The following is a 141,143-nucleotide window of genomic DNA, read 5'->3' on the forward strand; positions in this document are numbered from 1 at the left end:
AGAGGAAACGTTGCTCTGGGAGAAGGCCACACCTATCTGCAGGACATGGCAGAGCTGGGGTGGGTGGGGCCAGAACCCAGGAGGCCCAGTAGTAGGTGGAAGTTTGAGGGGGAGGGGGTGGGTAACTTGACCCTCACCAGCTGGTCATTACAGATGGCCAGATCAGCCACCTTGCCCCAGTTGACAAGGACCACATCAAAGCAGCGCTCAGGCTCCCAACCGTAGACGCGCAGTGAGTCCTGGCAGCCGCTGTACAAGCAGCAGCCGTCGGGGTTGAAGAGGACGCTCCTAGGCCAGGTGAGAGTTGGCTGTCAGTCAACTGTACCTGACCCCCACAGAGACGGCGAGCCCAGGACAGAGGAGAGGCAGAGGCAGGGAAGGTTACCCTTACCGACATCCCACTGTGCAGGTGAGAGGCCCATGTGCTCTACGTACCTGACAGGCCCTGGCTCCCCTTCAATGCAGCTCACCACCTGGAACTTCTCCAGGTCCCAGAAGCGGATCGTCCTACAAAGGTGGCCACAGGAAGCCAGTCCCTCATGCTGTCCAGGGCCTCTCCAGGACCCTCCCTGCAGGGGCACTAGGAGTGATGTCTGGGGCAGGGATGGCCCTGTGCGTGCAGAGGGTAAAATGACCTGACAGCCCTGCCCCAGAGCCAACCCCACCTGCTGGCGGCTTCCCTGCACTGTGCTCCGCTAGGGGGTGTGGGTCCTAACAGGACAGGAAAGTACAAGACCAGGACTCTAGCCTGGGAGGAATGGGACCAGGAACTAATCTGGCTTAAATTTAGCCCACACAGGCTTTCAGGCATATGACGGGATAAGAGAAGGTGGGGACAACTGTCAGGCAATGTGCCTTATTCCTCCTCACCTGTCGGAGCTGCCAGAAGCTAGGAGATACTCATTGGGGTGAAACTCCACCACGTTCACAGGCCCTGTGTGACCAGGGAACTCAGACATCATCTTGCCAGCTGTCAGATCCCAGAGCTGGAGCAGGGTGGGAAGAGGTTTAAGGGCCAGGCTGGCCCTTGGTTCTGGGCCTGAGCTCCCTCTACTCTCAACAAGTTTGGGGACCCATACGCCCAGTTAACAGTGAGGTGAAGAAACAGTCTGGGTATGGTCAGCATCCCTCTGGGCCCAGCCTGCACACCAGGGTCAGGAGTCACCTTCACTGTGTGGTCATCCGCTGCCGAGGCCAGCCACTTCCCATCAGGGCTGAACCGGAGACACCGCACAGCCTGGCTGTGCCCCTGAGGAAGATGAAAAGAACCAAGCTCTTTGGAGGGGCCTGGGTCCCACAGCACCTCCCTATCCCCAATGGCTACCCTGAAACACAGGGCCTTCCTAAGGACCAGCCACAGAAAGGATGCACAGTTACTTCTAGGAGACATGAGAGACACTTCTATGTGGCCAGACTCCCAGGCCTCTAAGAAATCACAACTGTGCAGTCTGTTACATCCTAAAAGTATTTTATGGCCTCTTCCAAAAACCCTCGAGAAGGATTCTGTCAGTCACAGTACTGCCACTCACCTAGGAACAGAAAGCCTTGCACCAGGGACACCAGCTAACTACCAGACCGCAAACGCAAATCATGGAGTAGTTTAACAGGTGTGGCTCTGGTATTGGTGGGAAGTTCGGGGTCCAGATAGACCACACGAGGCACTGCATTACTCCAAGTCTATTTTGAGGTTTAACCAGCAATGGACTGCAGCCCCCCAGGCCCACTGTGGCATGGACCCATGCTGTGACTCATGTCACATAAGATCATAGGTAGCCGACACAAGCCATGCTTACCCTGTATCGGAAGACACAGCCTTTCCTCCTGATGTCCCAGAGCTGTAGGAGAGAGAAGCAGGGGTGTGGGTAGGCAGGGTGGATCATGAGAGGCTGTGATGGCCCTGGAGGGTAGGTCAGAGGGTACTTTGCAGCTCTGAGTAGAGAGGACTCTGAATACCTCCAGGTCATGACAGCCCCAAAAAGAATGGCTGGAAGGCTTACCCAAGCTGGGCATCCCAAGTTGAAAGTGTCTGACCAGAATCCATGGGTCCTCTGTCCCCAGGATTCTGCCATAGAGGAAGGATTCCCTTACACTTGACATAGGCACAGTGGTACCTTACCTTGATATTTGTGTCCTGGGAACCTGAGGCCACAAATTCGCCATAGGGGTGGAAATCCAGGCTGCAGATGTTGGCTTTGTGCCCCATGAGTGTGCGGAGAACTAACGAAGCAAAATAGAGCCATGTAAATGCTAGCTGGCCAGCAGCGTGCTGCCAAGCCCACCTGTGTGTACCCTTTGGCACAGAAACTGGGATGCCAATATGAAAATAGGGGTGATCAGCCAGTACCCGGCCACCCTAACAGTTATAGCCATTTCTGTCACTACTCAAGTCCCCAGAAAATGCATGGCATCACCCATAGCCTGTGTGTGCCAAGGTCCCTGAGCAGCACCTGCCACAATGGTGCTTGGTCCAGTCCATGTGTCCACAGGGCTATTATGCAGGGCAAATAACCCCAGGACAATACCAAGGATCGAGCAGAGGCTACAATTGAGGGAGCTGCTTGGCTATAGAGTCCAGGAAGACAAGGGACAGCATCAAGTGGATAGCAGCCATGGCAAGAGGATAGGGGTGGGACTCACAATGCCCAGTGAGATGGCACCTACGCAAGTGACCTTGCAAATGGCCTTAAAGCCAATACAAATGGAAGATACAGGGGAGATGCAGCCGGGAGCAGACTAATCATGTAATGTTGCCTTGGGGACACATCTAGTAAGGCCTGGCAGGCCAGAGGGCAAATTTTGTATCTCGGAGTAAGATATAGTATAGGAGGTAGCTTTTTGGAAGATTTATAAAGCTCCCCAGCCCATGAGTCATGGTAAGCCAAGGGGTATAGAGTCCAGTTCTCCTTAGGTTGCATCAAGGTTTCGCAGGTAGTGAGCTCTTGTGTTAGGGAGAGGTAAAGGTCCAAGCACAGATGAACTGAGTAACTGCTGGAGAATCCGCCCATCAGAGTGGCGGCCTGTCGAAACTAGGATCAGTTCCGGCTCTGCTCCTTAACTGCTGTGTGACCCTAGGCCATCTCTAGGCCCTCGGACCTGCAGGTTGGTTTACAATGAAAACTAAAACAAACACCAAGTACTTCAGAGTGGGGCTGTGAGGTTCTAGTTTCCTCCAGTCTCTGCTCTGGCCCTTCACTCTTTCTCCTCAGACCCCACAGCACGCGTCTTCTCCCTCTCGTGGGCTCAGAGCTATGGCTAGCTAGGCGTCCTGTCACTGTGCACCCGCTGAGCATTTCTGGTGTTCAGAGAGCTGACTCTATATTAGCTCAGTGCCAGGAGGTGGACGGATGGTGAGGCGTCCCACCTGGGCCTCAGGAGTGAACTGCAGCCAGAGCTGTCCAGGCAGGAACAGCACAGAGGGAATGGCGGCCCTAGCCGGTGTCCGTCCTGAGGCCCAGGCCCACCGTCCATCTCACCTCCGTGCTCAGTTTCAGACAGACACTACAGCTGGGCAGACACCTCCTCCTCACGCCTGAGGACCTTGCCGAGGTCCCTGACTCATCCCTGAAGTGCATGTCCAACTCCACTACCCCACAACTGAGCCCTGGCTTTCCCTGCTCCTTAGCTGTCTCGCACCGCTGGAAGTTCAGGGAGCCTGGGCAACACGCTGCCCTAGCCACTTTTTGCTTTGTTGCCACAGCAAGGGAAACTCAGGCACAAAAGGCCGTGGTGGGGCTTACCCAACACAGGCCAGCTTCTTGAGGGAAGGGTGCCTTCCTGTGGGATCTACAGGCCTGCGCCCTTAGCTCCCAGCACCGTGGAGAGCTGGCAGGACCACATTCTTCTGTCATGACTTCTGCCCTTGTCTCTCCCAGGGGATGTCTAGCCTTGGTCACAAGCTCTAGGGCCTGCAGGGTAGAGGAGACAGGAAGCTGCCTGCACGTGTGGGGACCTCCCACACTCCCAGTGAAGTGTTTGTTCAGCCTCTGCCTGATGTTAACTGCGGCTCTTAGAGCCCCTGTCCCTGAAGTTTCTCTGGGTTCTCACTCCCGATGCCCACATTGGGATGGCAGTGGTCCTGAGATCTTAGCTCTCCCTCCTAGGGCAGGCTTGAGAATCACCAACTAGAGGTAGCAGCAGATGGGCAGCAGAGGGCAGTAGGGCAGGGTGCTGGCACTAGGATTCAAGATGCAGGTTCTACAACCGACAGCCTCAGGGTTTCACTGAGCCCTGTGCCTTTGATGGTCTGTCTGCCCATCTGTTAAGATGGGGGCACCAACAGGCGGTAGCATCCATTCTCACCTCGCTATGTGAAGGGATCACGCTCATCTCCCAGGGGGAGAGCAGTGGCTCCAGGGGCGGGGGGGCACAGTGGCTCCCAAGGGGAACGCAGTGGCTGCGGAAGTCCAGAGTGGGCTGTGTCTCCATAGCTTTTCCCCTTTAGCCCTTGGCTCTTTGGTGACTCATGAAGAGTGGAGATCTTCACTGGGATCCAGTTTGAAGCTGAGGTTTCCCGGGGAGTGACTGTTTCTCTGTCTGAGCCTGACACCAGTGATAAATACAACATGCTCCGATGCATGGCGTGGCCTGGCCAAAGAGGCTCTGCTGCAATCCAGTGCACAGCTGTTTGTCATAAAGGTGTCCTGGGCTCTATGTTCAACACCATCAACGTGTATAGCCCCTCCTGCGGACTAAGGGATATCATCTTTCCTGAGGGTCACGACACAAAACCACCAACGTTCCTGAGCCAAGTTAAGCTCACTGCCAGGCACACGCGCCAAAGGCTTGTGTTCTGCAGCAGCCTGTGCCAGAAGGGCTTTTTAGGTTCAGCCAAGCTCAGGGAGTTCTCATTGGACAAGAAGGCTGGGACCTCTGAGCTGCAGCAAGTGGCCCCCCGAGGCGAGCAAACCAACTCTGCTCGGAGCTCCTGAGGTTGGCCTGAACATGGATGGTAAAACATGCCTAGTTAGCTGCCAATACTGCAGAGTGGAGAGCAGGTGTTCCACATCAAATTCCAGATTCTTCTGACAAAGCTGGGGGACTACTGGGGCTGGTAGCATCCACAGAGAAGGTGGAACTCTGTGACACACCCCAGGGTGAGTTTCTCGACCAAAAGGAACCTGTGAGGTCCAAGCTCAGATGTGAGAACACGCCCACAGAAGGGCTTGTACCCACAAGGCTGGGACGCCTGCTACAAACCAAGGGAGGAAGAAGGAAGAGAGAAGCAGATCCCATGTGAAGGCCAGCGAAAAGCAGCACCAGATTCCACCAGTAACTCTGGAACCTAACAGCAGCGTGTTGACACCTTCAAAATTCCACTAGAAAATTATCTCCAACAGAATTCTACACTTTAAAGAACAGAGACAGGATAAAGTCACTTTCAGTCATAGAGGGTTCCTAACACTGTGCCTGCCATTCACCTTTAGAGCCAGGGATCAAACCAGGGCCTCACACATGCCAAGCAAGCGCTCTACCACTGAGCTATGTCCCTTGCCCCTGCATTTTAAGACAGGATGGACTTGAACAGGCAATCTTCCTGCCTCTGCGTCCTGGGCTCGTCCTAGTGACACTACACCCAGCTCCCTCCACCGTTTCCTAGTAGATCATCTGGAGAGCAGGAAGCCACAGAAGAGGACACTGTAGGTCTCAGGACAGCAAAGACAGAGGTGAGGAGGTGAGGGTGATGGGCTAGCCTGCAGCTCCAGGGCTCCCAGGCACTAAGCCTGAGGAAGTGAGCGCCGGATTGCAGGACTGGTCAAAGCTGACCAGTCTGGCAGTGCCCTTATGATGATGGGTAACGACGATCAATGATGATTTGACAGGGATTGTGAAAATGCACACGGAAAAAGGAGCAACTGTTCACTCCAGGAAAACCAGGTTACAAAAAGAAACACACGGGGTCCCTACAGCACAAACACTGACCATATTAAATGGTGGCACTGCAAGGACAGGACAGGAAGAGAAGTGGGGGCAATGGGCTCAGGTCTGGGCAGCTGCTGAGAGCCAAGCCCTGTCTCTCATTGCAGGGGTATGTTTGTTGTTGTTGTTGTTTTTTTTTTTTTTTTTTTTTTTTTTTTGAGGGTTGTTTGTTTGCAGTGGGCTAATACACCATAGGCTAGGCTGGCCTTCGATTTCACAGCTATTCTCTTGCCTCAGCTTCCTGAATGGTGGGATTTTAGGCAGGCACCATTGTGAGGGGCCAACTTGTTTTGTTAAAGCAAGTGTGACACCACAGGTTTAGGAAAGGGGTGGTAGTGATGGGCACAGCAGTGGGGGAGCAGAGGCCCCAGAACCAGGTAAACATGTGTCAAAGACTTCCTCGTGCCACCAAGGTTCAAGTTGACATGGACTTTTCAAAGTATGTGACAGAGGGGAGGGGGGCAAACAGAAGATCCAGCCACCCAACATCTACCCTGATGTGGGATGCTTCCCAGGATCTCAGTGGCTCTTCCCACACGGCCATCCACTTATTCGCCTGCCTGCAGGATATCCCCTCCAGTGATGTCCTTCCAGGTTCCAAATACGCACATGCAAACACACACACACCTTACTGTTCATGTTAGCACTTGGGGGATGGCAGTGCCCATTGTTGCTGGACTGACGGAGTGCCATGGACAACACGCTACCCACTCTGGTGTCAGTGCTTGGGGAACAAAGAACCCAGACCTCCTGGAGGCAGCAGCCCAATGCCCTGAGCCTGAAGCGGGTCCCCCCCACACAAAGGAACAGTAAGCAAGGAGGCCTACTTTTGGCAGCTTCCAGGTCCCAGACACGAATGGAGCCCGACTGGGAACCGGCTACGATGAGCTCCTCAGGGGTGTTGAGGCGGACACTCTCCACAGGGGACGTATGACCTGTCAGGCTCTGCGGAGAGAGGGTGGCAGCTCCAATGGAGTACAGGGATAATCCCCCAGTTACTGTCCCAAATTGAGGGTCCCTGAGAATAGCTTCAGTAAGAAGTAAAGAGTGGTGAGCTGTTCTCGGGGGGTGGGGAGGCACCTATGCTGAGCATGGCGGTTCATCAGCACAATGGATAAAGCAGCCCTGAAGGGGCTGTGACCCCATCATCTGTGGGGCAGAGGCAGGAGGATGATGGGTTCCAGCCCAGTCTGAACTACATAGTGAGATCCCGGCCAGCCTTGATTACATGCTGAGACCCTGACTGATCCCCAGGCATCCTTCAACCTTATCCCTCTCCCTTCTATAGTGCTCCTGGCTCCTAGTATCACCTATAGAAATGGCTCCGGCTCACTGTAAGGGAAAAGAGACCAAGATAAGGAGATGCTGAACCTCTACCCCGAGTCTGAATGATCCCATCCAGGCTATCCCCATCTCTGTCTACTCTGTCTGATCACAGAGACCACAACAAGCTAGGAACACACTTGCACTGCCTGCCCTGGGTGCCTGACTCCCGGGGCTGCCTGCGCCATGCTTCCAGGGGCCTGGGAAGGTCTGATGGAGAGCGGGCAGGTTCGTGCACACCCAGAGCACCTGCAGAGAACAGCTGGGTCAGGTAAGGTGTTGTCACCTTTAGCTTTAAGAGGGAAGGCCAGAACCCAAGTCCATGGTGTCTGTCACTCTGCTCAATGCTGGCCCCTCAAAGCACAGTGGCCCTTTCACCAGTGTTTACTAAGGAAACATTCCTGATGGGGACATGTGGGAAGCAGGGGGCGTTCCTCAGAACCAGTGTTCGAAGCCTTATAGTTAGAGCCGCTTGCCTGGCTCCTGCTGCTGGACAATGGTAGGGGGTATGAATGAGCCCAGACTTCCAGGATCACAACTGAGCAAAAACAACCCCCATAAGTTCTCTCCAAACAGACAATCCAAGGCCAGGTGTGGTGACACACACCTGCGATCCCAGCAGTAAGGACATCTCTGGTCTCTGAGGTACGACAATATCCAAACTCAAGGTCAGCCTGGGCTACACAGTAAGACCCTGTCTCAGAAAAACAATAGCACCACAATTCTTCAGGGAAGTTATTCCCTGCAAGCACAAACCCAAGGTTTTTCATGGCAAGAGACCAGAGGCCATGTAAACGCCCAACCTTTCAAACGCGAGGAAGACTGAGTTCCATGAGGCCAGGTGAGTACACAGAATGAGACCGCTAGAGGGAAACAGGTATCTGCTTGTCCGTGGACTGAATAATTCTAGGACACAGAAGGAATTTGAAGGCCTAGTCATCTCCAGGGAGGACACAGAAGTCACCACAGAGAAAAACACTTTAGCACTCACCCTCTTTTGGGTGAATTTTTATTTTTTTAAATATGTAGGCAAGCACTCTACCACTGAGCTACATCTCTAGCCTACGCTGATCGTTTTTCAAGTCAGGAAATATTACTTTGGCATTTTATGGAGGATGAAAACATTCGAGTCTTCCAAACAAAACAAAACAAAACAAAACAGGGGGCTGGGGAGATGGCTCAATGGTGAAGAGCAATGGCTGCTCATCCAAAGGACCTGGAGTCAATGCCCAGCATAAACATGGCAGCTACCAACCATCTGTAACTCCGCTTCCAGGAGATCCAGTGCCACCTTTAGCTTCTACAGACACTGCACACACATAGTACATAGACACACATGCAAAAATAAAACCAAGATCAATACATCGTAAGGAAAAAATAAAAACAGCAATTCTCTTACTGAACCCTGACGTACTAACTATGACTAAGAGCTGAGTGGGTCTCAGTTTCGCCCAGTCTCGTGACGTCACTGAAATAACCAAGCTTCCACTAACAGTTACATCTTCTCCAGTTTTTGATTACTTAGTCAGAAGTCAAAAAAATTACAATTGCCTAAGGTGGTGAGGACACAGGGCACAGCCACACTCCATGCTGTGGGTGAAGATGGAAAGTGGCTTCTTGGAGCCCGTGTGACAACTTCTCAGAACTGTACACTCGGCCTAGACACAGTGATCCGGGGTCTGCTCAGAAGAACAAGTAAGAATGTTTGACATATTGTGGTTTAGCAGAACCTAAAAGCTGGAGCCAGCAGTCCTGCTGATGACAGGGTGTGGCTAAGCTAATTACAGTTCATCCCTGTGATGGATACCAAAAAGCCATTTAAAAGCATGTTATAAAACAGAATTTGTTGACATAGGAAATATCCTCAAGACACTGTCATTCTAAAGAACCAGGTCACACAAGGGAATGATAGTATTCGGAGATACCTGTGTGCACGTGTGCATGTGCACACACATGCACGTACATGTATGTGCTTCTATTCCATTATCTAGAGACACAGACTTAAAACCTGGCCACCTCCGACCAACAGAACTGCCCGAAATGACGGCTTTCCCTCTACGTGTGCTGTCCTGTCTCGGAAGGCAGCCTGCCGCCCTGTATGGCTTGTGACTAGGGAAACTCAGTCAAGAATGGCCTCCAGCTGAGTCCCCTCTGACCCTGTCCTTAGTGAAGATATGTCCCACAAGCTGGCAGACAGAGAGTGGGGCTTGTGTAAGCCTTCCCGCAAACACTCTGGAGTTCTGTCCCACACCTGTGTTGCCCCTCTTCCTGAGGGCTGGCCACCCACTCGGCTGTCTTGGGCTCTCTTGGGCCTTCCGGAGCGGATAACGGAGCAACACTAATGATATATGCAGGACCACTCTGGGGACCTGGGGTCACCAGTGCCTGCAAAAGGAGCCCCAGCAGAGGCCGCGGTTCATCACTCACCATGATGCAGTTAGGCTTGTTGATGGACCACAGGTTGACACGGCAGTCATCTCCACCAGTGGCCAACAGCCGCCCTGAGGCCTTGCCAAGCACCAACGAGGACACATTGCTGGCATGGGCCACGATCTCTTCTACATAGGAAAGGAGGGGAAGAAAGAGGTCAGGGGACTTTGACAGGCCATATGGGAGAGGCGGCCCTCCTCAGCCACCAGCTCTGAACACAACACTCAGATAATGCCCCCCACCTTCAGGACCAGCTACAGGGCAAAGTGTAAGCTGGAGGCCGAGATAGCCGTCTCTCCCTCAGCTCACTGCCCTGCTCTCAGGCCTCCTTTCTCTTCCCATCAGCTGGCAACAAAGACTGCAGAGGTCGCCCTCAGGCACACTCAACCAACTGCTGAGGGGAAAGACTTATAGGTGCCTCTGTAATACCGGGCACATGGTGCACACTTGTAAACTTAGCACTTGGGAGGCCGCGGCCCAAGGATCATGAGTTCCAGGCCAGCTTGGGCTACCTGCAAGACCCTGTCACTCATCAGGCTGGGTGTGAGCAGACATGTCCTCGTTGCTGGTCCACAAACAATATACTGCAAGAAACAGTGAAACAACATCACACTGTACTGAGCATCACAAGTAAGAGATGAGTCAAGGTACCCGGAGGACGCGCAGGTTTCCACGCAAACACAGAATCACTATATGAAGGACTGAGTACATGCAGACATGGCTCTCTGTGTGGAGAGGTCCTGGAACCAATCACCACAGGTACTGTGGGAAGACTAAGTTTTACTTTTAAAAACTGGCTTCCTGTTTTTATCTACTTTGTTAAGCACTAATATCCTGAGAAAATGTTTTTCCTATGATAAACAAAAAACAAACTGTTTTGTTTCTAAATGAACCCATGTATTACCTAAGCGCTTTTCAACTGCTCAGATGCCACCCATACAGACAAACCCACTTGGGACACACCTTCAGAAGAATTCAAATTCTGTCTAGACAGCTGTCCCTAGATCCCAATTCAGAATTCTGAATCAAGTGCTGATTTGAGCTCTGCCAGCTTCGTGGCCTTGGTCTAGTCTCTCTTCCTCTCTGAGAGACGGTTCTTGTCCAGAGAACAGGATGACCCCAGGGCCAGTTCATTAGGAATAGGCTGAGAGACAGACTGAAGACAGGACACCGGCACAGAGTGGCTATCAGGGTCCCAAGGCGGCAGGGAGTGGGTTCGTAAGGATAATGGCAGGAGGCAGCAGATACAGCAGGAGCTGGGTGGGGCAAAGCTGACCCTGAGAATGGGAGCTAAAGCCTCTGGACAGTCCACCAGAGCCCCTGGCCTGGACTGTGGTGGTGGGGCAGACATGGGGAACACAGGCAGGAACTGCGGGTTTTGTCAGTGCCCAATCAAGAGACAGACAGGCCTGTAAGCTGGTCCCTAACTTCCTCCGGAACAGGAAGAAGGAGAGGGCAGGTCTCTCACACAGGCAAGGGGAAACCCCAATATACAGATGCCCAAAGCAGCTGGAGACTGGCATGGGTGACGAGGAGAAGGTGTCTCGGCTGTTAGTAAAAGGGCCCTTCCCCCACCCTGGGTCCGACTCTACCCAGCCTGGGTGGCTCTTGTGTGAGCTGTGGACCATAAGGAGATTGGAAAACAGGACCAGGAAAGCCCTGACAGTCTGGGCTTCCAAAGACGCCCAGGGTCCCAACAAAGCCCCAACTTCTGAAACAACACCTCCCTTCAGGGCCTGGCAGGGCACAGCTGGTGCAGAGGCTGATCAAACAGGACGAGAGTTCCTTGTAAGCCCAGATTCTTCCAATCTAGGGACTGGAAGACCTGCCATCTGGACCCAAGGGGGCTGGGTCTTGCTGGAGTCGTCATCTCAACCACAGTCTTGTCCTCGGCACACTGCGGGACAGCTGCCTCCAGGCTTGAGCCATGATCCTTTATATATCTATGAGCGGCAGGAGGGCGGTGCAGCTGTTCCCGGCCGAGCACTCTGTTCTAGGGGTTCGAGCTGTCTCTGCAGCCACACCCTGAATTCATCAGAGACCCCCGGGCATCTGCCCTGGTCCTCACCCTTCTCAGGTAAAGAGAGAAATGTCTGGCTGAGTCCCTCCTCAGCAAGCACTTCCAGAGCCGGCCATGAACGTGTAACAGAAGGGCTTCCAGGCATCTGCTCTAGGCCTGGTCTGGGAGGCTGTGGAAGGAGAGCTTCCCGCCTCCAGGCTCCAGGGGGATCAGATGGGCCTGGCACTGGAAGAGTCACAGGCAGAGGTGGGGTGATGATGACTCCCCTTTAATCAGGGGCTGATGGGAACCTGGACAGACAGGAAGACAGCACAGGCACCAGCAAAAGGGATGCCCAGTCCTCACAGCAGGCTCCCTCTCTGGCTTGGCTTGGGGAACACCAGACACCAACGGCCCACACATGGGTACTAGATTTCCATGCAAACATCAAGCTCTCTGTGTTCCCTGGCAGGCCAGGTGACAGCGGCTGCTCTCCCTCCGGCTTAAGCCATCAGGAACCCCCCCTCCCCGAAGACCTAGCAGTATAGCCTGGCAAATCTCAGCCAAAGCTGGGGATCACTCTCGGTCTGCCTGAGGTGCTAAAGGACTTACACCCTAGGGGGAAGACACAAAGGGCAGGGGTTCAGCAACCCCACACTGGCAATGATCCTTCTGACCCCGGAGCTCCAAGAAGCCCTGGCCTGTGTGGGCTCAGGCTATATACCCATGAACCTCTTCGTACAACAAACTGCCAGCTCCTCAACATACCGCCTGCTGCTTAAATACTTTGATGCCTGGGGTCTTTGAGGACAAGGGTCTTGTGGGCATGTGCCCCGCAGAACTCACTAGGTTTACCTGGCATCACTTTCTCTTTGCTGATGTGCAGTAGCCCCCATGGTCTCCTATAAGTCTTTCCCATGTACAAAGCTTCCTGTCTCCAGGTCTTTGCACTTGCTGCTCATGCACCCTCCACCCCCATCAGTTAGTTAACTGAGTCAAAGCCCGCACACTGGCTCAGACTCAGGGCAGGGTTGGGAACAGAGGGATGTAATTCTGGTGCTTGCCTACCATTCTCCCGAGGCTGGGCTCCTTGGGTATTATAACGTTTGCTTGTTCCCTAGCATCTGGTTCTACCTTCAGGTAGGGTAAGCCATTAAAGAACTGGATACATAATGTCAATAAATACAAAGCCACTCAAAGTATACCTCTGAGTGCCCCAGAGGGGATTCGCCCAGAACCCTAGTGCTTAGGAGAACAACTTGAAAATGGTTCCAATCTCTCACTTTACAAACGAGGAAACCTAGACCCAAGAAAATAGCTCTGCCTAAAAAGTCCTTGTCCTGAAAACAGCCCAGGGGCAGTTAGCAGCAGAGTGGAAACAGGGACAGCACACCAAACCTGTGACAACCAGCTGCACAGGGGTGAGATGCAGGTCCTTTCAACACGATCTAAGGATCCCCGAGAGCCTTTAGAGGGTTCAGAAGAACCAAACTATTATCTTAAATATCAGGATGGTAGCGGCCTTCGGTACTCTCATTTGCCCAGGAGGAGGCGTCTTCGAGAAGATAAACAGCATGTGACGGCCTTGCTACTGTGAGGTTTGAGTATATCGATGTCTCAGCATTGCTTTCTAACACAGCAACATGGGTAAGTATAACTTCCATCAACAAGAGCCCTATATGCTCCTCAATAACTTTTAGGAATATAGAAAGAGCCTGGCATGGTGTCACAGGCCTTTATTCCCAGCACCCCAGAGACAGAGGCACATGTCCTGGGCCAGGCAAGGCTAGAGGAACACCCTATCTCAAAAAAAAAAAAAAAAAAAAAAAAAGGAAAAGAATATAAATGAGTTTAGACTAAGGAACTCAGAAGTATCTCTGCTCGATTACACCCAGAGCCCTGCCAGCGTCTCCACCCCCCAATCCCTAGACTTTCATCTGACGGAGGAAACGGACTTGGAAGATGTCTGAAAAATCCTAGAAACACCTTCCAGCCTTTCTCAAAACACTCTGCCCATCAGCCTGACCGGAAATCCTTTACCAAGCCCACGCTCTTACTGGAATCTCAGCAACTGCAGAGCACAGGCACAACTATTCTGCGCAGATACGGCAACTCGGCCTCACAAGGGTTAAGGCACCTGCCCAGTGTGATTTACATCTCTGTCTACCCTAACACCAGGGCTGTGCCAAGGACAGGAGACAAGAACCCAGGTGTGAGCAGTTCACAAAACAACGGGGTGATAAAGAAACAAGAAAAGTACTTACGCAACTTCCAGGCAGTCTTGGTGACCACAGGGGTGGCCATGCTTCAGGGGGTGGCACCTGAGACCTCCACCCACAAAACAGATTGTGCTTTCCCTGTGGGGTGGGGGTGGATCCCCCCCCCAGATCCGACAATCAAGTTGGCAGGGAGTTCCCACACATCCAGGCAGAGAGTCCTCCTCTCCTGGCCCAGCGCTGCCTGGTGGTTTAGATCATCCGCTAGGAAACAGCAGCCTGTACACGTAAGTCTGGATCCCAGATCATGGACTGTCAGGCTTGGGCCATCTCAGCTCAACACTGGTCTGGAATACAAGCAGAGGTGACAGTGTGTGAGCAAGTACTTGAGGTGAGTCACAGCTCTCTGGGTCACCAAGGCCATTTGATGCAGGTCCACCAAAGCCCTTGGGGCCTGGAGCTGCAGTACATACTAGGCCTGAAAACCTGACTAGGTGAACCTCTGTAACTTAGAGCCCAAAGATGAAAGATCATCCCTAAGTAGCTGGGCCTGGTGGTGTCAGCCTTTAACCCCAACACTCAGGAGCACAGACGGAGGCAGGCAGATCTTCCTCGGTTTGAAAGACTTGACTTCCCAGAGGCCGAAAGCTGTGCTCCAGGATGCTGGCTGTCTTAAGTGTCAACAACTGCAGCAGGCGGAGAGGACCACGTGTCTGCAGTTCACGCAGATTTGCACCTCCTGTATCGGATGAGGCGCTGGAGTCTGAGGCTATGTTTAGGGGCCCATGAGAGGCACCGGAAAGGCAGACACCACACACACACACACCCACACACACACATACACACACCACACACACAGAGGGAGAGTGAGAAAGTGAGTGTGAAGAGACTGATAGTGAAGGCCTTCGGGGAGGAGTGGTTTTCCAGAGGATTCTGAGGGTCCTGTCCTCTAGCTCCCTCCTTCCCCAGCTCCCAGGAAGGGAACCACTCCTACCTCTTGCTATTCTCAAGGACAGGGCTGGGAAGTGGGTCTCCGATCCAGGCGTGAGTCGGAATGACTCCTCACTTCTAAAAGGCCACGGCTCGTCAACTCCCACTACATTCCCTTCCTCAGGTCACCTGTGCTCCCATTCCAGCACACCTTGAGCTCCCTAAGTTAGCCACGCCTCGCCAGACCCTCTCCACTCCCCTCCACTCTGCTGCTCTCGGAGTTCCCCATTCATTCGCTCCCCTTTTTCTGGAGCCCCAACTCAAGGCGGTCCTCCGCACACCCTCGGCTCTGCTTCCGGCCCGCTAGCTTTCCCTCCCCGGCCTCCACACTCGTCTCGCCCATACAAAATCTGCTACTGGTCTCTCTGCTTCGCCTGACCCTCCGCCCCTCTGTCTTGAGGGGCACCGGCCCCAGCCTTCCCTGGCCCAGAGCCCTCTGCCGGCGACGCGACTGTCCCCTCCTGGCTCGGCAAAGACCAGAGCCATCTTCCCCGCGCCTCCAAGACCCCGGGGTCCACTCTACCTGCAGCTGTAGCTCTGGAGGCCAAGACTTCCCTCCAGGCGCGACCCCCACTTGCCTCCATCCTCTGCCCTGATTGGTCGCTGCTTGACAACCGACCCTCACAACAAAACCTCCGGTCTAGAGTCCCACCCACTTCGCTTCTTACACCAATCAGCAGCCACGGACGCTCCGCCTTCCTCTGAGATTGACCAATAGAAGCAAACGCATCTGCCGATTTGCGGAGCCACCTGCCTCCTTTTCCCCCGACTCGGACTAATCACGAGAAAGAAGCGTTTACGGCCCGCCCTGAGGTCTTGAAAGAACCAATGCGGGCTTCTATGTCCTTAGTCCCGCCTCCACTCGGGCTACCTTTTTCCGCCCTTTTCCTTCACTTCCTGGAACCCAGTTAAATTTGAAAAATCCGCGAGCCGCACACGATGGCGGCTGCACCAATCCCTTCAGCAACAGCTCGAGATCGGCCAATCAACGTCAGTATTATTGGAGAACCAATTCCAAGACAACCAATGGGAAGGGAATTTCTGGAGCAGCGTGAAGTCGCAGTTCTTCCATCTTGGAACAGGGCCGCCCGGACCCCGCCCTCAGCCTGAGGGTGTTGCCCACGTGGCCTGATCTGGCTTCTGCTTAGCTGCACACACACCCACCGGCTTGAGTTCGCTGGTGGAGGTCTGGACAGAAACAGACCCTGATTACTGGTGGGGTCGGTGTCGAACCCAGGAGTGCGTCCCTAGAGTCACGGTGGGAGATGGCTGAGTAAGCTTGTGGCTGCTCGCGGGCGAAACCACCGACTAGGGAACTGGAGAAAGGCAGATGATGTGTGCGACAGATCAGGCAGGTTGAGATCGGGTGGGGGAAATATAACCCTCCATGAGCCGGAGCGGGGAGGGAGGGGGCTCACTGAGGAGGAACTCGCCCTGGCCCATTGCAGAAAGAGCCTCCAACCCTGGTCTGTCCTCCACTCGCGCCTCTCATGGGGACCGCAGCGCCTGGCGTTCTTATGCTCCACAGGGCGGTAGGAATTCCCCATTTACAGATGAGGAAACCGATGCTGAGGTGAAAAGACCTAACTTCCTGAAGATGGCCCCAGGATTGGAACCTTTAAAGTCAAGACGTGCCAAGTCCCTACGGAATGCAAAAACTTTGCATGGACAAAAGACACCCACCAGCCTTCTGTGATTTGGAAAGTCGGCCCTGAGTAGACTTTAGGGATTACTAAGAGACCTGGATTTGGAGAATAACATTCAATCAAAACTTTGTAGCTTGCTGTTCTTCTCAACTTTTTATTATTAAATTAAAAGTCAAATTCTTGATTTTGACACGTTTTGCATTGTTTGCTTTAAGCACAATTGATTTGAGCATTATCAATCCCTAGACATTTCAATCATGACAACACTGAGGATGACCAATCTCACTACCCCTACCTCTAACGTGTAGACCATATTAATATGATCTTAATCATCCCCAATACACGTAATAACTTCTCTAAGTAGGAACAAGACCAAGAATGTAGCTCTGGTAGAAAGCTTTGACTAGTGTGCAGGAGGAACTAGGTTCAGTCACTAAAAATAAAAACTTACTAGAAGCAAGAAAAATGGCTCAATCTTAGGAGCGATTGCAGTGCCAGGAATGAGTTCAAATCATCACCACCCATGTAAACATCTGGGCATGGCTGCATGTGTAACCCAGGGCTGTGAGGAGCAGAGACAAGAGGATTGCTTAGGGAACACACACACACACACACACACACGGTGGTGGTGGTGGTGGTGGTGGGGTATTTCTTAACTAAGAACCTGGCAAGATTTGGCATACTTGGCTCTTTCAAGTTCATCTTATTTCTCCTTATTCTCCTCCACCACACACACCCATCTCCTCTTCCTTTCCTCCCTCTGTATCAGGATCTCACTATAAAGACCAGGCTGTCCTTGAACTGGCAGAGATCAAGAGCTGGGTTTAAAGGCAAGTGCCACCACTTGTGGCTCGAGCCCCCCGTTTGAACCTTGGGTTTGGAACTAGGCGTTGAAGCCTGGCGGGTTCACCTCTGAAGACAATGACTACCCCTCCAACAGAATTCAATAGTAACCAGTAGTTCAACCGGGAGGAACAAGGGCCTCACGAGCCATGCCCTGCCTGATTCATGATTGCTTATTGACGGGCCCAGGCATGTGCAGGCAATCACAGCTGCCATGAGATCATTTGCAATGGCTGTGTCATGCCCTGAAGACTATAGGCCAGGTTTTCTTTACTTTGTTTTTAAAAACATCTTTAAGGGCTGGAGAGATGGTTCAGTGGTTAAGAGCATTGCCTGCTCTTCCAAAGGTTCTGAGTTCAATTCCCATGGTGGCTCCCAACCATCTGTAATGAGGTCTAGTGCCCTCTTCTGGCCTGCAGACATACACACAGACAGAATATTGTATCCATAATAAATAAATAAATAATTTAAAATAAATAAACACACCTTTAATCCTAGCACTTGGGAGGCAGAGGCAAGTGGCTTTCTGTGAGTTCAAGGCCAGCCTAGTCTACAGAAGGAATTCCAGGACAGGCTTCAAAGCTATACAGAGAAACCTTGTCTCGAAATACCCACCCCCAAAAATTCTTATGTAGCTCAGGCTGTCCTCAAATTCCCTATATAACCAAGGCAGATCTTGAACCCAGATCCTTCTGCTCTTACAGATGTGCACCACTCTATCCAGCTTTCCCTGCATTCACAGGTGGTAAGCAGAAGGGGAACTTGGATTCAGTTCCTTGACCTCTAACGTCAAGCCACCCAATCCTGGGGTGTGCTCCTTGGCCAGGCCATTCCCACTTTATGAGCTGGCCCACCGTCACCACATTGAGCTCTAATTGGACAGCCGTGACTGTGGAACCATCTGGAGACGTTAATACTTGATATTCCAACAAAGAAGATGACAGAGAAAGGCTGAGGGCAGGGTGTGTGTGGGGGGGGATTGGAGCTTGTGAGTACCGAAGTACAAATGGCAAATAAGGGGTGTGTTTATTTGAGGGAGACTATGAGGGACAGGGAGGTAGTGTGGCAGTAAGGCTGGTGTGGGGTCACAGTGGCCGGGGAGAAGGGCGGGACTCCATTCTCTGGCAGCTTTTGCCATGGTCCCATGAGGACCCATCAAACAAAGCCTTTGACGAAGTCTACCAAGCGTGGGTCCTTGTACAGCTTTTCCTCCAGTGCCAAGTACTTCAGTGGAGCCAGCTCTTTGTGCCTGAGCAAAGGGAGGCAGGGAGGAGGAGGTGAGGGATAGCCAAGCTGTCAGTGCTCCCAGGAATCCTCCTGGTTCTGCCCCTTACCGATTGAGTCGCTGTTCCAAGATGCGGATTCGGAACATGGCCTGAGAGCAGTAGCTGAGGTACAGGTCCTCGTCCTCGGATGTCAGGGTTACCTGGTTCTCCTGGTACCATTGCTGCTTCTTCTGCAGTTCCTGGGTCTCCTGGGGGCGCAGGGAGATGAGCAGGGACACAGTGTGAACTGATCCTCAGCCAGGCCCATAGATTACCAGGAAGCCCCTATCCCCACCTCCCATGGAGAGGGGCAGAGTTAGAGGATCACAAAAGATCTTGGGCTGGAACTACTGGAGTCATGATTCGAAGGACAACGTGTGCATGAAATCAGAACAGCCAAATCAGTTAGTCAGGGCCAGGGATGTGGCTTAGTGCATGACCCTGGGTTCCACCCCTAGCACCTCATACAAAATCAAAGCAGCAGGGTGTAGTCGTGCCACCTTCAATTCCAGTACTCATTAGGCAGAGCCAGAGCTCTTTGTGAGTTTAAGGCCTGTCTGGTCTATATTGCACGTTCCAGGCCAGCTGGGGCTACAGAATAGACACTGTCTCAAAAAACAAAGCAAGGACGCTGGCTGCTCTTCAGAGGACAACTGAGGGTCGATTCCCAGAACTCACATGGAGACTCACAACCATCTGAAACTCCAGTCCCAGGGGATATGATGGCCTCTCCTGGCCTCTGAGGGCACTAGGTGTACCCATGGTATAATACACATGTGCAGACAAAACACCCAATACACAAAACAGCTATGTGACCTAGACAAGTTGCTGAGATGCTCAGAGCCCCCAGTAACTCATCTCCAAACGTAAGAAGTATTGCGTCCAACTCCACCTGACTCTGCTTTGTGCATTCTGTGAAGACCAAGACACTGCGTGGAGGCCACATGGTAAGCACCTCACCCGTATCACAGAAATGGGCTAAGTACTGAGAGTTAATGTACTACCCATCAGTCCGTCTATCCACAAACCTGCCCATCTATTTCTTTATCCCTCGTCTGCCAAATCTTACCTATCTACTCATCAGCCCACTCATTCATCAGTCTACCACCACCCACCCATACATCCACATCCCACCTCTAATCCTTACCCATGCCCGCCTGCCCACGTATCCAGCTGCACCCATCCATCCACTTCATCCATTCCCCCATCTACCCGCCTATCCATGCATATTCACCTACCCGCCATCCATCCAGTAACCAAGTGGGGAGAAGTCAGATATTTGAAAGCCCCAGATACAGACATACTCATCCACGCATCTAGCTCACACATCAGCAAGACCCTGAGCAAAGATTTCGGGACCCATTTTCTGGCTGAGGATGGTGAGGTCACCTCCCCTGCCTTGGGCCACGGTCCCACCTTCTCAAAGCGCGCCTGGATGAGGTTAGCCTTGTCGATGAGGCGCTGCTTGAAGTCGCTGAGACACTCGTCCTTGAGGCGCACAGCCTGCCAGCGCGTGAGCTTCTCGCCTGGAGGGAGCTGTGCCAGGAACGGGGCCAGGTAGTCCAGCTGGGCCTCCACTTGCCGCAGGTGCTCCTCGTGTAAGACACGCTCCTATGGACCAGGGAACCAGCTGAAAGGGCACCATAGCCTGGAGGCCTCCCGAGGAGCAATGGCACAAAGTCAGGCCCCAAAGCTAGGTCTCAGCAGAGAGTTCCTGAGAGAACTAAGTTCCTAAGGATCACCCCTTGACCCATGTTTAAGGGTGATGTGTAATTCCTGTTTCTGACATGAATTCACCTCTCAATCTGAGCCTCAGTTTCCTCCTCTGAAATCAGACCAGCTTAGATCCGGGAAGCACATACCCTGGCCCTGACAGCCCACAGCAGGTACTTACAGAGAATGATGGTGATTAGCTAGATGCTAGACTCCTAGCATTTTTCTGTTGCCCATAAGGCCCTACACGGAGCACACAGAAGCCAGAGAACATGCAGACATAGGCTCTTGTCCTTCCCTATGAATCCATGAACAATCCAAAGCCCAGCCTTGCCTGGTCAACTGCAAACTACTTTAAATGCCTGTCCTGCATGGTGAGGAAGATTTAGAAGCAAGTCTAAGAACCCAAACGGATCCTCGCACCTGGGGGGAGGGGGTGTGGCCAAAGCCCTGCCTCGCTGAGGCCTGGTGCTCAACTTGTGCCTGAGTCAGTGGGCTGGACTCCCAGCTCGGATCACAACCTCAGTGGAAGCCCTGGCAGAGGTGGACATTCATCTTTCCCCATGCAAGACAGGCTTTGGTTTGGCCACTGTCCTGGATAAGGACACCTAGCCTGAACCCTAAGTGCCTTTTGGGGTGACCCATCAACACAGTCAGTGTGGCAGGTGACAGTCAACAAGAATGCTCACCTGACATCATCCCTTCCAAAGGACTCCCATGCTCTCCCTACCCTGGAGCCCTGCCTCCAGGGAAGGAGACCTGGGGAAAGCGGGGAAGCTCACCATGGCCTCCCGATACTCTTTGCTCTTCTCATTGCGCTTGGTGTCATAGATGGAGATGCTCAGCGTATGTGCCTCCTCCTCCTCTTCCCTGAGCTTCAGGATCTCCAGCACCTTGATCGCACACAATGGTGGGCGTGCACATCTAAGACCCTCTCTTTCTGCCACATCCACCCTCTGGGAGGACCTTACCTCCAGCTCTGACTCCCAGGCCTGATGCCGGGACAGCTTCTCTTCATTCTTCAGTTGAATCAAGGTCTCATACTGGTAGAGAAGTTTCTTGGTGTGCTCCATGGGCTCCACCTGGGACCAGAACCACCACAGTGGCAGAGAGGCTGCAATTGGTCAGGTCTAGGGGCCACTAGGCTTAAATCGACTACCTTTCTCTAGCTGCGTGACCTCAAGCAAGGTGATTAACCTTTCCAGACCTCAGCATTCCTGTCTACACAGACATAGTAACAAAGAGGGACCAAAGAAAGATGCAGAGGGTCTGAGGGCTGTGCCAGAGAAAGCTAACTAGAATAAGAAAATGAGACCATCTAGGAGATGAGAGTACCCTGCCACCTCCAGGATGGGTCCCTGGGATCTGGGGTGTAGGCTCCCCAGAGGTGCAGATGGGGACGGGGATGTCTCAGTCTGCTGGATTCTCATTTTGATGGAAATGGGATGAGTCTCAGAGGAGCTGCAAGGAACAGATCCTCAGATGGGAAATAGATGTGTTCCCAGGGACAGAGATGTGTTTCCCCCATGGAGACTTAATGGGGGAGGAGTGGAGGAATCCACCTGGGGTTTCCCAAGTTGCCAGAAAAGGCTGCAAGCAGTTTCCGGAGTGTGCCCCCCACCAGTCCCTGCCCCGTGCAGTCGCCAGCCCACCTCGAAGCTGATGCACATGTCCGGGGTCATGATGATCTTGTTGCCTTTGCTGTCCACCTCCGTGCGCCTCAGAAACTCACGCTTGGATGCAGTGATGTAGTCGTCACGGCAGTGGTAGCGAAGCTGAATGCGCTCCTCCAGCATCAGAAACACACGCTCTGCCACGTCCTCATCGGCAGGCTTCGCTGGATTGCGGAAGAATCGCTCTGTGATTTTCTGTGTGGCCAGAACATTCAGAAGAGGGCGGGGGATTTCTGTGCATGCTCCGTGGACAGGAGCAAAGGACGCTCCAGATCCAGGAGTCTGGAGGCGGGGCTTGTTGATTAGTTCCTTCTAGCCAGGCAGTGGATTCTGTGACTCCTGTGGGTTCTCGGGGTCTTGCCACGTCAGCCTCGCATAGTGTGTTCTTCAGTTCCCTCCTCCACAAGACTCTGCTTGCCTGCTCCTAGCAATGGGGAGCTGCCACCTCTCCGGGAAGCCTATCCCATAACCAAATATTCCTTGCTATGAAGACGAGCTTCTTTTGGGCATGGTCAGAAAGCTCAGTGTCCAAAAACTTGGTAGAAAACAGGGGTTCTAACCTTCATCTCGGATCTCAATAAAATTAAAGTCTCTCAGAACAAGTTGTGTGTGTGTGTGTGTGTGTGTGTGTGCCTTGGTGTGTGTACACACACTTGTGTGCTGACCAGAGACTGACACTGTCTGTCTCAATTGCATTTCTCAAGACCTGGACTCCCTTGAACCCGGAGCTCACTGGATTGCCTGGACTGACTGGCCAACAAACCCGTGTTTGCCTCCCTGGTGCTGGAATCCCAGGTGTGTGTCACAGTGCCTGGATGTTCTCATGGGTTCTGGGGATCACACTCGGGGCTTCATGCTCTATGGAGTGAGTTATCCCTCAGCTCCGAGTTCATTGAGATAGGGTCTCAGACTGGCCTTGGACTCACTACGTAGCCAAGGGTTACCTTAAATCCTCGATCCTTCAGCTACCCCCTCTCAAGTGCTCTCAAATTAATTGTTCAACTAGGACCAAACCTACTAGTCCACAGTAATACTGGAGAGAAGTCACTCTGAGATGTTTTCACATTTTTCTGGTTTCTCATATTTCCACATGTCTGGTCATAAGTGTGTATTACAATAAGGAAACAGCACTTCTTTGTCTGGTGGCTGGGGACGCAGCTTAGCTCTAGCAAGCCCAGGGGTCTACATTTGTTAAACTGCTTGTTTGAGACTTAAAATCCTGGCAAAAATCACAGACCTTGATCCCATCCCAGAACCAGGGTTTCCCCCATCCTGATGACCCTCTTTCGGCCAGAGAAGATGGGCAGCAGTCCCCGGCCCCAGCATGCTCTCACCACCATGGGCCTCGGGTTGGACTCCGCGCTATTCTGGGTGAGCTTCTTGATTCTGGGTCCAAAATTGATGTGGCGGTAGAAGAGGAAGTCTGAGCGCCCTTGATAGCATTCTGTCATAGTCATAGGCGTCTCCTCCCGCTTTATCAGGCCATCCACACGAATCTTTTCATAGAACTCCATGACGCGGTCCATCTCGGGCAGCATAGTCTTGTATGAGTGTACTAGAGGGGAGGTGGTGAGGGGAGAGGGAAGGGGTCGAGTGAGCATTGGCAGCTGTGGCAGCTGATGCTGCACCCAAGCCCAGGTCCAGGGAGAGGGCAGCTCTTCAGTACATGTGAGCATTAGCCATGTGCCCAACCCCCACTCTCTGGATATTGTGGTTACATCGAATTCTTCATTTTTACAGACAAGTCCATGAGGAGCATCTACGTCGTGCCCTTATGGATCTTGCTCAGTCTTTGCTAACAACAAATTCTCAGCAGAGGAATTACTGGGTCAAAATGTGTGCACATTTTAAGACCATTGTTGCTGGAGGTGGAACACAGGGCCTCAGGAATGTTAAGCATGTGTTCTAACGCTGAGCTACATGCCCATATTAACACATTTCGCTTAATTATGTTTAAGAGTAGCCTGCCAAGTCACTAGGGAGTGGCTCTATGCTTCTTCCAATCCCAATCACATCTGGTTAGGACCATTTGCTCACACAAAAGCAGGGGCGTGGCCCCTTGTTGGTTTCATCTTGAAATGTTCAGCTCCCAAATGCCATTCATGTGTTTCTGTGTGTTTGTTGGCTCCAGATTTTTCTCTGGTGAATTCTGAGGTAGGATATGGATCTTGGAAGGCATGCTCTTTCTTTTCAACCTCATGGACCCCCTAGCCACAGCCATACAGTGGGCGCTCTGCCCTCTGCATTTGCCCTTCCTTGTCTGTGGTGTTTGGTTGGCTTTACTATCCAACATCCTTAGACCCTTTACGTGTGACCCACACTGTGTATCCTCTGCTGGAGATTCCAGCTTGATCGCAGCCATAGAACTGCATGTGGCCCTGCCCTTTGATTTTCCTGGGGAGCTGCTGGCCACAGTGTCCCCCTTTTCTGAGTTTCCTCAGCTGTCTGCACACCTCACTATCTTACAGAGGCAGAAGCAGTGTCCGTGCTTGCCACCTCCCTGATACCTGGGGCTGGTTCTTCCCATCACGTATCATTATAGGTAAGCCCCTCTCCCCTAGGGCTCTTGGCTTGCCCAGCAGTGGGATCCACGCACCACGCAGAGCTTGGGGATGGCCCGGCTTGAAGTAGTCCACGTTCAGGCCCGTGATCTTGTTTATATGCTTCAGCTCCAGCATGTCCTCGCGGTTCTGGTACCACTCCTTTATCTCCAGAACCTTCGTGCCTGTGGGGGCCCAAAGACGGCTGCTCCTCTGGCCTCTGCCCCACAGACACCAAAAAACTAGAGGTGCTATGCCCGGAGTGACCTAGCACGACAGTTGGTTGTCCCCCATCCTGGCCCCCAAGGTGCCTTACACTGTATGTCTTCGTAGATGGTGAGGCGGCACACCAGGCCGTTGCTGTTGAGGTATGGAGCCCATTTCTCCAGCTGGGCCTTCTTGTACTGGATCACTTTCTTTCCGTTGGGGCAGCGGGTCTCAAACTCTGTGGATGCAGAGGGGGCTGGGGGGTCTCTCCTTCCACCCTTCCTAGCCACTCATCCTTTCTCTGCATCACCTTTAAAGTCCCTCTAGGTCCAGAAACAGCTCCAGGGAAGACAAAAGTCATCACTGGTGCTGGCTTCAACTCTTCCCAAGGTATCCAAGCGAGAATCCCAGCGCCACCCAAGAATCCTATCTGTGACCCAGCCACCCCTCATCCCCGCCAGGCCTTCACCAGTGAGAACAGTATGCTAGAACGACTTCTGAGCCTTCAAGACCCAGCCCCAGGGCTCCCTATTTCTTGAACCCCATTTTGCCTCCATCCCTCATCTAGGCTGTGACGAGTACTCCACCTCAGGTTCCATGACCTCTTCTCTAGTTCTTGTCACCTGCTGGAGCAACCTGAATCCTTCTTCTGAGTCTAGGGGTTCCCAGATGGGTCTATGCAGACACGGAGCAGAAGGTAACCCACTCTCCTGCCTTCTTTGCCCATACATCCCAGGGCCTGACCCTCTACTATCTACTACAGGTCCTGCCTGTGGTCTCCTCAGAACAGAGGATCTGAGGGAAGGAAAGAGGCCATGTTCCAGACTTTGGGAATCATGTTAACAGTCCAGTTGTGTCCTAGATGGTGTCGGGCTCTGGGCACAGAGCTGGTGGGGTGTTGAGGGGGGTGGAGAAGGCGGCTCAGGAAGCCTCTGTGGCCTCTCTGCTGAGTTATGGCCGTAGAACTCCCTGGGGCTTGGAACTGATGAATGACAGAGACCTTCAGGTGTGATCTCAATCTGGGCGACCCATGAAGGCGGCATGTCGAAGCTCTTCTCTTCCTCCTCTTTGCCCTGTGAGGAGAGGAGGTGGGTGCTGGCTAGGCCCTTGGAGGCCATAGTGCAACTCTGTTCCCTACCCCAAACTCAGAGTTGCTAAGGGGGCTGTCAGTTTCCCCGGAAGAGCCAGAAATCAGGACAGTGATCAGGATGGGGCAGAAGAGGAGTCATCTTGGGCGGATCCCCATCCCCTGCTTGCCTGGTCTAAGATGGTGGTACCACCTGCAGCCATGGTGGCTGCTCAGAGAGGGGAGCCATACCTTTAACTATTATCCCAGGTAAGGAGGGCTGGGAAAGTTCCTCATCCACACTAAGCCTTGGTTTCCTTAGCTGTTTCCTGGGAGGACTAAAGGATTTCATGGATAATGCCCGGAGCTCTGCCTGGCTGTCTATCCCTGGTCTGTGCTGTGCAATACGGCCTGGTCTAGACAAACGACCCTCAAACCAGGCTCAAGATTTTCTGTGTGTACACTTCCTGCCACAAACAATGCTCAGCCCTTGGATACTTGTTTATCTAACTGTGACTCCTGTCAGGGACACAGAAGACGAGCAAGTCAGCGGGAGGCATGGGCAGAACGTTCTTGAGACAGCCCAGAAATCCCAGGATCCCACGGCTGAGGGCTGCCTCTCAGGCTGTAGCATCTGTCCATGTTGGAGACAATAAGGATTCTCGTTCTAGGGATGTGACAGGACCTGCAGAAAGTGGGTTCCCCACTTGGGTTTGCTTGCCCGGCACCCCACTGGTCCGTGCCCGCAGCCAGCAGGTGGCGCCGGTGCTCAGAAATGAGGAGTTGGAGAACAGGGTGACCCAGTCATTCTCAGGCAGCTCCCTGAGCTGAATGTCACCACTGAGAATCCAGATGTGCTGGACCGTTCAGGTTCAGCTCCCAGCTCTCTCACCTCCTGGGTGAGTCCTTTGGGGCCTCATTTTGCCTGCTGTCTATAAGCTGTCAGCCTCCCAGGCAGAGGAAATTTAAATGAGTGAGCTCAGAGTCCATGCCAAAGCAGAGCCCCGTCCCTCTGTGTTTTCTTTTGTCGGGAGCATCTCTCAACCTCCCACTAAAATCGCACACCAAACCTTCACCCCAGTATCTATGAATCCGGTTGCATTTGGAAGTAAGTCTTTAGGGAAGAGGCAATGAAGTCTAAATGGTGTCTTTAGGTGGCTTCTTAAATATGCTAAGGGTTCTTATAAGACAAGGGGATTAGGACAGAGATTCATAGAGAGAGGGCCAGATAAAACACAGCCCTGACGGCCATCAGCAAGCCCAGAGGATCTCAGATGAAACCAGCCCTGCCGGCACCTTGATCCTGAAATTCCAACCTCCAGTAGTGTGGGACCCCCAGTTTGTAACACTTCATTGTAGCAGTGCTAGGTGGCTAAAAACACCTGTTACTGTCGATACCAGACTATGACCCTCACCTACTATATATATATGTGTGTGTGTGTGTGTGTGTGTGTATAATTCATATGTGGCATCATATTCAAAATGAAGGGGTTAAAGAAACTAAAATTTACATCACTTGAAAAAGAATGTAGTGCTATGCTAAATTTTATTAAGAAAATTTAGGTACAGAAAAAGTAAGTTATGAAATTGGGTGGATTCATTTCTTTTTTCCCCCCCCAAGACAGGGTTTCCTGGAACTAGCTCTCGTAGCCCAGGCTGGCCTCGAACTCACAGAGATCCACCCGCCTCTGCTTCCTCAGTGCTGGGATTAAAGGCGTGCGCCACTGCCACCACCGTCCGACCCTCACCTACTTTTACACATAAGGGGGAAATGGAAGATCCCAAAGCCAGGGAAATTTGCCTGCTGGGCTCCTAGTCCCGGGGCTCCCACTCTACAGAGATTGCTCTCCGAGGAACACCCTAACCCTTGAATGGGGCTCCAGATGGAAGAGACTGAATTCAGGTACACTGGGAAGTCCTAGGCTGGTCACTGGATGTACCCGGGCCTCTGTTTACCCATCTGGAGAATGAGGGCTCAGACGGGGCCCTTCTGTTTGGAAGAATGCATGATTCTGGACTTCCCCGTACATGGACATGCTTTCAGGGCTGTCTGCCAGGCTGCCTGACGCAAAACAGGTGAAGGCCCTCAACCCACCCTCAGGCCACCAGACTCACCAGATCATCTACATCGTCATCATCATCCAGGCCTTCGTCATCCTCCTCAGTCAAGGAAAGGTGAGGCTTATCAGTCCCCAAGAGCATATACTCCCATCTCACAGGGTCTCCTAGGTCGAAGGTCAAGTCCTGATGGAGAGGGAACCAACTGAATGCACTCCTGCACCCCAAGCCTGGGCCTGCTCCTAGGACAATAGAAACAGCTGTTCCCAGAGGCCTGCAGGGGCTGTGCAGAATGTCAGTTCCATTCAGTCTCTAAGAGTCCAGCCTCATTCTTCATCTCCACTCCCATCCCACTGACCCATCTCCCGAGAAAGAAATCCCACAGCATGTCCAGAGGAGATGCGTCAGTGCCCTGCCCTGGGGACAGACCTGTATATGCCACTATGGGGCATTTCTGAGCAGGCAAACTATTAGGAAATGACTGGGTTAAAGTGAGCCTCTCCTTGGTTTTTCTTTTTGTTTGCCCCAGGCCAGGGAGGCAAGAGCCAACTGCTACTCGGGACTCAGGAGGATACAAGAGATCTCAGAAGAAACCAGCCCTGCCAGGACCTCAGTCCTGGATTTCCAGTCTCCAGAACTAACTGTAAGACAAAGAATTTTTGTTCTTTAAGACCCTACTCGTAGGGAAGAAACGTTTAGACATGGATTGGCATGAAGGGAATGTAAAGGAGAACGCAGTCAGGGGAGTGATGTGCGACTAACTCATCGCGGGGTCGTTTTGCATGTTTCTGGGAGGGGAAGTGGTGTGTTCAACTTCTCCGTGAAGCATCTATTGTAGGCCAGGCCCTTACCTGGCCTAGGAACGCACACAGAGCAATCGATATAGACCAGGTCTCCAATCCCAGGCACTTCCTGTCCAACGGAAGGGAAAAGCAACAATCCACTGGACTCGAACTCAGACCTCAGGCCTCCAAGTCCTGTGCTCTGTTGTTATGCCCAGTGTCCTCCATTCCTGACTGGATAAAACCCTGCTGCAATGTACTGGTCCGAGGGATGACTGTGGCCCGGTGGGAGACAGGCAGAGTGGACATGCTTCCCCTATGTGGTCCATAACTGTGTCGGTGAGTGGAAGTTGAATTCCTAGATTAGAAAGACATCTATCTCTGCACTCGACCTGACTCGTCTGATCCCAGGGTCTCTCGGCCCTTATTTCCCCCACAGAAAACAATGTTCAGAAGGCGCTAATAGGTCCTGGGCATCTGACGAGTGTCAGTTTTGTTAACTCGTGTGACGGGTAAGGACACTGACACCCAGGTCAATCCCACCCTACACAGATGATGCAGAGTCAAAGCTGCCTTCCTCAGGACCAGGCTCACAATGAACACACACTCAGTGTTACCAGCCCTTCAGAGATGACTGTAGTCCTCCAGCCTGCTGGCCCTCATCTTGTCCTTCGACCCCCACCAGTACTCTAGTGTAGACCGCACCAGTGCGGTGGGAAGGATATCTGTGGCAGGTGGAAGGGAGGCGAGGGAGCCAGTACTGAGTCACCAAATAGGGGCGTGGAAGAAGAGACCATGACACTGGCCAGCGTGGAGCACTGGGACTTTGTTCCCTCTGAGAACCGTGGCTATAAAGGAAGATGTTATTTCAAAAACAAACAACGGGTACCACAATAATTAAGAGGCTGTGCTGGGGATGAGGCTCAGTGGTAGAGGGCTCGTCTAGCGGGTGTGAGGCCCAGGTTCAGTCTGCCACTGAGGAAAACAAACGAAGAAGCCAGGATTCATGAAGAGAAGCTTGAAAGGTGCTTCCGGTTTGGGATCATTTTCTCCACATAGGGGTTCAACGCAGATCAGAGACTGAGAAGTGTTTCTGGGAGGGGTGGGGTGTAGCTCAGTTAGTAGGATGCTTGCCTAACATGCACGAGGCCCTGGGAGCCCTCCTGGGCCCACATAAACTAGGCACGGTGGCACATGCCTGTGATCCCAGTTTAGGAGTTGGAGGCAGGAGAGCTGACATTCTGGAGTTCAAGGTTATCCCCGATTATGTGGTAAGTCCAAGGCTAGCTTGGGATGCCTGCAACCTTATCAAAAAAAAAAAAAAAAAAAAAAAAGGAGAAGGAAGAGGAGGAGAAGGAAACAGCTTTCAGTTTATCCACAGCAGTAAGGGGCAGAAATCAGAATGCAGAGTCCTCCCAAGGGAAAAAGAAGTGACAGGCATACATGCAGACAGAACACTCTACACAAAATAAATTATAAAAAAGAGGACAAGGGAAAGGGGAAGAGAATTCCAGTACAATGAACAACGTTTGTGGTGGCACTGAAAGAGAAAGAGAAAGCCTGTGGATGCAGGTGAGTAGGGGTAGAAAGGATCTGGGAGACGATGGAGGGGGAAACAAGAATATATTGTATGAGAAAATTTTATTTACATATTTATTTTTGAGATAGGATCTTTCTTTGTAGACCTGGCTGGCTTCTGACTCACAGAGATCCTCCTGCCTCTGCCTCCTGAGTGTTAGGATTAAAGGCGTGTGCCACTATGCCCAACTTAAAAATATATTTTCAATTAAAATAAAAATTTCAAATTTGAGGATGTACCTAGAAAAATGATAGCTATAAACTTAATTTTATCAAAAAATAATAGTAAGTATAAATGGTCTAAGCACCACAATCGGAGACTGAGAATGTCAAAATGGATAAAGGAAACGCCCAACAATACACACTTAAATTTAGAAAACACAAATAGAGTTTTGTAAAAGGCAAAGCTAGCCCGTGGTAGCATAAACAAAAGGAATCCAGAGAACCTATATTTATGGATTGTAAATAGATATCTACAATGTGTAAAGCAAACAGCAATAGAAGAAACAGGAACCCAACATTATAATCCGAGTTTTAGATAATGTCAATAATTTTAGAATCTAGAAAACCAGCAAAGGTATTGAAGAGCTGAGCACCAGCAACTGACTTGTGTTCATTGACATTCAATAGAACATTCCACCCAACCTCAAAGAGCAAACATCTCGTCAAATGCATAGAATGTTTAAGATACAGCATAGTCTGGACCAAAACCCAAGCCATGGTAAGAAGGTGGAGATTGCATGGTCAGCATTTTCTAACAATCACAGAATTAACACTGAAATAAAAAATTGGTCACCAGGAAATATCTACATGTCTATGAATGAAACACCACTTTTTGTTTTGTTTTGGGATTTTGGTTTTTCAAGACAGGGTTGGTTGGTGTGGCCCTGGCAATCCGCCTGTCCCTGCCTTCCTAGTGCTGGAACCAAAGGCATGAACCACCACTGCCTGTCTGAAACACCACATTTTAAAATGACCTGTAAATCAGAGGATAAAGAAAAAAAACGAGAGAGAGAATTTTGAACTGAAGAAAAACAAGTTCACACCCCTTATTTGTTGTCCAATACAGGATGGTCAACATTGAAATATAGAAACAAGAGAAACAGACCTATCAATTGTATCTATATCTATTTGTGTGTGTGTATATATATATATATATATGTGTGTGTGTGTGTGTATGTGTGTGTGTGTGTATGTGTGTGTGTATGTAACAATAATAAGAAAAAAGTGATTATCAATTTGAGAGTTATGAAGGGATATGAGAGGCAAGGGTTTGAGAAGAGAAAAGGTATTTGGGAGGGGATAAAGGGAGAAAAAGAAATGAGAAAGTTATGCAATTCTATTTCAATTGAAATTTTTTTAAAAAAGAAAAAAATACAATAAATATTAAACAGCCAAAAAACAAAACAAAACAAAAAAACCCCAAGTTCACAGGCTGCCCAGGCTGTTGAAATGTGTGGGATGCCGGTGGAGGAGCTCACTAATGAAATGAAGGTCTTTACCAGAAAAACTGGCCCAGAGTCATTACTTTAATTTCTACCTTAAGAAACTAATTAATGGGGCTGGAGAGATGGCTCAGTGGTTAAGAGCATTGCCTGCTATTCCAAAGGTTCTGAGTTCAATTCCCAGCAACCACATGGTGGCTCACAACCATCTGTAATGAGGTCTGGTGCCCTCTTCTGGCCTGCAGGCATATATTGTATGCTAAATAAATAAATATTAAAAAAACCTAATTAATGAAATTTAAAGCAAGCATTAGAAAATAATAAGGATCAGAGTAGAAATAAATGAAACAAAGCCATAGGGGGAAAAAATAACAAAACCAGACATGGTTTATTGACAATTCTAACAGTATTGATAAGCCTCTTGCTAGATTCACTAGGAGAAAAAAAAATTTGAACATTATCAGTGCCAATAGAGAGCGTAGAGTCATCACTATGGGCTCTAAAATATCAAAAGGAAAATAAGGAGTGAATATCAACATTTTATAGCAATAATTTGAAAATGTAAATAAAGGGGATAAAGTTTCCAAAGGACGGAAACTACCAGAACTCAAGAATAAAAGCCCTGGGCTGGGAGTGTGTGGATTGATGCTAGAGCCCTTGGCTGGAATACACAAGGCTTTGGGTTCCATCCCCAGAAATGTCAGAAAAAACAAATTATCCAAACTGAATGTGTAGTTTAAAACATTTCTACAGAGAAAACTCTAGACCCAGATGGCTTCCAAGGAAGAAACAATAGTGATTCTATAGAAAGTCACCTAGCAAGGCTCTTTTTAAAGTTTTTTATTTACATGTATGTGCCACTGTGTGAGTATGCCAAGCGTGTTGCAGGTGTCCCCAGAGTCCAGAAGAGTGTTGGATCCCCCGAGTTAGAGTTACAGGCAGTGTAAGCTCCCTGATGTGGGTGCTGGGAACTGAACTCTGGCCCTCAGCAGGAGCAGGAAAAACAGGACTCGATCTTAACCTCTGCACCATCTCTCCAGCTCTCTGGAGAAGGTTTTAAAATGACCTCGCAGGTAGAAAAGCCCTGAAGCCTTTCTAATTTTTAGAGTTAAAGAGCAGTCTTAAAACTTCCTGGATATGTGGACAGTTCAAAAATCAGCTGTAGTTTCAAAACAATGCAGCACGTGATCTACCCGCAGGACAGCTAACATGAGAAGAGAGGAAATGGTGGGCATCGGTGTGCACACCTGTAATCTCAGCTTCAGGAGGCTAAGACAGAGTGCCGCCCCGTCTCAAACTCCCAAACAAGTCAATAGGAGTATTGGTAAGGAGCAAGAGGGCATCCGAACTCTCACGCAATGCTGGAGGTGGGGGCTATAAGTCGATGTGGTCATTTTCTGCAAACGGGAAGAATCTGACTCTCTGGGGTCTTGATTCAATCAGAAGTGCGCACCCGTGTTCATTGAAATGCGGGTAGGGAAATGCTCGTTGCAGGGCTACCCCAAATAGTCCCATGCCGGAAGCAACTGAAACATGCCACTCTAAAATACAAAATAAGTTCTGGAGTGCTTCAAGAAGAGGGAATTAATAAGCAATGAAAACGAACCGAGCACTGCACACAGAAAAGGAGATGGGTGAATCTCACAAACATCTCCATGACTTCACAAATCCAACACAAAGAATGCACACTGTACAACTCAGTTGATGAGCTGTCCTAAACCAGAATAAACTGACGGGCGCTGTAAGAAGTCAGCATGGGCTCTGTCCCCATAGCCGAGCCCACTCGCCCACACTCCCACCCTTCACTGATGGCTCTGATTAGATCGTCATCTCCCTGTGGACCTGGGCATCCTTTTCAAGTGAGAAATGTTGGTTTGTATAAATGAAATTTTCTTCATTTTTTTGTGGTGCTGGGGGATCAACCCAGAGCTTACACGTGCTAAGCACCTGCTCTTCCATTGAGCACATGGCTGGAGGGGTTACTGGTTGGGAGTGGCAGGTCCTGGATAGGTAGGGGAGTTCATTTGCACAAACCAGTCCAGTAAGATATACATTTAAGATTGAGCACCTCTTTGTATACGTGTGTGGGGGTGTGTGAATATGCAGGTCTGAAGACAGCTTGCAGAAATTAGTTCTCTCCTTCTACCGTGGGGGCCCTTCGTATCTAACTCAGGGCCTTAGGGTTGGTGGCAAGCATTTTTACCCATTGAACATACTACCAGCCCATGCCTATGCTGTTTGTGTCCTTAACGTACAAATATACATTTGGGAGTGGGGGAGGGTAGGAACTGAACACAGAGGGTTTCTGAGGTATGGGTCATATTCTTTCTTAGTCTGGGTGCAGGAAGCAGGGCCTGATCAGTTTACAAACTGTGGACAGGGAGCTTAGCGCTTCAGGGGTACGCACATTGCGTCATGGGTGTTATCCTTCCGCCAAAGTTCACGCACACAAACCAACAGCCAACGGGTTAAAAAAGGATACACAACAACAAAACTGGAGACGTTCATCTTGCCAGAAAGACCCTTGATAGGCAGGAATGTAGGTACTGGGGCCTCCTGATGTCAAGAGCTGGTAGCAAGGCCGCCCCCTGGCCCCCATCCCTGGTCACACCCTGCTCCCACGTACCTTGCAGCAGTTCCAGCAGTCCTGCATGTTGATCCAGTAGTTCTTGTGGTTCCAGAGGCTCTCGATGCCCAGGAAGTGGTCATCCTTGGTGCTGTAGCTGCGCGCTGTCAGTGGGTCAATGAAGAAGCTCTCGGGCACCTCGCGCTTCCCGGCCAGCACCAGGACCCAGGCGTGCACCCGCAGTCCATGCAGGGGGTCGGGCTTCGCTTTCTCTTCCTCCTACACAGGAAAGGTGGGTGACCACCAACTAAGGGGATCTTTCTTTCCATCTCCCCTCCTAGGCCCAAGGTTTCAACCGGTAAAATGGGAGGGGCAACCAGATCTGTGGTTCATTCTGCGGAGCTATTGTATCCTGGGTGAGATTTCCTTCAAAGAAAGGCAATGTTCTAAGGGTAAGGAGAGCTTTGGTGAATCATAAGAGAAGGCCTTATGGCCCTGGTATGTTATCCCTTGGGGGCTGGAAGGAGAGGGTACCGTGAACAGTCATGCCAGGGTGCAGTGCCGTTTATACCCACCAAGAGGCGCTCTTCCTCCTCCCTGCGCTGCTTCTCTTCCATGTTCTTGATCTCCAGCAGTCTCTTTTCCTCCTGCTCCTGCTCAAACCTGCTGGTCAGGTCCCGCGGCGGCTTGATGGCATACTTCTTAGGCATTGCCTTCTCTTTCTTCTTGACTGTCTGTCACCCAACAAGAGAGGAAAGTCCAGCTCCCACCCACATCCTTCACAGGGCCTACCCTGACAGAAGAGGGAGCTGCAGCATAGAAAGGACTGGGTTGGGGCAGGGTCCTCTCTACAGATCAAGCCTAGCTGCGCAGCAGAGAGCCCTAAGGATCTCCCCATCAGCCTTGCACAGGAAACTATTAACAGGAAAGGGAGTCTTATTACCCCACTGACCAGGCTGACCTGGATCCCAGCCAGAAGGTGGAGCAGATTGACAGGGGTCAGAGTTTTCAGGGGTTAGAATTCAAATTTTCTGGGCCAGGAAGGAAAAGTCTCTCTCTCTCTGAATGTGTGTGTGTGTGTGTGTGTGTATTTCTACATGTATATGCATGCACATGTGTGTATAAATATGTACAAAATGAAGGTCTGTGTTGCCATGAAGGAACTCTCCAGGCGCTGTGGAAGTGGGCTTGTGACGGTAAAAGAAATGAAATCTCCAGTCTTAGGTTTCCATCCCTGGGCCTCCATCCTCCAAAAAATGTCATCACAGTTTGGTAGCTCCAAACATGGTAACACTTGCTTTTGGGCCATGCCCTTTTATAAGAATGATAACTCCAAATACACAGGGCTGTCAACCTGTGCCCACATTAAACCTGCAGCAGAGACAAGAAGACCAGGAGGTGTGAGCTCAGAGACCATGGAAGGAAAAGACATAAGACAGCATTTGTGCCGTGTGCTTTGCTGCCAGGTGGTGGTGGTGGCGCACATCTTTAATCCCAGCACTTGGGAGACAGAGACAGGCGAGAATTTGAGGCCAGTCTGGTTGATAGAGTGAGTTCCAGGACAGGCTCCAAAGCTATGAAGAGAAACCCTGTCTCAAAAAAAAAAAAAAAAAAAAAAAGCAAAGCAAAGCAAAACAAACAAACAAAAACCATCATTTGCTCATCCCTTGTGTGGTGGTTTGAACGAAAATGGCCCCATAGGTCCGCAGGGAGTGGCACTATTAGGAGGTGTGGTCTTGTTGGAGGAACTGTTTCCGTGGGGTGGACTTTGAGGTTTCAAATGCTCAAACCAAGCCCAGTGTCACACAATACCTTCCTGCTGCCTGCTGAGGGGGATGTAGAGCTCTTGGCTCCTTCTCCAGCACCATATTTGCCTGTGCACCATCATGCTTCCTACCGTTTCAATAACGGACTAAACCTCTGCATCTGTAAGCCGGCCCCAAATAACTGTTTTCCTTATTAAGAGTTGCCATGGTCATGGTGTCTCTTCACGCAATAGAAACCCTAGCTGAGACATCTTGCTTGGGGAACCAGTCCTGAGTGAGCAGTCTGCCTGGCACCTCTCCCTCCTTCTCAATCTCCCGGTTAGTGTTTCAGGCCCCTGGGTCTCCATCCATCAGCTGCAGAGGGGCCTGACTTTTGTCACAGAGCCCTGGAATCCACCCAGGGTATGGGAAGCTCTTGTGGGCACAGTATGGTGTTTTTCCAAACATAGATGTGATTCTGGCATGAAACATACGCACAAAAATGCCTTCACGGATGCCCGTTACCCACAACCGTAGCCACACGCATGCTCAGTACTTCCATGCTAACTTGAACACTGTTAGAGTTTAAAGAGTACTTCTTTTGTTTGTATAAACTCTGGTCATCATCAGATTCTTAATCAGCAGACAGAAAGCTCAACTGCCACTCCCTGGGGGAAGTGGTAACGTTTCCTCTATTAAATGGGATGCTTTGGGACTAGGGATGCAGCTCAGACTAGCGTTCTTGCCTAGCACGCATGCGCGAGGTTCTGGGGGGTGGGGTCCACCCTGGAAACACAAAGGGGGTGTGTGTTTTAGGAGGGCTGAGAATCAAGCACTCACTTGGCCATTATTTCCCACCATTAAAACCACCAGATAGGATTTTACCACCTGCAAGCGGAAGTGGGTAGGCTTGTGATGGTTAGAGATAAGGTAGAAGCCGTGTGAGTCATAACATTTGCCCGGTGGCAGCACAGTGTCTTAAACTGAGCTAGGACAAGGCGGGAGGGACAGCAGCTGGGAGAACTGAGCTCGAGCTCTGGGTGATGCTGAGGACAGAGAAATCTCCAAGGGACTGAAACAGGGGGTCTGGAGTGACAGAGGACGCGTAGTGATGGGGAAGGAACCCATGAGTTTCGTAAGAAAGAGCCTGGATGGGGACCTGCTTCTCTAAGGGTTGGCCAGGGCAGGGACACAATCCTCCCGCCCCTAAGGGTGACCAGGTCAGAGACCCAGTTCTTGCTTCTCCAAGGATGGCCAGGGCAGACCCTGATCCTCTCAGGGGGATGGGCAGCCTGGACAGTTTGCATACAGGAGGGGTATCAGGCATACCTCTTTGGCCTTTACGGTGAGCGGGCACACTTCTCTTGTCAGGTCCATGAGGCAGAGGTCCAGGGAGCCGTAGCCGTTGACGCAGTAGGCGTCGTAGCCAGAGCCAATGAGCATGGAGCAGAGCAGGGTGCTGAAGTCGAAGCAGTTCCCCTTCTGGCACTTGAGCACAGTGGTCGAGGAATACAGGTGCGTGGGCTGAGCACAGGACACGTGTCAGCTCAGCCAGATCCCTCGCCACCCACCGCCCACCTGTCGGGGTAGGGGCCCTGCTGCATCAGGAGCCTCTTGAGGACCTGGCACGTCAGACCCGTGCCACCCACACGTGACTGCCATTTCAAGGAACGGGTGGCTTTCCTCCGAAGCTCTCCCCTCCATCCTTCTCATCCTATCAGCGCTCGGTTATTCGCCCCTCTTTCCTGTCTCCTTTCTTTCTCAATGAAAAGCTGACTGAACCTTTCAGAAGCCCAGAGATGGGGCTACAGGCTAGAGGCAGCTTGCTATCCCCAGCTCTTTTGTGGCTCCTGAAATAAAAAAAAAAGGGAGACTGAAGCAGACTCTACCAGATTGGGGGGCCAGGCTTGCTGTGTACCCTCAGGCCAGTGGTGGCCTCTCTGCGCCTTTCCCCTACAGGGATCTGAAGGCTGGAGCTTGCCTGAGTTCCTGTTGCCCAGACTTGTATTAAACCTGTTGGGCTTAGCCCACGTAGCCAGGAAGTAGCACTTACCGGCTTGAGTGGATCAACCAGGGGAACCATGGTGAGGAAGTCGGACACAAACTGGGCACAGGTGTCCCAGTTGTAGAGTTCGGGGTAGGGCATCAATGTCGGCCTCAGGGTGGTGCTCACGAACTTCTGAAAGGGAGATCATGCAAGGGGCCGTGTGAAACAGGGACATATGAGCATCCTTGCCTGGTTGGCCCAGCCTTCTTGCCTGACTTCCCAGGGGGACCCTGAAGAGGCCCGGCTCACTGGTCTCAGGGTGGTGGAGCAGTCCCTTGCTGGGAAGGCTGGGCATTGGCCACTGGAGGTGGCAATGGCTGAGATGCACCTAGTCACAGCTAGTTCTGGGGACAGAACTAGCTTATTCTGGATCTGAGCTGGAAGGATTGGGGAAAAGCCTTCCCTCCAAGCTCAGAGAGGACAGGTAAATTGCCTAAGGTCTAGAGGAGATAGATGTCCAATCAGGGTGAGGCCCTTGTAGAGCCTACAGAGGTTTTGAGGAGAGGTGGCTGGTGACCAGAGTGGTCTCCAGTTGCAGGTGACAGCACCTCAAGGAAAGGACAAAGAAATGGGACAAAGTGGGGGCAGAGCACGCCCTAAAACCTGGCCCAGGGTTCTTTCTCCCCTCCACATGGCCCCAGGCACCTCCCTGAACCTCTCCGGGCCTCAGTTCTCCTCATCTATGCCTGTTCTATACCCAGGAGAGTTTCGTTCAGGCTTGTGAGGTCTCCTAGCATGTGTTCGTAAGTCAGAGCTGAAAGCCACAGCTTGCTCAAGGCTAGCCTGGGCTGCATAGTAAGACTCAAGACTAAGAAGAAGCCTGGGGATGTGGCTCAGTGACAGGGTGGTAGCCCCACTTCCCAGTTCAGGTCCCAGACCCGCATTCCCCTGGAGTCATCTCCTCCAGCGCCCCGCAGCCCAGCACTGCTCCACGGGGAGAGCTGGGTGTGCCTTCCTCCACCCTCTCTGCTCCTGCTCTGGCCCCACCTTCCAGGACCCAGGCTTACAGGCACATTGCACTCATTTAGGGGGTGCAGGAAGAGAGGCACGCGGTCTGGGCACAGGTGGCTGTACTGGCGGGAGAAGTTGTCCGCCACTTGCAGCAGGTGCTCCTCCTTGGGTGAGTTGCTAGTGTAGGAAGCAGGCAGCTTGGTGACATCAATGAGGGCCTTGTTTATGATCCTGTGTCCCAGCAGGGATGGCAAAGTTCTGAGTGAAGCCATGCTTGGCACCCCAGGAACCCCCAAAGCACTTGAGGTGTCTTTGACTTTGTCTTTTCTTCATTTATTCCTCACAGCTACACAGGCACGGTATCACTACCACACTTCCGCTTTACACAGACCAATAGAGGAAAGACGAGCCGTCTGGAAACAGACCCTCAAACTGAACCTCATCCCTCCATGGCCACCCTCCCGGCCTAGGTGCCACTATTTTGCCTTGGTCCTTCCTGAGCCTGGTCCTTTCTAACTGTGTCAGGGTGGCTAAGTGGACAGCCCCAGTGCTGATACTCACGAGTAATCGGATGGGGTGGGGATCTCAATGGCCATTAGCTTCTTCTCCAGGTCTCGAAGCTCATCCTGTGTCAGGATGGATTCCTCTCTGCTCACTTCGGCTGTCTTCATCATCTTCTCCATCTTTTCAGCCCATTCTGCCCGTTCAGCGGCTTCCTCACGCTCAGCCGCCTCCTCCTCCTCTACTTTCTCTCTCAGGACCTCCATCCTGATGTGTCTGGATAACTAAGATAAATATCTCTGTAGGGAAAAGCAGATATTCTCAAAGTGGCCATGGTCAGCCAGAAAGAAATCAAGACAACCTGTACTTGCCAAGGGCCCTGGGGATGCTCTCCTCCACCTGGGCATGTGAGGGGCCTGGGGATGCTCTCCTCCACCTGGGCATGTGAGGGGCCTGGGGATGCTCCCCTCCACCTGGGCATGTGAGGGGCCTGGGGATGCTCCCCTCCACCTGGGCATGTGAGGGGCCTGGGGATGCTCTCCTCCACCTGGGCATGTGAGGGGCCTGGGGATGTTCTCCTCCACCTGGGCATGTGAGGGGCCTGGGGATGCTCTCCTTCACCTGGGCATGCAGAGGGGCCTGGGGATGCTCCCCTCCACCTGGGCATGCAGAGGGGCCTGGGGATGCTCCTCTCCACCTGGGCATGTGAGGGGCCTGGGGATGCTCTCCTCCACCTGGGCATGTGAGGGGCCTGGGGATGCTCTCCTTCACCTGGGCATGCAGAGGGGCCTGGGGATGCTCTCCTCCACCTGGGCATGCAGAGGGGCCTGGGGATGCTTTTCCTTATAGAGGAGGAAAAACATCTTATGCAAGCATCCCTTCCATCAGGGAGGAAGTCTCCATTTGGTGCTAGGCCATCTCTAATACCTTTTAATACAAATCTCCCTTAGAACAAAGACAATGAACTAGACATGGTGATGCATGCCTATCCCAGCTCTGGAGAGGATGAAGCAGGAGTTTAAATTCCAGACTAACCTGCGTTACATAGCCAAGCCCCTTTTCAACAAACATCAGACGAGGTCAGTGTCAGGTTACCCAAAGTATTAATGTGGCTTTGATGGCCACTGTCTCTTCCTAGCAAATGACACTAATGCTGTAGAGATTGCTGAATATAGTTTCCTATTTAGGTATATTGACGATGTTCAATAAATCAATACGTTTCCTGGATTAAAGGAAACTGTTTAGAATAGCAAGGCAAAACAAAATAAGACCCACAAAATAGCAGGTAAATGAAATCTCATCTTACTACAATGGAAACTGAGGCAAAGCTTGCAAAGACTTGCAGGGCTGGAGAGTTGGCTCAGTGGATAAGAACACACCTATTGCTCCTCCAGAGGACCTGGGTTTGGGTCCCTGCACACTCGTGGTGGCTCACAAACATCTGTAACTCCAGTCTCGGGGATCTGATGCCCTCTTCTGGCCTCCATCGGCACTGCATGCATGTATGGAAGCTGACCCCCATCCCCAGACACATACACGAAATTCAAGACCTTTAAGACCATCTTTTTAAAAGACAGAGTTACTGCTAAGGCATGTAGAGGGTGATGACAGCCCAGAGGACGGCTACCATCCCGTGACACACAGGATGCTATATGTGCAGCCACAGAGGAAGACCTCACTAAGATTCATAGTCACTGAACCCAAAGATCTGCCCCTTTCCACACCACAGAGTCCCAGGTTTGAATTGGGGCGGCAAGGTGCCAGGTTTGAAGCGTTCCACTTCCTGGCCTCTCTGGCAATGAGGTCTTGGAGAAGACATGGCCCAGCTGTGACCACTAATGTGTGAGAAGAGAGGCCTTAGAAGGCAGCAAGTACACAGCCTTGGTTCTATGACCATTTTATACTTGGGACATTCACATCAAGTGGGAGGTGGGGAGGTCATTGGTAACGGCCACTTGGTGTACCAAGGCTGCCTGCTAAGGACAAGGGGGAGTGAGAGAGTCAGGTTCCCACGGATGCAAGTCGTGAGCCTAGAACCACTCCCAGACTTCCAACTCATGTAGAACTTGACCTCTGCTTGGTGTCTACTCCCTGCTACCCAACACCATTGCACCTGTCTGGCCTCTGCCTTGCACCTCAGGCCTCTCCTCCACTCCCCTTTCAGATCTGCTCTCAGTAGAACAGAAGCCCCCACCCACTGGAAGCAGTGCAGGCAGGACAGCAGTAAGGGTGAGAGAGAAAGAGGATCCAGACTTGTTCTCAGCTCTGAGAGAGGAGTCAGACTAAGGACCAGGCGGATGGGCTGGGATGTGGCTGAGTGGCAGTGTGCTTGCCCAGTGCGCATGAGCCTCTGAGTTCCATCTCTAGCACTGCAAGATGAGACTCTTGCGGAGGAAGGCGTGGGTTGGCAGGCCAGACTGAGCCACAGGGAGAGATGGGGGTAGTATTTGCTATTCTTTTTGTCTCAGCTAGCAGTTCCTGCTGGAGCTCACAGGCCACGTCCCACTCCTTTCTAGCCCCCATTTCCCTTCCTGCAATGTGGAAGGAGAGCAGGTACTGCCAGTTCAATTCTGATATTCTGTGCTCTAGGACTCTGGAAGGGCTGGGTGCCTATGGCTAGATTCAGTCTGCCTGAATCCTAGCTGGGGCCTTGGGTCCAGCAGGCCCATTCAGTACTCCTGTTCCTGGGGACAGGACCTCCAGCCAAGCAGCATGGTCTGGTTAGCAAAGCTCTTCGCCTGCCTCGTGGGCACAGGGGAGATAACCAGGGAGGGGTAATGCCTTCTAAGGCATCCCCAGCTCTCTAGACACTTTCAGAAATGATATCCTTCATCCTGAAGTGACACCAACTTAGTCAGTCCTGTGCGACCCACTCTACAGGCAAGAATACTGAGAACTGGAGAGCCTAAGAGACCCATGCAATTACAGCTAGCACAGAACAGATCTTTAGCTGGAACCCATGTAGTTCTGGCTCTGAAACCCATGTAAGACACGGGAGTCATGGAAGAGAAGGGGGTGAGGAATGGGTTGCAAGGAAAGAAGCGTGACAGAAAGAAGGTATCAGTGGGAAGGCCAGTTCCAGCTGGGGCTCGAGGTCACAGACTGGGTCGTCAGAGCGGATGGGGTCCAGACCTGCAACACTACTCCGCATGCAGCCACCTTCTCAGCTACTGACGTACCCACAGCGTCCTTCCTGGAGCCTCTTCCCAGTAGCAACCTTCTCCTCTCCACAACACAGCCCCCGCCCCCGGCTTTCATCAGACAGGCCCGGGCTGGAAGACCCCAAGAAGTACTCTGCTATACACCCCTGTCGCCCCTGTTCCTCCTCTTCCCCATCCCCACCCCCAGTTCCCAGATCCCTCCTTACCCTCCAAGAACAGTCTTACTATCTGTTAGTTGTCTCCTTGGTAACAACAGAGGGTAGGTCCTGGGAGAGGAGGCTTCTGGGAAATGTAGTTTCCTGCGATTGCCCTGGGTCCAGTTTTCCCAACCACCACCACCATAGTGTGCTGCATGATAAAGTATCAGAGCGCAAGAGCTGATCACCAAGATTTTAGCAATTTTTGTGAGCCAGTTGTCAAACACAGAATTACTAAATGATAAAAATCTCCAATGAAGTGTCTTAATCACTTTTCTATTGCTGTGAAGAGACACCATGACCACGGCATCTTAGAACAGAGTTTATTGGGACTCACAGCTCCAGGGGATTAGAATCCATGACTCATGGCAGGGAGCACGGCAGCAGGCTGGATGGAATGGCCCTGGAACAGTGGCTGAGCGTTTACATCCTGATCTACGGGCACGCAGCTGGGAGAGCTAGCTAACTGGGAATGGCGTGGACTGAAAGCTCAGTCCCAGTGACACACCTCCCCCATGAAGCCACACCTCTTCCAATGAAGCCACACCTCTTCCAATGAAGCCACACCTGCTAACCCTAGGAAGTAGTTCCACCAACTGGGGACCACCAAACCTTCAAATGGGGGTTGTTCTCATTCGAACCACTCCACAAAGTCCTTCTATTAAAAAAAAAGGCAGTGAATCCTCCAAGTTCATCACTTCCCAATTACTTGACTGCTTTCTGTGTACTTGAGGTAATTTTCTGCTGACCCATGCCTCTTAGGTACAGTGTGAAGGCAGCTACTCCCCTCCTCCCTGTTCTGTCCAGGGATGTCTGAGCAAGAGCTTAGAATTCAAGGTGGTTATTTATGCCATGGGAATTGGAAAAGGGTGCAGACGAAGGTTCCTCTTGGGAAGCAAATGGCTAAACACCCTCAAGCTACCTCTGTCCTGCCATAGGAGAGGAAGCCTTCACCAAGACACCTGGAAGTCCAGGATCTAGGGAGGCAGGTTACTTGACCAAATGTGTGCTTTGGGCTAACCTGGGCCTCTTAGTGTAGTAGACAGTTCATGGTCTAGGAGATGTGGTGGATGCAGAAACTCTTACCAATGGTGGCTCACAAGGACTGGTTGATTCCAGTTCCTGGGGAGCCAGCATCCTCTTCTGATCTCCATGGGTTCCTGCATGTGTGTACACTCGGATGCAGACAAATAAAGTAAATACATTTCTTTCTTTTTTTTTTTTTTTTCAAGACAGGGTTCCTCATAGTTTTGGAACCAATCCTAGAACTCATTCTATAGAAAGGGGGCGGGAGAAGCCTTAGTAGACTCAGTTCTCTACACCTTCGAATTTGCAATTCGATGTGATTATCACCTTACCAGGCTTGGTAAAAAGAGGCTTTGTCCTCATTGCTTAGATTTACAGTCTAATGCTTTACTCAGCCATTTTACCTGCTTGTTAACAGTTGGCCTCGAACTCACAGAGAGAGGCACATGTCTGAGGTCACAGGATGATTTGTGAGAGTCAGTTCTCTCCTTCCACCATGTGGTTGGTCAGGATTTTGAGGTCAGGCCACCAGGCTTAGAAGCAAGGCAATGGCAATGGCAGGGGCCAGGCACTGGGCGGGGCTGAAGCTAACATCTCTGGTAACCACCCTGCCACCATCCTGGGACAGTAGAAGTCTTGCTTTCCATATCTGCAAGTGGAATTGGCCTCAGGGGCTGCAGAGGCAGAGGCAGAGGCAGAGACAGCCCGCTTGGGGGACTCTGGTCCTTTTAAGAAGATGTTCCCTCCTCAGCAGTCACTGTTGCCAGGCAATGACAGAAGAATCTTGCCTGTCAATCAAGGACACACTTGACTTCAACCTGGGTGCTCTGCCGGGCACTGGGAGTCACTATTGTTGGGAATCTAGAAAGCCAGGGGTCCCAGCCCCATAGACCCTCCCTGGCCTTGGAGGAGAGTCGTCTTCCCCCCACACCTGTCTATATCAGGAAGCCCGTCAACAGGGCTGTAGCCTGGTTGGCCCACATCCCATTGAGCCTGCCCAGGAAAGCCACAGCCTGGGTTGCCTTGAGTTCCAGGGTGGGGACGTGGAGATAGTTCTGAGGCAGAGCCTTGCAATGTACCTGTCTTAGTGAGTGTTCTATTGCTGTGAAGAGACAATGTGACCAAGGCAACACTTATAAAAGAAAACATTTAACTGGGGCTTGCTTACAGATTCAGAGGGTGAGTGCGTGATCATTATGGTGGGAAGCGGGCTGAAGCAGTAGTTGAAAACTTTATATACTGATTCACAGGAAGCGGGGGGGGGGGGGGGTGCCGCCAGGGGAAGAGACACTGGGCCTGGCATGGGCTTTTGAAACCCCAAAGCCTACTCCTAGTGACACACCTCTCCAACAAGGCCACACCTCCTAGCCCTTCTGACAATTCTTTAACTAAGGACCAAGCATTCAAATATATGAGCCTACGGAGCCCATTCTCATTAAATCCCCACACTAGCCAGGCTGACCTGAAACCTGTCATCCTCCTGCCCCACAGTCTCCTTCGGCGTTGCCCACTGCCTTTTCATTGGTTCCACATGCTCCTGAGTGCTGGGATTACACACATGTGCTTTTCTGAATCCAGGAATGGTCCTGGGAGGAGCCAGCACCCAGAAGGTGCCACCCTGGCTTCAGTCCAACCTGTGGAGGGGCGTTGAGTGGACAGGTTGTTGTTTCTCTCTGACTCCGTTTCTACATTGCAGCACCCTTGGCCAGTTGTTCTTTAAGTGGTGGTGGAGGAGGGAAGGGGGTGTTAATAGGAATCAGGGCCAGCTGTCTATTTTTGCCACAAACCTCTCAGGACAGGGCAGGAACTCTGTAATACCTATTTGGGGTGAGGCAAGTCCTAGGCTCTGAGAGGTGGGGCCACATGCCCAGTGTCACACAACTCCTGAGTAGCAGAGTCAAGACTCCAGTTTCTAAGACAACTCTATCATTAGCTCCGAGGCGTGAGAAACACCTGTGACGATAAGACCCAAAGGCCCCAAAGCCTGTCCTCCGAAACAGACTGTGGATCAACACACACCAAAGCATGGGATCCTTTCCCAGAATTCAACAGCAGCCTTCTTGCCTTCCTTCCTTACGAGCCAGAAGTCAGGTGGCAGGGATGTTCCTGGGGCTACGAGCATGCCCAGTTGGGCAGGAAGGGGCTGGCAGCCTATAGTCTAGGCATCTATACTGGCCTGCTGGGAATGGGAAATGAGGGGGACAGAAATCTAGGTAGAGAGAAGGCCCTGGGAGGTGAGGGGTACCCTGCAGGCCACAGCAGGGCAGGAGTGGGGGCGCTCACCATTGCTCCTTTCCCTCTCGTATTAGTCAGAGTTCTCGAAAGGAAGAGAACCGATAAGTGAATATACGTGGGATTGTTAGAGTGGCTTACAGGCAGCCTAGCAGTGACTGTCTCACATTAGAGAGGCTGAGAATACGGAAATGGCTGAATGTCTCAGCAGCCCCAATCGGACGGTGAAGGTTCCCGGAGAGCTGATGGTCTTCAGTCCACACTGGATTCCCAAAGAAGCTGGTGCAGGTATCAGCTGAAGAACCCCACAGCGACAGGAGATGGGTTTGCCTGGGGGGGGGGGGGAGGAAGGAGCCCCTCACGCTGGAGTCTGACTGAAAACTCTTGACGGCTGAGAGTCAAGCGTCCCAGCACGATGAACGTTTGCTGTGATTGCTGGCGGCCCACACAGCACAGTGGTTTCTCTTCGCAGAGGGATTTCAAAGAATGTTAGCCTAGCAATGAACTGTGCTCCAGTCCTGAGCGTGTGTGACAGCTTTCCTTTCCCAGCGAGAAATGGGCAGCTTTCTAGGAACCCCATTTGCAGTAACAGGCACATCTTAACCCCCTTGTGCAGCCTGCGGCCCACGGTTTTACCTGACCAGATATTCAAGGCATTGCTGGAGAAACTGTATAATCTCATTTATCTGAAAGGGAGAAGAAAAGAAAGGAAATTCCTTACCCAACTGCTTGAGCTTTCACTTGAGACCCACTCAAATCTCACATGTATCAACGGCAGTTGTCAGGACCTGAAGTTAGAGGCTCTCTTGAGAAGCCACACCCACATGCTCAGGTGTGACCAATCCCTTCCTTGAGTGTCTCTTCTAGCCCCTGTGTTTAAATCTACATTTAAATCTCTCTATTTCTCTCTCTCTCTATTTCTCTCTATTTCTCTCTCTCTCTCTCTCTCTCTCTCACACACACACACACACACACTCTTTAACAACATGCTTCACACTGGCTCTACAGAAATTCCTTTCTTCCACAAAATCGAGGATAAGGGACCTCCTCAGGCTGCAGGTGGCAGTGCTGGCTCGTTTCTCTTTCAAGGCCTCTGAAGCCACAGTAGAAAGCTGTGGTTGAGAAATGAAGGCTGAGCCACCGAAGGCCACATGCTTAACCTGAGTCCTGCCCGAAGCATCCCCTTCTCCAGGAGTCTGTGAGGTTTATGCAAACACATACATCCATTTGCTCAGCCAACGAGTGTTTGTTTATTCAAATATGTGTGACAATTATTGGCCTAACACGGAGAGGCCTGCTGCTCAGGCTGGGGGGAAATGACGGACAAGGCTGTCTTAGGTTCCTGCTTATAGGAGCTGGATATTGTAGAAAGGGTGGTCTTTTCTCCCTCCCCCCCCCCCCTTGGCCACATGCACTAACGTGGATGGAGCAGGCATGGCTCCAGTCCCGGACCTCAACTTCTGCCCCAACAATGACAGCAGGCAGCAGGTCAGATTCAGACCTCCCACCCGGCAGTCAAGTGGAGTGAGTGCAGGTGTTCCGGAAGCTCATCCTCTGAGGGGCATTCTCTCAAAGTGTCCTGGGCACTTAAGGACCTTAGCCCTCAATAGTGCACTAATTGCAATTAAGATGAGCCCTGACTAGGGAGCAAAGATGAGGCTAGAGTAGGTAGAAGACCATCAAAGCCCCCAAAGAAACCTCCTGCCCTCTGCTCCCCTGGCACATATGGAACAATAGCCTGTGAATGTCCCGGGGGGCTGGGGAAGACAGACAGGCAGCTATGGGGGGGGGGGGTTGTAGTGGGAGTGGCAGGAAAAGAACACGAAAGACTGGAGTTTCTTTCAGGGGCTTCACCAAGTTTCTTCTCTTTGGCCCAGGCTCCCAGTGAGATGAGAGGTGGACCATGACTGAAAACAGCTGCTTAGCTGTAGAGATTCCTCTCCATGGCAGCCGTGGTAAAGATGACACACTGTCAGAGTGGTTGGTCTCGGGCTAATAGGGACTCTCCTGCAAATCTGCTTCTGTAGCTTTTTGGACCCATGAACACATCTGAATGGATACTTTTCAAAATGTTTTTTTTTTTTAATTTCTACTTCATGTGTATGAGTGTTTTGCCCACACATATGTGTATACAGCACCTTCACGCCTGGTGCCCTTGGAGACCAGAAGAGGGCATCAGAGCTCGGGGAACTATAGTTCCAGACAGTTGTGAGCCAGCCTGTGGGTACTGGGAGCTTCCAGCCACCAATCTATCTCCAGCCCTCTGAACGTGAGTCGTTTGGTTCAGCGTGGTCTCTGTTCTCTTCCTCCTCAGATGCCCTGTACAGAGAAGGCACCGGAACCCAGAAGGAAGTAGGGAGCTAGCTGTCTGAGGTCATGCAACCCAGCTGGAGGTGAGAGCACACTTCGGCCACCTAGTCTTGTGACATGGAGTGGGCCTGGCCAAGGCGGGCAGTGCCAGAGGAGGGGGCTGTGGTGCTCTGCCTCGGGAAGTAGAGGATGATGAACCAGCAGAAGATGAAGACGCCTGTGGTAAAGAGAGTGTGGTAAAGATAGGGTTTCAGTGAGCCTGGGACAGGCTGCGGCAAAGCAGGGGCTCCACTCTGAAAAGTCAGGCACTTGATGAAAGAATTAGGTAAAATGGAATCTATTCCTGAAAGAGAACCAAATAAAACCTTAAAAAAAAAAATCTTAGAGACCACAAACACCAGCCTTGAGATAATCTCCACACACACCTACCACAGCAAAGGAAGAGCAGAACAGAGGCATAAGCCAAAGCCACTGCCACACCTGGCTCATCACAAGGGCTCACCTCACGGCACTCACCCTGCCGCGCTCCCCACCATCCTCCTGTGAAGGACTGCTACAGGGTGCCTGCCAGCGGGATGAAAAGGGAAGGCGTAGTAGCGTATAAAAACTAGAGGAAGTACAGAATTGACTGGGAAGTACAACTGTGTGTCTAAAGGGAATTCATAATGAAGACACCACACAACGGTAACCATATCGAGACACTAGCAGGTACCAAGGGCTCTGTCTGTTGTATGTGGAGGAAGGTGAGAAAACCAAATAACTTAGACTCATCAGAGTGAGACACGCGGGCTTCAATATTAATATAGCCCGTGCAAGAATAGTGAGATTAGCCAGGTGGTGGTGGTGGTACACACCTTTAATCGCAGCACTCAGGAGGCAGAGGTAGGCAGATCTCTGTAAATTTGAGGTCAACCTGGTCTACAAAGCAACTTCTAGGTCAGCCAGAGTCATTACACAGAGAAGCCCTGTCTCAAAAACAAAATAAAGCAAACAAGCAAAAAAGAATAATGATGTCATCTCTAAGTTCAAGATGCCTCTCTCCCCAATTCCAAACCTCTGGGATATTCCAAATATCAACTAATGGTTATTTATCTGGGGACTATCTCAGATAGTCCTAAAGCAATTGTGTGTGTGTGTGTCTGTGTATGTATATTGTTTTTTAAGATTTACTTTATATATATATGTGTGTTTTACCTGCATGTATGTATGTGGACCAGGTATCTGCAGAAGCTATAGGTACTGGATTCACTGGAACTGAAATTACAGATGGTTGTGACCTCCCATGGGGGCACTGGAAACTGAACCTGGGTTCTCTGATAGCAGCAAATGCTCTCACCCACTGAGCCATCCCTCCCATCCATTTTTTATTTATCATTTTAGTTAACATACAAAGACATGGATTTTATGGTAACATTTTCTTTTCTTTAAGAAAAAGATTTGTTTTTTTTATCTTATGCATATGAGTGTTTTTGCCTGCATATAAGTGTACTTGCAGGTGTGCCCGGTGCCAGACGAGGGCACTTGATCCCCTGGAACTAGAATTACCAGGTTGTGAGCTGCCACGTGGCTGCTGGGAACCAAACCTGGATTCTCTGGAAGAGCAGCCAGTGCTCTCAGCCACTGAGCCACCTCTCCGGGTACTCACCACGGCTTTTTCATACATAATTTGTTTTGGGTGCTCTCTCTCTCTCTACCTCTGTCTCCCAGCTTATACCCTTCACCCCAGCAGTCCCTAACTACTCTCATGCCCCACATATTCCATTTCCTTCTCCCCACCCTCTTCCTTTAAACCTTTTTCCTTCCCATGGTTCCTTTCTTTGCCCACACCCCACATACATACATGTATCAAACTTAAAGCTAGGACCTTAACGTAAGAGTGTCTGTGGTATGTGGCTTCCACTGCAGTCAACATGGTACCCCTAAAGATTAGAGGCTTGGCTAACAGCATGGATCTTCACCTGGGCCAGCAGATGCCAGCATGTAACCAAAAACAGAGTAGAAGTCTGGCAGATCTCTCCTTCCCTACCTTAAACTGGGTACTTCAACTGTATACACAGACGTGCTGAACGTTTAAGGAGTGTACAGCTAAGATGGTGATCCTCCCTCAAGGCCAATGTAATCAGTAGATTATTACCAGCAGCCTTTGCGGGTCCTATTCCCAAGCACCAGAGCAGTGCTGGCTGTCTCGACAGTCACGGCCCGACACACTGACCTAACATGCATCTCCCCTGTCTTTCTGACCTGTCCATTTTCTGAGTCTTCCTCTCCTGTAGTCACCTTGGATTCCTGAACAGTAGGTTTAGCCAATGAGTATCTTGTGACAAAAGTTAAGGTTACTCCAAGGTGGGAACACTTTCTTACTGCAGAAAGCTCCCTGAATAACTGTCCTAAGTTAATGATTAACAAGGTCCTGACTGTGCATGCTGCTTGCCCAGTCTTTTGTTTCCTCTGTGTGCCAGGCCAAGATTGACATCACCCTGAAGTCAGGGCAGAGGATGCTGTTCCTCCTGCTCCTCCAGGGTCGCTATTCTCAGTGTACCCCTTTTCTGTTTCATCTGGTTGACTGGGCAAGTGGCTATGTGCGCTCTCTAGAGGAAGCCAGGCCTCTGGCTCAGGACGCTGGTAATACGCCAGTGCATGGAAGACCTCCTGGGTCCCACACAAGTACACATTCATTGAGAAAACTAAGCTGATGAAGGGACAAGGCCACCCTGACTTAGAGATGAGTGAGGATCAGAAGTACTGTCTGTCTGGTGGGGCAGTGGGGCAATGGTTAACACTGTCCCCTTGACAGGATCAAGACTCACTTAGGAGACAAGCCCCTAGGCGTGCCTCTGAGGGATTTTGTAGATCAAGTTGATTCAGGTGGGAAGACCCACCCTAAAAGTAGGGGGCACCATTCCAAGGGCCTGGAAGAAATCTCAAAGAGGCCTGGTGACGCAGTTCAGGGTAAAGGTGCTTGCCAGAAAACCCAACGGCAGGGACTCAATACCTGGGACCAGAGGACCGACTTCCACAGGTTGTCCTCTGCCCGCCACATGTGCATGCATTCATACACAAATAAGTAAATCAATACAATTCTAATAATTAAAAAGAGAGAGCTAAGTGCTCGCACCTGTCTGTCTCCCGTGTCCTGATACAGGTACGATGTGAGCAGCTGCATCACGCCTTCCCCATCACAGGGTCTGCACTCATGAGACGTGAGCCAAAGGAAGGACTTTAGTAAGCTGCTTTTGTTGGGCATTTTGTTGTAGCAATTTTTTTTTAAAAAATTAAATACATTAAAAACTTCTTTAGAATTCTACGTCCTGTCACATGACCCTGCCTTCCTAGATAAGACTGGTTAGGACTAGAAGTGGTCACCTGATTCAGAGGGTTGAAAAGAGTCATGTTAGGCAGCCATTTTGGAAAGCAGAGAGAGACCGAGTTGCCACAGAGCCTAGGTAGGAGACAACACTCAGCCCCAGAACAGAAGGTAGGACAATCTGCTTTGATTTATGTGGCTTTTCCTGATCCTGGCCCCGGTGACACCAGCCACCCTTGCTGCCCCGAATCCCACAAGAGTCTTGAATATCTAAAATTAGTGCCTTTGACTTGAGCTGACTTCTGTGGGATCCTGTGTCCTGGCAAGTGCCCTCCCTGAACCCCCAGGTACCCCTGGTGCCCAGGAGACAGCCTCACCTTGCAGGGAGTTGAAGAGGGCAAAGATGTAAATGGTGGACAACCCCAGGGGCGTGAGCACAGCCAGCCCCCAGGTCATGCCCACCAGGCTGGAGAGGCCCAGAACAGTGAAGACCGACCTCCAGGTCTGCCCCTGTTCTTTGCCCGCTGTGACACTGGGCAGCGTGAAGATCTTCCAGGCCACCACAGCCAGCACCACAGCTCCAAAGAGGAAGCTGACGAGGAAGTAGCCGTGGACAGTGGCATACAGGGCAGGTTCTTTCTGGAACCAGCACCTGATGGAAGAGGAGGAGGAGGACAGCCGCTGGGGCTGGGTAGGAAACCCTGACCATTGAACCCCAGGAAGCTTCCCCGGCTGACCTTCAGTGACAAGAAGATGCCCCCCCACAACTGCCCCCTGGACTGCGTCCCTTATTTCGCTTTCTGACTCCAGACTTCCATTTGCCTCCTGTGTCACAAGTCAGCTGGATCTGGCCATCCTTAGCATTGTCCTTCTCCTCCTAAAGCCCCTCCCCTCACTCTCTCCCTCCCTGGAAACGGAAGACCTCACACCCTCCTTCCACACCCTCTGTTCTCCACACCCTCTGTTCTCCACACCCTCCCTCCACACCCTCTGTTCTCCACACCCTCTCTCCACACCCTCCCTCCACACCCTCTGTTCTCCACACCCTCTCTCCACACCCTCTGTTCTCCACACCCTCCCTCCACACCCTCTGTTCTCCACACCCTCCCTCCACACCCTCTGTTCTCCACAGTGCCACTCACAGCTCCAGCGAGGTGCGGTTCTCCTGGTCACGGATAGCGTAAACACCGTAACTGTTGCTACTCCCAACACCAATGACCACAAGAGCAGGCAGGCCTGGGGAAAGGGGAGGAGGTGAGCGTCACCAGTGTTCCCTTGGGTGAGCTCGCCTCAAATCCCTGCAGCCATCCATCCCGCAAGCTTTGGGCTGCCATAGGTTCTACCTCCTTAGCCCTCTAACCTGCCTTCTCCCGCTCCAGCCTGTGCTTACCCCATCCCAGCAGGCTCAGCTTCAGGAAGTAGTGTCCAAAGTAGGTATTGAAGACCCTGATGACCAGCAGGTAGAGGTGGAAGGCCTCCAGGCCCATCCAGGTGAAGACACACAGCAGGAAGTAATGGAAGATGGTAGCTCGGAACCCGCAGGAAGATGGGGGGCCTTGAGAGCCGCTCCCCACACTGATCAAGAAGGTAAGGTTCAGGAGAAATAGGCTGCTGCTCAGAGCCATGTGGATCTTAGGGGCATCTTCAGACTTGAACCTCTGCAGAGAGAGCCTGGGAGAGGACAATGACGGGGTTTGTTTTCTCGTGTCTCCCAGGCTTGACCATGCAAGTTTTTCCCTCCCTCGCCACAGGGGATCCACCCATGTTGGACACAGAGGGCAGGAAGCTCTGGGTATGTGAGTTGGGTGAGCAGATGTGAGCAAACAGGTGAGGCCTAGAATGTAGCAGCGAGCAGGGCTGGGGGAGGGCCAGAGACTTGCTCAGAGTCCCAGAGTCTCTATCCAGCCAGTGCTCCCTGCTTCTCTGTGGGGATTCTTGCCACTCTGAATTCCTAGCAAATAAAGACCAGGAGGGCTCCCTCTTGAGAGTCAGAGCCTACAGTTTTCTGGAATGGAGATAAGAGGCACGTCTACCTAAGCTGCTAGGCTCAGGTGTTGGCAACCGTTTCCTCTGGCGCTCCAAGCTCCGCTCAAGGATCCAGCAGCATGGCTAGCTGGTGAGGTACACTCAGCTCACTGAGAATGGGAACGGGCTAGGGACTGTGTTCTACGCCAGTGCTTGGAGGGGTAGGGAAGGGGAGGGATGGCGTGAGTGCAGCACACAGGGGCTGAAGCCCAGGGCTACTCGGTGACTGAGGCACATGAGAAGGACAGTAGAGTCCCTGGACTGGAAGGATGGGAAGGTCAAACAATGCTCCCGGCGGGTTCCAGTGAGCTGGAGCTTGGGCTCCAGGAGCGGGGGTTAGGGAAGTTTGGGACAGAGGCTTATCTCCTAGGTTCCTCCACTTCAGCAGGTATGGGATGTCTTTGCTACAGTCTGGCTCAGAAAAGCCAGGTGGCAGGGCTATATGTCCCTTGTGTCTGTCCCGTGCCCGTTCCTCGCTGGAGAAACTTGTGTGTCCCTGAAAGGGCACTCTTCCCACCTTCAGCCACAAGGAAGTAGGAAGGTGATGGTTAGTCTCTTGCCATTTAAATCCAAGAGTAGTCAAATGGCTTTGTCAGCCTATGTATTCTATCCTGTGACCATTGTGTCCCAATCAGTCACTGGCCTGTGACCAAAGTCAGACCCTAAAACAACTAGATATTCATGAGGTAAAGATGCATACACATAGAAGTGTGACCCCCAGAGTCCTGTGCCCACAGAAGTGCTTAGCCTTCTGCTGCAACTTTGAATACTCTAACAGGGGTCATGTAGTTTCATCGAGACAGATTATATCCCCATTCCAGTGCGGATGTGGGCACACAAACACACATGCATGCACTCGCGTGCACACACATGCATGCATGCATATGCACAGGCACACACACATGCATGCACTCACGTACACACACAAGTATGCACGCACACACGCACATACACACACATGCATGCATGCACATATTGATGATATCTAAAGCAGTGGAACTGAAGGGGTCTTGAGACTACTTAACCATATTCTGCCACTGACAGCTTCCTGGCTTTGATGATACTCTACAGTTGCATACGACATACTTGGGGAAGTTCCGGGAAGGAGCCACACAGACTGTCTGTGCTATTTTTGCAGTTTCCAGTTAGTCTATAATTATTTCAAAATGTTTGCTTTTAAAGACCTCAGTTCTGGAGCTTCATCTTTGCTTGAATATCTAAGGAGCAGTTCTTGAGGGAAAGGGTGAAATTAGCATCCTGACAAAGGAGAGAGAAAAGCTGTGGAAGGTAGGGCCAAGGTAGGGCCAACCCCTGAGGTCTCTGTGGAGCCCCTAGTTCTAGCCCTGCCTGGGCCACAGGCGGTGAGTTTTCTAGTTCCATGGATCAACCATGCCCCGTGTTCGCCCATCTGAGCTGAATTTCTCCTACTTCCAACTTCAAACTCTAGTCCCACCTTGTCAACTAGCCGACTCAGGACCAGAGAAGACCACCAGGTGAGGCCACAGGACAAAGATACTCTATCCCTTTCCTGTACCTCCCCAGGGCATGAGAAAAAGGGGGTGGGGCCGCTCACCTGAGGGCCACATAGAAAACAATGGTGAAGGCCAGGAAGATCATGGAGACTCCACAGCCTGCTTGGGAGATGCGAGTGAGAGCCTGTGCCGTGGCCAGGTCCAAGATCGGCCTCTGTAGATGACCCCAAGACCACATCACATCACTGAGAGGCCAGGTCCGCACATCTCCCAAACCCCAGCCAGCCAGGACAGAAGCTGGACCTCTGAGATCAGGAGGGCGTGGGCTGTTACCAGCAGCAAGGCGAAGAAGGTCAAGTGGTCGCAGCGGCAGACAGTCCTCTCGTCCCCGAGCTCTGTGGAGCAGCCTTGGGAATCCCAGTCTCCTGGGGGCCACAGAAAGGTGAGAGCAGGGGTTGGGGGAGAAGAAGAGGGAAGGGAGGGCCCGCCTCTACCCTCACCTTCAGCCCTATGGAAGCATGTAGCTTCCTTTTTTCTCATTCTAGAGAAATCTTCCAGACCTACCTTTAACCACATTCCAGAATACACAAGTGAGGATCATATTCTGAAACCAGAGAGTGCAAGTCAGGAGAGGAAGGAGGGGGAGGCAGGGAGGAGACAGGGTGCTCCTGGGGCCTACATGTGCCTTAAGAGGAAGACCTCTGTAGGTTACACGGGGAGATTGACTATATCCCTGGGAACCAATGCTCCCTGGACAGTTGCTGTGCGTGTGGGAGATACAATAAACACGGCACACACAGGAGGGTTTGCCTATCTGTGCACACATGCCTTCAGGACCATTGCCTGCTGGGTATGGAAAGCACGCACACACTCGGGTGCTCCAGGTCCTTACACATTTATGAACTCAGAGATGGGAGAGTGTGGAGCATGTGTGTTCACATGGGCGGGGCAGACATATGTCTTTGGGCATAACTCTGCATGACCCTGATGGTTTCTTCTGGGTAAAGGGCACAATGCCCATGCATGGCTTCTCAGAGCTCAGGTGCTGTGTGCCCTTCAGTAACTGCCAGGCCTGGGCAGAAGACTCACTCACAGGTGGCTGACGCTTGTGGGAGAAGGTGATCTCCACTGGCTCCGATAGCCCCATGGCGTGCGTCTGGCCCACACTCAGGCCCACCATGCGGTTGTTCAGCACGCTGCTGCCGTTGTCCTGGAGGAGCTTGGGTCCCTGGGAGGCAGTAGCAGGAGGCTAGGCTGTAGGAGGGGCTGACCTTACCTGCCCCAGCTAGAGAACTCTAGGACGCCCCCTCACTTGGAGTCAAAGCCTGAAACTAGGAACTAGGGGAGCAGGGATCCAGCCACCCAGGGGCATAGGCAGTCATCTTCCTGCTGCTCCCTATAACATGCTGAGCTAGGATGAACTGGGATCTAGGCTCCCTATCACCTTGCTCAAAGCCAACTCCTGACATCTCTGAACCAGAAGAGCTTGAGGCTAAGATAAGCCAGGAAATGGGGGTAAATGTCAGTGAATACCTCCAGGTGGAGGGTGAGTGCATCCAGGCCCAAGGGTGCATAAATCTAAGTTTAAGTGGATGGGTGCATGTCTCAGGAGCACCATTCTGGCATGTGTTGTCCAGGGAGAGAATGTTGGCCCGTGTGGACAGAGTCCTATCTGAGCACACCTGATTACATGTTCTCGGGAGTACAAAGTGTGTTTTTGCATGTGCAAGGACACACAACATGCATGAGCCCACTTGGACTTCCTACACAGCCAACAGGTACTGATGTCAGGATATCAGAATAGCCTTCAGTCCACAGACTGTAGAAATGGCGCTTGAATGACCCGACTGCCTTAGAGAACATCCCAGGGACTCTGGCCCACTGAGTATTTAACTGCAGCTTCCTGAGCTCCCAGCAGGCCTCTTACCTTAAAGACATTCCCCATACCAATGTCCAGAATAGTTATGGCCAACCGGACAGCAGACCTGTTGCCAGGCAGGAGGGCTCCAAACAGGCTCTTGGGAAGTCGGACTCTGTCAGTGGGCTGGTCCTCACCCTGCATCACCTGCTTTGGGATCTGTAACCATGGACCCAGAAAGCCCCTACATTACCTGGAGGATTCCAGCCCCCACTCAGGTGCTGCTACTATCCCCGTTGGGAGAGAAACTGCAGCATGTCGGGAGAAGGGGCAGCATCTGAGGACTTTTAGTTTTGGGGTGGTGGCTCTGCTCCTCGTGGACTAGGTCCTTGGACAGGCATCAACAGTGGGGCCCAGCTTCCCCATCCCAGGGACCAGCTGAGCATGACTGTGTTGGTGCAGCCGTGCTCTGCTCTTAAGAGTGGGGAGGGCCAGTGGGGGGCATCCTGGCAAGAAGCTTTCCCCAGTGTGAAGGTAAGAGACTTGTGTTCACCTTGAGCATGAAGTCCTTCCTGCCCAACAGTGAAGTGTATGGGAACCGAGCATAGTTAGAATGTTAGAACAAACCTCCTCAGAAGTCACCGGGCATGCTTTGTCTAGTCTCTGACCTCCTGGGTACCCTGGGGTTTCAGCCTGCACCTGCCAGTTCCCTGCTTCAGAAGGGTCCATGCTCATGGGAAGAGGGAGCTAAGAGTTGGGGTTGAAGCCCCAGTTTCACTTTCCTAGTCCAGGTCCTGTCAAAAGGACATGCGGGTGATGTCTTGGGTCAGTGCATACCCTACCCAGAAGGGCACAGCATCATAAAACGCTGAGGATGTTGGGTGATGAGCAACTCAGCAAGATCCCTGGACTTCTGCCCTCAACTTCATCCCAGCAGGAGGCTGGGGACTTGCTGAGTCCTTGCTGGGCCAAGAATTCCTTGGATATTAAGTCAGATGTTCTTTCCAATGTGTTTTTGTTCTGTTGTTTTTGAGGCAGGGGCTATCTGTATAGCCTGTGCTTGCCCGGAACTTAGGAGCAATCCTCCTGCCTCTGCCTCCTGAGTACCAGGAGAATGAGTGTGCATCATCCTGCCTAGCTTCTGATCTCTTGAAAGAGGACAATAGTCTCACTATTTACAGGCAAGAAAATAGAGGGTCAGGAAAGTAGTGTGCCCATAATGGCCGTGGCTGATAAGGGCAGAGGTCTTTGAGTCTGGGCCAGTGTAAATCTACAGCCCTTCCCTCCCATTCAGTTGCTCTGAGGCCAAGTGTGCCCTTACTCTGACTTCAGATGTGCGTTCTGGTAGAGAGGTTAGTGGGCACTTTAGGCTTGGAGGTGCCAGAGATTCATCTTCCAGATGAGCACCCAAGGCCTCTTGGAGAAAGGAGACTTTCTGAGGACATCAAGGGCTGTGAAGGAGGGCCAGTTCAGGAATCTCCCAGCACCCTGGCTCAGGAAGGGTAAGCTTTGATGGGTACCATAGAGGCCTGAGCCAGCCACCAGGAAGCTCTTCACCTGGGAGGGCGTCAGAGAGAAGAGCAGGTCTTCTGAGACGTCTGTGCTGATGTTCTGGATCAAGGCCTTAACAAAAGGCATGTCCACAGTCTCCTTGGAATTCTCCAGCAGGTAGGACTCAAAGTTCAGCCAGTATCTGCAAGGGGCAAGGGACCCGGGGAGGAGGAGCTTGTAGGCTGAGCCACCTACTCATCAGGCTCTTGGAGTGATGGTTAGCCCAGAATATCAGAGACCCTGGACTATTAATGTGAGGAAGAGGAATGGCTTGAAAATTGATCCTGAAGGAGTCTAGCTAGAGATCCCTCTGGATATCTTAATGTTTGTCTTTCAAAATGCTTATTTATTTTTGTGTATATGCGTGTTTCGCCTGTGCATGTGTATGTGCACCGTATGCATGCCTAGTGTCCTTGGAATTCAGAAAAGGAGGTTGGACTTCCCAGCACTGGCATTATGGATGGTTGTGAGCCACAATGTGAATGCTGGGAACCAAACCTGGGGCTTTACAAGAGCAACACGTGCCCAAAAGTGCTGAAGATCTCTCCAGCCCATGATTACCTTTTGAAATAGTAAAATGTCAGTTATAATCCATATATCAGCCATTTTAGGATGTAGTATTCAGTGGCATTGAGCACACTCACAGTGCTCTGAAATCATCACTACCATTTACCTCAGAATAGCCCCATCACCACGGAAGGGAACCCCATGCTCACTAAGCTACTACCCTTTTTGATGTGGGATGTATCTCTGTATGCTGTGAATATGTTTTATCACCATTGGTTAATAAAGATGCTGATTTGGTCAACAGCCAGGCAGACTAGAGTCAGGTGGGAAATCCAAACAGAAGTACAGGAAGAAAAGGGGTGGGGCCAGCCAGATGCCAGGAAGATGCCACAAGATGTGAGGTAACAAGCCACAAGCCTCATTGTAAAATATAGAATAATAAAAAAGGTTTTGTTTAAATTGTAAGAGCTAGTTAATAATAAGCCTGAGCTAATAGGCCCCAAAGTTTGTAATTTATATTAAGTCTCAGAGTGGTTATTCAGGAACTGGTGGGTGGGAGAGAAACCTCCAGTTACACCTTTCCCCTTCCAGCCCCTGGAAACCATTCATCTAATTTGTTTTATGCCTCTGTAAGTCGTCCCACCTCTTCTTTAGACCAGGTCTCATATAGGCTGGACTTGAACTCACTATGCAGCCAAGGAGAGCCTGAGCTCCTGACCCTCCAGCCTCCTCGTCCTCTGGAGTGCTGGGATTACAGGCTTGTGTTAACCACACCCATTTTACAGGGCTAAGCTTTATGCTTGCTAGATAAGCATTTTATCTACCTAGCCATATCCCACCCAAACTTTGCCTGCTTTGAATTTATAGAACACTGAAGCACACACTATGTGGTCCTCTGAGCCTGGTTTCTTATATCATTGCTGAAGCCTGAATTGTGGTTTCAGTCTTTTGGGATGAAATACACCCATCTGCTGATGGGCATATAGATCTGTTTATCTGTCTGATGATGGGCATACAGCTATACTCCTCCATGAGCAATATGGATCACTGGATACCACCACTGACGGGCATATGGATCTTGGCACCTCTGATGGACACATGGCTTTGTGCACCCACCAATGAAGGGCACTTGAATATTTCCCACTGTGCTAGACAGGTTTTGTCAACTTGGCACAAATTAGAGTCACCTGGGAAGAGGGACTGAGAGACTGAGTTCATCATATTGTCCTGTGGGCTTGTCTGTGGGGCATTTTCTTGATTAATGATTGATGTGTGCCCAGTTCGCTATGGGTGGCTCAACCCTGGATGGGTGATCCTGGATTGTATAAGAAAGCAAGCTGAATGAGTCATGGGGAGCAAGCCTGAAAGGAGCCTCCTTCCAAATTCTCTGCTTCAGTTCCTGCCTCTGACTCCCCTCCATGATGATGGCCAAATAAACCCTTTCCTCCCATGAGCTGCTTTGGGCTGTGGTGTTGATCACAGCAACAGAAAGCAAACTAGAGCTCCCACCTTCCAGCTGCTGTGAATCAGGCTGCTGTGTCAACTCACGAGTGCACATACACAGGAGCAGAATGGTTAGGTCATATTCTAATTCTCGGTTTAGCTTCCTGAACAGCTACCAGATGGTTTCCCACAGCAGCTGCACCATTTCCCACCCACACCTGCCGCGTGGGAAAGCTCCAATAGCGCCACAGCCTTAGCAACACAATGGTTTGCTTTGTATTGCTTTCACCTGTAGCCACACGTAAGGCTATAAAGAGGTGGCGGCTTTGATTTGCATCTTTTCAGTGACCCAGTGAGGTTGAATGTCTCCTCATAAGCTTTTGGCTATGCCTATCTTATGTGAATACATCTCTTGGGGGCACATTTATTGAGGGCTAATTGTATACTGAAAATTCAGCATTTGAAAACTGAGCCGCAGGCCTGCAAGAGGCATCAGAAGACAAAGGCACATGCTGAGCAAGCCTGATGGCCTGAGTTTGATTCCTGGAACCCACATAAAGGCAGTAAGAAAGAACCGACTGGACAGACTTGTTGTCTGACCTCCACACGTGTGCAGTGACATGTGTACCCCTACCCACACCATAAAACACAATAATAAATATATTTTGGGTTTTTAAAAACAGGTCTCATGTAGCCTTATAGACCAAGCTGGCCTTAAATTCATAGATACACTTGCCACTGCCTCTCAAGTGCTGGAATTAAAGTCATGTGCCACGATACCTGGCTTAAATAAATGTATGTGTGTGTAAAAAAAAGTGGCATAATGCACTCCTTTTAATCCATGCACTTGGGAGGCAGAGGGAAGCAGATATCTGAGTTCAAGGCCAGCCTGGTCTACAGAACAAATTGTAGGACCGTCAGTACTAAACAGAGAAACCCTGTCTGGAAAAACCAAAAAAGAAAGAAAGAAGGCCACAGGAGCAGGCTCATGCCAGCAAACTCCGCTGAGTAGGCCTGAGGCAGTAACTTCCATAGGAGGAGGTACAAGGGAACAACCACTGAGGGAACAGGCCCAAGCCAGAGACCTCTATGGGGCACAAGCAAGTCAGGGACTTCCTAGAGAGCAGGCCTGAGCCAGGGACATTTGTGGGAACTGGCCTGAGCCAGCGACCTCTGTCAGAGCAGGCCTGAGTCAGCTACCTCAGCCAGAGCAGGCCTGAGGAAACAACCTCCATAGGAGCAGGTCCAAGGGAGTCACCACTAAAGGAGCAGGCCTGAGCCAGAGACCTCTGTGGGACTGGGCATGAATCAGTGACCTCTTCACCAGAGCAGGTCCACACCAGTGACTTCCACCAGAGCAGGCCTGAGCCAGCGACCTCTGTCAGAGCAGGCCCATGGGAGCAACCTCAGCAGCAGCCCAAGCAAGCAACCTCTGTGGGAGCAGGCACGAATGACCACCGGTATTGCAGAGCAACCCCTGGGAGTTCTGAGTGACGTCAAGGAACACTGAGTGACCTCTGGGGTGACTGGAACTGTGGCTCTGTTTGCACCATGAGGAGCAACCATCTAAGCCTTGGATCTACTGGCACCTGGAAGATTGACAACCAGAGACACAGCCCCAACTACACCATTCAGAGGAAAATATGGGTAGACAAGGTAAGAACACACTCAACACCACAAAGAGCAATATGACACCAATAAAAACTAGTGGCCCTACAACAGCAAGACTTGAACAACTAAATATAAATGAAGCAGAAGCAAATGACCTAAAAAATAGCTTTAGGAGAATGTTTGAGGCCATTAAAGAGGAAATAAAAAATTCCCCCAAAGAAATGGAGGAAAAGACAAAAAAATTGAAAGAAATCAACAAACCCCTTAAAGGAAACCAAGAAAAAGCAATCAGGCAGATGAAGAAAACTATTCAAGACTTGAAAACTGAAATAGAGACAATAAAGAAAACACAAACAGAGGGAATTATAAAAATAGAATTTATGAGAAAATGATCAGGAACCACAAATGCAAGCATAAACAGCAGAATACAAGAGATGGGAGAGAGAATCTCAAGTGCTAAAGATACAATAGAGGAAATAGACTCATCAGTCAAAGACAATATTAAATCTAACAAAAGCTTCACACAAAATATTCAGGAAATATGGGACACCATGTAAGGACCAAACCTAAGAATAATAGGGATAGAAGAAGAAAAAGAAGTTCAACTCAAAAGCACAGAAAATATATTCAACAAAAAAATCATAGATGAAATCTTCCCAACCTAAAGAAAGATATGCATATGAAGATACAAGAAGCTTACCAAACAGCAAATAGACTGGATCAAAAAAAAAAGTCCCCTCACCACATAATAATCAAAACACTAAACATGGAGAATAAAGAAAGAATATTAAAAGCTGCAAAAGAAAGAGGCCAAGTAACATATAAAGGCAGACCTGTCAGAATTACCACTGACTTCTCAATGGAAACAATGAAAGCCAGAAGGTCCTGGTCAATCATTATGCAGACATTAAGACAGACATCGCCTCAGAGTAAAAGGAAAGGAAGAAAGAGAAAGAAAGGAGGGAGGGAGGGAGGGAGGGAGGGAGGGAGGGAGGGAGGGAGGGAGGGAGGGAGGGAGGGGAAAAGAGAGAGAGAAAACTGGGCCACATGGGACTTGACTGCCTGGGAGCAGAGGGTATTAGAGACAACACAAAGGCTGCTGTCTCTCATTCTGCAGAGAAGGGCTGGTGTCACTCTCCGTGGTGCTGAAATTTAGAACCTTCTCTGTGTTTGGGTCTCTTTCCCTAGCCTGGGCCCAAATTGTTGCCTTCTAATTGTCTTCCTAGCGCTGGGATCACAGCCCAACTCTTTTTAAAAAAATCTTTTCTTTTCTTTCTTTCTTTCTTATTCTTTTGCTTTTTCTTTGTCTTTCTTTCTTTCTTTCTTTCTTTCTTTCTTTCTTTCTTTCTTTCTTTCTTTCTTTCTTTCTTTCTTTCTTTCTTCTTGGTTTTTAGAGACAAGGTTTCTCTGTGTAACAGCCTTAGCTGTCCTGGAACTAGTTCTCGTAGACCAGGCTGGCCTCAAACTCACAGAGATCCACCTGTTTCTGCCTCCTGAGTGCTGAGATTAAAGGCATGCACCACCACCACTGCCTGGCTTAAAATCTTCTAAAATTACCTTTATTTGTTTGTTTATTATGTCAGTGACACTGCATGTATGCCACACTTTGCATCTGGAGGTCAGAGGACAACTTGCAGGGATTGGCTCTCTCATTCTACTATGTGGGTCTTGGGAATTGATGTCAGGTTGTCCAGCTTGTGTGTCAAGAGCTTTTACCTGATAAGCCACTTCTCTAGCACGTCCCCCGCCCACTTCTTAAAGATGTAGTCCTGGAGATCAGAACTCGGGTCTGCATGCTTGTACACCACCGACTTTACTGACCTCTCTCCAGTCCTCTATTCACTATTCACCTTTCCAAGAAACCCCGAACAGGTGAAGGTTGAGGTAGTGATAGGAGGCAAGAGCCTAGAGGAAGATACACCCAGACTGAGGCCGTGGAGACAAAAGGCAATTCTCCCTCTTTCCCCTCTCCTCTCCTCTCCTCTCCTCTCCTCTCCTCTCCTCTCCTCTCCTCTCCTCTCCTCTCCTCTCCTCTCCTCTCCTCTCCTCTCCTCTCCTCTCTTCTCCTCTCCTCACCTCTCCTCTCTCTATTCCCCTTCTCTCCTCTCTCTCTCCCCCTTTTCTCCCCTCCCTCTCTCTCTCTCTCTCTCTCTCTCTCTCTCTCTCTCTCTCTCTGTGTGTGTGTGTGTGTGTGTGTATGTATGTATGTGGGGTGGGGATGAAACACGAGATCTCAGGCATGCTAGACAAGTGCTCTAAACTACACCCCAATCTTTGTCACCGTTTTTTGAATAGCCATAGTTATCAAAGAGAAAGGACCGTATAGAGACAACAGAAAATAGATTGCAGAATAGAAAAGTAAACCATGCAAAAATATGCAAGTATCATTGGATGGAAACAGCATAAGAAAACCATTGGACCAGAATCATAGGGATGAGGCTGCGGAATCCATGGAGCAGCACATAATATCCTGCTTTGATTTACCTTTAATAGTCAGGGAAGGGTTGGCTTTCATTGGTACCAAATAAAATAAGAAACATTTGTGTTGCCACGTAAAGTGGTAAATAGTGAATTGAATATATGTTTCTATACGTTCCTACCTTGTATACTTAGAGACCTCCCTCAGCTTTGCAAAACAGCCCACTTCACTGTCCTAAGGAAGATTCCCCAGCATGGTTCTTGGGTACAGTGACTTCTCATTATTTTATGTTGCTTTAGTGCCATCCCGCCCCCACTTCTGTGAGACAGTCCCAGGCTGACTTCAAGTTCACAGCCCACCTTCCTCCACCTCCTGAGACTTGGATTATAGATGTGCACAACCACACCGGAGCTCCCAATCATCTGGAATGTAAGCGGAACGTTCCTATTCAGAAGCAGTCTCCTCACCCACACCCCACCCCTCCTCCGATCTTTCTAATGGGTTCAATCCAGACATCTGCTTCATGGTAAGCTAGTTCTGATGACCTCTCCCCAAGAGGACAGATCGAAACAATCACTTGACTGATCCCCCCCACACACCCTCACACCCTATACGAACCATACAGATACAATGTGTTGTGGTGACAACTCTCTGTCAGAGAGTGACCTTCTGGAATTTCTGACAATGAAACCAGAAGGAGGGAGGGAGGGAGGGGGAGGGAGGAAGAGAGAGAGAGAGAGAGAGAGAGAGAGAGAGAGAGAGAGAGAGAGAGAGAGAGAGAGAGAGAGAGAGAGAGAGAGCCATTTAACCAAGGAAACTATTTTAATGACCAATGAGCTCATGCAAAGATGTTGAGTGGCCAGAACCACATGAGGGCCTTCTACACTGCTGACAGGAAACAAATGGCACAGTTACTTTGGGAGACAGTTTGGCAGTCTTTTATGGAGCACAGCATATATTCAGTGTATATTCCAGCAATTCTGTTCCCAGGCATAAATCCTCCAACAAATGACAACATATGGCCTCAGGACTTGAATTAAAATATTCATAGGAACAATATTCAGACCAATCAAGAACTGGCACCAGTTCAAATGCCCATCAATTGGTAAATGGACAATAGAATGTAATATATTTGCATGGGTAATCAAACTAAAATAAAGACCATAAAATATGGATGAGGCTTACTGTCCTAAAGGAAGGAAGGGTCACTCAAAAGAGTTCCCCTTATACAAGATGCCCAGAGGTGGTCCTAAGGAGGAGGAGGCTGGCCGGACCGATGGTGGTGGGGCAGGAACAGCATCAGGCTGCAGACAAGCATCAAAAGAGGCAGCGATGGCCTCACACACTGTATAAATATCCTAATACTTAACTCTAGTGGTGAACAGTGTGTGTGTGTGTGTGTGTTGTTATCCATTGCATCCACATCAGGATTCCAAACTGAGGTTTCACAGTCCTGTGACTCCAGCTCCTTGGAGGCGGAGGTAGAGGGATCAGAAGTTCCAGTTCATCCTTAGTCAATTTGTAGCCTGGGCTATAAGAGACCCTGACCCTCCCTCCACTCACTGCTCAAAAAGAAGATAATACAACCAAATTTAAAAGCAAATAAAATGTATTCTGGTGGTGGTGGCACACGCCTTTGATCCCAGTACTTGGGAGGCAGAGGCAGGCAGATAGATCTCTGTGAATTTGAGGCCAGCCTGTCTACAAGAGCTAGTTCCAGGATAGGCTCCCAAGCTACAGAGAAACCCTGTCTCAAAAAAAAAAAAAAATCAAAAAAACCAACAAACAAAAAGCAAATAAAATGTAGCATGCCGGAAGCATCAACTCTGTGTGGTGGCACATGCCAGCAATCCCAATACGTAGAAGACAGAGGTAAGAGGATCAGAAGGTCAAGGTTATCTTTGGTTATATGGTAAGTATGAGATCAACCTGGGCTAAAGACTCTATTTTTTTAAAGCTTTATTTATTTATTATGTATAGTGTTCTGTGTGCTTGTATCCCTGCAGGCCAGAAGAGGGCACCAGATCTCATTAAAGATGGGTGTGAGCCACATTGTGGTTGCTGGGACCTCTGGAAGATTAGCCAGTGCTCTTAACCTCTGAGCCATCTCTCCAACCCCTAAAGAAATTACTAAATTATTAATTATTAAGAAAGCATGGAGCTGTGGTAGAGGAAAGGAGAGAGCAAGAGAGTTCACACGGCACAGGAATGTTGATAAGGGGGAAAGGATGTGTCACATGAAGACAGGTAAACTTTAAAAAAGCAATGGACTATAGAACAGTGACCACAATGGCACTGTTGCTATCAGCGTGTTGCCTGAGAGACACAGTTTAATGGAGGAGACACTTATTTTGACTTATGACTTCAGAGGGCTCAGCCCCCAGAGTCCCCAGCTGAGTGTCTTTACTGTTTCTCTGATATGGTGAGGTGGAAAACCATGTGAGGTAAGGAAGAGGCTGCTCACCTCATTGCTGCTGGGAAGCAGAGCATAATGGGAAACAGACAGACAGAATCAAGAGGCACCCTTTCAAAGGATGCCCCAGCTAGGCAGCACCTTCCCAGTTCCATTCCCCCACCCCAACGGTTTGTTCCAAGTTTAAATTCATGCGCTAGCTCAGAGCCCTCACAATTTTATTATCCCTGAAAGGAGTTCAGACACAGTCAGAGGTAGTTCTGTCATCCAGTTGCTCAACACAAATAAGTTGACCATCAAGACTCACCATCAAGGGCTGAAGAGATGGATCAGCAGCTAAAAGCACCCATTGCTCTTAAAGAGGTCACACATACACAGCGGCTCCATGGTGGCTCACAACCATTTGTATCTCCAGTTCCAGGGCATCGGACGCCCTCTTCTGACCTCCACAGGCACAGCATGTCCATGGTGTACATGTACATATGCAGACAAAACACTCATGCTCATAAAATAATAAAAAAAATCTAAAAATAACTGAAAATAAATGTTAAGAAAAATTAACCACCCCGCCATGGTTGCCACTGTTACTAACATCCTCCGTGTGTGGGGGGAGCGTGACAGGCCTTCTTGGAGACTGAAATTTTTGTCAGCTTTCTCAGGGTGGGGGTTGACAGATGTGCGTAGTCATGCAAACTGCACCACACTCGAAACAAGCACTGGAAGAGGCCAAAAGAGGGTGTTGGATCCCCTGCGGCAGGAGTTACAGGTGGTTGTGAACAGCCTGGTTCAGGGAATTGAACCTGGGTCACCTGCAAGAGCAGCAAGCGCTCTTAACTGCTGAGCCATCCTCTCTAGTGTCAACCTTTGTGCATTAAAAGAATAATTGTTATTATTATTAGATGTCTCAACATATCTCGTTTTAAAGAAGCATGGTGTTAGACTCCTGCTTCAGGATCAGTAAGAGTTGTTTATTCTCCTAAAACTGCATGGAGAAGCAAAGTCATGCGACGATGGCTGTGGCACCCTGTCAATGGCAGCTAGGACTGTGACAATCTCGAGGTGACATCCTGTATAAACATTGTGAACATGAGGTTCAGCACCTGTGGCCTCTCTTGTCCTGGGACATCTGTTCTTCCTAAGATCTTTCTACTGTGAGTTTGAGTTCCTGGTGAATAGAGGTCACTGTGGGTCACAAAACACACCTCACTGGCCACGGCAGGGATGAACTGAAAGATCACGCTAAGGGAAGGAAGCCATTCCTAAATACTGTTTGGCTCCCTTTATGTCACCAGGACAGACAAACCCAGGGGGAGAAAGTTGCCTCAGCACTGACTATGGCAGCACTGAGATCAGGTCCTACCTCAGACAGGCTCAGAGCTCTGGGGCCACAGCAGGGCACCAGGAGGTCTCAGGGAAGGTGTGTGAGGGAAAAGGAACAAACCTGAGACTCAATGGCCGCAAATAAGCAGCAAGCTTTTCCTCCCAACACTGTCTGCTGACTCTGCCAGCCAAGCGGAAAGCTCTGAGGAACCGAGCAGTTGGCTCTTTTCTCACCAGAGCTTAGACATGTGAGCAAGGAAGCAATAAAACTTTTGAAGAAACCAGAAGGGGGCATTTTTGTGATCTTAGCATAGAAAATTTATTTTTGTTTGTTTCTTTTCTTTTTGTCTGTGACAAGATCTGCTCTTACGTAGCTCAGGTTGGCCTCAAATTCATCATGTAGCTGAGAATGAACTTTATCTCTTTAGCCTTCTGCTTCCTCCTCCTGAATTCTGGGATTAAAGGTGCTCCAACAGTCCCATCTGCCTGGTTTTGACTAGAAATTCTTTAAAAAGGCAATGGGGCGCCTTCCTTTTCCATCTCTCTCCCGAAGAGGTAGCTGTTGCCGTGGCTTCTCTCCTCCCTCCTCTCTCTCCCTCTCTCTCTCTCTCTCTCTCTCTCTCTCTCTCTGCTCTTCCCCCTTCTCCCCTTTCTCCTCCCTTTCATAACCCACTAAATAAATACCCATTTTCTCTGAAAAAAAAAAAAAGGCAATAGGGCTTGTGAGATGGCTCAAGGGAGCAAAGTTGTTTGTCATCAATCCCTGGACTCACGTGAGAGGTGGAAGGAGGGAATTGACTCCACACATATACTGTGGCATGCTAGTTCCCTAACATTACACACACACACACACACACACACACACACACACACACACACAATAATAACACTTAAAGCAAACCTAAAGATCTGATCAATTATAGTAACTAAAATTAAAAACTTTAGCAGCAGTCAAAGACAGTGCCGAGAAAGTGAACAGGAAGTCGTTAAGAGAAAGAACACTCTCAGTGTACATATTCACAGAGACACATGCAGAATATCCAAAGGATCCCCAAATCCAAGCAGCTCTATAGACCAACAGGCACACAGAGATGTCAAGATTCAAGAGGAACAAGGCAAGGTGTTCAACGTCAGTCATCAGGAAAATGTCATTACAATCTCCGCGAGGTACACTAGGAACTGTAAGGATGGCTAAAGGGAAAGGCAAACAATACCAAGAGTTGGCACAGCTATGGGGCAACCACAATGATACAACCTCTGGAGTTAATCCTGTGCCTCCCCCTCCCGAATCACTAGCTCCATTCCTAGGAATACAAATACTTAATGCTTAAAATGATACAATACAAATGCTTAAAAGCTGGAGTCACCCACAAAGAAATAAGTTGTAAGTTACTTGTCATGTAAGAAGCTGAAAAAAGAAACACACCCAAATGAAGACAGTAGCCATCAGTGGTTCATGCGTTAGGGGAGCTTTCACCTCCTTTCTGTAGCTGATTTCCAATGAATATGTGTTACTTTTCATAGTTCCTTTTGTTTGTCGAGACAGTGTCTCTCTGTGTAGCCCTGGATGTCCTGGAACTCCGTATGTAGAACGCGCTGGCCTTGAACTCAAAACTCTGCCTGCTCTGACTCCCAAGTGCTGGGATTAATGGCCACCACACCCAGCATATATTATTTTTATAATCAGAAGAACCTTTAAAATAAAGCACACTGACATTTATTGAGCTCCTGCTGTCTGCTAATACTCCCCCATGAATTATTCACACAATCAATTGTCAGTGACATTGTGAGGAAGCCTGAGAGGTCGGAAGCAGGGGCATGAGAATGCGGCAATGTGGTGTGTAGACAATGGCAGAAACCCCAGCACTCAGGTGTGTGTATTTAACTTCCGCCGTCATTTTCTGAATCCCATTTTACAGGTGGGGAACCTAGGGGACACTTGCGCACTGGCAGACTGGTCCAGCTTGTCACATATTCAGCCCCTGTCAATTTGGCCTCTTGCCCGCTGTGCAGTCATAGGCAAGTTCTTTGACTGCACAGAACCCCACTCAGTTCTCTCATCTGAGAAATGGGTTGATAACAGGACCTACTAAAGAGCTCTTTTTAGTCTGGATGTCAAACGTCCCACAGGTTCCTGCGTGGGAACACTTTGACATCCTCTGGTGGTGCTGTTTGGGAGGTTGGACCTAGATGGTGGATATAGAACACAGGGGACAGGCCTTGAAGAATACAAGCAAGGCCTGCTTCCTATCGGCCTCTGCTTCCCGTGCCCCTCCCTGGCAAGGTGTGTAAGAGCAAGTCATGCTGAAAGCCTCCGCTGCCATGAACAGAGCCTCTCCATCCACTGTGCCTTCCCCGCCACGGATGGACAGCACCCTCTACCGTGAACCAGCCTTCCCCTTAGCTTGCTCCTGCAAGCTATCTTGTTTCAACGATAGGAAAAGTAACTGTAGACAGTGTTATGAAGATAAAAGGGCAAACTCAAGGGATGGAGTGGGAACCAACTCAGTCCCCAGGGCACTTGCTCTCTCCAAGGTGCTTATTCAGGCTCTAAGGTGCCGAGGAAGCTGCCTGAATAATGGCAGATGGGGCTGGGAATGTTTTCAGGCCACTGAAAGACTGACTGCCAATCTTTACCTGGTCTTAATAGCCAGCTTTGGGCAAAGGTTTTCATACAACCCTTCGACGACCATTTCCTGAGTCCTGGCGGTAAGCTGGCACTTCCATAGCATCCCGAGTGTGTTTTGAGTCCCTTTGCTTGAACACACAGAGCTACTCTGGCAATGACTCCAGCAGGGACAGCACCTGGAGGCTTCCCTTCCCCCACCCCATCTAACCAGCCCCCTTGGTCTCATGAAGCCCATCTCTGGCCGCCCCGGGCCATCTTTCCTGAGCAGCTCCATGGCACCTGCAGAATTACGTCCTATCCTGTCTCACCTCTGCCTATGACACCACCCTTGGATCTGATTGATTGCCCTGATGTCCAAGCAATCAGTCTAGAACGCAGAGCCGACCAAACCCTTCTTAACTTCAACTATGCCGTGTTCCTGTTTCCCATAATGGTCCTTCACACCTGACTCCATGTTTATATTTCCAGTTCTATCCCCTACCCATCCCATCTTGACATTGTCACCTCTGTCTCCTGAACGTCTTTGCATTGTCATGATTTAAGCCTTGTTGGCCGTCCCCAGCACTATGGAGCTAAGCAGTCATATCACTCACCATTGTGTGGTCCACTGGAAAACTTCTCCATGTTTCTCAAATCCCTTTCCCAGGCTGCCTCCCAGAGAAGGCCTTAGCAGACTTCCTCTTCTGTGCTAAGCTGGCTCCCTGTCCACACTTCTGACTGGCCACACTCTGAAGTCATCACTATGTGTGTCCCTTTTTGTCCCTCCACTGTTCCCAAGGCAGAGATAGGATAATTGTCTCTGCATCCACTAGTCCAGTGGTTCTCAGCCATCCCGATGCTGCGACCCTTTAATACAGTTCCTCATGCTGTGGTGACCCCCCCTCAACCATTATTTTCATTGCTACTTCATAACTGTAATTTTGCTGCTGTTACAAATTGTAGTTTTGTAACTGTGTTTTCTGTTGGTGAAAGGGTCCTTTGACTCCCCAAAAGGGTTCATGACCTACAGGTTGAGAACCAATTGCCCTAGTCAGTAGGGACTCTGATTGCCTGGGTGGAGCCAGGTCAGAGAGAACATGCCAGGGTGAAGAAGGGAGCAGCGTGTTCCAGGGCCCTGGGGGCTTATGACCTTATGGCTTCCCAACAGATCACTCCTCCCATTCCTCCCAGACCCCTCTCCCCTCACCTCTGCAACTTCCCCACATCACAGGAGATGTTCTCTGACGGCCCGCACGTGGTGAAGCATTCAGCAATGTCATTCAAGTCAAACTTGTCATACTCATGGTCCCCCTTGAGCAGGCAAACGTTCCTTGGTCTTTCAGTGGTCTCAGCATACTCTGGTTCCTCTTCAGATGGTATAAGTCTTTCGCCTTTTACTAATGGAGGAAACAGCGACAAGGGGCAGGTAGCGGAGGGGCAGTGGACTAGGTAAGTAGCTGCATCTGTCAATCAACTAGCTGCCCTCCAGCAGGCTCCACCCTCCCCAACTCCCGAGAGCCACTCCTACCTCACGGGGGTGGGGGTGGGGCGAGGGGGGGGGGAAGCATGGCTTGTGATTCTCTAGACAAAGACTTTCCTTAATCCCAGCACTCCTTTAATCCCAGCACTCGGGAGGCAGAGGCAGGCGGATCTCTGTGAGTTCGAGACCAGCCTGGTTTACAAGAGCTAGTTCCAGGACAGGCTCCAAAGCTACAGAGAAACCCTGTCTCGAAAAACAAAAACAAAAACAAAAAAAAAAAAAAGACTTTCCTTGGCAGTGCTCCCTGAAGAGCTTTCTCTGCCAGTCGGGACCTCGAACCGTCTCCTCCGCAGAGCCTGCCTGGTTCTCTGCATTGCTCCATTGGATCCTCCCAGGCCTTGGCAACTTCGGCCGGCTCTAACTCACAAGTCTTGCTTGACCTTAGCCTCCCAGCTTTGCCTGGGATAGGTAGGAGCTGCAGCAGGTCCAGGTGCAGGGAGGGTGCAGGGAGGGGCTGGAGCAGTCAGCAGGTGGAAGCTACTCTAAGAATAGACAGAGCTAGACGGACCAGCTTCTGTGACTTCTTCTTAGAGCCCTGTGCAGCGGAGCACAGAGGCTTCCTGTCACAGCCTGGCTGTTTGTCCTCAGGAAAGTTACTCAATCTCTCTGAGGCTTGATCTTCTCACCCTTTTTGTTTCAGGAGATGGAAACAGATTATACACCTGGGCACACAGCCCATCTTATGTAGGATAATGTGGTTTTGTTTTGTTTTTCTGAGACAGAATCAGTCTTTCTACATATCCTGGGCTGTCCTGGAACTCACTATGTAGACAAGGCTGGCCACAAACTCACAGAGAGCCAACAAGGTTTCTCTGTGTAGCTTTGGAGACTGTCCTGGAACTAGCCCTGTAGACCAGGTTGGCCTCTAACTCAGAGATCTGCCTCCTGAGTGCTAGGTTTAAAGATGTGTGCCACCACCGCCTGGCTTACGATGTGACTTTTAATTGAAGTAAAATTGGTGTGTGTGTGTGTGTGTGTGTGTGTGTGCATATGTGTGCTTGTGCGTGTGTGCACGCACGCGCGTGTGCGCTTGTGTGTGTGTGCACGTATGTGTGCTTGTACGTGTGTGTGCGCGCACGCGAGCGCGTGTGCGCTTGTGTGTGTGTGTGCATGTATCACCCATTGTCTCTATCTTTATTAGCTTCTGCAAAAACTTCAGGGAAGGCTAGTATCACAGGACTCTCTGCATCAGCCTTTCACCACGCAGGGTTGGAGTGTTGCTCAGGAGAGTGTTTGTCTGGTATGTACAATGGGTCAGTCCGAGTGTCCAGGGAAATGAGTGTGGACAGGGGCAGGGCTCATTAGGCAAGCCACTTAGCATGTGGGAAACCTTGTCTCCAAAAACAAATGCAGAAATGACTGTTGCTAGGCTTTATCAATTTCCCTTCAGAAAACACGTGTTCACACTCGAGACCCTCCACTTGCCACCGGCCCCTTTCCCTTCGACAGCCGCAGCCCATTCCTCTCGCTTCAGGCTCAGGGTGTCAGGCAAGCAGCTACCACTTTTGTGCCCCCCCCCCCTTTTAGCACCATACATGCTTCTCAAGTGTGTGAATAAAGGGACTGGGGGGGGGGGGGTAAATGGAATATGGCATCTGATGTACCACAAAGGGCAGAATCCAATGTCCTATATGAATCTGCCAACTCCTATGTCACTCAGATGACTGACATCACCCAGTCCTGAGCATCCCTGCCACCATGAGATCCATGACACCACTTGGAAAAGCCTTGTTGGCCTTCCCAGGGTTGCCTGGCAGCCTGCTCTGCCCCGGGATGTGCTCTGGCCATGGGAAAGACCACTCTGTCATTTTCTATCTACTTTTGTATCTGGAGCCTCCAATAGCCCTGGTTAGCTTCAAAACTGTTGTTCAGCTAAGGCTGAACTCAAACACTTGATCCTTCTGCATCTCCCTCCCAGGTGTAAGTATGTCTCACAGTATCTGCCCACTTTTGAGCCAGACATTGAACTCTGTCCTTTGCCGACTCCCCTAACATCTAAAGAGAAGAGGAGATTTTTTAAACCAAAAGATGCTGACCCATGTGGCCAGTCAGAAGTCTACAGGTGACAGACATGCAGAGAAGTGGACCCCGAGGATATGTGTCAAAGTTGAAGGAAACAAAGGCAGACAGGGCATGGAGACAGGAGCACCTCACCACTCACTCTACAGTCGGCACTCGGCAGCCAAGGACATGGAGCCGCCCACGGAGGTAAGGGTGGGAACTGGCTGTCCTGGGGTAGAGCAGGACTAGGAACCCATGTTGGTATATTAACAGAAATGAGTATGACGGGAGTGCTCTGGGTCCCAGCTCCGATCATGGATGACACTGAGCAGCGTTGACAGGGACGGGGAGCCTGTGATGGATGGACTATGGGAGCAGAGCACTTGCTCACCCTTCCAGGCTCACATTCCAGAGGCCCCAACACCTCTGTCTGGAACCCAGAGGCTACTAAATAGCTCGTTTGGCCCACCATGTCCTAGAACCAGGTTCTAGCCCAGCTGGGATGGATGGACATTTATCTTTCCGCCCCACCTACAACACACTATGGAGTGACAGAGGGAGCTGAGACCCAGCATGACGGGATTTATCAGGACAGGAATGACCCAACAGGACGAAAGAGATGATGAGGTGGTCACTCTCATTCCCCACTTCCCCAGCCTGACTGAGTCCCTGGTTCTCTCCCCCATGCTCCCCAGGGTCCTTTGCAGCACGGCATCTTGCAGCCTTTGCAGGAAGGCTAGAGGAACCACGTGTGCTCACCTGATCCCAGTAGCAGAAAGAGCAGGAGGCCCAGGCTCCTGGCTGTCGCCATCAGTGTTCAGCAGAATCCGGCAGCTGTGTGGCCTCCTACTTGCAAGCTCTGTCCAACTGGCCTTCCTCCTGCCTGAGGTGCGGTCACCGTTTCCTGTTTCTTCTTTCTTGTTCTTCCTGCCCAATGAATGGCGCCATCGGTGGGGTTGTGAAAGGGTGGCTGTGGGGAACTAGGCAGTGCTCTGTGACCCACATGGTCCTGAGATCACCTGGAGATGGAACTGGACTGAACTCCCACCACCCTGCCAGTGGACACTGCGGAGCTGGAGTCCAGCAGCCACAGGTGTCTCTGCCCTGAATAGCCCGAAGGCTTGGAGTCAGGCACACCTTCCCCATTTCCCTAACAAGGGTATGGGAGGCTCATTCCTGCCTCTGTATGTGTGTAAGTGTGCATGCGTGTATATGACTTCCCTTCTTCCTGCCTGGACCAGCAGCAGCCAGCTCGGGGACAGTGACCGTCACTTCTCAGTGCGGATTACCATCCCGTGCCAGTGCTGGTTAACTGATTATGCACCTCTTCCGCAGAGCAACTCCACACATCTCAAGTCACGAGTCCTTCCCATGCCTGTGAGAAGGACCAAGTGGCAGACAGCTTGTGCACAAGCTGACTGTCAGCATTTGGATTTGACGAGACCTGTAACTGGCCAAGTATACCCAAGAGACCAAAGACTCGGAAGTCATATGAATAAGGCCAGATACGAACCTAACCTGCTGGGCCCGAGAGGTGAAGGGAGTTGATACTGTGGGCCTTGAGCCTCTCCCACAAGGCAGGATAACAGGGAGAATAAACTGGTGTGCTGGCGTCAGGAACAGGGGTGCGGGCCCTGTGGAGGTGGCCAGGGTCTGGGGGAAGTGATCAGCCTGACATAATTATCATGGCTACTGCCTGGCCTGGAGACCCTGCACTAGCTGTCTGCTGCTTGGCCCCCCTCACAAGGCTTGGGCAGGACTCGTGACGTGTGTGGAGTTGGCTAGAACTAGCACGTGACGGTAATGAGTCCTGCAAGGTTACTCACCCTCCCCAAGCTGGTCACTGCGGGTCCAGGCAGGAAGAAAGGGAATCACATACATACAAACGCACGTACATATGTACACATATACACGTGCTTAGCAAAGGGGTGACCCCAAGGAAGTCATGGGTAAGGCCAGGCTTGGTATTGTCACAACTACTCAGACGGACAGAAGACCCTCTTCACTAGCACCCCTCTCAGATCTGACCCTAGCTCTGCTCCGCTCTCAGGTCTTTCTGGGGAGCTGTCTCTCTGTAGCTGTCCTCTCTCTCCCCTCTCCCCTTCCTTCCACACGTCCCCTGCTAGGCCCTTTGGACCTGAGGGGGTGTGAGAAGGGATGGTGGGTCACTCTTTTTCTGGTAAAAGGTGGGTAGGGGATATAGCCTGGATTCCCAGGTCAGAATCCAGAAGTTCCTGTGTCCTGAGTTTCCTCTGACAGGAAGATGAGAAGCCACCGGGCCTGCCCCTCCTCCAGCCAGCCTCCTCTGGCTGCTTCTGGCCTCCCTCCTAGAGACAGGCAAGGGTAAGGATGTGTGAGATGCTGGGCCCTGACATCCTGGGGCCACCCTAGACCCCATGCTGGCTCCATGGGTTCCTGAAAAAGCCTAGTGATCCACAGACAGCGGCATGGTGTCAAGTGTTCCTGGAAGGCCAGAAAGGGGCATCCAGGGAAGTGGAAGGGCCAGGGTCCCATGGGACCAGGGACTGGCCTAGCGTTCCTTCAAGAGCCCCCGGGGTCACCACATTTCAGGACTAACATAATTGTAATGTCCCCTTCTACTACCTCCCTCCCCAGCTTATCCCAATGTCTCCTAGTCAGCCAGGCCTCAAGCCCTCTGCCCCCAGCAGGCATCACCTGGCTACCCTGGTTGTATCACAAACAGAAAGATGTCTCCGAGGCTCCCTAGCTTGTCTTAGTGGGAAAGTGTGTTGTCTACGCTCAGCCTAAAAAAGGGCTAACAGGGCCAAAGGAGCCCCTTAAAGCCATTAGGGGTCCCACCCCTTTATCTGAGCTGCCTTGAAACCAGAGGTTCAGGGAAGAAGTTAGGGGGTGCTTTCTGCCTGTGAGAGGGTGTCAGTCAATAGGGCTCAGAGACCTAGAGGCCTACAAGCACTGTGATCCTGCTCAGGCAGAGGGACTTGGGAAGGGTTGGTTCTTCACTCATAGGTGGGGTCATAAGAGCCAAAGTAAGCCAGGCAGTAGAGGCACATGCTTTTGATGCCAGCACTTGAAAGGCAGAGGCAGGTGGATCTCTGAGTTCGAAGCCAGCCTGGTTTACATAGTGAGTTCTAGGACAGCCAGAGCTACATAGAACAACCCTATTTCAAAACAACCAAACAAATAAACAGCCCCTAAGTAGAATCAGAGGCTCCCACATACTAAGGTCCCTTCAGGTCCCCAAATCTGCCACATTCATTCCTTGGTGTGGGAACTGCCCGTGTACCTAGATCCTCTGAGGCAGCATTGTCTGGTTACAGAGTGCCTGGCCTAGTTTACTTCCCAGTTTCCCCTGGAGCCAGAGCCATGAAGGGTGGGGGTGGGGTGTGAGTGTGGATCCTGGCTTATCTCAGACTTCAAAGGCAGAGGAATAACCTTCCTTCCTCCTTCCCTTTCCTGACAGGGTCTCACTATATAACCCAGACTGGTCTTGAACTCTCAGTCCTTCTGCCTCAGCTTCTCAAGTACTAGGGGCTGTATTCACCACCACACCCTGCTTTTTATACCTTTGTACCTGGAGACAGATGGGGACAATCACACATAAGGGGACACCTGAGACGTGTCTAACATGTGTCACATGAGGAGGAGGAGAGATGTGAGGAGCAGGCTAGAAGCAGGGTTGGGAGAAAAGCTGAGCCATTTCATTTTTGCCTCAGACTGGTGGCCCAACTGGTCCGTGTATACCATGTCTGGTCAACGTCTGGGCGCTCAACTCTCAAGAGTGACCTCCTTGGCTAGGAAGGTTTTGCATGTCCAAGATATTAAGATCAATGGATTTTTTTACTTCCTAGTCTGGACCCCATGAAAAGCAAATGACGTGGCTACCTAGGTCCTCCTCCACATCACAATAGCCAGCTGCAGCCAATGCTCATGGTCTCCAGTTCACTGCGGCCATGCCTCTGCCCAGAACCACCCCCAACAGACACCAGCTGCCCATTTCTCCATTTTCCTGAGAAAGTGTCTCCAAAAAGCACACATGTGTGCACACGCATGCACACACAAAGCTGAGACGGAACTTCTCCAAACTGTGTTGCTTTGCCATGGCATCAGATAACAGCTGATTTTTATTTTTCTTCTCAACAATCCCTACAGTTTCCAAACTCTCTACACAGAGCTTTAATATCAAAAGACAAACAAATCGGAGTTTAAAAAGAGCATATCCCCCTCATTTTGAAGGCTGAGGTCAAGATGAAATGCTACCTCCTGCAGGAAGTCCTCCTGGATTCCCAGTCAAGAGACGTGGTCCCCCATCCCTGTAACTAAAGCTCCAGAACAGTGTGGAAGTTTCCAAAGGGCCACTGCCAGATCTTACCACCTGGCACAGGACCAAAGTATGTTAGTGGGACAGAATTCACGGCAGGCAGTCTGGTGTCCTCAGAGCCATCTGCAGTGATTTGAAGATCACCCCTCAGGAGAACATCAAGCTACCAATGTCACCAGAGAGGGCTGTCTTGGTCTTCACAATATTGGGTTGAAAAAAAGCGCCATCTCCCACAGTTCTTGCTGGAGGGAGGCTTCAGGAGAGGCGGAAGCCCCTCTGAGGTGTGAGCAAGGGGGAGGCAGCTTGGTGAGAGGCTCAGACAAGTTGGCCTGGTCCAGCCCTGGAACCTTCCCTGAGCCAGAGGCCCACAGCAGATAGAAGTTTATAGCAGGCATCAGCTACCCCAAATCATAGCATAGACCTGGGACTCCAAGCTGCAGGTGGAGGGCTAGGGGACCACAGAGAAGGAGCGGATTGGGGAAGGAAGAGGGCTGGCAGGCAGGTAGCAGGAGATGCTCGTCTCCCAAGGGGTTCTGGCTCCATAGCTTCTCCCAGCCAGCCCATCCACCCTCAGTGTTACCCCCAGGATTGAAAGTCAGAGACAGGCAGAGTGCCACGTGCTGACCACAGGGACAGAGTGGCAAGAGCCAAGGCAGCTGTGTCTCAGGCAGGGGCAACCGTTCAGGATGTGTCAAGCTCCAAAATCTAACCCTAACCGTGGCTTGGGCCTGCGAGTCTCACAGCTGGGCCCAGAGGTGACCAGTAAGGCAAGGCCTGAGGCTCCAGCCTGATACAGCTGTGAGGACAGCCCCACAGCCAGCATGGCAGTGTGCTTCGGGGACCAGATCTGGGGGCAGAGTAGTCCCCAAGGTCAGCTAGGTATCAACCTACCAGAACAACAGCCCTATCCCTCCAAGACTAGGGCCTTCTCTACTACGATGCCCCTACCCAACAAAGGCTGGGCACAAAACCGAGCCACAGACAATGTGAACAGGCGCCATGCGTGTGTCCTCCCACGGGGAGGTGGGGCAGTGGCCTAGATGCGGCTGGAAGAGGTGCTGCCGGAGCTGATGGGGAGTTTGACGCTGTCCGAGTTGTTCTTCAGAGGGGAGGGACCACCTCGGGCCTGGAACCGCATGGACCAGTACCACAGGAAGATGAGGAAGCCTGTGGGCAGAGAGGCACATGCTTCATTAGGAAGGGAGACCCACGTCTGGCCCTTGGTTCCCTCTCAGAGTCCCTCCGTGCAAGGATCCAGCCATATACTCAGGGCCCTGGAGTCACTCGTGATGATTCGGTACCCTGTGGCATGACAGTGGTTCAGCGTTTACATAGCAGCTTAGGGTCCTGTACCTCCAAGAGGACTAGAAGGGGATGCCTAACAACACTATTTTGGAATAAATTTCCTCATCCCTTTCTATCCCACGGTGACTCCACTGACTCTGACATAGCCGTGTGGCCCCTGGTCAGTCAGCAGTCAGGTGCCAAGGTATCTAGGCCTTTGTGTCTGAGTATGGGAGGCATGGGGTAGAGGGTATGGACCCTATCAGCCTCAAGGTGAGGCCTCCAGGATCCTTCTTCCAGCTCCCACTGCCTGACCTTCAAGCCACACTCCGCTCCCCAGCCTCCCAACACTTGTTCTAACCACAGGGCCTTTGCTTTTGCCCCTCCCCCACCTGCCTCTCCTATACCGGATCTCCCTGACCTGTGCCATAGGCAGGCTTCCCTGGGCATCTTGTTCAGGTGCAGAAAGAATCAGTGGGTCTGAGCGGGCTAGGGTTTGTCTTTCCCAGCTCCCGGTGAATCTGACAATGTTGACCCAAGACCACTGTCCCCGCCAGCCTGGGTTCCACACTTGTCATTGTCTACCACAACTCTCCTACTGAGTCTCCTTGGTGGCCACACACTTTCTTGACCACACTGTCACCCTGTCACCCTGGGGCTTAGCACAGGGCTAAGTGCACACAGTAAGTGCTCAGTACAGGCTCGTCCTGCGTGTGGCCTGGGTACCCTCAGGAGGAAACTGAGGCCCAGAGAAGGGAGCACTTGTGGTTCCCTGGCCATCTCTTCCCTTTGCTCCCACTGCAGAGAGCGCACCAGCTGGAGGGGTAAGGGTTACGGAGTAGGGGTGGGGCCCTCACCATGCCTACCTTGGAAGGAAGTTATGATGCTGAAGAGGTAGAGGATGACAAGCTGGAAGGTACCGGAAGCAAAGGAAAAGAAGACCAAGGCCCAGGGAAGACCAAGGACCAGGCTGAGGCCCAGCAGAGTCAGCACGTGGGGCCACTTCTGGTTGTGTGGGCGAAGCCGCAGGATCTGCACCACCATGGTGACCAGCATGGCCAGGTTGAAAAGGAATACCAGGCTGAAGAGGCCCAGGTTGGTGACATAGCTAACCAGAGAGTCCCGAATCCAGCACCTGGAAGAGAGTAGGCAGCTCAGCAAGGGGAGGCTCAGCTTAGGAGTGGGAGCAGCAGCAGGGTCCTGGGTGGTGCTGGGCGAGGCGTTGGGAATGCTCGTCATGTACAAACACCACTGCCCTGCTGTCTTTGTACTGTTTTTAAAGTCGGTCGGTTTTTAAAAAAATATTTCTTTTTATGATTTTTAATTATGTGTCTGTGTCTTCAAGTGGATATGTTCACATGAGTGCTGGTGCACAGAGGTCAGAGGGGTCAGATCTTTTGGAACTGGAGTTCCAGGCGTCAGCGAGCTGCCTGATGTGGGTGCTGGGAACCAAACTCAGCTCCTCTGCAAGAGCAGTGTGCACTGTTAACCACTGAGCCATCCTTGGTGTCATTTTTGAAGACACACCTACGAATTACCCAGTCAGATAGCTTAGAAGCAGGTATTAAGGAAACCATGTTCTTGACAGTACATGGTTGAGGCAAACCCACCAGGCCTGGCGCAGCGGGGCAAATGTCATCTACATGGACCCAGTGGAAAACATTCCTTCCAGGCCTGGTACTCAAGAGGCCTGGCTGGCTTCAGGTCTAATTTGAGGATGTCCACTGTCAGATGGAGTAAGTTAGGGGGTGGAGGAGGGCTCCTCCATGCCCTCTAGGCCACAGGCCTCCATCTGCCTCAGAAGTAGTTAATGTGGCAAGGAAGCCTGATGGGGGACCATGTGGTCCAACACCTCTCCACTGAGGTCCAGAGAAGGGCCAGGCTCTGCAGCATGGGCACCTGAGTGCTGGGGGACAGTCTCGGCCTCTCTTAGGTTCTGTGGTCCTTAGCTCTGGGTTCTGGCCACTGCCAGGCCCATTCCTCCAGCTCACTGGAGCTCCTAGCCTCCTGGGCAGCATGGCCTGGTGAGGCTGCTGTCCCTGCTCCTCCCCCAAGGCCCACCTTCCTGCCCCTGCCACAGCCACTCACATAGAGGGGTAGATGACACGGTCTGGAGTCCGGCGCACAGCCAGGATGATGGGGCCATAGTTATTCACATCCACCAGCGCCACCAGAGTGACCAGGAAGACAGGAAAACCTGTGGGCAGCAGGCAGAGGCTCTGGCTCAACCCTCGGAGTCCATTTCCTCCGTTCCCAGTGGGCCTGAGTAGGTCCTCTCTGGTTTCCCATAATGGGTAGGCTCTCTTTCAACTTTGCCCTATCCCTTCCCGAGTCTCCCAGGAGAAAAGATCTGTGGTCCGCTGTTGAAGCCTGGTCAAACAAGGAAGATGAGAGGATGATGGGGCTGTGGGGGCGGGCAGTAAGAGGACACCAGGAACTCTAGCAGAGAGGACAACTTTGACTCCCTGATAGCAGAAATGGAAAGTTCCATGTGGGGGTGGAGAATCCCCCCACACAGCTAAGGTTGCCACAACCAGCTCAGATTTTGTAAATCCTCTGCAGAAGGTGGATGAGAGGGACACGGGAAGAGCAGCAAGGGGTGTGGGGAGGTCACGGTCTGTTCAGTGTCCAAAGTGACCCATAGTAGCAAACTCTGGGTCCCAGTATGACTTGAATAGCCCGAGACGCAGGTAAAGTGAATTGTCATCAGCCAAGAACAAATGCCAAAGTCATAGAGACTCTGCCACATAGGATTTGGGGGGGGGTGTCGTCTATGGGTGGGGTCATTTCTAGCCTAAGTGGCCCCAGTCCAGGTAGAGGAACCAGTTGGTCTTCCTAACAGGGAAGGGCAGAACCTGCTGTCTGTGCTTGGCCTGAAGCCAGTGGGCAATAGATAAGACAGTAGGTGCTGGTGTCGTCTCCTCTCCCCTGCCACTTACCCCAGCCCACGATGCTCAGCTTGAGCAGGTAGCCAGGAACGTAGGTACCAAAGACCTCTACCACCAGTCGGTAGAGGTTGTAGCCCTCAAGGCCCATCCAGGAGAGGCAGGCAAGCAGGGAGAAGTGCAGGAAGATGGCGCTAGTGCGACAGGCAGCCTCGGAGCCCGCCAGTGCCACAGGCTCACTGAGCAGGAAGCTCACATCCAGCAGGAAGACAGCCAGCAGCAGGTTCATGTGCACTTTGATGGTGTAGTCACGTGACTTCCTCCTACAAGAAGCATGTACTGGTGGGCCAGGGCAGGGCCAGGGGTATGGCCCTATTTTGTTCTCCCTCCTCTTCCTCCTCTCCTCTCCTCTTCCCTATGCCCCTCTTCCAGGAAGCCTTGCATGCCTCCTCCGTGGCTGTCTGTCGTGTGGGGCTCTGAGTAGCTGTGAACACGTGCCCAACAGCACAGTGTGGTATCCCTGTACCCCATGATTTGAAGGAATTCCAGAGCTGCAGACACTGGCCCCACAATAACCATCCTCAACTCATTCTTTTATCCTATGCTGCCCCAAGCTAGTCCAGTCCACCTCAGACTGCCCTGTCCTTGACGCAGTAGGAGGATAGAAATGGAAAAGTGTCTGATGCAGGAAGACTGCATTTCCCACTTGTCCATCTGCCTCTGCCCCTGCCCCTGCGCTCAGTGCCCTGCCCACCCCGGCCTCGAAGCCAATCACTGCCTGTCCTCAGCCTAGCCTTGGTGCACAGCTGCAGCGCACCTGGTCACGATGCACCTGATTATGACACACCTGTACCAAGCTCCACCCCTCCTTCTGCTTCAGGATACTTGAAGACTTGCTGAGGGTCTCCCAGAGCCAAGGACGTCTCTCCTCCACCCAGGCAGGCTCAGGACCTGACTGACCTCAGTATGAGCACTCAAGCACTGACCATTGGACAATCTCTTTCACTCCCTCAATGTGAGGCTTCAGAAGTCTGCCACCCTCTTTGAACAGTGCATGGTGTGTGGATACTCAGTCTGAAGTCACCTAGTCCCATTTCCATCACCATTGTGTTTCTGTTACCCTGTGTGCCCCGCAGTTTGGGTTCTAATTGTTTACACCCTCAGTGTTAAAGCTGGATTGACCGTTACTGTTGGTATCCAATGAACGCTGCATGAGGCGGTCAGTCCATGGCTCATACTTTGGGTGAAGCAAGCCTGCATTGTCCTAGGCTACACGATGTAGAACCACACTGCTTCCTCCGGCCTACCTGGAGCAGAGGTAGGCGGCAATGGTGAAGACACACGCCAGAGCAGAGATGACACAGCCCACGTAGGACAGGAGCGTGAGGTAGTGCTTGTGAATGGCTTCTACCTCCATGGATGACACCTGAATGGGGACAGAATGGCAGTCTCAGCACGCTCCCCTCCCCAATAGCCAATGTGTGCCCCTTCCTGATCAGCTGGGAGCTGATAAGCCCCTCCCACCTGAATGCGCTTCCAGAGGCCTCTGGGAGTCCCTCCCAACCCAGGCAGTCTCTGATTCTCAAAGACCAGGAATTCTCACCCAAGATGTGAGCTCTGGCCCAGCCTGAAGCACACAAAGCCCTAGCTGAGGCAGTTTGAACTGGGGATTGTCCATTTGACAATGGTATCAAGCATTGACAACATTCTGGCCTCATTTTCTAAAAAAATTCAGAGGCTGGACACATTTTTCCTAGATGAAATATTACCTTGGGTATTCTACCATCATTTGCTTTCACAGGAACCTCTGGGAAGAAAAGTCAGCTGGAAGCAATCTTGGATGACAACGCCCCCCCTCCCAACAAAGTTTACCCTCAGGTTTAGGGACACTAATTGGTGGCTGGTATAGGGTGGTCGGGTTGTGGAAGGCTTTATATGGACTCGGGTATAAATTATGTGTATATATATATATATGTGTGTGTGTATATATATATATATATATATATAAAAGGGGGGAGGGATTAACTGGTGATCTGAAGGAATAATTGATTTTTGTGAGTTATTGTTTTTTAAAAAACTATATGAGTGTTGATTCTTGTATATTGATATATTAAACATTATATGAGAGTATGATACTACCTCTGTTTGAAACAATTGTTATATTTACATTGTTTACTATATTGCAATGTACTTCTCTACCTCTGATACTATTTATGTAATGACATTGTTTACTATATTACAATGTACATTTCTACCTCAGATATTATTTATGTAATGACCCTGTTTACATTTGGAAATCATTGTCTTCATTTATTGCACAGTTGTCTATTCTATTAGTCATACAGTTACATAAGTGTTAAAATTATATGTTGGTCATATTTATATTTAGGACAATCAGGTTTTTTAGACACATAGAGGTTGTATTTAGTATAGATAGCATAATCTTCAACCTCTTTGAAGAGCTGTAGAACATGGCCTTTAATCTAACCTAGAGTTTTGTATTTATGAGACACAATCACTCCTGGCAACAATGCTCTACTCCCGAGAGAACGTTGAGCACCAAAGACACTCCACTGGGAGTTTGTCTTCTACTTGGCAGAACTGGCCTTGGGGCAAAGAAAAGCCCATACCTCCATTACTGACTAAACTACGAAATATCCATAAGTGGATAAAACAGAATTGTCTTATCTTGCCAAGACAGGATAGGATTGTTCTACTAAAGGTTCCTTGCCGTTGTATAATGGTATGTCAGGTTTTTTCAGGCCTCAGCCAAAGTTGGTTGCCTCAACATTGCTATCAAGACTTCGTGTGGTTGCCCAGGTAGTCAATTGTCTCTGTCTTCTGTTGCACATTTTGGAAGTTTCTCGTTTGTGCTTCCTGGTTGCTTTGGTAATTTTACTCTCCTTCTCAGATCTTTGATGGGGTTGAAGATTAGATAATGGTAGCTACCTTCTAGATTATCTAGACTTCCCAAAGTAGAGTGATTAAAAAAATTTTTTGTTATATACTCCTCGCCTGATATTGTTTACTTCTTATAATTTTATATGATCTGTTCCCATTGTATATAGTTGTATTTGGTTTCTGAATCTGTCTTATTTAGACAAAAGGGGGAGATGTTGGGGCAGCTGGCCCAATCCCTGCGTTCAGGGACGTGGCTGCCCCAGCAGAGTAGCATACCCCTTAAATAGGATCGGGGTGCCGGGAGGAGCCCCGTTTTAGCTCTCCCCTGCGTACCTGCTGCTCCGCTGGACCCTAGGTTCTGTAAGTTCCCTTATTTCCCCTTTTATTAAAACTGATTTATTATAAAAGGACTATCTTGGTTATTTCCTAACCCCTCCGACCGCCGGCAGCCGGTACAACCAGCTGCCAGGAGAAGCTGAGCTCAGACTTTGAAATCCCCTAGTGCCACTGAAGCTGCTTCAGACCTCTGGGGCAGGAGATGCTCACCCTATGTGCTCAGAAGAGCTGGTGTCGGGAACAGTATACATTTTTGATTTGACATATTTTCTCCTCACAGTGGGTTTATCAGGATGTAACCACATTATGAGCCAAGAAGAATCTTGGTTTTCATGATGTTCAGTCCAAAAGTTAAGCTCCCCAGCTTCTCACACCAAAGGATTCTGGGAGCATGAAGTCGGTCAATAAAGCCCCTGAGATTTGGGGTCTGAAGGAGCACATCTTAGTGGCTTCTGGTTGGGGGCATATAAGAAGCAGTGTTCTGGGCCAGGCTTGTGGGTGGGAATCTGTGTTTTCATCACACACCAAAACTTGAGAACAAAGAGCAAGCAAGAGCTTGAGGGACCAGCGCTTAATGACCTGAGCAGCCTCAGGTGTGTGACTCAGCCTCCTTCAAGGCAGGATAATGAATAGGAGCTGCCTTGGAGGGTTATTTGGGATTAAAATGAGTCAGCAGGTTCCAAGTACGTAACACGGCACACAACTTGACCTGTGGCCGAAATGCAAGGGAGTTACGGCGGCGACACCTACCATCAAAACCGCAAAGTAGGTCAGATGGCTGCACAGGCAGGATGTCTGCGTGTCTCTGCAGACGGTCTCACAGCCCGCACTGCTCCAGCTCCCAGGGTTGCTTGCTGAGGGGAACGCATGAGATTCTGATCGACCCCACCATGCCCTCAACACAGACTGGACCATTCTTGCAAGCGTTTCCTCCCCCAGCAGAGCCCTGGCCTCCATCACTCCCTCCTCTAAGCCCATCTTCTCCAGAAACCCATCCCTGGGGATCTTTGTCTCTCCCAGACACCCCTCCATACTCACATGTCGGGTCTTCAACCCAGAACACACACTGCAGAGTCACATTCTTCTGTGGGGACAAGAAGAATGGGCCCTCCATAATTCATCCTCGGTGTTCCTTCCAAAGTCAACGCCCCATGTTTTCTCTACAGTCCACCCTCTGTTCTCTCTGCCCTCCTCCCATGATCCTTCTATAGCCCACCTTAGTACTCTCTCCAGCCTATCTCTCATTCTTTCTATGGCCCACCCTTCATATTCTCTTCACAGCCCACCTTGCAGCTCTCTCTCTCCCCCAATCTGGGACCTGGCTGTTGGATGCTCTCAGCCAGACAACCTTTCCATTCCGGACAAGTGAGTTGGGAGGGATGGGAGCAGGAAGGAACGCTTACCGGCTGGGGCTGGTGCTGGAAGGTGAGTACCACCGGCTCCGAGAGGTTGCTAACTTTGGTGTTCTGTACAACAATACCCAAGACCTTCTCACCCAAGACTTGGCTGGAATTCTTGTCCTAGATATAAGAAGTTGGGGGGGGGGGGCAGGGAGACAGGTCAGATATATGAAGTTGGGAGTGGGGAGGGCAGGTCGGAGGTTTAAGCCTGAGAAGAAAAGCTAAGGAGGCCTCCACCCACTCTTGCCAGACTTCCTTCACTCCTAGCACTTTGCTCTCAGAGTCTTGTGGGTCGTTCACACTGTCGTGAGAACACAGCGCCTCTTACACCTCTCCCAGGAGATTTGGGCCTTGCCCTACCCTTTCTGCTTTTATAGGAGAGGCTTTGGCTCCTGGAGGAGAGAGATTAGCTACTGTCTTCCCATCTCTCTGTCAGACGTACAAAACCAGTTCCCCAAAGAGTAGGCAGGGAAGACGCCATACCTGGAACAAGGCTTGGCTGCTGAAATCCACTACCAGGAGCCTTTTGGCAGCATCCCTGCGACGGCCTCTGGTCTGCTGGAAGAGGGCCCGCGGCAGCAGCACCGAGTACCCCTGGACCTCACTCTGCCCCTCCTGCGTACCAAGGACCATCAGTGCCCGGCCCAGCATATGTATGCCCCAGGTTCCACCACCCCAACCTTGTGTGCTCTGGGCAATGCCACAAGAGGGCTGGAAGTCAGGTGGCAGGAGTCTAGGCTGGGAGACCCTCAGTGGAGTCTTACAATCTGGACCTTCAGACACCAGCTCTCCCATGGGCTGTGGATTGTCCCTGGACTCAGGCCATTTGCCCTTCCAGCCCACCCTACCCTGGGTCACCTGACCTCCTGCTGGGAGTGGATTTTCAGATCCTCTAGCCCGGCTGTGGGTGGCAGCTTCCACACTGTGGCATTGACCAGGTCCTCCTCAAAGGATAGAGTATCTCCCAGGAAGTTCACAGAGGTTAGCTTTGACTCCAGACTCTGTAACCGCCTGGTATGGGGGTGGGAACATGGTAGGTGACAGAGGCAAGGGCCAGAGCAGGGGATCTGGACACACAGGGCAGTCAAGAACAGAGGAGAGGGGACCAAGGACAAAGGCAGCTGGGTATGGAGATGGGGGAGTGGCAGCGAAGGACATTGTTCTGGAATTCAGTCCATGTCTCTGACCCACTTATGCCTGAGTTGGTCCCAGACTCTCAGAGATTCAATGTGCTAGACGCTAGGATGGAGTCTCTTGTGGGGAAGAGGCTGGGCACTGCCTGGCTATGCGCTGATATCTATCTTTGCTGAGAGCCCAGCAGGATCCAATGGGGAGGTCCAGCCTCAGGGAAGGAGTCCCTGGGCCCAGGTCAGATCTCCCTAAGAAAGTAATCCACACTCACTGGCTGATGAGCGCTGACGAGGGCCGCCTGGAGGCCTTCTGAGGATGCTGCAGGAAACTGCTGAGCAGCTGTAGTTCCTTCTTCAGATCACACATGTCCACAGATGCATTGTGGGAGACCTGCGGGGCATCTGGGAAGGCAACAGACTGCCTGAGGTTGCCACCTAGAGAAGGGCCAGCATACAACCCTATGCAAGCCTCATGTGGTACTCCACGCTTCTATTGACTTTGCAGAAGGAACCGAGGATGCAAGAGGCAGAGGAGACCACAGGTCACTGGAACATGAAGGAAGGTTGTGTCTCCCAGGGTTTACTGCACATGAGCATAGAAGGCCCTCAGGGGCCCTGGCCCAGCAGATCCCCTTGGGGAGAATGTGGGTTCTGTGTGCCAGCTCTGGGGACCTCACAACCTCTAGCCTCTTGTCTCCAGGACCTTCTACCTTAGCCCCTGAGAAGTTGGGTGTCATCAGGGTAGGAAGAGCATTCATTCCCTAACCCACAAGGACATGGTCCCCAGGCCTCCCTGCCAACCTCCCTGCTTTCCTGAACTTTGACCCTCTTAATTTCTCCTGACCCTACCCATCAGCTGCTAGATTCACACCCCAAACCCCCAGTTTGTTAGTTGTATAGCTCTCTGTACCTCAGTTTCTTCTCTATTGACACAAAGGTGTTTGGAATGCTTACAGTTCATGTTGCTTCTATCCACACTTTGTTTTTTGAGTGATTTAATTAAATAATTATCAGTTATTTATTGATAATTATATATTGATAATTATCAGTTTATATATATGTTATATATTGATAATTATCAATTATCAGTCTATTTATTTATTTGTGTGTGTGTGTGTGTGTGAGAGAGAGAGAGAGAGAGAGAGAGAGAGAGAGAGAGAGAGAGAGAGAGAGAGAGAGAGAGTACATGTTGGATTCCTGCAGAGACCAGAGGAAGATGTGGGGGATCCTGGAACTGGAATTACAGATGTTTGGGGACTACCTGATGTAAGTGCTGGGAACTGAACTTGGGCCCTCTGCAAGAGCAGCAACTGCTCTTAACCACTGAGCCATCTCTCCAGCCCTTGTACTTTGATTAGAAGCTGGACCATGGCTCTGCCAATGCTGACATTTCCTAGTGGTACATCCCCAGGTCAAGTCCTCCACTCTACTCCCTGTGTCCCGACCTTCATGTGTGTATAAGTATGACCTCCATGTGTGCTCTGCACCCCAAGACTTGTAAGTAATAAACTCTCTCCATCCCTTGCTCTCCACGAGAGTTAAATCTGATTATCTACCTGACAGGATCTAGAATCACCTAGGACACAGCCTTGAGGCACGACTGTGAGTGATTATCTAGATCAGGTTAACAGAGATAGAAGGAGCCACCCTACAAGTGGGCAGCACCATCCCCTAGGCTTGAGTCCTGGGCTGGATAAGGAGGAGGGAAGCTTGCTGAGTGCTAATCATCACAGCTGCCTTCTGACCACAGATGCAAATGACCAGCTGCTTCCAGCACCTGCAGCCAGGACTTCCCCTCCTTGATGGACTGTGCCCTAGAGCTGGGAACCAAAATAAACCCTTTCAACTTGGCTGTTGCTTTTGATCATAGAGAGGAAAAGTAACTAAATCACTCTTCTAATGGCTGAAGAGATACTGTAGCCATCACAAAGGTCTTAGAACAGAGCAGGGACAGACAGGGTGGGGCAGGGCTGGTGTGGTTCTCCAGTGTCGCTGCTGCCCAGCCCCACCTTCCTACCCTCACCTCTGCTTTTCCACAGAGCTTCCAGAAGTTCTCCTTGGATCCCACTCCTCCTCTCCTCAGACACCTTTCATGGCTCCCTACTGCCAGAGGCTCCCCATCTTTGGTGACCATAACTGGCATCAGAACCCAGGTCCTCCGTGACCGGCTTTCCATTTTGCCTCCCATCCCACATCCTTTTGTTCCTTACTGTGGAAAGAGAAGCGGAAGCTGGAAGCCCCTGGCAGGCTGGAGTTCTGGGGGCTCCGCCAGGAGCTGACAGAGGTGGCAAGCAACGGGGTCCCCTGCTCCAAGCTCTGCTCCTGTTTCCGGAAGCAGAGAAGGCTGGAGGCGGCACTACTCAGCAAGTAATCGGTCTTGCCGTAGCGCAGGTGGAGCCTCCCTGTGTGGCGGCTCCAGTAGAGGCAGAAGTGGTAGAGCCCTCTGGGCTCTGGGAATGAGCGAGGGAGCTCATGGGCTGCAGAGAAGGGGGCGTGGATCGTGAGGGCCTCGTCTGTGTTCCGCACAGAGATGTGCAGCTCCGGAATTTGGCTGTAACGGAGCCAGCTCTGTTGTGTCTGGTTCCGCTGTCCACAGAAGCGGAAGTCTTCTCGGGGACTGCCACCGTGGGCACCTGAGGAGGCAGAGGCTATAGATGGAACCAAACAAGGGCAAGGACCCGGGACTCACACACATTCCAAAACTCTATACTTCAATGACCTATAACAATGTATCTATCCTGCTAAAACATTACTGGTTTCAAAACAAACAAACAAACAAAACTGAAAATAAAGAATGATTTCAAAGTCAAAAGCCCAACTTTAATAGAAGTTATTTAATGAGACCATAGCAGCCATTGACTATTGCACAAGTGTGCACTGTCCAAGAATCTACACAGGAGTGAGAGGCTGACACCCAGTCTGCAAACCCCACCCCAAGCTGTGTTCTGTGGACTGAATCTCAGAAGGAAGAGGTACCTTTCTGCTTCCCCCAAGGTGCCCTCAACCAGCTTAAGCTGTGCTTTGTAGACCCACCTCTTACCCAGAGTCCACACACAGACATAGAGGCATTAACAATCACAACAGTCCCAGGGCCCCAAGAAAGCCTACCTTGAGCCAGGAAGAACAGACTCAATAGGAGATACACCATCTGCCGCAGCAGCTGGACCGCCATTGTACTCCCCAGAAGTCACCACCTAGGAAAGAGTGAGAGCATTATTCGGGGGGCAGCCCCACAGCGGGAGCCTATATGTAGGTGGGGTGTAAGCTACAGGTCATACAGAAACGGCCAGGCCTCCTCTCCAGAGCAGCCAGAGGCTATCAAGAGGTACAGCCAGCCGGGCAATGGTGGCCCACGCCTTTAATCCCAGCACTCAGGAGGCAGAGGCAGGCCGATCTCTGTGAGTTCGAGACCAGCCTGGTCTACAAGAGCTAGCTCCAGGACAGGCTCTAAAGCTGCAGAGAAACCCTGTCTCAAAAAACCAAAAAAAAAAAAAAAAAAAAAAGAGGTACAGCCATCACTCTATCACAGAGTGTAAGTAGCTCCTGGGGAGGGGGTGTCCCAGAGGCCATAGAGTGGCCCTGTCTAGAATCCACCTAAGGCCACTGTCTTTCAGCTACCAGGTCTAGATGCCAAGCAGGGAAATGCTCTGTCTGTCATGACCACCAGGGGGAGCCAGCCACCAGAGTCTGGGAAGCTGGAGGCAAGAAGTGCTCTTTATGGTGTCTACCCACTCACCCCTACTCCCGGTGCCCCAATGAGGGCCAGCTCCATTCACGCCACACTGACTCCATAGGCCACTATTAGCTGAGTGCCAACCTAGGCTACCAACCTAGGCAGCTCTTTACCCTACACCTACATGAACACACACTAACACTGGAGCTAGCTCTATTGTTGGCTCTCCTGCTAGCTCAGTGACCCTGACTACCATCCCTTAGCCTATGGAGAACTCCTATGTGGAACTCTGTCAGGCCACAGTGACGGACACTCATCTGCTGGGCCCAGACACTTGGGGCACAAAAGAAGTTGAGTTTGGAGGGAAACTAAAAGGACCCTCTAGAAGAGACAGATGTTAAACTCCATGCCCATGTGACCCAAGCAGGATCCTCCTTCCTGAGATAGCCTCATTCTGCTCATGCTGGCCCTCAGGTGAGAACCAGTCCTGCACACCCAAGCATGAAGAGCATCTAAACGTGAAGAACGGAATCTCACGTGGTGCTAGAGCATCACAGAGAAAACAGGAAAGTTGTTGGGGAGCTAGTGTGTCTTCCGTGCGGGCTTCCCTGTGTTCTGTCAAGCCACCGCCAGTCACCTAGAACCAGCAGAAGGCCAGCATCTGGTAGCAGGCCAGATCCCCCCTTCCCTCTGCGGTCCCTGACACCGTCCCCCCTTCCCCTCCCTCTGCAATGCCTGTCACTCAACCTTAAATTCAAATGTCTCTCTTTCCACATAAGACTCCTCACTCCTCACTTCAACTTGAAGCTCACAAATCACTTGAAAACTTGATCCAATTTCCACTTTTTGATGAGACAGTCAACAACTTCATGAGGTCACACAACTGGTGAGGACTCATGTCCCTCTCAACATGGGCCACCGCGGTCAGCAAAGGGCCCAGGACAGGACAGAGTCATTTGTCTTACACCAATCCTCCTCAACTGGCCCTTGAGAACAAAGGAGGCCGGGAAGGGAATGAGCAAGGAGAGCAACCCAGTGAGGCTGGGTCACCCTGGATCACCCTGGCAACCCATGGAAGGGGTCAAACACAAACAAGGGGCCCTACTGTCCTGCCACCTAGTCCCTGTTCAACCCCAGCTGTGTGGAACCACTCTAAAGAGGACAAGCACCCCTGCCAGAATTCTTAGGTTTGGATGAGGAGGTATTTGTTGCTTGGATCTCTTAGTGGACTCCAGAGTCAGACCAACCGGGTTCAAATCTGAGCTCCTGTACTTCACCAGTGTGCGTCCTCAAGTTACTTGCTCACCATATTTGGGCTTCACTTCCCTTGTAAAAGAGGATTGCAAACCAAGCCTACCTCAGACGCCATTGTGAGAATTAAGTCTGTTGTTCTCCATAAAGGACTTTGGACCGGGATGCACACAGGGTACCACTGAAGTCAGACCATCTCTGTGTACCTTCCAACCAGTGCATGCCTGGCCGGGACCCAGACCCCTTCCCCCAACTCCTTATCCTATGCTTCCCTCCTCACTCAGTCCCCTGTCCTCTGCAGGTGGCCAGCTTGGCCTTCAGTGCACTTGAGGGGAAATTCCTAGAACATGAACCTCCCTTCCGGATAGCATAGCGGGAAGGCTGTGGCCCCACCCAGAGAACTTCCCTCGTCCAAGCGGGCCCTGAGTGTCACAGACTCCCAAGGGCAGAGAGGGAGGACGATGGGGGTGGGGCTGCTCTTCAGACAACTAAAGAATATCCACATGGGTCAGGGAGAATACTGTTCCATTTACCCACTTAGCATATTCCTGCCTGAGTCCCTCCCAAGGCTGTCTATAGATGTACATTTGCCACCAACTTCATACCCCAAAGGGCACAGACAATGCCTAGGATGGAGCATCTACTGCCTCCTGCAGGTATCCTGAGACCTGGTCACCTATTCCTCACAGCCTAGCACCTGGCCAGAGAGATGGGCCTCTATGTTCCAGAAACCAAATCTGGGAAGTAGAGGTCTACTTCCTGGGGACTACGTCTGGCCTGCACAGATGATGAATGGCAGAACAGACAAGCCTCGACCCCCAAATGCCAACGCAAAGTTGTGCCACCTGCCACAGCACTGCCAGAAGCAATGGTTATTAAGAAGGTGGGTCCACATCCTCACCCCAATAGTAACAGCAACCTCTGAAGAGTGACCCGGTACAAATGCGGAAACTGAGGCCAGAAAAAGGCCATCTCTCCCAAGAGCACACAGGGCTGCCACTGAGCCCTCTCTTCAAAAGTCCCTAAGGTTCTCAAAAAACCCCTGGTTTGGGGCCCCCCAAGAGAGAGAAGGAGGAGCTGTGGAGGTCACAGACACATTGTAGGCAAGTGCAGCCTAGAGAGGAGTAGTTGCTGGGCTGAGCCCCCTACTCCCCATTCTTTTAGAGTGGCCATCCTTGACCTCAGCTTCCGTGGTAAACATGCAGAGAACAGAACAAGCTGAGCCAGCCGGACACAATGGAAGGCATCACAGGGTCCCAAGGGATTCCCTGGAGTAGAGGGGGCAGGGCTGTGCGAACCCAGAAACCCCCATTCCTAGCATGACTGATTTCTGGGGAGGGGTCCTCCGCATGACGGGGCAGCAGTCCCAGAGTTCACTTTCTCTCCTGAGGCCTGAGTCACTTCCCCTGCCATCCTGTGTGGACCTGCGTCACCTAGACACTGCCAGCTCCTGGAAAACCCATTTCCTCCTCGGATGGAGGTGGAAGTTGAATGAAAGGGACTAGGAGGGTTCTGGATTAACCCTTCAAGTGTCCAGTGGTACACCCCCTTCCACTGGGGTTACAGGTTATCCCAAGGGTATATATCATTGCCTCGAGCCTTTGCCAGGATGTCCTGGGTTCTGAATGGCAGATTTCCACTGTGACCTTCTGCTCAAAGCCCGAGTCTACAGGAGTAGACTCCCAGCCACACACAGCCCTGGCCCCATTAGAGGTGTCCCAAACTGTCAGTGGCCTAGGACCCACCCCAGGAAGATGCTCTGAAGGATATGGCCTGGGTTCTGTGCACCACAGCTCAGATGGGACTCATAGCCGGGCTTTGGCAGGATCCAGTGATTGAAAGGCCATGTGTGGGAACCAGGGGTACCCAGCAGCCAGACTTGGGCAGCATCAGAGCAGGCAAGGGCCTGCTGCATTTGCTTGACTGGGAAATACAAACCTTGGACAGGGACAAGGGGCAGCCCATCTCTCCTGACTCTTGTCTCTTCCCCATGACGTGGCACACAGTCCACAGTATTTGGCAAGGGGCTGATCATCTGAGGAGCCTCCCACAGGATAGCTCAGAGAAGGAGGTAAAGCCCATGGGAGGAAGGAGAAAGCCAACTACTTTCCAGGTTCGAGCCTCCTGTGATCAACCCAGGCCCTGTCTGGGGAGACAGAGGAGAGACCCAGCTTACCATCAGTTACTTTCTAACACTGGGCTGTAGAGTGTGTTCCTGGAGAGCTCTGGAGACTCAGGGAGGGGACAGGGGATGATAGGGACCTTCGGAGTATAAGCATGCAGAACTGCAGGTGTGTGTGTCCACAAGCCCATGAGCGTGGATTTGCAGTGTGCACTGGGTGAGGAGGGAGGTGAGGAAGGCTGAGTGGACTATGTTATTTCTGCAGAGGAGGCAACTCAACCAAGGCCAAAATGGGAGTGAGACACATGAGTGGCACAGGCTTGAGTTGCTGCCTCATAGAGCACAGGGCTGAGAGGATCCTCCCTCCCGCATCTTCCAGATGTGGCTCTTCAGGACAGCTCCCCACTTCAAGCACCGCATGTCCAGATACTCAGAGGAGATGCTAACCAGACCAGGGACCAGAGCTGCCTCCCCGCTCAGCCAGAGCATATTGAACTATGCCCCTGCCCCGCCCCACTTCTGAGCACAAATGCTTGTAAATGCTGGGTCCTGATTTCTTCATCTGTCCCCGCGGCACAGTTGGGTGACTGACACCCAAGCAAGCTGACCCCTCCAGAACCTACCCCTCACTGAGAAGGAACAATGGGGTCATAGGGGCCGCACAGTGACTTCAAGCTTCAGGAATCTGTCTAGACTGCATGATAATAAAAATCAAGCTGGCACCTGCTGGAAGCTGGCAGGTTCCCAGGCCTTACCCACTAGGGCAAGGCTCACTTTCTGTGTTTGTTTGTTTATTTGTTTGTCTTGCACTTAGCGTGGGTTGGCCTCAAACTCACAGCAGTACCCCTGCCTCAGCCTCTCCAGTGCCAGGATTCCAGGCCTGAGCCACCACCTTGGGTATGGTTGCCATTCTAAACCCAGCCTTGCTATAGAACCGCACGGTTAGCACAGGCTTTGCCTTCCTGTGATTTCCTGCCCGTGTCTACCCTTTGCCAGCCCTGCCCCATAGGGAAGCCGAGGGAGGGGATATGTGGGTATTGAGTACCAGCCAGCAGAGGGCCTGTGGGCACAAAGGACTCTCAACCTCAGCAGCTGACCATTCTTCAGTTTCCTCTTCTTACAAGTAGACATGTATATGGAAGACCCTAGGAAGGCCAAGAGATCCTTACCAAGCAGGGATGAGCTGGCCTTGGCCACTCCCTTAACTGTCCTTACACACAGGCCTTTCCTGTGGTGCTAGCTTGTCACATAGCCACGGTCCTGGGTTCAGGTCTCTGCCTCCTCCATAGCTCCATAGTGACAGTAGGCAGCAGAAAGAGGCTCTGGAATCCAGGTCCCCTCCAGCAAGCACTCAGTACCAGCACCAGCAGGGTCACTGCCACATGGTGACCCAGTGCTCTCAACTCTGTAGTCTGCTTACCTTCCACTAATTCTGGAAGGATGCTTAGGCAAAGAGACAGGGAACTTAACATGAAAATGGCTTACATCACAGGCAAGATTGCAAAGCAAAGGGGGAGTCATACCATAACTCAAATCAAGTCCGGCAAACCTCAAGTTTCAGCCACTGTGGTTACCGAGTCCCTTCAGTCTCCTTGGCCTTACTGTAGGAGAACTTGCTACTTATCTTCTGGTTAGAGAGACCTTTGGACCTTACTTTCTCTTGTGCCCTAGCATAGCAAAGGCTCTGATAAGTCTAGCGAGAAGAAACAGCACAAAGCTTGCTGGCACCAGTCCCGAAAGCAATAGGATGGCAGGTCATTTTCAGCATGGACCCCTGTCATTCACGTGAAAAACAAGCCCTCGGACGCCTTTATAGCACACTCGCCTCCAAGTGCACACACATACACAGTCTCTAGCCCCTGCCCTTCTCTGAGCTGTCCCCAAGGCTATTAGCTAGCACAAGATGGGCCACTGAAGCCATTTAGGTTGCAGTGATTCCCAGGGCCCCTCATCACCATCTCTGACACTTCCAGGCGATGGGTCCCCTGTGAGCTTGGGTTATACTCAGGCTGGTCCTACCTCCCTTAACAGGCAGCAGCGGCTTGGGGAAAGGGCAGTGCCATGCCTGACTCAACATGATCCGGTCCATTACAACCTCCCCTAGCTGGCTGAGTTTATCTCAATCTCCAGCAGCTAAGACACTGGGAATGCTGGAGAGAGAGAGGAAAGAAAGAGTCTGAGGATGTAGATGCTCAAAGCTGCAAGTTGGGCTTGGGCCTAACTGAGAATCTGAGAAGCTAAGGGAGGGGGAGGGGGTAATGCCCAGGGGTCCCACATCTGTCCTACCCTAATTATCATATGGCCAGAATAGGCCAGGGCTTAGCCAGTCCAGAGACTCTGGTGCTGACCCTGTCCAGCTTCTAGTCCTGGGTGTTCCAGGCCAGGCCAAAGCCAAGTGTCCAGGGCACAGTCCTATTCAATGAGCCATTGTGGATGGCCAGCCTCTTGGATTAGTATAAGGGACCAGCATTTGCCTCTTGGGTGGCAGCAGTTACAGGCACAGAGGTCAGATAAGCTCTATGGTCACCTAAGCCTGGGTTTGTGGACCAGCCTGCCTCAGACTGTTTTGTCAATGGGCAATTATAACCCCTGTCCTCTGCCTGTTACCTGGGCAGATTTAGGGTACTTGCAGTTGAAGCAAGACCTTACCTCTGAGCTGGCAGTGAGGGACAAAGAGGACACCCAGCCTGGCCAGACTTTCTTCTCTTTCAGACTACAGCAGTCTCTGCGTCTGCCCGAAGTTCCCCTTTCCCATCTGCTTTCCTGAGTTGCCCAAGGCCACCCGCTGGCTTTCTGGGGGCTGTGCTGGGCTCCCTGAACCAGGCAGAATGCCCATCTGTGGACTGTAGGATCTTTCTGTTCCCAAGGTCAGCTACCAAACCTCCCTTTTTTGCCTCTTTTCTGGCCCAAAGGCTGCCAGCTCGGGGACACAAAGCCAGGCAGCTCTCAACTATGACTCGATCCAAGGCCCCTGCAGGGAGGAGACAGGAGGCATTGAAGAGCCCCCTCTCAGCTCCCCGAACACACAAAGGTTCCCTCAGCTCCTCTGTAATACCCACAAGCAGGTGCCGGCCCCTGCAGTAACAGTTAACGTCAACAAAACACTCCAGATAGGCAGGGCAGAACTCAAAGTTCTTTGAGCAACTAATATATTTATTTGCTTGTGTTTTGAGATGGTGTCTCTCTATGTCACCCAGCCTGGCAATGAACTTATAACCCCCCTGCCTCAGACTCCCAAGTGTTCGGATTACAAGCCTGAGCCACCAGGGCTGACTTACATGAACACATCTAATCTTCTTAAAAACCCATGAGAAAAGGACCGTGACCCACCGGACAGATGAACAAGAGGCCCCTGGGAAGCCAGGGTCACACACGAGGAGTAACGGTTGCGTGGGAATTCAGGCTAGCTCCAAAAGAGGTAGGCTCCTGAATGGAAAGCTTACCTGCTGGTGAGAGCCTCTGTTTAGAATTCACAGGGGAATGATCTCCTTGGGTTAAGCTGGCTGCGGTCTGTGCAAGGCTCCAGTTCAGGGCACTGCATGAACTTACCCAGGTAACCATGGGTCACAGCTCCTCTACGGCTCTTCCCAAGGTAGTGGTGTTTCCAGTCCTCCTCATCCGGTTATCCTCCCCCAACCCTTCTCTGAGACCTGTGCTGTGACCACGGCTACAGCTGACTCAAAATGTTCAGCTCAGAAGGGAGGGAGGGAGTGTGTGGCTACCCCCAACCACTTCCTGGTGGTTCTCCAGACTTGCTGATGTTTGAGTCCCCTTAGAGGACCGGCTACGATGCCCCCAGGGTCCCTGGCAACCCACCACCATTATCCCCATATCAGTGTCAGTGAAAGAAGGGATGCGGGGTTTCAGGAGAGAGAATGAAAAAAAGGGAGGCTGAGGAGAAAGGGAAGGAGACGGTGCAGTGCGAAGGGTGATGGGGGAGAAAAGGGAGGAAAAGGGAGATAAAAGAAGAAGGAGCAAAAATCTACCTGGCTTCCTCCTCCAGGCAAAAGAATGACTGGGCGAAGACGCCTTGTTTGCAGGCGGCAGACTGCTGGAGTAAGGGACACTTTCCTCTAGTACAAGGGGCTGAAGGTCGCATGGAAGCCTGCCCCCACCAAGTCACCACCCCCTTACTAGATCTTCAAACAAAGGGGGCAGGCGGGAAGCTGGGCTGAGAAGACGGGCCTCCAGCGCCAAGGGGGAGGAAGGGGCGCAGGTGACAGCAGCCCCTGGCAACCGTTCCCCTGGCAACCGTTGGCAGCTGCACGGACTGCGTCAGGGCCTGGCTGAGAGCGCGGGCTCTCTAACTTGTCTGTACCAGAGTGTGAGGAGTGCTTTCATCCTGAGGCTGCCTGGGCTAGGCAGGCGCTGGCAGGGACAAGCTGGGCTCATGTGCAAGAAAGCAGGTCCTAGAAGGTAGGCTGTCTTGAGTGGACCTCAAAGCCCCAGAACACCCATCTTCTCTACAGAAGCAGAATAGTAGATTTTTGCATGAAATCTTCCAGTTAGTAGCTTAAATATATATATATATATATATATATATATATATATATATATATATATATATATATGGAGAGGCTTGAGGAAAGGTCTTGCAACATAGTTCCGGCTAGTCTTGAACTTGCTATCCTCCTTCCTCAGCTTCTAGTACTGAGATTTCAGGTGTGTGTCACCACTTCTGGCCCTCAGCAATGACTTTAACACCAAAATGGTTTTAGAACACAGAAGGAGCCAGACCCTTGGCCAAATGACACCTGTGGGAAGCTGGCACTTGCTGGCTGCCTCCCTATGGCCTTGACCATAGCCAGGTGGAACATTCTCTAGTCCCTATTGTTGGCTGCAGTGAACAGAGCGTATAACATTCTTCCCTGAAATCGTCAAGAGTCTGTCTCCTGCTGGAAGCCTTCCCAGATTACCACAGCTCACTTATAAGCCCCTTTCCGAGCCAGCCCAGGGCTGAGGCTCCTCCTGCCTTTCTTCCAGAACTCTCTGGCTGGAGCAGGAGCTTCTGGGCCACTCTTTACCTGCCTAGGAAGAAAGCAGACAGATCAAGGCTTCTGGCTCCTTCACTGAGCACCAAGTGCTGGGCATTTTAGAAACTCATTTCCACCATGCTGCAAGGTGAACAGGGTTGAGCCCATGTTGAGACAGGACCCTAGAGGCTGGGGAGGGATGTAATTGCTCAAGGCTACCTGACTGGGAAGGGCAGGTTATAGAACTCAAATACGGATGTCTGAGCCCTAAGTGCCCATCTCATCCTGTGGAGCCCTCTCACCAATACCATGTACAACCAAGCTCAATTTGATCTCCAGACAGGACTCTGCTCACTTCCTTCTGAGTGGGCACAGCTCTGACCTCGGTGGAGCCTTCCTACCCAGTGAGTCAAAAGGGAAAGACGTCCAGCCCTCGGAGTAACCCTGAGCGTCAGACAAACTTGAATGAGAGTGGGGAGGTACGCAAAGGCCTCCAGCTCTGAGCCAGCTCAGAGATAAGGACAGAGCAGGGTTGCCTGCGAGGCTGAGGCACAGGGTCCCAGGCCTCTGCTGAGTGAGGCAAGCCTTTCCCCTGAGCACCAGTGGGAACTCCGGGGATCCCATGCCTCAGGTAGAAGGGCTGGCACAGGCCCTGGGAAAAGCAGCAGGGCTTGGAGCCTTGGGTACACTAGCCCAGTGCCTCTAGTCCATGGACCCAGGCCAGCAGGCTGCCGCGGTCAGGAGGCCCACTATTGTCTCACTGCCAGAGCCTGGGACTGTTCAGGCTCTATTTTGGGCCTGGAGGAAGAGGAAAAGAAAGCAAAGAAAGGAGCTGCTGTCCTGGGCAGGAGTGGGGGTGGGGTGGAGATACCTTCCCTGCCTCCAGAAAGAGCCCCAAGGCCCACTGGCTGGGAAGGTAGCCATGGTGGACCAAAGGACCCTGAGACCCCAAAGAAGCTGGCAGGGTACTGAAGCTCTGTGGACCTGAGGGACAGGCACCCCAGCCCCTTTATGCACACTTGGTGCCTACTCACTACAGCAAGAAGCGGGCACAGTCTGTCTCATTCCCGTCTGCAGCCCCTGAGCCTCCTACCCATCTTCAACCACGAGAAACCTGACCCAGCTAATTGCTGCTCAGAAACCACAGCTGGAGTTAGACCAGCTTTGCTCTAGAGCTTCTAAGATGTGTCTGAGCTGAGAAGAGCAGGGGATCAGAAATGTCTGTCTGATATCTGAGACTCCAGAGCAACACAGCTGTCAGCACAAACCAGTGACCCCACTCCGGTGCCACCTTCTGCCACCCCTGCCTTCCTCACACTCACCAAGTCCAATGCACCTCTAGCTTCACCTCAGGGCCTTGGCACACGCTTTCCCTCACCACTGTGTGTTCTAAGACCTCCCCTCTGACCGGCCTTCTTAGGCCTTCATTCAAATGTCTCCTCTCCTGAAAAGCCATCTGCTGTCTTTTTTTCTTTTTCTTTTTCTCTTTCTTTTTCTTTTTTCTTTCTTTTTTTTTTTCCTGAGACAAGGTTTCTCAGTAGTTTTGGTGCCTGTCCCGGAATTAGCTCTTGTAGACCAGGCTGGCCTCGAACTCACAGAGATCCTCCTGCCTCTGCCTCCCGAGTGCTGGGATTAAAGGCGTGCACCACCGCCCAGCCTATTTCCCCCTTTTTTTCTCTGCTGTCTTTTCTTTTTAAAGTTATTATTGTCGCTGTGACGCTTTTTTCAATTCCATGTATATGCCTGCTTGTTTCTCTGTGTGCGTCTATGCATGTGGGCACGGGTGCTTTGGAAGCCAGAGATATGAGATCCCCCTGTGGCTGAGTGACAGGTGGTAGTGAGCTGTCTGTCAAACTCAAATCCCCTGCAAAAGCCACTGAGTCACATCTCTCCAGCCCAGGCTGGCTTTGCACATATGACGTCCCTGCTGGTGCAGTGTGGGGACCCCAGCAGCTGCCCAGTGCTGCTGGCTGAACAAGCGAGCAAGTGAGGGGAGCTGAGGCACAAGCCTGATATTGTAGATCCACGCTAACAGTATCTGCTGGAGGGACTGAGCACTGAGCCATCCCCAGCCTCTGACTAGGGAAGGAGTGCCCACACCTCCACCGCGTGTGAAGGAGTACCCACACCTCTGCCACGTGTTGGACTAGTGCAGGGATCCCAAGACCATGCACAGCCTGAGAGCTGAGAGAGGCTAACTCCCCCTCCAACACGTAGTAGCCTAATAAAAGTTCTAAGAAGTCCTGAAGCACCCTGGTTCTCTTACCCCTACCCTACCTCAGGGTGCAGGGTGTGTGTGTGTGGGGGGGGGTAATCCAAAGGCTTCTGGATGACAAGACATCTGAGATCTGACTAGCAACTGTGAACACCAAGCCCCAGATTTTCTCTTCACACACAGGCAATATTACCAACTTGTCCCCCTCAAGGGCCTGCTCCTGTGGCATGGGATTAGGGAGCCCAGAAAGATGTCTCACTTGCAAAGGGAGGTCACAGAACTATTACTGTCACGACACAGTCCCCTAGTAGGGGGACAGAGGTGGGATGCCTTCTGCAGGAAATCTGAGGTGGATCAGAAAGAGGAACCCAGGGTGTGTGGGAGCCTCTGAAGACTAGGACTAGGTACATGGACCAGCGCTAGTCCACGTCAGGGATGTGCCTGCGAGTGCCATAACATTCACCTGACTCCACGCCTCCATTGCCACCTGTGAGGAGGGAGTCTCTTTCCCATCGTACAGCTGAGGAAACAGGCATGGAGAGAAGCTGTTTGCCCAGAGCCACAGAACTGGTAAAACTGGACCCCAATCCAGTCTGCAACTCCTTCACTCCTGTGCCTCTATTGATGCAACACCCCACTCTTACACGGGCAGCCCCACAACGTAAGTGTTAGCGGCCCATGACACTCTGCATGAGGTCAAGATGGAGGCTCAGAGAGGTTTGCACCACAACCCTGAGGCCTCACAGCTCTACACCCATGTGGTGTGTGAACACCACTGTCTCCACAGATCACAGGTACTGCAGCTTTGAACTCTGGTTCCCCTAGTAGGGGGACAGAGGTGGGACGCCTGCTTATGCTGATACCCACGGCAGGGTCTCCAGGGAGAAGTGCCAACTGTCTTCCCCCATCGCAGCTAGTATTGGTCTCAACTCCTGTGCCAGGTTGAGACCAGACCCTACCATCAGGTATCCTAACTGTGTACAAGAAGGGCGTGGAACAAGTGTTGGCAAGAAGTTTCCTTACTACCCTGCCCACTGCCTGCAATCCAGCAAGATGATATCACCAATGTCGGAGAGGAATGGGGCAACCTGCACACCTGCCCAGATTCAAGACTATAGGATAAGGATGAGCAAGAGGCCCCAGACTCTGCAGGTGGAGAAGAGTCCTTCCTGTATAAAACAACCTCGCTCACTCCAGCTCCTCATGTGCTGTCTTGGAAAATACTCCTGACGACGTAGTCCGATGTACCCATGGGGGAGTTAGATGCAGTGACCAGCAAAGCAGTGGGGAGGGTCATTATGTCACTCAGACATCACCCTTGTGAGGTTAGCACTTAACTCGAAAGGACATGGTCATTGGGGCCATCTCCCCAGGGTTGGGAAAGCTCAAGGTTGGGAAGAACTGTGAAAAGATCTTCCTGAGCCCCCAAGGCCCTTCCATGGCTTTTCTAACCAAGTTGAATACTTGCAAGGATGGGGTATTCACAACCTCCGGTGGGACCAGCCATGGTGACAAAATGGGAACAAGTCCAACCAGAGGTAAGTGACCAGGTCCCTGCCACCATAGACTGTCCAAGAACCCCCACGCTGCTTCATCATCTCTGAAATATGGATAAAAATTGAGCCTTGGAGGAGAAGTACCAAAGACAGAATGAGGGCCTTGGGCAGGGAAGTGGGGCTGAGGGAAGGAGGCTATTGGCCGGTCCAAGCCACTTGGCATCTGCCCAGATGATGATACAACAGACGGGAATCAGGCCCAGGTTCAGCATGACTCAGCTGTCCTGACCAGCCTCTGAGGTCCGCCACTCACACTTGCCAGCCTCAAAACAGGTGGGCCAGGCAGTTGTCCCCTACCACAAGGTCAGAAACCCAGGCTTCCAGACACATAGCCATACCCTGAGAAATGGGCTCAGCTGGGAATGCCCATTCAACGCAGGCCCCAGGGACCAAGGGAACTCATTTCAAAAGAGGAGGGACCACAGAATGCTGCTCAGGACACCAGCCTGGCTATAACCCAGGCATACCTTCTGAAGCCAGGAAGGTGGCCAAACAGGCCTAGATCTAATAGTAGGCAATGTCTAAAGGTCACCTTCCCTTTCCCCTGTACTTGAAGTTCTAAAGAGAAGTCCCAGATAAATGATGGTGATGCTAACTGTGAAGTCATCTCTCTTGAAGGCTGCAGAACACAGGGAATCTGATGACCCTTAGTGTCGTCAAAATGGGCTGTCCTCCCGCTACTACCCAGCAGCTGTGAGTCAATGAACACAGCAGTAAACTACTGTAAGATTTCTCCAGCAGGCAAGCAACATCTAAAGGGTCATGGGAGTTCTAGGGGTCAAGGTCAACAGTGATAGTCTCCAGAAAAAGGAGGAAGGACCAGACACTATAGATGCCAAAGACTGTTCATCGTGCAGTCTGTCTGTCCACCATCTTGCTGCGCCTCTCCTTTCTATACAAGGGTTTCTGTGCACCTGAGAACCCTGGGTGGAGCTCTGAGGAAGACAGCCTCAAAGGAGGTGGCTCTTGAATAAAACTAATTGGCTTTCAAGCGACGCACATCAGGGAAGTGTCTGGAAGTAAGGCCTCGGGTCTAAGGAAGCAGGATCGAGTCCCAGACAGCACAATTCTCAAAGAAGCACCCTCTCAATGGAATATGCAAGGGTGTGGGCTGTCCACGGATTGGAGCCTTGCTAATGACATCTTTGATAAGGGGCAGACTGTTGCTCCAGAATAAAGGCTCTGCTAATCCCCCAGAGAAGGTTCCAGAATGGTACCAGTAGAGCACAGCACTTGCAGGTCTGGGAATGATGCACTTAAAATCTCATGGCTCCCTCAACCCTCTCAAGATGCTGTTTTCACTCCTGTTTTCAGAGTAGAGAAAGGCCGGGCAGTAGCAGCGGCGTGCTTTTAATCCCAGTACTCAGGAGGCAGAAGGAGCTCTGTGAGTTCAAGGCCAGCCAGGGCTAAACAGAGAAACCCTGTCTTGAAAAACCAAAATACTACTAATGATGCTGATGATGATGAAATCAAGGACAGGGTGGCTAGCACACCTGTCTAAATCCACACAGCTGCTGGCACTGAGATGGAACCAGGCAGCCCCAGAGCCCACACTCCTAATTACCTGTGCACCTGACCCAGGTCACTGCCATAATGGGAGATGGAGAAGGTCTGGGGAAGATGGGGATGAGGCCTGATTTTTCTGAGTCCCAGCAACATGTGGCTACCCCTTTCACTCCCCACACCCCCTCCTAGAGATTCAGGTATCTTCATCCTCACTTTACCATAAATAAGACTCCTAGCAAGGAAGTTACTAATTTGGCACTCAGAAGACTGAGGCAGGAGGATCATGAGTTTGAGGCTAGCCTGGGCTACATAGCAATAACCCTGTGTGTGTGAAAAACAAAGAGAGGAAGACTGAAGAGGAGAGGAGAAGGGCAGAGGAGAGAGGAGAGGGCCTCTGTTCAAGTTCACTCGTCAAGGGTCTGAACTTCATTGTAATTCAAGCACCCCCAAGTATTTGAGCAGAGCTTTCAGAGGACCCTCAAAGCGGCAGAGTGCTAACTATACATTTGCAGCCTGTGTTGCCCTGTGTTCCGGCAACAAAGCTCACAAGAGACAGGCCTGGTCATCTCCATTTACAGACAAGGAAACTGAGGCCCAGAGAAGCTCCGTCTTCGGCAGTGTAATGAGTCTCTGGTGCTCACCCACTTCCTGCCATGGGAACAGAGAATCCAGGCAGATGTTGCTAGCAGGTAGGAAGGAAGAGGACCGAGGACAGAAGGGCGGGAAGGAGAGGCAGTAAGGACAGTCTTCTATCTCAACATTCTGGAGTCAAAGCGGCCCTGAAACAGGGAAGGCAGGATGAAGCTATTGGCCACAGGACCAAGGATGCATCAGGGCACTAGAGCTGGCTCTAGGAGAACTGGTCCCTTAACCCCAGCCCATCTCCCATTAACGTGGAGAGGACTGCCTGCTGATGCTGGATGCTCTGCCAGCTTCTCGCAGTAAGCTCTTATCTCTGCCTGTCTGGAATTGTACTCCACACATCGCCAAGGTCAGTGCCAGCCCAGGAGCCTGGTGCCCAACCATGCAAGTCTTCCTGCCGACACACAGATAGGGCTAGTTGGGGCAGGCTGACTCGTTCCAGTGTCCAGCTCCCCCTCAGGCAGTGGAGATAAGAAAAAGTGATGTCTCTGGCTTCGGTATGCCCGTCTGCCCAATGGGAGTGAGAGAGAAAAATGCTAACTCCCCAATGGTGCAAGTGCCAATCTAGACGGTTCATGCTAACTCTGCCACGCTCAGAGCAGCCCCCTAAAGATATGGCTAAAGATGAGAAAACAGAGGCACGTGTCTAAGCCCACACAACCAGAAAAGGGTACAGCCAAGGTCTCTTTGAGCAAGCCTGCCTGAATCCATCACCTAATGCATGGGCTTGCCAGTGGCAAGGTATGTGCACATGTCCTCCAACAACTAGCTTAGGACCAGACAAGACCACCTTGCCTCCTAAGAGAGGCAGAAGAAGACAGCAGTGGGACCTGGAGCCCCAGAGATTCAGCTCCCTTGCTGGGGAAGCCTCCTCACCCACATTCCTTGCCTCTAAAGAAAGCACTGAGCCCAGCATGGGAGGTTTAGAGTTGCTCCAATCCAGGCTGGGATCCCAGGGAACCTGGAGAGTTTGGAACACATGGGGCCTGGGACTGTGTCTCAGACCATCTCTCACCAGGTAGGCCAGTGGTTTGAGCAGGCTAACCTTAGTCCCTCTCCTCCATAGCTCAGGCCTGACCTCAGAATCTACAGGCTCCCCCAGGGGCCCCCAGCAATTCCAGATGGGGATGGAGATCCAGAGCCTGGAGAAGGGACAAGCTCTCAGCCGAGCGAGAGATGGCTTGCCAGTATTCCACCCGCTGCCTCTGAGAGGCCCTTTTGTGCCAGCTCTGCCCCACCCCCTATTTGCCATCTGCCAGGACCCTGGAGGCTGGTCACCCTTGGCTGCCGGGTGCACTCACATGATGCCCCCATCTGATGTGAGTCAGAAGGCAAGGCCACGCTGAGGACCGGGATGGCAGCATGAAGCCCTACTCAGTCTTAGGGGGAGGGTGCAACACTGGGGTTTGGGTGCTGTGTTGTCACACTTCCCCCAACCTCCCCACCAGCACCTCTCACACCCATCTCAGGGCCCTGCCCCTTCCCCTACTTCTTAGAAGTCCATCCCACATCCCCCGGAGGGCTCAGCATCCACCAAACAGGAGATCATCTACGGCGGCCCCCTCCACGGCTGTCCTGCCCTCACCATGGGGGATCCTGAGTAAGCAGGCCATCCACACGGAACACACTACCCTGTCAGAGCTCTGTCTGCTCTCTTCCCTTCCTTTCGGCTGGACTCTCACCTCCACTTCTTTCTCCTCTGCCAGGAAGTCATCCCTAAGCCCGAGGCTCAAGCTAGCAGCCAGGGGTTGGGTATCCAGGGGCTGAGCAGCCAGGCCAGACCCAAAGCACACTCATCCTCTGCCCTTCTCGCTCTATTGCCCAGTCCTCCCACCATTGCTTCCCCTGAGCGGAAGATTGAGACCCCCCTGGCATGACACCAAGCATGCAGAAGTGACCCACGTCAGGTGGCAGGACTGCAACTAGCCCCATGCCGCTGAGCTCTCATCGTTCCTCCAAACTCTTCCCATACTGCATTCTCCGCCATGGACATTCCAGCCATCCGTTCTCAGACACAGTTCCCTCCTCCTTCCCTTCAGTTCAAAGCCTGACTCACTCCCCGTTTCTCATAGACCCCTAGCTCCTGCCACCTCCTCTGGTCCCCTCATCTCCTTCTGCAGCCACACCGCCTCACCAGCCTGTCCCTACAGGATAGAGATGTCACCTCCAAGGACAGCCTCCTAATCAAAGATCGGACCAGGATCCAGGAGCCTGGCTGGGATTCTTGGAGTCAAGACCTCAGCCTGTGGGAGGCAGGGTGGCAAGGATCACCCCCTCCCATGCCAATTTAACAATTTATAGAGAGGCCAGGTGAAGTCGCTTTAACCAAAGCAGGCTGTAACTCAAGTTTCTGGGGCTCCAATAGCAAAGGAAGATACAGGCTGGCCCCAAAAGCTAGTAAAGTTTCTGAACGGGGCAGGGACTGGCCTGAGTTCTGGGAACCCTCAGCAGCCTGGAGCTCCAAATGACCCAAGCTGCCCCTTCCCACAGTCTCTGACCCCCCGGGGGCCTGGAGGGAGGGGGCCACCTATAAGTTCCAACTGACCTTATTTGCCTTATCGCTGTGCCCTTAGGACCTAAGGGAGCCCTCAGTAGACGCTGAGTGGATGCATAGGCGACCTCCTTTGGCCTTCGGAAGAAGGTATGCGATTGTCCCCACCCATCCCACACTATAGCTGCCTAAGAGGGAAGGGGGACAAAGGGACTCTGCCCCTCCTCGCCCCACCCCCTCAGTAAAATGAGCCCCTTGGAGGCCCTAACGGTCACCACCAGATGGCTGGTTAGAAAGTGGGGAGGACAGGAACCAGGGGAAGGGGGCCTAAGGGCCTATCAGGCCCAAGCAGCTGGGGGCCCTGAGCTCTTGTGGTTAATGGGTAAGGAGCTCTTGGCCCCTTGGCTTCACTTCCCAGGACTCTTGGTCCAGGTGCCTCCCGTTCAGACCAGAGGCCTCACTGGGCCTTCCTTCCTGGGTTTCAGAGTGTTAGACTGTGCTGTCTCTGGGGCCCTGTTCTGTCCCTAAGGGAAGTGATAGGGGAGGCCAGCTTCAGGGGTACTGTGCTCAGTCCACCACAGTGCCCTCTTCTGGAGCCTGGCTCTCTGTTTCTAGACTTGCTGTGTGACCTCAGGCCAGCCGCCTGCCCTCTCAGAGTCTCCCTTTTCCCATCCCTGCGATAGGAACGGAGATCTCTGTAGCCTACTCAGGCCTTGAACCTGAGAGCCTCCTGCCTCCGCCTCCCCAGATGCTGGGATTACAGGGGTGTGTGTGCCATCACATCTAGCTGAGAACAGAGACTGAAAGTCCCAAGGCACAGATGCCACACTGCTGGGCCCAAGACTGTTTCACTCAAGCCTTGGTTTTCCTGAGGCCCAACGAGTGGCTCTGAAAGTCGGGTTCTATCTGATCCTGTCCCTTTCTCGGCAGCTTTCAGTTTACACACATCTCTATGCTAGAGACCCCCACAGTTGTACTCATCTGAGTTGTTCTAACCCCCCACCCCCAAGATTCCTTTACGTTCTACACTCTCTTCTTAGCAGCTGCCTCTCCTCCCACCTACTGGCAGCCCTTAGTCCCGTACCTGTTGCCAGGCAGAGGGCTCTGGAAGGAGTCAGGCGGCTGGACCCCCTTTCAGGATTCACCTCCAAGGCTGAATCTGCCAGTCTGGGTCTCTCGTGGGTAAGGGCGGGAGAGAGAGCAAGAGCTAGCTAGCAAGTGCACTGGCCAGGGGTAGGGGCAGACTCTTGGCAGCCGGCAGCCCCTCTGCCGCAGTCAGCAGCCTGTGTGGAGCCGGAGAACCGGAGGGAGAGCCGGGACACCCTCCTGCCCTAGCTCAGCTCCTCCCTTCAGGCTGGGGATGAGATGACTGGCTAACTGTGAGTCATGGCTTTCTCAGAGGGAGGCAGGAGGAGGCAGGGCTGACAGAGGTGAGGCGGGGAGCCTGGGGGATGCCCATGACTCAGGCCTGGCAAGTGGGAACCTGGGTCTCACCTCTAATCATCTTAGAACCCCGGTGCCGGTTTCAGGGATGGGAATGAGCCGGGGTGACTGTGCCTCCTCACCCCCCTATTATCAAGGTCCCTGGGGGCTGCCCCTCCTGAAGTTCTGTCAAAGAAACCAATTTGCCATGGCAACAGGCCACTCAGATGCTGTCCCCTCCTCCAGGCGCAGCCAACAACTGCCCCTTCCTGAAGGACAGCCGAACCTCCTTGGCAGCAGGCAGAAGTCAGCACTGACTGGCAGACTCCTGGAGGAAGGGGGTGTCAGGCCGCTGGCTTGAGGCCATGCTGACCTGTGTCTCCGAGCATCTTCTTCCCAGCAGGAAGCCAGGCCAGAGTTCCTGGCTCTCCGTCAGCGGCAACCTTTCAAAACCCACGTCCTAGACCCCGAGACCCCAGGGACTTCTAGAAATAGTCTGCTGAGTCAAATGGGAAACTGAGGCCCAGATAAAGAGCCCTTCCAAAACCTCAGAAAGAGCAATTTGGAAATGGGCCAACCCTGCCATGCTTGTTCAAGCCAGTCGTCTGTGTTAGCTGTTCCCTCTGCTTCTGAGGTTCGCTGGTCCTGCACAGCCGGGAGTGGGTGGGTAGGAGGTATGGGGGGGAGTAGGGGGATAAGCATAGGCCTCCAGAGTGAAGTCTCCAGTCTTTCCTCTCCATAGGGTGTGAACAAACAAGTCCTGGGTGGCAAGTGTGGTGGGGATTTCAAAACCTAATGAGGGCAAGCAGTAACAATAACCATAATAGCAGTAATGGACTAATAGCAATCACACTGCCGGCATCCCAGCCTTCCCTCGTGCCTTCTTCACGCTTAATGAGACTCGAGAAATATTCTCCAGGAATGGAGTAATGAAGGAAGAGGGCAGGGCAGAGGAAGGGAATTAACTTGTTCAAGGTCACATGGCTGGGGAAGTGGCAGGGTCAGGCCGGAGCCCAGTGGTCCACCTCACCTCACAACAGCACCATTGCGTGAGGTAAGGTGACCACACACAAGCGGGTGGCTATCCAAGGCCACATGGTTAAGACATGGGTGGGCCTGTGGCAAACACCTATCAGGTACAGGCCCTTCACCCCATCATCTCCACCATGTCTTCACCGCACAGAAGAGGCCCCAGGGATAGAGAAAGCAAGGGACTCTTGGCCACACCTTTCAAAGGCTAGAAGCCAGGTATGAACCTAGTGACACCATTGCCCCTGGTGAATATTGAAGGAGAAGACAGGACCCCCAATAAACAGAGAGCCACAGAAGGGCCTTCCATGGGGGACAGCAGCAGGGGTAGAGAGGTGGGGAGAGCCATTTTTGGAAGGAAATAGAACCTGTTGAAGAAATGGGGGCATATGGTGGATGATTCTGAATGCATGGAACTGGAGAGCTAATCAAAGGCACTGGGAGCCATTGAAGGTGTTTGACTAGGGGTTGCCTGTAAGATGAGACAAAGGAAAGCTGATCTGAAGACTCTCATCCAAGAGACCAGATGCAGGGCTGGGGAAAGCCAATCAGGGAGAGGGGAGGTATCAAAAGCATCTCTGATGTGTATAATTGGGGATGGGGTGCGGATCTGGGAGGTGAGAAAAGGCAGCCCTAATGCCTGCTGGGATGGGAGCCACACATCCTCCCTGCTGTCCATGGCCACTGGAAACATGGTGCCGGGGCTCAGCCATAGAGCTGTGGCTCCACAGGGAGGGTTGTGGGGCTACAGACAGGTGACAGAGCCAGGGATGGGGTAGGGGACACAGGAAGCTGATGGTTGCCCCTTCTGTATAAGAGAGGCAATACTGATGTTGATCTGGAGCCAATGGGCTACAGCAGACTCTGCCAGCTGGAGACTTAGGCAAGCGTCTCTACCCAGCCACCTCTTTGCTGTCGGTGGAGGACAAACACGGCACCTGCCCCCTCGGCACCTAGAAGAGACCTTCAGGGGGCACATGAACCCCAGGATATTGACAGCAAACCAACAGGGCTTGTGCCTGCTGTGGCTGCTGCCTGAGACTAGGCCTGGGCAGAGAGAAAGATGGAGTGTGTGGCTGGTGGAACTTCAGGGGACATTCAGACCTCCATCGCTTTCTAACCTGCCAGAGAGAACAACAGGTTGCATAAGCCAGCTTTGTGAACAGCAACGAGCTGTGCCCACCCTTGCCAGGAGCCCAGACAGCCACTGCCTGCTCAGAGATGGGTTTGTACTGGGCGAGAAGAGTTCAAGCACAGGTTTCCCTTGCAAGCTCAGTGATTTTGTATGTTTTGGAGCACAATGTCCAGCATACAGATGCTGAGTACACATAAGGGCACAAATCTCCAGCTAGTTAAACATCCAGCATCCCCTCTGTACAACAGGAGCACCCCCTCCATTTTTTTCAGAGATAAAGAGGACCTTTCCAAAGCCACCCCACAATCCTATAGCCTGTAACCCGAAGATCTGACAGTACTGTGCTCCCAGACACCTCCCTGCTCCCTTCATTCCCGTGGGAAAGCCTCCTGCCCACAAGCGTGGGGAAAGCCACAGCCCCCGTGATAATGCCACCTCCTGTCACGTAGCCCCAGGGTCCAGCATGCATGGTGGTACCCATGTGACTCAGCCACCCTCACAAAGGCATCTGTGTGTCAGTGCCTGGGACAGCCTTTCCCACTGTGGGCCATTCCCTTCCCCTAGCCTGGGAAGAGTATGAAAACCAGACTGGCCCAAGATGAGGAGAAAGGGGGCCCCTCTCAACTTTTAAGCGGGCTGCTAAGCCTCGTGGGGATTCTAGCCTGGGCTTGGGGTTCAAGGACACCCTGCCAGATAAAGTAAAATGAAGGCTAGCCAAAGTATGTAAATTGAGTCCGCCCAAGCCTGTTTTCTGAGACCTTATTTGGAGTCCACTCTGGCTCGCTGGGGGCGGAGCCAAGCAGAAGCCCGCCTATATTTACCTGCCTCACATTTTCAAAGCCCTGGGGATGTGGTCTGGAAGAGTCACACCCCCAAATGCGGCAGAAATCTTTTAATCCCCTCCTGGCCACAGCACTGTCCCTCTTCATCCCTTCTCCCAACAGTCACTTGCTGTATGTCACACAAGTGACTGGTGCTTTCTCCTACAACCCTGCGAAGGGCCTTTGCCTTATTTACAGTAGGAGAGGGAAGGAGCCCGCCAGCCCAGTGTTGTGACCCGAGCCAGGGTCTGACCTTCAGGCAAGTTCCTTTCCCCAGATCCCTCCTCTTCCTGGTCCCAATGACATTTGACAGCATGCCAAGAAGTGGCCTTGGTCCCTAACATGGACACACTTCCTTTCTCTCTGTGCTCCCCTGGTTCCAGCCTGCAGGGAAGAGGCCACTCCAATGTCCTGTTCCCTAGACAAATTCAGGCTGGCTGGCCTCCAAGGTCACCCCCACTGGCTGCCCTCGGAGGTGGGCATGCCTGGGTGCCCAGCTACCTAAGACACGCAAACTAAACAAGAACCTCCTGTTCGTGTTGTGGCATGACGGAATGTCTGACCCTCAGCTTAGCCACCCCCAAAAGCCCTTAGCAGGAGGGCTGAATCCAGCCAGAACATGTTTAGAGAATCAAACTGGCCATGCCCCTGACTCTTAACATTTGAGCCCAGGGCAAAGATGAGGCACTTTGAACAAGCCCTCACTAGTCCTGCCACACATCTGCCAGTCTGGGCCTGCCTTTCAGGCCCAGGGTACCCCGTGAGACCCAACCTATCTCTGAACAGAGGTTCCCTCTATGGCACAGGTGACCAGGGGAGCTGTCACGATGAGGCCTTCCTGCTCTGCCTCTTCAGGGTGTGACTCCCTATCTTGTGCTCAGAAGCAGCCTGGCCCAGGGGAGCCACTGATCCACTCCAAACCTCTCTCTCCTCCCTGCTCTGGTACCCCACAGAATTGCCCCAAAGCCCTCCATAACTGCCGTGGGAGTCTAGCATCAAATTGCTGGACTTTAACTTCTCTTTGCCTCAGTATCCTCGTATGTAAAATGGGGGCAGCATCCTCCTGGGTTTGCTCTTTGGCATGTGTTGAAGTATATGCTGCGTACATGTCTATGTGGATGCATGTGCACATGTGTGCACATGTGTGTGGAGGCCAGAAGTCAACTTCCAGAGCGTGTATCTTCCTTTGTCACTCTCTGTCTTATGTGTTAAATGTCTTAAGAATTACACTTATTTATTGTGTGTGTGTCTGCATGCACATGTGTGCACATGCATGTCCACATGCAGGTACCAGTGCCTCTGCATGCATGTGGAGGTCAGAGGATAACCTGCAGGAGTTGCTCCTCTCCTTGCACCATGTGGGATCCAGAGATCTCCCTCGGGTCATCGGGCTTGAAGGAAAGTGTTTCAGCCTATCTTTTTGTTGTTGTTGTTTTTTTGTTTTTTTTGTTTTTCAAGACAGGGTTTCCCTGTAGTTTCTAGAGCCTGTCCTGGAACTAGCTCTTGTAGACCATGCTGGCCTCGAACTCAGAGATCCGCCTGCCTCTGCCTCCCGAGTGCTGGGATTAAAGGCGTGCGCCACCACCGCCCGACTTCAGCCTAACTATCTTGCTGGCTTCACATTACTTTTGGGGACAAGGTCCCTCACTGAACCAGAAGCTCATTGACTCAGCTAGATTTGCTGGACAGCAAGCCTGGGACCCTCTCGTCTCTGCCTCCCCAGGGGTAAGGTACAGGTACAAACCACCAAGTTTGGCTTTTTATGTGATCCTGGGGATTCACCTCAGGTTTTCAGGCTTACACAGCAAGTGTTACCAGCTGGCCTATCTCCCTAGCCCCATGGATCTGCTCTTAAAACGCCCCCAGTGTGCAGGAACAGAAGGACTTTGATCCTCCACAGGAACCACCCCGTCTTGGCCAGAAAGTCAGACTTGGTCTGAGATGACCAACATCTCCATGCCAGTTCTGCCAACTGTCACACACTTGTGCCCCATCTATTCTGCCCCTCCCCAGCCCCTGCCCTGTGAGGTTTGAGTGGCAGCTGCCCAGGCTCCAGACTCAGGCCAGCTGTTTCTGATCAAGTAGAGAGGCATTGGCTCATCTATGCCCAGGTAGGCAAGGGAAGTCCAGAGAGGCTTAGTGACCACCCACAAGGTGGTACAGCAGGGAGCAAAGATTGGGTAAGACTTGCTTCATCTTGAGAAAAACACTAGGCCAGGTCACCCACTGCCAGAGTCTCCAGGACCGGGATCTGGACTGTGCCGTCCTGCGTGCCCGCATCCTCTTCTCAATACAGACACAGCACAGATATGCCGAGGTGTTGACTACGGGAGATTTAGGAATTCCCAAAGCGGACACACCTGTTTTCTCACCTGAGAGCCCAGTAGGCTGCGACCGCTTTCTCCCCATTTCCCTCTCCCTCTCCTTTGAGACAGGATCTCTCCATGTAGCCCACGCTGGCCCTGAACTCGAAATTGACCTGCCTCAGTCACCCTAGTGTGGAGATTACAGACCTGTGTCACCCCGGCTAGCTCCAACTTCTCTTTTGATACAATAAAGAGCTGTAATCCTAAGTACTTCGTAGACATCCCGCAGAGCACGGGACACCCTAGTCCCAGGAGTCTCCCCTCCAGAACCTCTCACTTTCTGCACACCCTTCTGACCAGCAGCCAGGGAACCTCCCCCCGGGGTCTCCCACTAAGTGCTGGGGCACAGGTGGCGCAGGATACATAATGGAACGATGGCAGATGCTCATTAGCAGGGGCCCGCCGTGCAGCCCACATGCCTTGGGGGAGCCAGGCTGGCAGAGGCAGAGTAGCGGCGCCAGCCACCCACCTTTGTCTGGCTGGCTGGGGGCCCTGGGTTGGGGCTGGGGGTTGGGCACTGGGGTTTTAGAAGCAGCATTTGCTCCCCCCCACACCACCATGGCACAACTGGGGCCATGGGTCCAGACAGAAGGAATGCCAGGCTCCCACCAGAGACCAAGGCAAGCCTGAGCTTCCTCTCTCTGTTCAGGTGCATCTTTGGTCACCATGTGGGGGAAAACAGCTGGTAGGGGAGGGGAACCTTCTGCTAGACACTTGCAGATGGGATGACAAACCCGGGCTGAGAGGCAAAGGGACCCTTGGCTGGTGGCAGTAGAGACAGACACACCTGAGCTCTGCCCATTTGCAGGCTCACCAGGAAAGTCTGCCTGCCTCCTTTTCCTCCTCAAAGTCAAACAAGTAGGGTGGCCTGCTGCTAAACCGGTTTCCCATGGGTCTCAGAAGGAAACAGCTCTGGGAGCACTGGGGACGAAGCCAAAGATGGGGTTCATGCTGCCAGTCTTCAATTCACATGCCGGGGTCCAAGTTTCACTCTGGCCCTCACGTCGGTGGTCTCCTTCTAAGCAAAGACGGACACACCTCACACCCTGACGGTGCGTTCCAGTACCCCCATGTGAACATGCCCAGGCCACACTCTGAGCAGCAAGGAACGACCTCAGATCAGCCAGAGCCTCTAATGCACTCGTTCCCTGAGAGACACCAGGGATCAGACACACTGACAAGAAACCCAAAGCCAAGCCCGGAGCTGAAACCTGAGACCAAGGTCAAGTGGGCTGGGCCAGGCTAAGGCCTGCCACGTCCACTGCTCTTTCTTACCTCTGCCTCCCTCGCTGGACAGGAGCCTCTCACCTCCAGGTCTAGGCAGGCCCTTCAGCTGACAACGTCTGCAGCCTCCTCCTCCTCCTAGGTGTCCAGTGCCTAGTTTGAGCCTGTCTAGGCAGCAGTAAACTCAGTCCAGGTGAGGCTCCACCTACCTTCTAGCTTCCGGTGTCTGTAGCCTTCTGACACTCCTGAGTTTTCTGGCACAGTCTGAATGGTCTTCAGCCTCCGTGGACTTTTGACATCTCTACCCTGGACAGCATGAGCTGCGTTGTATGAGGCTGGGATCACCCTGTTGCTGGGCTTCAGAGACCTTTCGAGACTGTCGGAGGCATGCCACCACGCCCCCGCACACCTGCAAACTGCCAGCCCTTTGTGGCTTCTCTCCGCCTCCACTGAGCTGGGGCCCCACCTGAATCCTGCCCAATATCCTGTCTGCAGTGCAGTATAAAGCAGCCACGGGCTGGAGGATGCTGGAGGCCTCCAGGGCTGTGGGTGGAGTTCCTAAGATATCCTGCTGGACTAAGGTGGAAGCAGGCAGAGGCTGGGGGCAGAGACGGAGCTTCTTCCTAGGGATGGGTAGTGGCAGCTGTCCCAGGTATCTTGGGCAGATGCCAGGGGAGAAGTACAGGCAAGCTTCACTCTGCAATAGAGAGGCCGTGTGCGTACATGTCTCCCCCAGCCCCTGCCACCCACCTCTTTCAATGTTCTTACAGTCAGGTGCCGGTATACCAGGGGTCCTTCTGGTGTACACCCACCCCCAACGCTGACACCCACAGGCTGAGCCAGACTTCCCTGCAGGAAGCCAACTCAAGCAGAGGTCAATCCTCTAAACAAAGTGGTATCCAACACTGTTGAGGGCCAGGACCATGGGGGTGTGTCACTCCTTTCGGATTAACCTCGGGGATCCCCACACTCCATTGTGTTTCCTGCTGCCGCCCAGATCGATCCCCCTACTTTCCTCGTCTATGTACCCTAGCCGTTACCAGAGCAGACCCAGAGTAGGGTCTGGTCAAATGATGGGTAACTGGTGAGTGAATAAGAAAAGAAGACGGATGGGTGGATGGATAGATGGATGGACTGGATGAGGGATGCCACAGGTGTATGCAAAGCCAACTGGGAACCAAGTACTGTGGTGGGCATAAGAGAAACAGCTGAACTAAATCCTAAAACCACCCACTAAAATCCCTGGCCTCTCAGAGCTGCAGGGATTCAGATCATAAATCAATACACAATAAATAGGAAATCTATCCAGAGCTATCAAGATGAGGGGAGTGATAAGGGAGCAGAGATAGACTCTCGGTGAGAAATGATGGTGGAGTATAGACAGCAGCCGAGGAGGTAGCCTTTGGGGGTGCCTGGAGTAGAGTATTCTAGGGGAAGAAAGCCTTTGCAAAGGCCCTGAGGTGGGTGGGCCTGGCTTAAGGGCTGAGGAGGTGCTTACTCACTGCTGTGCAACTGAATGAAAGAGCCAAAGGTAGAGACAAGGCTGCAGAGGAGAAGGGTGGCCAGCCGGACAGACGGGGTCTAGGAAGGACAGGTGTGGTCATGTGTCGCAAGGAGGTGATATAAGCACCTGCCTGCTGGCAACCGCTCTGCCCGGGCCCTATTGAGACCCTCAATGCCACCATCACCCCTTCCATTTAAGAACCCCTGGCTACCGAAGTCCCCTTGGCTACAGCGTGAGCACACACCCCTCTGCTCTGACCAGCACAAGCTGGGTCCCCCGAGCTGAGCAAATAAGGGGTACCAGGGAAGATGACAGCCACAGAGAGGACCCACACAAAAACCTGACTACGAGTTCCCCGTCGTCCTTGGAGATATCATCTGCCCTGATAAGGACACAAGGGGAGTCCCGGTAACTTCCTGCATGCCCACTGGTGACTCCCTCACTTGTGACAACCACGCTTCACATCTTCCCGTGTGCCCTCAGGGCCCCTGGCATGTGATGTCACCATCGCTCCCTGTCACTTAATGGGAAGGGCTGGTGCTAGAGTCCCAGTCTTGAGCCCTCTTTGGCTGGGTGCACTTGGGGAAGTTGCTTAACCTCTCTGTGACTCAGGTCATCTATCAAGTGGGAAACCCTGCTTTTGCTCTGATGGCCTCTCAAAATTAACAAGAGTTGGGCAGTTCAGTGTGCCCTGGCGGTGCAGGTGCCTGAGGAATGTTTGTGAGTCTGAAGGCCTGGTCTCCTGGCAATCCAGAGCATCCATCCCCTGGGATCTTAATGGGATAGCCCATTAAGAACATGAAATGTCACAAGACTGTGTCCAGGTCTCAGACCTGCCAACTGCAGAGATGTTTGTAACCACCGTGATCCAGGCCTGAGACAAAAGCAGGCTCTGTCTGGGTCACACTGATTCCCCCCTCATCCTGGAAGGAGCAGCCACCTGGTGTTAAGGGGTGGGATACTCCCAAACAAGACAGAGTGGGGTCCAAGAACAGGCCTGAAGTCACACCCAGGCAGATGGACCCCAGAATCTGTCCTAAACCCACCATCACCCATTGAAAACAGAGAAAATATGGATCCCTTCTCTTTCAGGTACTTGAGGGACAGGGTGAGAAGGTCCCCAGGTCTGTACCCCATGCTTTCAAGCTAAGCTTCCATGTGCCCTCTCAGAGCTGGTGAGGCCCACAAGGCCAGGGCACGAGCTCCCATCTCTGTGGAGAGCCCTGGTTGAACCCTGGTTGAGCCCTGGTTGAGCCTTGGTTGAACCGTGGTTGAGCCAAGGTTGAGCTTGTCTTGGGCACTGAGAAGGGACTTGCTTCACCTGTGGTGACGACTGTGCAAGCTCAGACAGGGCTTCCTAGTCACAGATTAACTGACTTGGGCCATTCGTTTTTCACTAGTTCCTGTATTTATCCACTGAGCTAATATTTGCCTGGTAAGTACTAAGTGTGGGGCCTCTGTTTCAGAAAACAAACACCCTGGCAGCCAGTGGAGATGGTGAGGCCAGGGCCCAGGAGCGTACAACCTGGAGCCCAGCTCCATCTGCTGTTCTGTCCCCTCGCTTAGCCTCAGTCCGAGTGCCCAGCGGTGTGAGAGGCACCTATCCCTGCCGTGAGGATCCCTCTGGACAATGGCTGACACATGTTTCCGTGCCCCGTAAATGTCCCCCATCCCCAGTGCAGAGCAGAAGCTAAGTTACCGACATCTGGCCGGCAGCCCTTCATGTGCTCAGAGCTGTTCCTGCTGTTAATGGAGGTGGCCGCTGGAAGCTGGAAGCGGCCACCTGGCAGAAGTCATTCTTCATGGCAGTGTGAGTGTGCAAGGTCACTACTCTAGAGCACACCCCAGCAGCATCCTGGGTAGCCTCACCAAGCCTTGCAGAAAGCAGATGGGAAGGATGGAGAGCTGAGGGTCTTGCCTAGGCCTTGGTAAGTCCGTGGCAAGCCAGGAGTGATGACTGTCACCCTGGCAAGAGGCTGGGTTAAGGGGATGGAGAGTTCAAGGCCAACTGGGTTGTGCCGCGGACCCTGACTCGGCTAGGTCTCAGTGAGGTCATTCTCAACTTTGTGTCCTCTGGTCACGGCCAAGGCTAGCCTTCTAGGTTCTTCTACACAGCGTCGCCTACCTGTGTCCAGTCTAGAGACAGGAAACCTCGCTGCGGTCTGAGTGGTTGACACACAGCAGTATTTCGGTGCTTTGAAGCTGGAGCCTTTCTCTGACCCCTAGTCAGTAAGGGAGAATAAGAGCTCCATCCCGAAGTGTCCTCCAGAGAGTGACAGGAGAAGATGGGGTGGGGGCGGGGGCACTGTTGAAAGATACACTCATGCCAGCAGATCCAAGGGCAATTATCTGTCCCCATTTTAGAGATGGAGACACTGAGAGCAGGCAAGAGAGATGCACCGCTCCACTCTGAGTCAGCACCAATGGGCCACGTCCTCAATGTTCCGTGACACTGCTTTGGAGTGGCCCTGTCCCTTGAGGTGACTGAGTCACATTTCCAGCCCCCACCCCCACCTCAGCCTGGAGATAGCACTCATGGTGAGCCCACTAGACAGACACAGGAAACTGGGGGAAACCAAATGTCACATACGGGCTTCCAACAGAGACACATTCAGGGGAGTTAGCACTGAGAAAGGGTTTCACCCACACAGGGGACTCACTCCCCACCACTCCTCTACTAGGGAAACTCCACTTGCCCTCTACCCGCACCCCACCCACCCATAGGAAGTTAGTCCTTAACCCTGGCAGCCCCAGGGCCCCACATTCCTTTACCCGTAGGAGCGTTCAGAGGAGCTCCCTGGACCACTTCTGAGCACCAGGTCGTTTCTAAACCCTGCATCTCCGGATGCATTTGGATTGCATCAGGGTTTGTGGACCAGGAGGCTGAGACCAAAATGTAGCTGCATTACCTAACGGGGCCAGCAGCAGGTTCTGAATGGACTACTGGTCCCTGGCTTATCTACATCATGAAGTTTCATATCTGATGTATTTCATTTGTTCATCCAACATTTTCCAAGTGTCAAACTGTTCTCTTTGGGGCCAAATACTATGTATGTTTTTAGGGTGCTCGTGCCTTGATGAGGAAGTCAGGTACAGAATTTTAAAAAGTAGAGAAATGGTAACCCCGTAAATATAAGAAAAATATTTACATATAGCATAAAAGAGTGGTCATAGAGTGTATGAAATCATGAACACATGTTACCTAGGAAACCAGGGAAGCCCTCTCGGAGGAGGGAAAGAGACAGCGACCCTGAGAAGAGTGGACCCAAGGCATGTGGGGCGACTCAGAAGGGGCGTGAGCACAGGTGTAGGGAAACTGACAGCTGGTGGACGTGGGAGGAGCTGGGAGAGGACCACGCCCTCCCGGGAGAGACACCAACTCTGGCCTCTCAGGGAAGCTGGAAGGCAGGCGGCCTTAGGCCTAGCTGTCCTAGGCAGGCCAGAACTAGCCACTCTGCCCTGAGTAGAACTAGTAGAACTAGTAGAACTAGTAGAACTAGTAGAGTGTAACGACAGGCTCTAAACATTGTTCTGGCCTGAATGGGTATTTTCATTTACATTAAGTGGGGTGAAACCTGGTGGAACTGTCCTCTGTCACCAGCAACACAAACTTCTTTTCCTGAGTCAAGATTCTAGGTTGCTTGGATGATCACCGTCACTGTTTTCTGTTGTCTGTCATTATTCCTGATGACGGTGGCGGCTACAGACCTGGCAGTCACCAAATGTGCCTTATTTAACATTCTCTCCTCCACTTCCTTGAATTCATCCATATGATCGGTGAGCTAATGGCCCGCAGCCTGATTCCCATCTCTTTCAGATTCCCATACCTCAGCTCCTCACAGACAGCTTGAGCAGACCAAGCTTGGACCTCAGAGCCAAGGAAGATGAGGGAGGCTCAGTATTCTACAGTATTGCCCATACCCATGTAGTAGGCGTCACCAACCTCAAGAGGTAGGCATGAGTCTGCCAGGGAATTGTAACAAAGACCAAAGACTGAGTAGTTTAAGGAACAGGAATGGGTCCTTGGTTCTGGAGTCCAGAAGTTGAGGATTAAGGTTTCAACAGGGTGAGTTCCTTCTGAGGGCCCCAAGAGCCTTTACACAACTCTTCCTGGCTGCTGGTGGATGAAGGCCATCCTTGACACTCCTGGGCAGGGTAGCATTGCTAGATCTCCACCTCCTCCTTCCCTGGATGGCTGTCTGGGCCCATGTTCCCTGTTTTAAAGAGCTTGACCCTAAGAGCCTTCAGCTAAATTGATTAAATCCGGAATGATCCTGTCCACACACATGTCATGGCATCTTGCGCTCAGGTATGTGAACCTTGATTCCCATGACAAAGAAAGCAAAGAGAGTCAAGAACTGAACCACAGCGACAGATTATAGCCAGATGTAACCATTAGAAAGTGCTACTTTGTGGGGCATAGTTGCACACGCCTTTAATCCCAGCTCTTGGGAGGCAGAGGCAGGAGGATCTCTGTGAGTTCGAGGCCAGCCTGGTCTACAGAGCGAGTTCTGGGACAGGCTCAAAAATACAGAGAAACCAGAAACTCTTTTTTGAAAAACCAAAATCGGAAAGAAAAAAAAAAGAAAAGAAAAGGAAGCTTGGAGCTCTGAGTATTTACTACTTTGTAATTTTGTTTATGTAACTTCATTCCTCTCCCCTCCTGTCCCCCCTTCCTTCAGCCTTCTTCTTTTTCCTTTTTGTGATCAGAACTTGCTTTGTGCCATCTGGTCCCAATCTTCCAGTCTCAAGCAATCCTCCTGCCTCATCCAACCACAGACACATGCCCAGCTTTAATTCTATATGCCTGTGTTACTGGAGACGGAACCAGGACCTCATACATGCTAGGCGTTTGCTCTACCGCTGAACTCCCTCCAGCTCCTGTGATTTCACGCCAAGCCACGGATGGTCCAAACATTTAACAGTCTTGTCCACCAGCACAGGCAGGTAGACATTTACCCCTGATGTCCCTCCCCTCAACTTATCCTAGGTCCCCAGCTGGCTTCCCATGGGCTTAGATAAGAGCTGGGTTGCAAAGTGGGTTTGAGTCTTCCGTACATCCTCTGATGTCTCCTCATCTCGAGAAGACTCTGAGGAAGGGATACTCTGGTAACAAGGGGCTGTGACAGGGCCATCAGGCAGACAAGCAAAGAACTACAAACAGCCTACACATCCGGCACCAGGAAAACGCTCGCCCCAGTTTTCACCTTGAAAGTGACCAGCTAGTTTATTTTGTCCCCAGTTGTCCTTGCCTGGAAAGTTATGCATTCTAAGAATCTGCTTGGTCCTAGGCAAACCCAGACATTGGTCACATGATCATCTGTGTGGCCACAACAACAACATGCTTACTATAGTGGTACCCCCAGTAGAGAACACAAAGTCTGTGTCTTCACTGGTCTCAAGAGCATTTCTCCTCCAAGGCAGAGCTGATACCCAGGGACCTTGGAAAGTTTCTACATAGCATGAATTAGCGTATTTGAGCCAAGACTGAGGATGGCAGAGGTGTGGGGCAAGGAGAGACATTCTGAGAAGTAATGGCCAGACCCTGGAAGTGGATTCAAGTGACCTTAAGGAGGTGACCTACCACCGGGTACCTCAGTTTTTCCATTAAGCATTCCCTTCCACCATGGCAGTGCCCTGCTTTTCACCAGCTCTCAGGCAACGCCGCCGGGGTGCAGAACCATTGGGCTAGGGCTGTGGGTGCTTTTTCAAAACCACTTTAAAAATTATTTCCATTGTGGTATGCAAATGATGTTTGTTGAAACAAAACTCAAGAGTACCTAGGTACATGGCCTATCTAGAGACGGAAACCAGATGTGGGGTTGTGGTAGGGATGCAGTGAGGGCTAAACCCAGTTCTGAAACATGTCATTCCTTGAAACAGTTGACTCAAAAGGGAGCTGAGTCTCCCCAAGGCTATACCAGCCTAGGCCATAACTGAACCCCAGCAGGGCTGGAGAAATGCAAGGCCTGCAGCCCTGCTCCAATATCCAAGAGAGCATTTGTGTTTTCAGAGCCTCCCAGCGCGCGGCTGCTCAGTCTCGACACCACAGCCTGACAGTGGCCATGCACACCACAGCCTGACAGCAGCTGTTCACACCACAGCCTGACAGCAGCTGTTCACACCACAGCCTGACAGTGGCCATGCACACCACAGCCTGACAGCAGCTGTTCACACCACAGCCTGACAGCAGCTGTTCACACCACAGCCTGACAGTGGCCATGCACACCACAGCCTGACAGCAGCCGTTCACACTACAGCCTGACAGTGGCCATGCACACCTCAGAAGCTTTAGCACCATGGGTGCTGCCATAGCCACAGAGGAAAGAACCTGCAGCTTAGACAGATCTGGGGGCCACAAAGGTTAAAGATCTTCGTTTTCCCGTTTGTCCTGAGCTCACGTCACATGTGGATAGTTAGGAGAGCTGACTCAGTGGGCATCACTCTCAGGGGCCTCACCTTGAATCCTGAGGAAGCCAACTCTGTTATTGCCTTACCAAAAATATAAAGTCTGAAGATGAGACTCAGAGCACGGATGCCTCTTGTTCTAGAAAGTAGGGGAATCCAGATGGGAGCCCAGGCCACCACTCTCACCTACCTGTTTATCCACTAGGATACCCTTCCTCCCAGGCACAGGCACAGAAGCACCTGGCTGGGCCTGAGGTGTCCTGTGCTGAGATCTTCCAGGGGCCTCAGGTTCCCTAACCTCAGCTTCTTTGTCTCTGGATGGTGGCCTTTGTACTGGGGCAAGAATCACAAACTATGGAACCAGGCAACAAAGTTGCCAGTGCAGGGGAAATGGGACAGGCAGGAGGGGAGGGGATGAACTGGAGAGCACAGCTCTCCAGCAGCATGGCCCAGCTCAGAGAAAGGTCACTGTCGCAAATATGGGACAGTATGGTCCGGTCCTCAGTCTTTGCCATATAAACTAGAGATGTGACTGTTGCGTGAAAAATCCCGATCACTGAAAGTCTGGCCGTGATGGGAGGGTTGAAAGCCTTTGGAAGTCACATGAAACCCGTTCAAAGCCAGAGCCCATTCCTGTCTGTGTGGACGCCGGTTGCTTCATGCCGTTGCCGCGGACAGAGCCCCTGCATTTCAGCTGGGCCCAAACATCCTTGCGAGGTCACCTCGCAGTTAAGGGTGTTCACATGACTGAACCCTGCACGACAGGTGGCCACTGGAAGCCGCACTACTGGGCTCCCCACTCCTGAACAGACCGTCTGGGCAGTGAGAGAGCTCAGGTCAAAGCAGCTGCTACCACTGACAACCTGGCTTGATCCCTGGGACCCACATGGTGGAAGGAGAGAGCCACCTCCCGTACGTTGACCTCTGACCTCTACATGCACATGATGTGTGTGGCCAAACACATACACACACAATAAACAAACAACAAACAAATAAATATTTTTAAAAATTTTTAAAAAGTTTTAAAAAGAAGGGTCAAGCCATGCATTCCTGACCCCTACTTGCCCGTCTGAATAGAACACATGCTATTGGCCATAAACCCAGAGGAAAGCCATATCCTGGGGTCGAGAGCAAAAGGAGGATGTGTATCCAGTGCCCTGCATGGCCATACTCACCCTGAACAGCCCAGACCATTCCCTGACTGACGATTACCCTGCCACTGTTAGTGCGTAGCCATAGCAACAACCCACCTAGCATGGTTGGGGGAAATCTTCCTCGGCTGCCATATTTGTTTCTTTGTATTTAATTTTTGTGGTGCTGGGGATAGAACCCAGGATCTTGTGTGTGATAGACAAGTATTTTACTCCTGAACCAGTCACAGTTCAGAATTTCAAAACCAGAATCCTTTCTGCTGCCCACATACCCATTGTATTGGTCAGGGTGCTGAGGCTCGGAGAGGTAAGGAGTCTAACAATAAGAGTCTCTCTATGCTCAGACCCACATACAGGACCTATGCTCTAAGATAAAGAGGCTTTAGGGACTTCTGTCCCCTCCAGCTGTTGTGTGCCCTCTGCCAATCGCTGTCCTGTCTGGGCAGCTTGCCATTTAGTTTGGCCTCCTCCCACAGTCTCTGACTAGACAGGTTTGAACTGGCACCCAGTGTCGAGCCTGTCATTTGAAGTGCTCCTACCAGGTGACTCGGCAGTTCTTCCCCAAGAGTCTGGCCTTCCATTGACCTCAACCACTGGCTCATCTGTCCTCTGGAAACCCAGGGCCTGTGATCTAGAAGACCAGATGTGCAGAAATCCCTGGGATAATGTGTAGGCCAATAGTGGCAATTAAAACTCCTACTGGCTGACAGCAGGCAGCTTCACCTGCCCCTCTCAAACACACCTTCCCACGCCTCTGCCTCTGAGTGGTAGGCGACCTTTGCCAGCCTGTAATAGGCACTCAGCTAGGACACCTATACAGCTGTGCTGAGCCCTGCAGGCTGAGAGTCACTTATAACCTAGGGGCCAGGTAGACCACACTGACCCCACCTAGGCCAGAGCCGTTGACCTTGAACTAATCTCAGAAGCAAGGTTGCAAATGCCCAGCCCAGGGTCTGGGCAGGAGTGGGTGCAGAAGCAAAGCAACAACAGGAAGGGGAAGTACGCCAGCTTGCTTGAGTGCTTGCAGAAGTCGATAGCTAAAGTCCAAGGTTAATAAATCAAGAAATAGCAGGCTAAGCATGTTACTTATTGCCAAGAGGCAGCCACAAAAGACGAAGCCGCGTGGAGGAGTGAGAAACCAGACTTTTTATCACTGGCCCTTTTTATGAGTTTGGGCTTTAAGTCCGTTTGGTAGAGTTGTTTGTTTAAAAGTTACCAGTGTTGGTTTCTGAGGTCGCTATGTTCTCGGACCTCTTCGGGTCTGGAAAGCCACACTCAGGGTTCCATGCAGTCGGGTTGCTCGGTCAGTCCCTCTCTCTAAGTGAGAATACACACGGCTTTGGGCAAATTTCTTTATCACTCTGGGCCCAAGTTCCTCCAGCTACAAAACAAGAATAGTAATCCCAAACTCCTGGTATGTACAGTAAATGGCCACTGGGGGCTTTGTTCTTAGTAACCCTTAACTCAGACTGTGGCTGTCTCTCTTTCCTTGCCAGCCTGTAAGGCCTGTCACTCTATTTCAATACGGAAAATTCTAGTTCACCCTTTCTAGTTGGTGCAGGACTTTCTCTGCACGGGATGCAAAACTAGCTAGAGCCACGAGGCCGTTTGCATACTCAATGTGATGCACTGGGGAATGATTGATTGGCAGGTCTTTGGGGGCAGAAGAGTTACTCTTTTTGACAGAAACGTTTCTAAAGGAGAAGACTAAGCCACAAATGCTGTGTAACTAAAGTTTTTAATAAAAGGTAGTAACGATTTAGAATCCACAATTGCCAAAAGAAAGCTTTAACTGAGTTGTATCCAACCGTGGGCTTTCATTCTGCATTTTCCTTCCTTCCTTCCTTCCTTCTTTCCTTCCTTCCTTCCTTCCTCCTTCCTTTCTTCCTTTTTTCCTTCTTCCCTCCCTCCCTCCTTCCTTCCTCTTTTCCTTTTTCCTTCCTTTTTTTTTTTCTTTTTTTGAGACAGGGTCCCTTATAGCCCAAACCGACCTTGAATTCCCTCATTGCTCAGAATGTCCTTGAACTTCTGATCTCCACTCAGGGATGCACTTTCTAACTCTTGTCTCAACGTGTGACTGAACATCTTTTTTTTTTTATTTAAAAAGTTTCCATCTCCTCCCCTCTCCCTCCCCCTTCCCTCCCCTCCCCCCATACCCTCCCTCCCTCCCTTTTCAGGCCAAGGAGCCACTGAACATCTTTTTAGAAGTTTATCATCCATGTTCATTCTTTTGTGAAACATAAATTTGCATCCTTTGCCCATTTTTATTAGCCCTTTTTGTCATTTTTTTCTGCTGACCCATAGAGCCTTAAGTATATTAGAACCTTAATTCCTTAATGGGTGTGAGGCACTCCTCTTCCCAGGGGCTACTCTGTGCCTATTTGCTTAGAATGTCTTTGGCCATAGGAAAGTTTCATATTGTCATATCCTCAGATGGCCTCTGGAGTTCTTGGTTTACTCTAAAAGGAGGGATTGTCACACCTTTGCCCAGTGAGCAGAGCAGGTGGGCCTCGTGCCGTGTCACTGTGAGGGGACTGGGCCCGGAGAAGGGTCGGGGCTGGAGTGAGGTGCGGATTCTTTTAGCAGTGTTGCCCTTGTCGGGGTGCCTGGTGTGCACATACCATGAATTAGGGTTTTGTTATTTGCTGGAGAACAGCTATCCCGGTTTCCTCTACTAAGAAAGCTACTCTTTCCCACCGATGTGCTATCCTTCGGTGGATGTATTTCTGACACTTTGGGCACTGCTGTCAAGACTGGCACATGGTGGAACTCTGCAAACACTGTCTCTGGGCACAGCTGGAAGGACAGCTGAGCACAGGGTTCCACACTCAGAACCACAGCTAGAGAGTGTGGCTTTGGTTTGGCTTTTATTTTCAAATCATCTTGATTTATCTACCCCCAAATTTCTAGACGTGTGTGTCGCTTGTGCAACCAGACCCTCGTCCAATCAAGAGGCGTCCACTTTTCAGGAGTTAGTTCCTTTGTTTTCCGTTCAGTCGGTCTCCCTCCCCTTTCCCCACAGGCAACGGCAATTGTCCTAAATGTGTGTGTGCAGAGGCTTGATAACATTTTTCAGAGAACTAAGCCACCCAGAAGCACCAACCATTGGCCGGGGAGGAAAACTAACTTCCCTCAAGGGCCTGCTCTTGGCTGATGGCCAAGGAGCAGAAGGGCTGCAGGGGCAATCAGCCCTGAGGGACTGGAAACTTGAGGACTTCCCTTAGGGGACTGGCCAGTATTTTTTAGGCCAGGCAGAACCCATCCCAGATTTCCTCAACAAGTTCCATTTTGGTCAGTATTTCCAAAGCTAAGAATAAAACCTGTTAAATATTTACCTACCATTATCTTTCTGAGTCAGGGTTTGTTGCTGCTGTTGTTACTTTGTTTTGTTTTGCTTAAGACAGAGTTTGCTATGTAGTCCAGGCTGGCCTCAGACTCCTAGCAATCCTTTTGCCTCAGCCCTCAGTTGTGGAGTTGAAAGTGTATTGCGTGCTGTGTCTAGATGATCATTTCTGTATTTGATTCAACTCTCTCTCTCTCTCTCTCTCTCTCTCTCTCTCTCTCTCTCTCTCTCTGCTTTTCAAGACAGGGTTTCTCTGTGTAGTCCTGGCTGTCCTGGAAGTCACTCTGTTGACCAGGCTGGCCTCGAACTCAAGAGATCTGCCTGCCTCCCAACTTCTGGGATTAAAGGCGTGTACTAACGCTGCCCAGTTTAAAAGTGTTTTTAAGTTAATAGTATGGCTGGAAAGGTGGCTCATCAGTTAAAAGTGGGCGCACAGGGCCAGAGTTCAGTTTCCCAACACTTTTGTTGAATAGCTCACAACCTACTGGGACCCTGCACCCCTCTTCTGGCCTCTGAGGACATCTGCATACATGCATGTGTGTGCGTGTGCACGTGTGCACACGCACACACATTAATAAATTAATTAATTAAAATGATAAAAATAAATACTTTTAAAGATAATCTCAGGGCTGGAGAGATGGTTCGATGGTTAAGTGCACTGGCTGCTCTTCCAGAGGACCCGAGTTTGACTTCCAACACCACCCAGTAACTAACAGTCATCTGTAACTCCAGTTCCTGAGAACCCAATGCCCCTTTCCGACCTCTACAGACACCAGACACTCATGTGGTACACAGATATACATGCAGACAAAACACCTACACAGCCAGCACTCAGGAGGCAGAGGCAGGCTATTCTCTGTGAGTTCAAGGCCAGCCTGGTCTACAAGAGCTAGTTCCAGGACAGGCTCCAAAACTACAGAGAAACCCTGCCACAAAAAATAAAATAAAATAAAATAAAATAAAATAAAAAACCTACACAAATAAAATAATATTTTTAATCTCGTGTGTGTGGCTCAATACTCTGCCCTGGAAGAGAGAAACGGGCTGCCAAAGAAGAATCTGGAAATTGCAGGTGGAAGCTGGTAGATAAGGGGCAGAAGAGGGCTGAGGGGGCAGGGCTGACTCATGAGTCTGAAGTCCCGAAGGCTTCTTCTGTGGCTGAAGATGGGGAGTTAGTAAGAACAGAACTGAGCCCCGATACCTACTGCCTGCAAAGCCACTGAGAGCTGAAAAATATCTCCTTAATGTCCAGCCATAAAAGAAAAGCAAAGGAAATCAAAACAACTCTGAGAGTCCATCTTACACCTGTAAGAATGGCCAAGATCAAAAACACTGATGACAACTTATGCTGGAGAGGTTGTGGGGAAAAGGAAACACTTCTGCATTGCTGGTGGGAATGCGAGCTGGTACAGCCAGTGGCAACTTCTCAGAAAATTAGGAACAACCTTCCTCAAGACCCAGCAATCCACTTTTGGGTATATATCCAAAGGATGCCCAATCGTGCCATAAGGACATGTGCTCAACTATGTTCATAGCAGCTTTGTTTATCGTAGCCAGAACCTGGAAACAACCAAAATGCCCCTCAATCAAAGAATGGATAAGAAAAAATGTGGTACATTTACACAATGGAGTACTACACAGCAGAAAAAAATGACAGCTTGAATTTTGCAGGAAAATGGATGGAGCTAGAAAACATTATTTTGAGTGAGGTAACCCAGACACAGAAAGACAATTATCACATGTACTCACTCATAGGTGGCTTTTAAATATAAAGCAAAGAAAGCCAGCCTACAAACCACAATCCCAGAGAACTTAGACAACAATGTGAACACTAAGAGAGACTTACATAGATCTAATCTACATGGGAAGTAGAAAGTAGAAAAAGACAAGATCTCCTGAGTAAATTGGGAGCATGGGGACCTTGGGGGAGGGTTGAAGGGGGAGGGGAGAGGCAGGGAGGGGAGCAGAGAAAAATGTAGAGCTCAATAAATATCAATAAAAAAGACAGTTTAAAAAAAAAGAAAGAAAAGCAAAGGGACCTGAGAGACGTCAAGAGAGAAGTATCTCTTGATGTGGTGACACATATATGTCATCCCAGCACGCAGGAGTCAGAGGTAGGAGGACTACAGTTTTCAGATCAGCCTTAGCAACACAGCAAGTCTGAGTCTACATGAGACTCTACCTCAAAAAGAGGGGTCTACCTCTGGAATGAGATGGACTAGGACCTATTAGTTCCTAGCTGTATTAGTTCCTCGTTCCAATCAGTTGTATGACCCTGGAGAAGGGGATAAGCTCTCTGAGGCTCAGTCCTCCATCTGGACAGTGCCTTTCTAGATGGACTGGGAGGGGCAGATTCATGGAGCATACTGCCTGGTCTCCAGCGGGTCTCCTAGAGAGACAGTCCTTGGCCTTTCATCCCCCATAGGCTCTCGAGGGATGCAAATCATGACATCAGCCTTCCCTAGGTGATTGATAAAATTGGTCCCACTGAGAGAAATGAGTAGCTCTAGCAATTACCCCTTACTAATTAATTGCTCATTAAAGTTTTTGTATTTTACTAATAAAGCAATTACCTTCCTATAGCCTGGGAACCCTACATAATTAATTTGGTCCTTGGTCTGGCAGCAGGGCAGGCTCTGGTTCCAGAGAAGCCTCTGGAACCTACTCCAGATCTCCCAAGCCAAGGCCCTCTAGTTCCAGGAATGGACTCCAGCCATGAGTCTTGTAGAGGCATGGTGAGAAGAGGTTACTTTTGCCTTACTAAGCACTTATCCTGGGCCAAGCTGTGGGTGAATGAGCTCCAGGAACCTGTGGCTACCAGCGGAGGGAAGGAGCATAACTTTGACAATTATGAGGCCCAGAGAGTTCAGGTAGCTTGGTAGCTGGGGACCTTTGTCCCAAGTACCCATACTCAATATGTCTTCCTCTCCATCCCCAAATGAGATAAGGATCGGGAGATGAGGGCCAGTCTCCAGGGACTGCAGCATTTTGCCTAGTGGAACTCTTGAGATTTATCGACACTTCCTCAGGTATATTTCCCTGAACAGAACCTGAGCCTAGAAAGGGCAGAGACTGGTAGGAGGCCCAGGTAGAAGCCAGCTCCCAGTGTCCTGATGAACTCAGGTCCTGGAAGAGCCCAGAAACCCAGAGAGGGAGGTGTACCTGCCAGAGGCTTCCCAGTTCCGAGGGAGCAACGGGTCTCAAGGTGCCACTCCCTGTGAGATGCTCCAACGCAAGCTGGTAACACCTACATTAAGTCCCCTGGTGCAGCGGAGCGGAGGCTGGCCCTCCTCAAGCTTTGCCATTGCACATGCCACAGCCCCATGAGGGTCACCCTGGCAACCATGATCCCACTGACCTCCCTGCACAGACCCCAGGGGTTGGGTGGAGCTGGAAGCTGGGATGATCAGCTCTTCCTCTTGGTTGACCAGTGGGGAAACAGAGGCCCAGGACAGGCCAGACTAGGTCATAGCTGCACAGCATCACGGGAACAGAAGTAAAACCTTGGACTCATTCTGCTGGGTGGCCTTAGCTGCATCTGTGCCCTCTCTGGATCTCCGTTTCTGATCTTTCAGGTGAAGCTTGCAAGAAGAAAATGAGTGATAGGACCCAGCCCAGTTCCAGCTGACCTCCAGAGGCACAAGGACATTAACCAGAATAGCTTCTTTTTTATGTCGATTGATTGATTGATTGATTCATGGTTAAATCAGTCAATGTTCTGTCTGTTTGTATGCCTGCACACCAGAAGAAGGCATCAGATCCCATTATAGATAGTTGTGAGCCACCATGTGGCAGCTTGGAATTGAACCCAGGACCTCTGAAGAGCAGCCAGTGTTCTTAACCGCTTAGTCATTTCTCCAGCCCCCAAACAGCTCTTAAATATGTTTTGTAACACTAGTTCCACAGCAGCACCTCCTGAAAGGCAGATCACCTCGTGCACCCTTCAGCCTTCTGAGCCAGTTCCTGCTCAACTGTCTCCTTGTTGCTGATCTGGAAGACAGCATGGAAGGTCCCAGGTAATACTGCCAGCAAGCAGGAGAACTGAGATCCCCACCAGACCAACTTGACTTCGAAGTTCAAGCTCAGAGCCCATCAGCACACTGCTCTCATTCATAAACCATGAGAGAAGAGGCAGGAGGACCTCAGAGCAATTGTCTGGGGACAAGTAGACACAGGAGTGGTCACTGGGATATGTGATCCACTGCCCTGCCTCCCTAGGAGCCTCCTCAGCTCCCCACTTGCCATACAAAATCACATCCATACAAACTCACATCCATGCAAACTCACATCCACGCTAACTCACATCCACGCTAACTCACATCCACGCTAACTCACATCCACGCTAACTCACATCCACGCTAACTCACATCCACGCTAACTCACATCCACGCTAACTCACATCCACGCTAACTCACATCCACGCTAACTCACATCCACGCTAACTCACATCCACGCTAACTCACATCCACGCTAACTCACATCCACGCTAACTCACATCCACGCTAACTCACATCCACGCTAACTCACATCCACGCTAACTCACATCCACGCTAACTCACATCCACGCTAACTCACATCCACGCTAACTCACATCCACGCTAACTCACATCCACGCTAACTCACATCCACGCTAACTCACATCCACGCTAACTCACATCCACGCTAACTCACATCCACGCTAACTCACATCCACGCTAACTCACATCCACGCTAACTCACATCCACGCTAACTCACATCCACGCTAACTCACATCCATTCACATCATATCAGGAAGCATAGCGTGCTGGCCATGGCACATGGAAGCCGGGCAACAAGCTACCAGCTCAGTGTAGGTAGAGAACAGTGCTACACTGACAGGATTTTCCCTTATGGAATGCCAACACAAGATGACCACTTGATGAATGGATCCTTTTGGAGCCTCAAGCTCCAGGAATGTAAAACTAACTGTGAGATTTCCATTTCTGGAAATGGAGGGCCTCCTCTTTCTGTGGACTTAGAAACAACACTAAAGATCTAGAAGGGGGTTAGAGAACATGAACGCTGAGTCTGACGAGGGACCTTAATGAAGCCACTGAAGTCACCTTAGTGTCAAGGACACCCACAGATGTGTACACGTGGGCTTAGGTTTGGGCACTTACTAGATGAGCAAGACAGATGTCAAACCCAGGGACAGCAAGGGAGAGGAGTCGTAAAGCGGACCGTCCACGTGAGGGCAGCCCACGAGTCAGGAAAGCCGGGCTGTTTATCACCGAGCACTTTAGATAGAAAAGGATGCAATAAAGACCAGAAACCGAACTGTCATTCCAAATTCACAAAGCAAATACAGTGATAAATACACACAAGTAACATTTAGAGGCCAAGAAGGGGGAAAGAATAGGATGAGTGAGAAGTCATAACACAGAAAGCGTATATTATATTCATGTTTATATGAAATATAAATGGACCAAATGCACCAATTGGAGAAAACTTATTTCTGACTGGATGGAGACAATTACAAAAAAAGACAGAGAGTTCTAAAACATAAAAAGAGACAAATGATTTAAAGCTGGAGGATAAAAATACTAATAAAAAAAGAAAGCAGAGCTGGAGAGATGGCTCAGTGGTTAAGAGCCCTTGAAGTCCTTCCAGAGAGTTCACTTTGGGTTCCCAGCACCCATATGGGAAGGTTTGCAAAAACTTGCAACTCCAGCTTCTGGGCTCTGTGGGCACCAGCACACACACATACACATAAATAAAAGTAAATAAATCAACCTTTAGAAAGGAAGCTGGTACAGGTATTTCTTTGTTGTTTGTGTTGTGTTTGCTTTTCGAGACAGGGTTTCTCTGTGCAGCCCTGGCTGGCCTGAAATTCACTCTGTAGGCCAGGCTGGCCTCGAACTCACAGAGATCTGCCTTCCTCTGCCTTCCGAGTGCTGAGATTAAATAAAGGCATGTGCCACCACCACCTGGCTGATATAGGTATTTCTATTGAGAGGAAACATTAGGTAAAAAGCATTACTAGAGGTAAAGATAATAGTAAAATAGTAATAAAGGGGACTGAAGAGATGGCTCAGTGGTTATGGGCACTGGCTGCTCTTCCAGAGGACCTGGGTTCAATTCCCAGCACCCATGTGGCAGCTCACAACTGTCTGTAATACCAGTTCCAGGGGATCCAACACCCTTTTATACAGACATACATGCAGGCAAACACCAATGCAAATAAATCATTTTTTAAAATTAATAGAAGTTAATTTTACTAAAAGAACATAACAATATTAGAGTTATATCATGTGCAAAATAACTACATGGCATAATCAATAGATATGATAGATTTGAAGACATTTTTTAAATTTGTTAGAAAGAACACAACATGCTATAGAAGACCTGAAGGATCCAATAAACTAGACTGAATAAACAATACAAACCAGTGGGAACCATTTGAAGATACAAGCTTTTAAGCACCCCCAAGCACATTTATAAATACGGCTTATATTCTTTGTTATAAAAACAAATCTCAATAGGTTTCCAAGGACTTTAGTTACTCCTCTGGCATGAGGTCGTCAAGTTAGAAATCAATTATTACTCAGCAGGTGAAGGTGCTTGTCTCTAAGCATGACAGCCTGAGTTCGGGGCCTGGAACCACACAATTTTCCACATGATGAAAAAGAGAACCAAACTCCCCGAAGTCATCCTCCAACCTTCACATACACGCCAGGATACCAGGGCCACTCCCACACACAAACACACGTGCACACAAAATGAGTAGATAAAAATATCAACAAAAACTTTCAAAGAAGAGCTAGAAACCTGAAAGGTCCTAGTCCCTGAAGAACTTGTATCTGGATTCACAAACCTCCCCACAATGCCAAGTCACGCGCGGGCAACTTCACCAGCAAACTGCATTCTCCACTCCTGGCAACTTCACCAGAGAACCTTACCCAACATTCCCAGGAGAGCAGCTTCAAGCTACTCCAAACCCTTGTGAAGACTCAAGATCTTTTTCTGAGGTAAACATAATATAGATCCTCAAACCCAACAAGAAACAGAAAAAAGTTACAGTGCCCTCCCTCCCTCCTTCTCACTCTTCCCTCCCTCCTTCCCCCTCTGATGCAAAAATTCTTAATAAACTATTAGCAAACTAACTCTAGGTCCCAATGAGAAGACAAGGTCTTATGGAGTTCCATCCAACCAAGACAAGCTAGGAAAATGACTGTGGCCATGGCAGGAACAGATCAAGGTGGGAAATCCAAGGAATCATTGCAATATAATCCAAGAAAGCTGCGGGTTGAAATCTGACATCTATTCTTGCTCTTTACTTCTAGGGTTTGTTGAGACTGACCTTATTCTGCAGCCCAGGCTGGTCTTAACTCACAGTTCTCTTTCTGCTTAAGTTCTAGGGCTACCCATTCAAGACTGGAAAAAAAAAAAAAAAACAAAAACCTCAACCAAACAGAAATAGAAGGGAACTTCCTAAATCTGATTTTTGTAATGAAAAAAAGAAGAAGAAAGAAAGCCCCAGACACCTCACCAAACATTATACTTTCAGGTGAACTGTCAAGAACTTTCCCTTGAGATCAGTGATGAGATAAGGAGGCCGGCTGTCACCACAGATGTCACCCTGTCCTAGGCGCTGGGGTGACGCTGTGGGGTAGGGAGCTTGCTTAGCATGGGCAAGGCCCTGGGTTTGATCCTCAGAACCAACATGCCGCGCACCGTACCCCCGTGTCTGCACTCGGTGCACTTGAACCCAGTTCACGGGCTTCAGGCAAGGGGCTGGAGGTTAAAATATACAAGACACACACAGACAGAGAGACAGAGACAGGGGTCATCCCAAGAATGCCCCCTTTATTGTGTTCAGGGGCAGATTATATAGAGATAGCCACGCCCCAGCCAAACCCACCAGAAACCACTCTCCTGCCATCAGGAACTCCTGAAGGTCTTGTGCTCAGAGCACCTGTAGGCACTCAGTTCAGGGGATTACAAGAAATTCAGGATCTGGGGTCTCACTGCTCCCAACACCAACACATGCGCACACCCACACCCACGCACATGCATATACACACACGTGCATACACACACGTGCAAGCACATGTGCACACAAATGCACACACGGAGATGTTCTGAGGTCCAACATGGGCAATGTAAAAAGAAGCCATTAAAAACTGGGACGACGAGATCAGCTTGGTCACTCCTCAGGATGTGCTGAGCACATAAAATACCCCCAAAAGAGCCACACTTGTCAGGGTTTATTTGGGGGGGGGGTTGTTGTTATTTTGTGTTTGTTGTTGTTCAAGACAGGGTTTTTCTGTGACGCTCTGACTTTCCTGGAACTCAGTCTGTAGACCAGGCTGACCTTGAATTTAGAGATCCACCCACCTCTGCCTGGGATTAAATGTGTGTGCTACCACCCAACCTGGCTTTGCCATTTTTTAAATGTGTTTGTCTGTCTGTCTGTGTGGTGCTTAATCTTGGTTGTCAACTGGACACACCTGGGAAGAGAGAAGCTCAAAAGCAGAAACTTTCTAAAGAGGACTCTGGTAGAGCCAGATGGCAGCACTTCCTAGGGGGGCAAAAGGTCCTAAGTTTAGATCTCAGTGGAGTAGGAAAGAGGGAAGAAGGGAGGGAGAAAGAAAGAAAGGAAGATGGGGAGAGGTGAAAAGGAGACTTCTCCAGCAGGCAAAACCATACTGCATAGTTTAGGAATGTAGACACAGGTGGGGAAGTTAAAATAAAACCTAGGGGATTTTTCTGAGGGCCAGGACAGTCTCCGTGCTGCTTCAAGGGCATTAGGGCAGGAGGGCAGAGACTGGTCAGTGAGACCCAAGCTCTCTTTCTTCACTGGGGTGGTGCTGGTCGTTTTTGTTAAACTGTATACGTACCCTGGATATTCTCTAACTCCCAGCTCTCTGGAGGCAGAGCAGGAGAATCTCCATGAGTTTGAGGCCAAGCCTGGTCTACAGAGCGAGTTCCAGGACAGCAAAACCTTGTCTTGAAAAACCAAGCAACCAAAACAAACACTACAAAAAAAAATGAATAGAGCATAGTAGGGCATGCCTGTAATCCTTACATTTGAGAGCTGGAGGCTGAGGATGAGTTCAAAGCCTGCCTCAGCTTCATAGCAAGTTCAAGGTCGGCCTGAGCTGGGTCATGGGGACTATATAAACTCAATCTTCCACTGCAGCTGAGACAGTGAGGACCCTGAATGACCTGTTTCAGAACGGGTAGTCATGGGACAATTGTAGTCCTTGGCGACAGCACAGTTTGAGGGGCAGGCCAGGATCAGAGCCTGAACAGACCCTTCAAATGCAGCAGTCACTTCAGCTGGGAGTCGCATAAAGTCGCATAAAGAACTTAGGAAACTTGATTAAAGGCACATCTTTTTAACCCTTCCTGCAGATCCATCTTCTTGTTTCTTGTTTCTTTCTTTAGATTTAGTTTTGTTTTTGTTTGTTTTTAATGTGTGTGTGTCTGTAGGAATTTGTATGCCATGTGAGTGCAGGATCCCGCAGAAGCCAGAAGAGGGCGTCAGAGCCCCTCCCTGGAGCTGGAGTTACAGGCAGCTGGGAACTATCTAACCTGGATATGAGGAACTAAACTCAGATTTTCTGGGAGAAGAGCAAACACCCTTAATCATTAACCAGCCCCCTAGAGATTCAGCTTCTATGTGATTCAGCATTAATTGCTGAAGTGTTTTTCCCCCTCGATGTTAAAGTATTTTCTCATACTCAAACTCCTACAAAAGAGGCAGAGGCTGTGGGTCATTTAGGGTTCTTTAGGTTGTATTTCTTTTCTCCCTGCCCTGGGTACACTTACCCAGCCTTCCATTTCAGCTGTAATGAGCACTGGAATGGGAGTGGATATCACACCAGAGAGGGATTGACATTTACCCAGATGGAAATGGCCCTTCCGGGAACAAGCAGTGTCTAAACTGAGGTGATGCTAGCTGTCAGTCTCCATCCAAACTCCTCCTTGCCTGTTTTCCCACAGGTTGATTAGGCTTGGCTCTCTGAAGGCCCCCGGCTGAGACATCCATAGAAGCATTCCCTCTGTGGGTGGCTCTGGGGCGGGGGGGTCTGTGTGTTGCCATTACTTTTACATTTATTCTATTCATATTGTGTATGTTGTGTGCATGATGTGTGTGGGCCGGCGGTGATCAGGATTTGGCACAGCACATGTGCGTGGGTCAGAGTCAGTTCTTGCCCCCCCACATTTACGTGGGTTCCAAGGACCAGACCGGTAGAGTGCGCACCTTTACCTGCTGAGCCATCTCGACGTCTCCATTTAAATGGCTAAAGATGTCCAAATGAGAATCTGGTGACCAGGAGGCTAGGGGGGATGGGGGCAGAGCTGGGGACCCTTTGTGTCCACTGATAGGCCAGGCTTCGCAGCTCCTTGGGGAGCCAGGCCCCTGTTGTTATCATCTGCCAGACAGAGTCAGAGGGGCATCTACAGTCCTCCAGGGAAGGGCCAGCCCTACATCTATCCTGCCAGAGGTGTTACTTGACTGCTTTGCCTATGGGATCCTGCTAGCTCCAACCCCCGCCCCGCCTCCCCACCTCCTCCCGAAATGGCTGCCCCATCCTGCGACTATATCTCTATGTCCTTCCCTGAAGCTCTTCAGTGGCATTTGTTTGGCTCTGGTTGCAAGCGGTTGGGATTCTGATATAGTCCCCAGCCTGGCAGGGCAGTGCAGATATTGTAATTGCTACGCAGGTTGTGGCCAAGTGTCCTTTGCCAAAGCCTGTCCCCACAATGACTGCGGTTGAGTTCCAAGGTGTCGTTCCCAGGTGACGCCTCACTGGACCATACAACGCACAGCTTGGGCTGGCATTCTTGCAGTCCAGAGTTCAGTGATTCGGTGGTGCTTGTCGGAAGGCTGGGCTATCACAGGGCTAAAGTCTGAGGCTGAGTGGATGGGAAAGATGAATTCCGCTCTTCAGCCTTCGGTTTCTTCAGCTGCTGTGAACACTTGTCATTGCCCGATGTTAAAACGCCAGGAACGACCCAGACATTGCTTTCTCTCCTGTCCTCCCCCCCTCCATCACTTATCACAGTGGCTTCTGCCCTGTGTCTGTCTCAGTCAGTAGCATGGCCTCACAGGAGCTATGTCTGAGCTCACATCATCTCCTGTCCTGTGTTTGACTGGCGCCAGTTCAGAGAACATGTACCCACAATGGTGGCATTCCTGCATAACTAACCCGTTTGTCCAAGTCACCCCACACTTCTGTGTGCAAGACCTAAGCCTCTCCCTGGCCTCTTTCAGGAGTGTGGCTCAGCCATGGGATCTTACTTGAGCTGTGCGGTGACTGAGAGGGTTGAGGGTCCAGTAATTCTGGGCTAAACCAGGCTCCACTCTTGTGGGAACAAACCTAAAGCCGGCAGTCACCCACCTCACTAGAACCCTCATCAGGGACTGGGTAAAAAGGGAACTTCTACTGGGAGCCAACCCTATGCCTGTCATATCTCCTTCTTTAGGAATAAAATTATGAAGTTCTCTGAGAGGAAACCCCTCCAGAGCAGGGGACATGTGCCAAGGCCCTGGGTGGGAACTGTTCTGGTTGGCCGATGGGTTCCTGAAGTTCTCTGGATGGGCAGAA

General features: G+C 51.2%; 4 protein-coding genes across 9 annotated transcripts in view; all 4 read right to left on the reverse strand.

Moving 5' to 3' along the window:
* Katnb1 (katanin regulatory subunit B1) overlaps positions 1-15,511 on the reverse strand; it is a 19,088-nt gene extending 3,577 nt beyond the window's left edge. For all 3 annotated transcript variants that reach the window (XM_038312746.1, XM_038312745.1, XM_038312747.2), the window contains exons 1-11: positions 15,398-15,511; positions 13,933-14,231; positions 9,667-9,797; positions 6,744-6,861; positions 2,117-2,217; positions 1,794-1,835; positions 1,166-1,249; positions 871-986; positions 436-507; positions 138-288; positions 1-36 (exon numbers count right to left, since the gene is read on the reverse strand). The exon at positions 1-36 is cut by the window's left edge and continues 155 nt beyond it. In XM_038312746.1, coding sequence (XP_038168674.1) covers positions 1-36; positions 138-288; positions 436-507; positions 871-986; positions 1,166-1,249; positions 1,794-1,835; positions 2,117-2,217; positions 6,744-6,861; positions 9,667-9,797; positions 13,933-13,972 — 891 coding nt within the window. In that variant the 5' untranslated portion in view covers positions 13,973-14,231; positions 15,398-15,511. The remainder of the gene's footprint in view (positions 37-137; positions 289-435; positions 508-870; positions 987-1,165; positions 1,250-1,793; positions 1,836-2,116; positions 2,218-6,743; positions 6,862-9,666; positions 9,798-13,932; positions 14,232-15,397) is intronic.
* Positions 15,512-18,518: 3,007 nt separating this feature from the next.
* Drc7 (dynein regulatory complex subunit 7) lies at positions 18,519-39,766 on the reverse strand. Its single transcript, XM_038313305.1, has 17 exons — positions 39,561-39,766; positions 39,056-39,230; positions 38,055-38,180; positions 37,331-37,525; positions 34,832-34,990; positions 34,317-34,535; positions 27,943-28,071; positions 25,762-25,834; positions 24,871-24,999; positions 24,611-24,739; positions 23,349-23,569; positions 21,994-22,209; positions 21,313-21,423; positions 21,124-21,234; positions 20,045-20,239; positions 18,698-18,837; positions 18,519-18,612 (listed from the first exon to the last, which is right to left on the reverse strand). The coding sequence occupies exons 1-17, from the start codon at positions 39,764-39,766 to the stop codon at positions 18,519-18,521; spliced, it is 2,628 nt and encodes an 875-aa protein (XP_038169233.1).
* Positions 39,767-48,530: 8,764 nt separating this feature from the next.
* Positions 48,531-75,309, reverse strand: Adgrg3 (adhesion G protein-coupled receptor G3). Its single transcript, XM_038313261.1, has 12 exons — positions 75,258-75,309; positions 72,165-72,324; positions 58,643-58,778; positions 57,155-57,304; positions 56,321-56,455; positions 55,792-55,831; positions 55,561-55,652; positions 55,329-55,441; positions 53,121-53,401; positions 52,873-52,966; positions 52,108-52,382; positions 48,531-48,643 (listed from the first exon to the last, which is right to left on the reverse strand). The coding sequence occupies exons 1-12, from the start codon at positions 75,307-75,309 to the stop codon at positions 48,531-48,533; spliced, it is 1,641 nt and encodes a 546-aa protein (XP_038169189.1).
* A 3,851-nt stretch (positions 75,310-79,160) lies between these two features.
* Adgrg1 (adhesion G protein-coupled receptor G1) lies at positions 79,161-117,445 on the reverse strand. Of its 4 annotated transcripts, none has more exons than XM_038312772.1 (14): positions 117,370-117,445; positions 91,843-91,928; positions 90,945-91,367; positions 89,007-89,136; positions 88,468-88,615; positions 88,088-88,219; positions 87,608-87,724; positions 87,243-87,288; positions 86,955-87,058; positions 84,275-84,393; positions 83,022-83,290; positions 82,171-82,279; positions 80,949-81,217; positions 79,161-79,965 (listed from the first exon to the last, which is right to left on the reverse strand). In XM_038312772.1, exons 2-14 carry the CDS (start codon positions 91,904-91,906, stop codon positions 79,835-79,837), a joined length of 2,061 nt encoding a protein of 686 aa, XP_038168700.1. In that variant the 5' UTR covers positions 91,907-91,928; positions 117,370-117,445; the 3' UTR covers positions 79,161-79,834. The 4 variants fall into 4 exon arrangements, with proteins under 4 accessions (XP_038168700.1, XP_038168698.1, XP_038168697.1 ...); XM_038312770.1 differs by lacking the exon at positions 117,370-117,445 and adding an exon at positions 117,212-117,310; XM_038312769.1 differs by lacking the exon at positions 117,370-117,445 and adding an exon at positions 110,248-110,446.
* Between the last annotated feature and the right edge of the window lie 23,698 nt (positions 117,446-141,143).

The sequence above is a fragment of the Arvicola amphibius genome, chromosome 15 (assembly GCF_903992535.2).
Source record: "Arvicola amphibius chromosome 15, mArvAmp1.2, whole genome shotgun sequence".
NCBI lineage: Eukaryota > Metazoa > Chordata > Mammalia > Rodentia > Cricetidae > Arvicola > Arvicola amphibius.

Coding starts and splice junctions, on each gene's coding strand:
- Adgrg1 (XM_038312772.1), bottom strand. CDS start 91,906: ATGGCGGTCCAGCTGCTGCGGCAGATGGTGTATCTCCTATTGAGTCTG. Junction 87,059..87,242: donor CTGGGTTGAAGACCCGACAT/GTGAGTATGGAG, acceptor CGTTCCCCTCAG/CAAGCAACCCTGGGAGCTGG. Junction 79,966..80,948: donor CATCATAACTTCCTTCCAAG/GTAGGCATGGTG, acceptor CTCTGCCCACAG/GCTTCCTCATCTTCCTGTGG.
- Drc7 (XM_038313305.1), bottom strand. CDS start 39,766: ATGGAGGTCCTGAGAGAGAAAGTAGAGGAGGAGGAGGCGGCTGAGCGT. Junction 28,072..34,316: donor ACTGCTGGAACTGCTGCAAG/GTACGTGGGAGC, acceptor CCTCTCCATCAG/GACTTGACCTTCGACCTAGG. Junction 18,613..18,697: donor TTGGAACAGCGACTCAATCG/GTAAGGGGCAGA, acceptor CCCTTTGCTCAG/GCACAAAGAGCTGGCTCCAC.
- Adgrg3 (XM_038313261.1), bottom strand. CDS start 75,309: ATGGCGACAGCCAGGAGCCTGGGCCTCCTGCTCTTTCTGCTACTGGGA. Junction 57,305..58,642: donor TCTCTCTGACGCCCTCCCAG/GTGAAGAGCTTC, acceptor CCATGGTTACAG/ATCCCAAAGCAGGTGATGCA. Junction 55,832..56,320: donor CCCACAAGCGTCAGCCACCT/GTGAGTGAGTCT, acceptor CTCTGGTTTCAG/AATATGATCCTCACTTGTGT.